The 121,896-nt window shown below is 41.9% G+C and overlaps 2 protein-coding genes across 4 annotated transcripts; one reads left to right on the top strand and one right to left on the bottom strand.

The window, feature by feature from the left end:
- Window positions 1–839: 839 nt before the first annotated feature.
- LOC113037477 (tumor necrosis factor alpha-induced protein 2-like) lies at window positions 840–70,077 on the bottom strand. Of its 3 annotated transcripts, none has more exons than XM_026194601.1 (13): window positions 69,896–70,077; window positions 68,444–68,554; window positions 52,641–53,071; window positions 51,537–51,748; window positions 36,491–36,605; window positions 36,163–36,285; window positions 35,986–36,080; window positions 35,199–35,291; window positions 24,644–24,770; window positions 24,274–24,402; window positions 24,048–24,197; window positions 19,199–19,323; window positions 840–1,279 (listed from the first exon to the last, which is right to left on the bottom strand). In XM_026194601.1, exons 1-13 carry the CDS (start codon window positions 69,915–69,917, stop codon window positions 1,096–1,098), a joined length of 1,917 nt encoding a protein of 638 aa, XP_026050386.1. In that variant the 5' UTR covers window positions 69,918–70,077; the 3' UTR covers window positions 840–1,095. The 3 variants fall into 3 exon arrangements, with proteins under 3 accessions (XP_026050386.1, XP_026050387.1, XP_026050390.1); XM_026194602.1 differs by having other exon boundaries at window positions 68,444–68,551; XM_026194605.1 differs by lacking the exons at window positions 840–1,279; window positions 19,199–19,323 and having other exon boundaries at window positions 23,943–24,197.
- Window positions 27,668–28,603, top strand: LOC113037488 (zinc finger BED domain-containing protein 4-like). The gene is made up of 2 exons (XM_026194629.1): window positions 27,668–28,304; window positions 28,403–28,603. The coding sequence occupies exons 1-2, from the start codon at window positions 27,713–27,715 to the stop codon at window positions 28,549–28,551; spliced, it is 741 nt and encodes a 246-aa protein (XP_026050414.1). The 5' UTR covers window positions 27,668–27,712; the 3' UTR covers window positions 28,552–28,603.
- Window positions 70,078–121,896: the final 51,819 nt, after the last annotated feature.

Raw genomic sequence — 121,896 nt, 5'->3', positions numbered from 1 at the left:
CAGATTTCTGTCTTCTCCTCTGCAGGCTTCCAGAAACCAGACAATCAGAAGAAAGCAGAGCCCTGCTGCACAGCTCTCGAGAATTTGTAACGATATATGGTGTGTTCAAATTAAGGGGCAGCATGCTTCGAATGCCCAGCATGGTGGCACGGTGGTTAGCACTGTTGCCGCACAGCAAGAAGGTCCTGAGTTCAATTCCACCATCAGGCCGGGGTCTTTCTGTGTGGAGTTTGCATGTTCTCCCCGTGTTTGCGTGGGTTCTCTCTCTGCATTTGCTTCGAATGCCGCATTTGTAGGCAATTACGTCACAGTGACGTGACGAAGGCTGTCCAAATTCGAAGACTCTTCCAAATGCGGCAACAAATGCATCCTCCTTTTCCCCAGATTTGAAGGATGGGTTGGGTGTCCTTCGTGGCACACCCTATCCCAGAAATCATAGTGCAGCCTAACCAATTCCAGTTTCTAACAATGGCAGCAGCTACTTAGTTTTAATATTACTCTTTCTGGGTCACAAAATAAATTTTTAAGATATTTTCGGGTGAGAATGTACCTGTGTAAACTTCAAATACATGTTCAATTTATCAAGACATCACATATTTGCAAAAGTGCTCCGATGTTTTCGGAGACGTCTGTTACCCACCAACTCGATAGCTGACTGGGAGGTTAAGGCTCACTAGAGTCGGAGAGAGCACCGGACTCCTGGCAAATCGTTTTCAGACCCCCGCGGTCTTCAAATAGTCAAATAGATAAATTAGAATGTTATTGGGGGTTTTTTTCAGTGTTTTATTTGTTCTTGAGTAAATTGGTTTGGCTGAGATTAAAGTTATAGTTTACACACAGCTGAATAAATATCAAACAGAAGTGTGAGATGAGCTTTCGAAGGACCCACCCTACATGGACTGGTTAGGTTGGGTCCTTCGAAACATGCTGCCCCTGAATTTGGACATAGCCACTGTGTTTGCTGCTCTGTCCTTCATCATGGGCTCCAGCAGCACCTTTCACAACAAAATACTTGTTTGCATTAGGATGAAATAGAAGGCTAGCATACAGGAAACACTGCTCACATCCTGAACTACTAACATCATGTTGTTATACCTACAGTCCCATCTGATTCATCTTGTTGTCAATCCATTTGACTTTGACCTTGGAGAAGAACGGAGGACTGTAATTGGTGGAGACGTCACCGTGGCGATTCTCCTCCACACTGCGTCTGATAGAGCGAGTGTCAGCAGCTGAGAGCCCAATTTTAAGAGACAGGAGAGCCGAGACATGCGCGCCGCTAAGAAAGAGACACAGACACACAGGGTTACAGCAGTCAGCTGTGAGAGGCATTGTTAGGGTTAGAGTCATGCCAGACACGATAACAGGTGATAACGAATGATAACGAACATGATAACTAGAACAATAATGAATGATAATCAACAATAATGAAAAAAAATGAATGATAACAAATAATAACGAACAACAATGAAAGAAAATAAATGATACCGAACAATACCAAATGATGACGAATGATAATGAAAGAAAGAAAATGAACAATAATGAACAATAACAAAGATAGCGAATGATAATGAATGATAATGAAAGCAATAACCAGAATGATAACAATGATAACAAACATAAGAAACACTAACGAAAGATAACGAACACATAACTAGAACGATAACAAACGCAATAACTAGAACTATAACAAACAATGACAAACGATAACGAAAGAAAATGAATGATAACGAACGATAATAAAGACAACAAACACAATAATTCGAAGGATAAAGAATGATAACAAAGATAACGAACACTAACGAGACATAACGAACACAACAACTAGAACGATAACGAACTATAACAAACACGCAAGTAGAACAGTAACAAATGATAATGAAACACGATAACTAGAATAATAACAAACAATAACGGACGAACGCGTTTTTGTTTGTTATTGCGATAACTAGAAGTGAGAAAGTAAAATTTATTTATACGGCACTTTTCATAGATAAAAATCACAGTGCTTCACAATAAAACCACAAATATAAATAAAATAATATAAAACAAGGGAAAAAAGTAATTAATAGCTTGTTTGTAGAAAAATGTCTTCAGCTACATTTTAAAAGAATGATAATGAAAGAAAATGATTGATAACGAACGATAACAAAGATAACAAAGATAACGAACATGACAATAAGAACGATAACAAACTATAACAAGCGATAACGATTGATAATGAACGATAACAAAGATAACGAACATGATAACTAGAACAACAACAATTGATAAGGGAAGATAACGAACGCTAGAATGACAACAAACAATAACAAACTATAATAAACGAGGTAACTAAAAGTATGTAAGTAAAATTTATTTATATATAGCAACTTTCATAGATAAAAAGCACAGTGCTTCACAATAAAATCACAAATAAAAATAAAATAATAAAAATACAAAAATAATACAAAACAATGGAAAAAAGTAATTAATAGCTTGTTTGTAGAAAAATGTCTTCAGCTGCTTTTTAAAAGAGTCAACGGAGTCTATGTAGCATAATGACAACGGAAGAGAATTCCACAGCCCTGGTGTCTGTGTCCGATCCCCACGTGTTTTCAATCTAGTACATGGGAGCAATAGTATCTTCTGACCAGAAGATCTAAGTGCTCAGGAACAAGCACGAGGTTTCAACAGGTCAGAGATATACTGGGGAGCTTCACCGTTTTGAGCTCTAAAATTTTAAAATTACACCTAAAATTTACTGTCAACCATCTATGGAACGCCAGGACTGCCATAATGAATTAATTAAATACACCATTAAATAATTAATTAAATGTGTCAATAATTAATAAAAATTGGAATTAATTAATTAAATAAATAGTTATGACACATGTAATTAATTAATTATTGACACATTTAATTAATTATTTATGTATTTCACATTTTAATTAATTATTGACACATTTAATTAATTAATTATTGACACATTTAATTAATTATTTATGTATTTCACATTTTAATTAATTATTGACACATTTAATTAATTATTTAATGATATATTTATTTATTTCATTTTGGCAGTCCTGGCGCCTGGCTCTCATCACGAAATAATTTTATCTGTCAGCCTCACCCATCAAACTCAGGGGGCGGGGTCAACGCTGATCGAGTCAAAACCATTGCTTTGGCCTGGTGGCCATTGTTTCTAGCACACAACAACCGGCATTTGGAAGCTAACAGAATTGAACTTTGAAAAACCCTGTTTGTGTGTTACCAAATACCGTTTTAATATTTTTTTAGCCGAGAATGTAGTGGTTTAATCTTCATGTGTCTGGTCGGTTTGTCAAGATACAGCCTCTTTGCAAAAGTGCTTCGATGATTTCGGAGATGTCTGCCCAGTCTCACGGCAAAGCGTGGGATAGACCCGCTCGCCTCGCAAGCAATCCCACCGACAAAGCGCAGGCCCCGGTACACAGCTGTAGTAACCCCCGCTGACTTCTTTTACTGAGGTTATATTTATCGGTGTTTTATTTCCTGATGTTCTTATGTGTCCTACGTGTTTCAGTCGCCAATTCTGAATTATAACTAACATTAAAAACATGTTTAAGGAGGAGAGAGAGCAAATAAATCTGTTTAACATCTGATCTTTGGGTTTTTGTTCAGTAATCAGCGTGACCTGTGTATAAACGCATAAAAGAGATAACGTTGGTGTTTCCGTCATGTAGTAACTGCTGGCTTTAACTGTACAAAGGTTGTTCGACACTATGAAACACATACAGACTTCATGATGTTCGGCTAATATTTTTATTGTGAATATTAATCATGCTGACCTCGCTCTGTACACCACGCAGCGAGGTCAGCATATCCACGATATCCTCAGCTCCATGAGTTAACACAAAGTTTCCCAGCTGACTATCTAACTTCCAACTATTCCAGAGACGTGAAAATATACAGCATAAAGAAAAGTGTAAGATACTCAGCAGAAGATTAGAATAACAGTTATACAGAGCAAACCTGTTCCGACAATTTGAGTTTGTATTCCCTCAGCTGCAGACTCGCTGCTGTTTAAATGTTTGAAAAGGAAGATTAGATATAAACAACGTCAAACATAGACTCAGTCTGCCTTCACATTTGATATGAGGCCAGCACGTATAGTGGCTGTGTCCTGTTTTAAGATCATACATGTAAAATTGTTGTCTGACCTCCGTCGATCCAGCCGCTCAGAGTCCGTGGTTACCATGGTTACTGCACAAGCAGCTATAATGTTAACAGCTGGCACTGAGGAAACCTACCGGCAGCATGGGTGTTTATGTTTTTTATTGCAAAAGAACTGTCTGAATGGTTAACTGAAGTTAACTTGGATAAATTATAGTTAAGGAGAATCACAGATAACGCCTACGTGAGCTGTGCGACTGTTCACCACTACACTGAAATCAGCAGGCTATTACTGAAATACACGTGCTATATCATAGACTATGATATAAATAGGGAGGTCCTATTAACATGTTTAGTTTTAAAGGACACCTTCCTGCCTTTAGTCTCCTTCATGAGCAGTATTAGTTTTCTTCTAACATCCAGAAGTCTGCACGATGTGTTTCATAGTTTGTAACAAGCCTTTGACAGGTAAACATAACATGACCAAAAAAGCAAAAAAAAAAAAAAAAAAAAAGAGAGAGAGAGAGAGAGTGTTGACATAAGAAGAGAAAATGCTCTCAATTATGGAGACAGGCAAATGGTTCATTTATGTTTGATGTGTGTTTATTCCTCCCTAAATATTGTCGGTGAAGTTTGCCATGCACGTCAGATTTTCCTGCGCATTTTTATACCTCTGCCAACAGAGAGAGAAAAAAAATCACATTCTAACAGACAGCTGGTGCTTAGAATACAGTTGAATAACTATTAAAAAACAGATGATATTTAGATGATAGTTCAGTCTAATACATGTGCCAGTGAACCATTAAATGTCTGTGAAACTATGCAGTTATGAAACGTAACTTTAACCTCAGCCAAACCGATTTGCTCAGTTGTAAATAAAACAGCGAAGTAAACGTGACCCGACAGACAGAACCTGAGTGAATGAAGTCCAGCATTTAACCACTGAGAGCTAAAACTCAGCTGAGGTTTCAAAGCTGTGTGCCGGTGATTGGACATCAGCCGCTGATGAAGCTAGTTCGCCTATAAAGTGCTCTGTAAGGAAACAAGCTCCAGCAGCTCTGCGCTCAGGGAAAACACTATATTTACTTATCTTGTGCAGAAAAATGCGCTGACATTGCTTTATATCGAGCACCGGCTGCCCAGTTAAACTGTGACTATTACCAGGTAACGTAGGCGTGTTTCTTGAATTAGCAGCAGGTGTTAAACAGCTGACAGATGAGGAGGAGGATGCATGCAGGTAAACTGAGGGTCTGTTGAGCTGATCGCTGGTTTCGTGAGAAAAATGTCAGCTCGTTCTTTATGTTACAGAAGCACAGAGACACAAGACCAGGCGGAAAGAGACGATCGTTCGGTGAAAATGAGAATCTGCGAATGCAACATGTGGAACACGGAGAGTGGAATATGTAAACAAACCGGTTAACGTAACCCCCTCGGTGCACTCTGCATGCTAATTGTTAGCAGAGCTAGTGAAATCTCTGAAAACATCTGAGCACTTTTGCAAACATGTTCTATGTTGACAACCTGACCAGACATACGGCGCGACATTCGCGGCTAAATCACTGTTAAAAGTGTAGCTGGTGACAGAAAAACTACACCACCACCATTGCTGCCTGTGATTTGATCTGCATTCTGGGATACCTGGCTGCCCCAAGTCTACACAAGCAATCGATTATCTAGGATCGACCTGTTTTGACTTACTTTGGACGCCAACCAGTCAAATGTTAGAGAAGCTGCATGGGCAGCGTTAACCCCGCCCCCTGAGTTCAATGGGTGAGGCTGACAGATAAAATTATTTCATGATGAGAGCCAGGCGCCAGGACTGCCAAAATGAAATAAATAAATATATCATTAAATAATTAATTAAATGTGTCAATAATTAATTAAAATGTGAAATACATAAATAATTAATTAAATATGTCAATAATTAATTAATTATATGTGTCAATAATTAATTAAAATGTGAAATACATAATTAATTAATTAAATGTGTCAATAATTAATTAATTACATGTGTCAAAACTATTTATTTAATCAATTAATTCCAATTTTAATTAATTATTGACACATTTAATTAATTATTTAATGGTGTATTTAATTAATTCATTATGGCAGTCCTGGCGTTCCATACCAATCAAGGTTATTATCGTTAATGAAAACTAACGAAATAACGAAAAGTAGAAGTGAAAAAACATTTTCGTTAACGGAAATAAAAATAAAAACAAAAAAAGGAAAACTAACTAAAACTGTAATGAGTGTTCACAAAACTAACTAAAATTAACTGAATTTATAGCAAAAATGTGTTTAGTTTTTGTTGATGTATGTGTGTCATACAATAGTCAAGGGTGAAAATGAAGTTTAGTTTCCAGATATTTTTTTCTTGCCGTCTCATTATGCCAGCAGGTGGCAAGTACGTTAGTCGAGTCGTCTGTGTTGCTGCGCCGTCCACGCAAAGACTCATGTCAGGAAAAGTCGGGAGAAAGCGCCGGAGTCCAATTTGGGATTACTTTGAATATGACTGTGTTTGATGGGTGTAGTGGAAAGAGACAAATTATGAGGGACATTTCTAAAGGGAAAAAAAATCCCTTTAGAAGGGAAAAAAATCCCACAAACCTTAAAGTGCACTTGAAAAGCTCACACAAGAAGGCTAACCTAGCTTACCTTGAGAAGGTAAGGGAGCACACTCAACCCTCATCCCCAGAAAACAGAAGCTAACCCCAGGCAAGGCAGCGTGATGCATCCCGAGACAACAGGACTGGGATATCTACGTAACTGTGCGAGTCAATTGTCTTCAAAAAGTTTATCAATTCACTTGAACCAAAATTACGAACACCCAGTGCAGCAAGAGTTAGTAGTCTCATTGGGGCCAATATATAAAATTTAAAGTTGTCTGGTATCAATGGTTGTTCATCTGCCTTTATTTATTTATTTATGTATTTATTTATTTATTTAAAGAACCCATAGGTGGAAATGTGAGTTGTCTGTCTCTGCGTGTTAGCCCTGCGACAGACAGGCGACCTGTCAAGGGTGCAGGGTATGGTAGCTGGAATAGCAACATACCCAAGGATAAGCAGAAGAGAATGACTGATATGATGAAACTGGGATTTTGTTACACTTAATTATTGCAAACACAACTAAAACTATAACTGAAACTAATCAAAACTAAACTGAAACTAAGGATTTTCAAAAAAATAAAAACTAAACTAGCAAACAATTGGTAAAAACTAATAAAACTGATATAAAATTGAAAATCTGAAGTCAAAACTAAATAAAAATAAAAACTAATGAAAATTGCAAAACTATTAAAACCCTGCAACCAATGAAGAGAATCCAAAACTGGAATATGTGACCTCTTGTTAGTGCCAGTTAAAAGTCTTGCCGCAGCACTCTGTACAGTCTGAAGTCAAGCAAAAGCTGATTTGTTGATACAAGTAAAAAGACCATTACAATAATCCAAATGAGAAAAAATAAACGCTTGAATAATCATCTCAAGTTCTGCCTTTGACACCAGTAGTCTGAGTTTAGAAATGTTTCTGCCATATTTGACCCATGCCAGGGTCAAACATAGCAGAGAACCTTCCAGCAGCATCTTGGTTTATAATCCATCTTCGGATCATTAGTTGAGGAGGTGAAGGATCCAAGTAAAATGGCAAATTAAAAAATATGTAGCTATGGTCACTCACATGCACATCCTCCACACATACATCATGTATATTTAAACCCAGAGAGAAAACAAGATCCAGTATGTGGCCCTTTCTATGTGTGGGACCAGAAACATGCTGCCTAAAGTTAAAAGACACTGTGACAGCAATGAGCTCAGCAGCAGCGTTACAGAATGCTTCATCAATATGAAGGTTTTAATCTCCTGCTATTACAACCTTCTCCAATTTAATGATGGATGTCAGAAGGTCGTTAAATTCAGTTAGAAAGACCCCAGCAGGTCCAGAAGGTCGATAGATTAAAATAAAATAAAAGTTTTTCAGAGAACAAACCTTCATCATCTGTGACTCAAATGAAGAAAAGGAGTCCAAGGTCATCAGCCTGCACATGAATTTGTCCTGGTAAACAGCAGCAAGGCCTCCACCACATCCCAAAAGACGCGGAGTTCCGATGACGGAGCAGCCAGCCGGGCAGATTTTATTCAAGTGGACGTAAACCTTATTTTGCTGCCATGTCTCAGTCAGATACATAAAATCTAGAGACTCTAAAAAAAGAGACTGTTTAGAATAAATTATTTGTTAGTTATGGAACAAACGTTAAGCAGGGCGAACTGAGTTGATGACTGTTGATCTGCGAAATCAACAGCTGACTGCAGCGGCACTTGAATTAAAAACCTATGCACACCTGTGTGCCTGCCGGGCGGTACTGCGACTCCAGAGCTGGGGGAAACAGTGATCGATGAACGGACATAGCTGTCACCAGCAAAAAGGAAAACGGATGACAGACACAGGGTGAGCATACTGCTTTTGAGCCATGGGGCCCAGGTCCCAGGCAGCAGGGTAACATCCCAACCAAATGTCAGGAGAGGAACTGGTTTCAGGCACCCTGGAGTCTCCCCACAGACAAGAAGCTAGCCTCCGGCTTCACCTGGATGCTGGGCCTCATTCCCCCTTTCTGTCTCTTAGGGGTGGGAGTCCTGTGGGTTGTGCACAGTAGCGCGCACTCAGGTAAGGAACACTCCAGAGGATGAGGAAAAGTTTTTGCTGTAGCTGTCACAGTAGCGCTCCATTTAATTTTTAATGTTTAACAGTGTATCCCGATCACAAATTAAAGCAGCAGAAGCAAAGTCAGAACACAAAAGAGCAAAAATAACATTACAAATGACGATTGACGACAATGAAAAACTACATCGTTGCATCCAGCAAACTGCAGCAGTGGCAAAGCCAAACACAGGCGCCATCTTGCCACTCAATGACACATTAAGAACACTTCAGCAGACACCTTATAATTGTTAATGTGTTGAAGGTTCAGCACATTAATAATGAATTAGAACCGCCATGTTGGTTTGTGTTACAGGAAGTCATCGTATTTGGACAAGAGGGTGGAGGGTTAACCTGGTGGAGCATTAGCTAATGCTAGGTAGCGTGTTTACATCACAGACACAAATACCTACTAATCAGTAGCATCCAAATAAAATGCAAAATCTGGACCTCAGCCTTCCTGGACAGTCTGTTAGCACAATAACCTCACAGCAGCCGTATATTGGTCACATGATGTTATTAAAAATGACAAAAAGTCATGGTCCTGGGTCGGTGACCCAGCGCTTTTAGTTTATTATTATTTTCCAGTTTATTATGATGATGATTATTATTGTTTGAGTTCTATGTGTTATATTCGGTTTGCCTCTGAGTCTGCGTCTGTGTCTCTGTCTGTCTATGGTGTCACCCCGTCTGTTTGTGAATCTGTGTGTTTAGTTCTGTGTCTTGTTTGGTTCCCCGTGTCTGAGTTTCCTGTTTTATTGTGAAGGTCTCTGTCTGATGTGAGTGTGTTCAGATTACGTTTCCCCTGTCCCGTCAGCTCTGATTTCTCCCAGCTGTGTTGCCCTCCTGTCTCTCATCCCCTGATTACCGGTGTGTGTATTTAAGCCCTGTGTGTTCTCCTGCCTGTTGCTGGTTCCTCGGTGTCCCGCTCTTTGTCTGCCTCTCATCCCTTTGTCGTATGCTCCCAGGTCTGTTATTTTAGTTCTCCCAGTTTAGGTGTCTTCAGTTATTTTGTCATGCCCCACTGCTCGTTTGTACGGTAGCTGGGAAGTGCAAAGCGCAACAAATTAAAAAAACGGCAACAAATTAAAAATCCACAACAAATTAAAAAAACGGCAACAAATTAAAAAACGGTAACAAATTAAAAATCGGCAACAAATGAAAAAACCACAACAAATTAAAAATCCACAACAAATTAAAAAAATGGCAACAAATTAAAAAGCCACAACAAATTAAAAATCCACAACAAATTAAAAAACCGCAACAAATTAAAAATCCGTAACAAATTAAAAAACCGCAACATATTAAAAAAAACACATCAAATTAAAAATCCAAAACAAATTAAAAAACCGCAACAAATTTAAAAAACACAACAAATTAAAAATCCACAACAAATTAAAAATCCACAACAAATTAAAAAACCGCAACAAATTAAAAAGCCACAACAAATTAAAAAACCGCAACAAATTAAAAATCCGTAACAAATTAAAAAACCGCAACATATTAAAAAAAACACCAAATTAAAAATTCACAACAAATTAAAAAACCGCAACAAATTAAAAAACCGCAACAAATTAAAAATCCGCAACAAATTAAAAAAACACAACAAATTAAAAAGCCACAACAAATTAAAAATCCACAACAAATTAAAAAACCGCAACAATTAAAAATCCGTAACAAATTAAAAAACCGCAACATATTAAAAAAACACAACAAATTAAAAATCCGCAACAAATTAAAAAACCGCAACAAATTAAAAATCCGCAACAAATTAAAAAACACAACAAATTAAAAATCCACAACAAATTAAAAAACCGCAACAAATTAAAAAACGGCAACAAATTAAAAATCCTTGACGGAAAGGGATTGTCTGAAATACCGGAAGTGACACAACGATTAGCCTAATAGGGCTTTTGGAGAGTGATGTCACGAGAGGGGGCGTGGCCAGGATTTTTGGTTGAGGCGCCATGTTTCTGGGCCGAACAAAGCGCCAGCGAAAGAGGAGCGAAAGTACACGGATAACACCAGCTATGGTTCGTACTTGCTGTGCGGTCGGTTGTAAAGTTAGATCACACGACCGGCAAGGGAATAAGGTTGAAAATGGTTTATATTTTCATTCTTTCCCCACCTGGAAGCATAGCTGGACTGGCCATTGGGCATACCGGGCATTTGCCTGGCAGACGCTGCCAAATGTGTAAAAATAACTGAATTGTTTGGCGGTAGCTATGGCATAGCTTCCACAGATTTAGCAACATCAGCAAGTGGTGCAGGCCAGCAGGTGGATAGGTACAGGGGCAAGGGTACCTAGACCCGGTTCGTAGAGTACGCTTGGGGAGTGTGATTGTGTGTACAGCGTCTCTTTATGTCTGTCTCCACGTTGGTTGAGTGTGGAGTAAGTGCATATGAGAGCATGAGGGTGGGAATGGATGTTTGTGTCTGTGTGTGCCTGTATGTCTGTGTCTATATGTCAGGTTGGGTATCAGACGCCACCTCTCTGGGGACATCTCAGGCCCTCCAAGGTTTAGAGGCCTATCTCCACCCACCACCACTTCCCCTGCCAGTGGCGGACTCCCTCAGGTGTCGGTGCGTTGGTGGTTCTTTGTGTCTGGGGGTGGGCGTCCGGGTACACACCGGCTCACTCCTTGGCGGCCGCTTATCGGGGCCTGGAGCCTGGGGCTCGCTTGGGCCACTTCGGAGGTGGGGTGCCCCCGGCCTCTCGGCCTGGGGCTCGGTCACTCAGGCACAGCTGGCTGCCGGCGGAGCTCACGGGCGCGTCACTGCAACTCCCCCTGGCTTCTGCTCCGCGGCTGCTGAGTGAGCCCTCATCTGGGACTCTCCTCAGCTCTTACTGGGACAGTGGCGCGGCTGCCCCTCTGTTGGTCTTCCTTGGTCTCTTGTGTTCTGGGGGCCTCTGGATGTCTGGAGTTTTGATCTCCTCCATACCTGCTTCATACCCTGGAGGACGCGGCTGTGGCTCCCCACACTCCCTAGCAGATCGTTACATGGAGAAACCTTTGGAATGCAAGCATGCTGATCCACACAGGTATGCACACAGGTGTACACACGGGTATTCACAGACGCGGACTACAGCTTTCTTGGCTGCTGCCTCAAAGCACATTGTACGCTGTCTATCTTGCGTGCTGCACAATATCGTTTATTATTTAGTATCTACTGATATCTACTGCTTGCTAGTTTATTGTGATGGTGCTGTTTTTTTTTATTATGTTGCTCTTTGTTGTTTGCTTTCTCTTCTGTTTTTTTTCTCCATATAGGTGACCCAGGTGTTTTTTTTTTCTTTCTTCCCCCCCTTCTCACCGTCTCTTCTCCCCTTTGGTTTTCTTTCTCTCCCTCTCTTTCTTTCATTCTTTCTCCCTGTCCTATCCCCCAGTCATGTCTGTCCCGTTTGTAGCAACTGAAAATAAAATAAATTCATAATTATAATAAAGGTCAATCAAATGGACCAATATGGCAAAGCCATGATGATCCACTTGGTAAAATAAATCCGCTTGGCATCTTTCTTGGCCTTAAGACAACAATTCTGATGGCTATAGATCCAAACGGGACACAAAAAAAAAAAAAAAAAAAAGGGAAAGGGGAGGCAAGAGGAGGAGAGACCCGAGGTGGCCGCCGGTCACAGTGGCAGAGGAACTGAACTTCAGGTAAGAAGTTATGACCTGCTGTCTATCTGTGTCAGATATAAACCAAGTTTAGTTGTAGTTTGTTTTCGTTGTGCTGACTTTTTACAGTCGCTTAGAATAACTGGTACTGCGTACTAGCTAGCATGACGGAGTTTGTATACTGCTGGGCGGGTGCTATGAAGTTACTGATTATAAATTTTATTTTATGCTTAAGGTTAGTTTCTCAAACTCCTCAAAATCTTAACCAATTGTGCCAATCCTTACATGTTGCACCAGGCTGATTTATCATCAAAAGTGGAGAAGTCTGTGACAGAGGAGACAGAAGAGCTACAGAGAGAGATGGAGCAAGAGAGAGAAAGAAAAGAGCAGGAGAGAGAGATGGAGATGGAGAGATGACTTTATGTCATCCATGAGGGATGCATTTGACATATGTTTCACATATTATAGCCCAACAAGTTACTTATAGCAATTTAAATATGAGCAATCAGGTTTTGGCAAATACCGGAAATCACTTTTTGGCACAACACCAGCTATTGCAGTTAATAATACAACAGCTTCTTGCCATTTTTTGTGTTTCTTTTTATCGCTGTGTAACTGAGTTCAATTGAAAGCCTGCATGCGCTAGTACCTCTTGCCACAAGTTCCCAGAATCCTTTGCGGTTTTACCCCTGAATGACGTCACATCTTTGGAGTAGCTCTAGTCAAAATGCCCAGGCCGATTTTTTGTCCCAGTCCAGCCCTGCCTGGACTGGGAAAGAATGAAAATATAAACCATTTTCAACCTTATTCCCTTGCCGGTCGTGTGATCTAACTTTACAACCGACCGCACAGCAAGTACGAACCATAGCTGGTGTTATCCGTGTACTTTCGCTCCTCTTTCGCTAGCGCTTTGTTCGGCCCAGAAACATGGCACCTCAACCCAAAATCCTGGCCACGCCCCCTCTCGTGACATCACTCTCCAAAAGCCCTATTAGGCTAATCGTTGTGTCACTTCCGGTATTTCAGACAATCCCTTTCCGTCAAGGATTTTTAATTTGTTGCCGTTTTTTAATTTGTTGCGGTTTTTTAATTTGTTGTGGATTTTTAATTTGTTGTGGATTTTTAATTTGTTGCGGTTTTTTAATTTGTTGCGGTTTTTTAATTTGTTGCGGTTTTTTAATTTGTCTCGCTTTGCACTTCCCAGCCACCGTACGTTTGCCACTACAACACCTTGTAATTAAACTTCACTAGCATTTTCATCCACTGCTTGCATCTTGGGTCCTCCTTCCTCCACACCACACGGCTCGCCTCCTCAGCCGTGACACAAAAGGCTCCAACAGCACAAACATGATCCAGAGGTCCAGTTCAGGTGAAGCTAGCAGAAAACTAGCAGCTACAGCCACCTCTGTCGCCATCCACCTGTTAGTCACGCGCCACGCCCCTAATAATGCAAACTTTAAGCCTAAATACAGTTCAGAGGAATAAAGCAGAGGAAGCCTAGTCAGACAGTCAGTATTTTTCCACTCATGTTACACACCTGTGATACATGAACCCCACCTAGTTGCACCCACCATCTGACATGAGAACATCTTTCCTGTCTGCTGTTTTCAGTCACTGAGGTTTTATTTTCACAGTGTTGTAGAAATGAAAGAGAACAGAAAGTGATCACAATGGTTGACTTAAGTGCGCATGCGCCAACCAGCGTGCAGCCTGTTACAGTCGCTCCTGCTTTTCTCTTAGTTTAGCTCTTTTTTCTTACGTATTCTTTTTTTTTCTGACTTGTATTTTCCTCCGTTTTCTATCTCTTACTCAATCATGTGGATTGAGAGAGTTTTTGTTCTTCTGGTGGCCGTGGAACTGTTACTTTTATCATGGAACGGGACCGCGGCACATCTCCTACACGCACGGACTGTTTACTCCAGAGATCAGCTGATCGCTCTGATGCCGGCCGGCTCGCTGGCCAGGCCCGCAGAAGTGCCCGCAGAAGTACCAGCTGAAATTTGGAGGAAAACACATCGGGGATGCAGAGGTCAAGGACAGAAGAGAAGAAAAAAGGTGACGGTGAGACAGCGGAGGCTCGAAGCGAGGAGGAGGTTTAAACCGTGTCTGCCGTCTATCGTGATGGGAAATGTGCGATCGTTGGCAAGTAAAATCGACGAGCTCTCAGCACTGGTACGGAGTCAGAGGGAATACCGAGAGTGTAGCCTGATGTGTTTCACCGAATCATGGCTGCACCAGGTCATTCCCGATGAGAATGCTTCCGTGGAAGGCTTCCACACTGTTCGGGCGGACAGGGACAGCATCGCTAGCGGTAAGCGTAAAGGAGGTGGGCTTGCTGTTTTAGTTAACAACCGGTGGTGTAACCCTGCCAACATAACAATCAAAGAAAGGATTTGTTGCCCGGACACTGAACTGTGTGCTGTTGGACTCAGGCCGTATTATTTACCCAGGGAATTCTCTCACGTCATCTTGGTGGCTGTTTATGTTCCCCCCTCTGCTAACCCCACAGCTGTATGTGACACTATCCACTCTGCCATAGCTCGGCTACAGACTCAGCACCCGAGTGCCTTTATTGTGATCTCGGGTGACTTCAACCATGTATCACTGGACAATACACTACCAACATTCAAACAATATGTGGACTGTCCCACCAGGGGAGAGAAAACTTTAGACTTACTGTATGCTAACGTCAAGGATGCATACAGCTCCTCCTCCCTCCCCCCACTTGGTAGGTCAGATCATAACCTGATTCACCTCACCCCCCGCTATGTGCCAATTGTGAGGAGGGAACCTGTGACCACCAGGACTGTTAGGAGGTGGTCAGAGGAGGCAATAGCGGAACTACAGGGCTGTTTCGAGGTGACCGACTGGGAAACACTCTGTGAGCCTCACGCCGAGGACATCAATGGGCTTACTGAGTGTATCACAGGCTACATAACTTTCTGCACCGACTCCATTGTTCCAGCTCAGACTGTTCATTGTTACCCAAATAACAAGCCGTGGGTGACTAAGGACATCAAAGCCCTCCTCAACAACAAGAAGAGGGCTTTCAGAGGGGGCAACAAAGAGGAGGTGAGGAAGGTCCAGGTGTTACTAAAGGACAAGATCAGAGAGGCTAAGGACAATTACAGGAGGAAGCTGGAGTGGAAACTCCAGCAGAACAGCATGAGAGAGGTGTGGAGGGGCATGAAGACCATCACTGGATTCAGGCCAACCAACAGCAGGGGAGCTGAGGGAGGTGAGAATAGAGCCGACGAGTTGAATCTGTTTTTCAATAGATTCGACACCACAGTGTCTGCTCCTACCCCCACAACCTCACCTGCAGTCAGCCTGGAATCCAGAGCCACACCACTGTGCCAGCCTCTCTCTTCACATGTTGCCTCCTGTGAGATTCCTGACACCCCTCCCCCACCCATCACCTTCACCCAATACCAGGTTGAGATGCAAATGAGGAGACTTCACTCAGGCAAGTCTGCTGGACCAGACGGAGTGAGTCCCCTTGTCCTCAAGGCCTGTGCCCCCCAGCTGTGTGGAGTCTTTCATAAACTGTTTATGCTGAGTCTGAGTCTGCAGAGGGTCCCGGTGATGTGGAAGACATCATGCCTCGTCCCTGTACCAAAGACGCCTCGTCCCAGTGGCCCCCAGGATTACAGGCCTGTGGCACTGACCTCCCACATCATGAAGACCCTGGAAAGGCTCATCCTGGACCAGCTGCGACCCATAGTAAGACCACATCTGGATCCCCTTCAGTTCGCTTATCAGCCTCGTCTCGGAACAGAGGACGCCATCATCTACCTGCTCAATCGTGTCTACACCCATCTGGACCAGCCGGCGAGCACTGTGAGGGTCATGTTTTTTGACTTTTCCAGTGCTTTCAACACCATCAGGCCGACCCTCCTGGGTGATAAGTTAGCAGCGATGCAGGTGGATGCTTCTCTGGTGTCCTGGATTGTTGATTACCTGACAGGAAGACCACAATATGTACGTCTCCCACAGTGTGTGTCTGACAAGGTGATTAGCAACACAGGGGCACCACAGGGGACTGTCCTCTCCCCCTTCCTCTTCACCCTCTACACCACAGACTTCAGCCACTGCACAGAGACCTGCCATCTTCAGAAGTTTTCTGATGACTCTGCGGTGGTTGGATGCATCAGCAGGGATGATGAGACAGAGTACCGGGCTGTGGTCGACTCCTTTGTCACGTGGTGTGAGCAGAATCATCTGCAGCTCAACGTGGCAAAGACCAAGGAACTGATCGTGGACTTCAGGAAGACCAGGAAACACTCCAGGGGGTCAGTGTTGACATTGTGGAGGACTATAAATACCTTGGAGTACACATTGACAATAAACTGGACTGGGCTAAAAACACCACAGCACTTTACAGGAAGGGCCAGAGTCGTCTCTATTTTTTGAGGCGACTGAGGTCCTTCAACATCTGCCAGAAAATGCTGAGGATTTTCTATGAGTCTGTGGTGGCCAGTGCGATCCTCTATGCTGTTGCATGCTGGGGGAGCAGGCTGAGGGTCGCAGATGCCAACAGACTTAATAAACTGATCCGTAAGGCCAGCAATGTTGTGGGGATGGAGCTGGACTCCCTCAAGGTGGTGTCGGAGAGGCGGATGCTGTCCAAGATAAAGACAATGTTGGATAACACCTCCCACCCACTCCATGACATGTTGGACAGTCACAGGAGCTCGTTCAGTGAGAGACTGAGATTACCGAAAAGCACCACTGAACGACACAGGAAATCATTCCTGCCTGTGGCCATCTCCCTGTACAACGCATCCACTTAACACACTGTTTGCTGCTACAACTACACATGTTTCTTTTCCAAATATTTATTTATAAGTGACTTATGTATGTATGTATGTATATATATGTATATATTGTACTATTCTTAGTTAGCGTATTGTCTGTCTTGTCTTAATGTTGGTTTAAAATGGAGCACTGTAACAAAAAATAATTTCCCCCAGGGATCAATAAAGTATTCTGATTCTGATTCTGATTCTGATTCTGATTCTGACAGATAAAGTCCTGATACAGAGACGAATGTTTCATCTGATGTTTACTAAATAGCTCTGAAATATTCCTGATGTAAAACAGACAAAAGAGATTTCATGCACACAAATTGCTGCTGCTCTGCCCTTATGTGGGGATCACAAAGGACGGGGAGGGAGTCGGTGTGATGGATCAGGGGAAACTCGGCCAGCGTGATGTGTGCAGACTCAGAGGAAGGTCTGCAGGCTGAGGCCTTACATAAGCTGTGAGCATGAAGGGGACCCAGCAGGACCTCCCACCGGATCAAAGATTAAAGCAGGGAAACTGAACCCCGCATTGAAAGCTCTATTGATGGTTCTAATCCTCATCTCATGCTCCCTGCTCCTCGTTATTTCATTAAACGTGTCGGCGGACTTCGTTTTTATAATCTCTGTGTTTGGACAAATGAGTGAAGAAAGCTTTGGCTGCTCGCTCAGTTGTTTTCTTCCACTCAGCTTCATTCATCAGGAAAGAACATGAAACAACATGACCCGAATGTTAACCAGGTGACATCACCAGCAGCCGCCTGATTAGATGAGTGACAGTCTGAATGAGTAGGGACTCAGACACAACACAATGAACCAGTCAAACATCACGTTCAGCTCAACATCTCTGAGTACTATCATCACTAGAACAAATCAGCGTTTGTCATCATTTCACCATTTGCTAACAGGAAGAATCTGCCTGTTAACGATGTCAAAGTACTTTCAAATTACAAAGTACTTTAAAGTATTTTCTGACATAGTTTGAGATACTTTAAAGTAGTCTGAAGTAGTAACCAGACCGAAAAGCAGTGTGCATTTCGGTGCTTTTTTTTCCCTGAGATGTCATACACCTTGGATTCTAGCCAATCATTTTACCTTTGCAAGGATAGTAGGCGGGCCCAGGTACTTACATTCTTTTAGAGCTACAGATTAAAAATGCCCAAGGCAAAGCGGTCAAAAGTCTTGCTGTACTTCACAGCAAAAGATGCAAACTCAGCAGCCTGCAACAAGTGCTTTAAGGTGATACTGTGCAAAGGAGGTAACACCTTGAATCTGACGACCAATCTGGTGACACATAGCGGTTTTTTTAAAAGCTGAGAAATGCACCGAGTTAGCAACATCCCCCAAGAACCCGAAGAGGAGAGTCCTGGCCCCTAGCCCTGCCAGTGTAGCAGAAATGATGACGGATGATGATGGCAGCAGCAGCCGTTCTTCTCTGCGTGAGTAGCTTAATGTTGTTTGTGTGTAATTTACGTTGAGTACGCTAACCACGTTATTAAATTAATGCATGTAAGGTGAACTAGCAAACACCGTCGTAGCTACATGCAGCCATCTTCTTGTTTGATGTCAGATGCTCCCTTCACCCTGGCCAAAAAGGCTAAAATGACCAAAGAAAGTGGGAAAACAGCTAAACATGAGAGGTTTTTGGACAGAGTTTGTATTTTTTCCATTGTTTAAGCACTTCTTCCAGCCAAGAGTGATACCATATATGCCCTATAGCTGCAGAAAAGGCTAACATTGTTATTTCTTTACAAAAAAACAGCTAAACATGAGAGGTTTTTGGACAAAGTTTGTGTTCTCCATTCTTTAAGCACCGGTTTGAGCACCGGCATCGTTTCAGAAGTACCAGTTTGGAACCGGTATCGGATAAAACCTAAACGATACCCATCCCTAGACTGAAGTGCTTTGTGACATACTTTAATGTGTATTTTGATTAATTGTGTTGTACCTGAGGTCGGGGAAGTTCCGGGCCAGAGTGACGAGTTCCAGCTGAATGCTGGCAGGATCCTGCAGACGGAGGATCTCTGCAAGTTTGCATACTATCTCGCAGAGCCACGAGGCCTTGCTGCAGCCCTGAGGTAAAACAATGCACTGTCAGTTCTCTCAGTACTGCAAGAAAAAACTGCCTTGACTCTAAATGTCACAGTATGCACGTCATCTCTCATTGTCCTTACTCAACAATCCAGTGGCTTCCTTTTTGTTTGTCCTTGTTACACCAATGTATCCTCCTACTTTATCTGTTTTGCACATAAATGAATTATTCTGATCCAGTGATGTTCACAGTAGACCTGTCCAACAAACGATGTGGCCTATATAGATAATTGGGAAACGTTTTGGGGACAGCATGTCACGGAAAAGAGGATCCAGGCGCGGTTCTATTCAACAGCAAAACAGTGCATTTATTTACAGTGAGAAAAACAGGTAAGTCCAGCAATACAATACAAAAGTGCAATCTCCAAACAGGGCTCGTCCTTTGCTCCCCATGTGCTCCGTGCAGAGGCTCCGTGAGTGTGTGTGCTCCCCAACTCGATTCTCCACCCAACTCTCCTGGAGGAAGAAGGAAATCCACAAAATCCACAATTAGCAAACTCGCTAGCCGAATAACAAAAGCACACTTCTCGCAAATACTCTACTAGTTTGGAGTAATAATCCCACATCGACTGTTGCCACTAGCCCAGGTTAAATACCTCCGACTGGCAAAGAAGGATGATTGCCAACAGCTGGCCAGGTAATCAGATGCAGGTGGGCCTGTGACAGCGAGAAGGGACTTTCAATGATGAAAGTCACCAGGTCACGCCTTCCCTACAGCGCGCACTTCCGTAAACACAGCTTCGAGGACAGGGGAGAGAGAGGGAGAAGTGAACACACACACACATACATAGACAAGCAGGGTCATCCGGGGAGGACTGTCTGACCGTGACAGTTCCCCCCCTCTAACGGGAGCCTCCGGGAGACCTGCTGTACTTGTCTGGATGCCTGCAGCTGAATTCTTTCATCATGCGATTATCGAGAATTGCGGACCGCGGCACCCGAGAACGTTCTTCCGGACCATACCCTTCCCAATCCACCAAAAACTGAAAGCCCCTACTGCGACGCCTGGCATCCATTATGCGAGTAATGGAGCATGGCGGGGTGCTGTCGATAACCCGGAGGGCAGGCACAAACGGCTGGTCCGTACGGGCCTAATCTGAGAAACATGGAAGACGTTATGTACTTTCATAGCGGGCGGCAGGGCCAGCTGGACCGTCACCTGGTTCAGGAACTCCTGGATAGAGAAGGGGCCCAGAGACCGAGGGGCCAGTTTCTTGGACCCAGTCCAAAGGGGAATGTGTCTGCTGGAGAGCCACACTTGCTGGCCGACCTGGTAGTCTGGGGCAGGGTTGCGACGGCGATCTGCCAGTGCCTTGTTACGCTCGGCCGTTCTCAGGAGCGCTGCTCGGGTGGCCCGCCAGACCCGACGACAGCATCTCAGGTGGTGCTTTACAGAGGGAACTGCCAACTCTCCCTCAGAGCTAGAGAGGAGGGGAGGTTGGTACCCCAGCGATGCCTCGAAGGGCAAGAGTCCGGTTGCCGATGAGGTGCTTGCGTTGTGGGCGTACTCCACCCAGGCCAATTGGTTGCTCCAGGTCGACTGGTTAGATGAAGCAACGCAGCGCAGCGTGGTCTCCATTTCTTGGTTTGCCCTTTCAGTGTGACCATTAGTTTGGGGATGGAACCCGGAGGACAAGCTGACCTGAGCTCCCAACTCCAAACAGAACTCTTTTCAGACCTGCGAGGTAAAATGAGGGCCTTGGTCAGAAACTATGTCCTGGGGTATGCTGTGGAACCGGAACACGTATTGCATTAGTAACTGGGCCATCTCCAGGGCAGAAGGGAGCTTGGGCAGAGCAATGAAGTGGGCGGCCTTGGAAAAACGGTCAATAATGGACCAAGTGCGTTTAGGAGTGGGCAACAGTCGCAGGAGGCCAGAGGCAGGTGAGTTGGAGGTCGCACACTGGGCAAACCGAAACATAGTTCTGGACATCAAGAATGAGAGAGGGCCACCAACAACGCATCAGGCTTAGTGTTCCTTGAGCCGGGCCTGTAGGTAATGGAGAAGTGAAAATGTGTGAAAAACAAGACCCACCTGGCTTGTTGGGCATTGAGGCGCTTGGCTGCCTGGAGGTATGCCAGATTTTTATGGTTTGTCCACACCACGAAAGGCTGCTCACTGCCCTCCAACCAATGCTGCCATTCCTTGAGAGCCAACTTGATGGCGAGCTACTCCTGATCACCCACATCATAATTCCTCTCAACCTGAGACAGCCTACGGAAGAAAAAAAGCACAGAAATGTAGCTTGCCTTCAATCAGTTGGGAGAGAACCGCCCCCACGCCCGAGTCGGACGTGTCCACCTCCATGATAAAGGGGCCAGCTGAGGTACACCTGGACAAGGACCAGAGCTGAAGAGAACAGGTGCTTGAGCCGATTGAACGCTTGCTGGGCTGTGGGAGACCACTGGAAAGACAACTTAGGAGAAGTGAGGTTGGTTAGAGGAAGGGCTACCTTGCTCAAATCCCAGATGAAGCGGGGGTAGAAATTGGCGAAGCCTAAGAATCTCTGCAGCTCCCTGCAGGTTTTGGGAATTGGCCATTCCACTACGGCTTTGACCTTGACCGCATCTGCTCGCAAACGCCCCTGTTTGCGAGCAGACAATGAATACCAGGAAAAAAAAAACGTTTGAACATGGAACTCAGACTTTTCTGCCTTAACAAAGAGGCGATTCTCCAACAGGCGACGTAGGACCAGATGTACATGGTTGATGTGCACTCTCCGGGTCCTGAAAAAGATCAGAAAGTCATCCAGATACATGAAAACAAAATGGTTAATAAAGTCTCTGAGCACATCATTGATCAAGGCCTGGAAGACAACAGGGGCATTAGTAAGACCGAAAGCAAAATTGAATTGAATCAGGACTTTGAGAACTGTAATCGAATGGATTATAGAAATCAGTGATGATACCCAGCCCTAGTGAGTAGGCCCAACAGAAGTGGATGTAGCTGTGGGTAATGAGAAAAGATGAAAAGAACTATTGATAACTTTTTTGTTAAGTTAAGGCCTGATCCATCTGAAATTCATAGGCAGTGCTCTGACACGGAGCCATTAATCTTTGAACACTGAAAAAGCACGGTGTATCCAGAAAACACATTATATGCTGCAATAAATGCACTGCCCAAGTGTTCCCTCTCCCCACTGCCTTTCAGCAGCAGGCAGCAGCAAACAGGTCATCAGAGGAGGCCGAGATGATGATTAAGTTTAACATTTTCTACAATATTGCCAAAGAGTGCCAAACCACTTTAAGCACAAGATTGTTAGTTAATCATTTACAAATGAATATTGTCTGTATGGACAGCAATTCCCCCCCCCCCCCCAAAAAAAAAGTGCACATGTAAAACTGCGGTGTTAAGCGATGTGGTGCAACCATGGCAAAAAGTTAGTCTAGAGCCCTGTGAACATGACCGGCCCCTGTAACAGTTCGAATGCTGAGGCAAGCAGAAGGAGAGGATATTTATTTTTAACTGTAATCTTGTTCAACCCTCGAGAGTGAGAAAAACAGGTAAGTCCAACAATACAATAAAAAAAGTGCAATCTCCAAACAGGGCTCGTCCTTTGCTCCCCGTGTGCTCCATGCAGAGGCTCCGTGAGTGCGTGTGCTCCCCAACTTGCTTCTCCACCCAACTCTCCTGGAGGAAGAAGGAAATCCACAAAATCCACAATTAGCAAACTCGCTAGCCGAATAACAAAAGCACACTTCTCGTAAAGATTCTACCAGTTTGGAGTAATAATCCCACGTGACTGTCGCCGCAAGCCCAGGTTAAATACCTCCGAATGGCAAAGAAGGATGATTGCCAACAGCTGGCCAGGTAATCAGACGCTGGTGGGCCTGCGACAGCGAGAAGGGACCTTTGATGACGAAAGTCGCCAGGTTACGCCTTCCCTACAGCGCGCACATCCGTAAACACGGCTTTGAGGACCGGGGAGAGAGAGGGAGAAGCGAACACACACACTCACACACACATACATAGACAAGCAGGGTCGTCCGGGGAGGACCGTCCGACCGTGACACAGCATGCATCACACTTTTGGTGGAGCAGATTTCATTTCTAGAAATCTGGCCAAATTTATTAACCCCACTGTTATCATCTTCTGTACCAGCACAGAATACCTACCTGAACGCTACTCCAACAGAGGTTGATTATCTTGTTAATAATTTTACTTCTTGGCCTAAAAAGCATCTGGACTTTAAGTTTCTTAAAGACATTTCATCCAAGAAGCTTCTTCAGTTCTAAGAGCAAACGGTGGAGTCCCAGATTTTTAAGCCCCATCGAGTGTCCCAAAAAGGGTCATGGACCCCCTATTGATTCTCTGCCTAATCACACGAGCCAAGGCGTGAAAACAGGTTTGGGTGACAATCAGCCAAGGTTTCGGGTGAACCCTTTATGAGACCTTGCCCCACCCTATCATGTGACTTACTGAGGTCAAATGGCCCAGGATGTGAGTGGGCGTGGTCTCAAGAAGAAAGATGGTTTGACAGAGGAGTGAAAGAAGCCATCTATGTCCAGAGTGAATGACCATCTTTGAATAGAGGCCGGGGCTTATGACACCAACTGTATGGCATCTATAATCCAGTTTTGAGATCCTTCCCAGATGCCTTAACGCATTAACAGTATTGCAGTACTAGCACAGTATTACTGAAGAGTGAACTAACTGAGACAGCCTGGTGGTGAGCACACCTATGTGAGGGTGCACCTGTCTCACCTCCTCAGAGAAGAAGCTGTTGATCTTTTTGGCGTCTTCAATCATCCGCTGAGCTCCGGCAGTCTGCTGCTCCTTGCTCTTCATCTTGGTCTTCATCATCCTCTTCACATACTTAAGGACCACATCCTGATGCAGGTCACAAAGGAGCAACTGCAGACACACAGTGGGGTCAAACAGACAGACAGACAGGTGTGCAGACAGATACAGAGGTATGAAGGCATTTCACCTCTCTGCAGACTGGTTTCAGGTCAGTCAGGTCAACCAGTTGTTGGCTCAGAGAGTCCAGGAGCAAGTCGACGAGAGGAAGTGAGCCATTCAGCCATCGCGGCATCCACAGCTGACTCCAACACACCTTCTGTCATTTCCAGAAATAAATGCCCTAAACATGAAACTGTCAGATCTTCAAACCATGAGATGTGAGCAGTGCTCTTAGCGACATAAAGACGTTTATCAGAACAAGCTTCAGGTGAATAATGCAACGTTTCACGATAACACTTTGAAAACCTCTGTGACAGGATTTCCAGGAGGATTTGATTTAAGGACTTCTGTTAATGTGCAGGTTTCTGAATATTACTACTGCAGTACAGTATTCATACCTTCAGTCTAATGTGAAGAGAACAGGTGAGATATCTGTACCCACAATCCCTCAGGGCAGACAGCGCATTCAGACAGCCATGCTTCTGCTCCTGAGACAGATTTCCTGTTTCAGCTGTGATGTAATCCCTAAAGACGAGCAGAGAGAACCAGTCAGCAGCAGAGCTCATGATCACACAGCTCGCCAAAACAGCAACAATAAAATGATTCACTGTTAAAAATAGACCAACAAAGATAAACAGTAGGAAGAAGTCAGGCTGTAACATCATGATAAAATTTTTATTTTTGTTTCCTCTGCGAGTCCTCTACCATTTAAATGTGAGGCAAACTCCTGTGGACAGATATGAAATATAATTCTTTATTTTCTGTATCTGAAATAAAAGCAATGGATGACTAAATATAAGCAAGTCTCTGCTGTAAGAAGACAAAATGGTTAACTCTCTCTATCAGTGCTATCAGTCAGATCTGCAGGTCATGTGATCCAGGTCATGTCATTTTTTTTTGCCGCCTGTCCTGTATGTCCCTCATGCACACATATGCAAATACTCAGCACTCACCCAATGTGGAGACAGACAAAAATAGACACTGTACACACAATCACACTCTCCAAACATACTCTATACCCCAGGTCCAGGTACCCTCGCCACTAGAGGGGGAAACTGCACCTAGACCCCGGAGGTGTTACCCTTTTCCCTTGGGTTGGAGACAAGCAGACCGCTCCCAACTCCGCAGTAGCAGGGAGGCCCCACAACCCAGACCTCCTCCTCCCAGCCCACCTGCCCTGAGAACGGGGGTGTATGAAGCACGCAAACCTCCCTTTTATTTTCACGGTGTTGTAGAAATGAAAGAAAACAGAAGGTGATCACAGTGGATGACAGATAAAGTCCTGATATAGAGACGAATGTTTCATCAGATTTTTATTAAATGACTCTGAAATATTCCTGATGTCCTCCAAGGAAGACGTCCCTAGGGAATCCCCCGACGCCCCAAGCCTGTCCCTACCCCCACATCAATCACAACAGCGAAGTTGGGACCAAACTATGACCCCCCAATACGTTGTGACATATTCTAAGTTGCCCAACAAGCACACTAATGGGGAAGTTGGAATGTATTGTATTGTATTGTATTGTATTGTATTGTATCTTTATTTGTTTCAGACATATAAAACAAAAAACAATATATACACACATGTAGTGTGTATATATATATATTTCCTTTTACAGATACGAATATATATGTAGATACACACACACACACACACGTATGTGTTCAGATAAACAAAAAATATATAATGAAATAAAACAAAATCGTCTGACATAATGTAACAATGTTTGGTCTGAAAAGGAGTAGGAAGAAGTATGAACATACTTATTAATTCCTACCCCTGCTCAACATCTTATTGATCCCACATAATTCACCTAATTCCCATCATCACATACTCCACACGATACACGAGGAGAACCTATATAAACTTGGCTACCGTGATTGATATAATTTGGATATAATTTGATATTTTTATACATACAATGGGTGATCATCTTTATCGGTATCATATTCTTCCAAAATCAGTTTTCGAAGTATTTTCATGAACTTACTAATTCCTGAGCATTGCTGTAGATCTATAGTAAAACTATTCCACAGTTTTACCCCATAAATAGTGACACAAAAGGTTTTAACCTTTGACCGTGCTTTAAGAATCCTTAGATTCAATTTCCCCCTCAATTCATAGTCTCCTTCTCTGTCATAGAACATCCTCTGTATATTTCCTGGTAACATATTGTATCTGGCCTTGTACATAATTTTTGCAGTTTTATATTTTATAAGATCCATAAACTTCAGTATTTTTAATTTCAAAAACATGATGTTAGTATGGTCTCTAAATCCTGCTTTATTAATCATCCTGATTGCTTTTTTTTAAATTTTACATATTGGTTAAAGTGCAGTTTTATATGTGTTTCCCCAAAATTTCCACACAGTATTCCAAATATGGCAATATAAGTGAACAATAAAGTACCCGGAGTGATTTGGAAGGCAAAAAATATTTAACTTTACTTAGTACGGAGATGCTTCTTGACAGTTTGGCTTGTATATGCTTTATGTGAGGTTTCCAGCAGATTTTGTTATCTATTATCTAGGGATGGGTACCGGTGTCCGGTGCCATTGTGGAACCGGTTCTGACATAAACGGTAGTAACCAGACCGAAAAGCAGCGCACAATTCGGTGGTTCATTTCGGTGCTTTTTTCCCCTGAGAAATCTAGCCAATCACTTCCTTTCCCAGGATAGTAGGTGGGCCCAGGTATGTACGGTTTTTTCTTTAGAGCGGAGCTAAAATGCCGAAGGCGAAGCGCTCGAGAGTGTGGCTGTACTTCACAGCAAAAGATATAAACTCAGCAGCCTGCAACAAGTGCTTAAAGGTAATAATGTGCAAAGGAGGTAACACCTCAAATCTAACACATGGCGTCGCATAGCGTTTTTTTAAAAGCCGAGAAATGCACCGCATTTGATAACTTGCAGCAAGACAGCACACCTAGCACATCTGCTGCGGTGCCTGTTCTCGGAGTTAGCAACATCCAAGAACCCGAAGAGGAGAGTCCGGCCCCTAGCCCTGCCGCCAGTGTAGCGGAAATGATAACTGATGATGATGATGGCAGCAGCACCCGTTCTTCTCTGGGTGAGTATCTTAATGTTGTTCGTGTGTAATTTAAGTTGAGTAGGCTAACCACGTTATTAAATTAATGCATGTAAGGTGAACTAGCAAACACCGTCGTAGTTACATGCGGCTTTCTTCTTGTTTGATGGCAGATACTCCCTTCATCCTGGCCAAAAAGGCTAAAATGACGAAAGAAAAAGTGGACGAAATTCACAGGGCAGTGACAAAATTTATAGTCAAAGATCTCCATCCATTTTCAACGGTGGAGTCACCATCATTCAGGTGAAAAATGTTGTATTACTCTGACATAAAAAATAGACTGCATAATACTGTAAAGGTTAATATGTTCATAGCTGCTTAGCTTTGTAAGTCTTCTCTAAATATTATAAGTAAACTATATTTGAATAAAAGGTGAGTTATATGTTTTTTTTTCTTTTTTGTTTTGTTTTTTTTCTTCAATTCAGGGAGATGTCCTCTGCTCTTAATCCGAGGTATCAGCCCCCATCCAGGGATGCTCTATCCAACACACTTATACCTGCTTGGTATTGTGTGGAGAAAAGCAACCTCATCCAGAATTTGGCACAGGTTAACAAGGTCGCTATCACCTGTGATGGATGGACCAGTATTGCTCAGGACCATTTCCTCACAGTGACTGTTCACTACATCTACAAAGGCAAAATGAAGCAGAATGTGCTCAGCACTGAAGCAGTTTATGAGTCACAAACAGGTCCAGTTGTCGCTAAAGAAATATCAAGCGTTGTGGAGCAATTTCACTTGGGAGGGAAAATAATTGCTGCCACTGTAGATAATGCCTGCAACATGGATGTTGCTTTGAAAAAATTGGACTTTTTAAAAGTGGGATGCTTTGCTCATACCCTCAACCTGGCCGCACAAAAGGTGTATGACATTCCTGCAGTTTCCAGCTGGTGTGCCAAAATCCGTTCAGTTGTGGTGTGGCTCAAACGTTCATCCTTGAGCAAAACTGTGCTCAGAGAAAAGCAGCGAATCCTGAGTAAGTAGCACATGCAGTTACATATCAAGAAGTATTGTTATTCATATTACCTTTTTTATAGTAATTTAAAAAAATGTTTGTGTCTATCTGTGCTTTAGATTTGCCAGAGCATAATGTAATTCTTGACGTTAAGACGCGCTGGAATTCTCTCTTCCTAATGGTGGAGAGATTTATGGAGCAGTTTGATGCAATCCAGGTAGCTGCTCTGGATCAACGGCTGAGGAAGCCTATGGAGAAGGACAAGTAAGTGAATGACATGAGCATCACTTGCAAGAGCTAAATAACGTCATTTACCTTTAACATTGTGAATATTTTTCAACAGACTAGAAAGGTTCACACACACTGATTTAATCAAGGCAGAGGAGTTTATTAAGTGCATGCAAGTCCTGTACACGTCAACCATGTGTGTCTCAAGTGACAAGTCACCCACATGCAGCCAAATCATCCCCATCCTGGCCAAGCTGGAAGCACATTTCAGCCGATGTGATGAAGACAGTGTTTTCACCTCTTCAATAAAAGAGAAAGTCTGGGGTAGTCTGCAGAAAAGATATCAGGTATTTGCAGACAATGTCAATGCGCATGGAAAATAGGGTTACCTTTTTTCAGTATCAGCTCCTATGTTATATCTTGTTTTACTTAAAGGATGAAAACCTTCAGAAATTTCTGAAGGAGGCCACGATGATGGACCCACGTTTTAAAGGCAGGCTAGCTGGTGAGGCAGCTACTGACATCTGGGACAGGTTGGAGAAGGCAGCAGTTGCAAATGCCACAGTAGCAGTTGCGCAGGTATTTTCATTGTGTGTGTACAATCTTGTCCTTTTGCATCATGATGTAGTTTCTATGTTGAAGGAATGCTCTTTTACTATCTGTGTGTCCATAGCCTCCCACTGAGGACCCCAAAGCACACAGCGAGGTGGATGATGCTGACATGGACAAGCCAGAAAAATATGTAATTTCAGATTTTTTCTAAAACAACCACTACATTCTAAAAGTGATCTTTATTTATTTTGCAAACCTCACACATCTTTTTTTGTTGTTTTTCAGCTAAGTAAGGTCCAGAAGTCACCCTTAGAAAAACTGTTTGAGGATGAAGACAGAGAGCTTCAACAGGCTGCTTCTCAAGTGGGTAGAGTCCCCTCAATCACAGAGCAGGTACATAAGGAGCTTCAAATATACAAAAGACTGCCAGGAATTACCTCTGGACAAGACCCTGTGGCCTGGTGGTGGAGTAAGAGGGATACACTCCCCAATTTATCTGCCCTATCAGAAAAATACTTGTGTGTCCCAGCCTCATCAACGCCTTCTGAAAGTGTTTTCTTTTGTGCTGGGCATGCCATCAGCCAAGAGCGATGCCGTATAGCTCCAGAAAAGGCTAATATGATTATCTTCTTGCAAAAAAACTGCTAAACATCACAGGTTTCATGACAAAGTTTGTTTTCAATTGTTTAAGCACTGGTTCCAAAGACGTTATGTTTTATTGACAGAAAGGGCTAACTTTGTTATAATTTTGCTTAAAAAAATTACTGGGGAAAATAAAAACACGAGGTTTTTGGACGAAGTTTGTGTTCTTTATTCTTTAAGCACCGGTTCGAGCACCGTTTAAGCACCGGCACCGTTTCAAAAGTACCGTTTTGGCACCGGTATCGGATAAAACCTAAACGATACCCATCCCTACTATTATCACACCCAGAAATTTTGTATCCGAAACTTGCTCTATTTCAACATTGTTTACTAATAATTTTGCTCCTGCATCTTTTTTACAATTTCCGAATAACATAAATGTAGTTTTTTCCAAATTTAATGATAGCTTATTTCTATCAAACCATGTTTTCAGTTTAATCATTTCTTGTGTGACAATTTCCAAAAGCTGCTGTAAGTTCTCTCCAGCACAAAAAATATTTGTATCATCTGCAAATAGAATAAACTGTAATATATCTGATGTTCTGCATATATCATTGATATAGAGGATAAACAGCTTTGGTCCCAATACTGACCCCTGCGGAACTCCACAAACAATGTCCATACACTCTGATTGATATTCCCCAATTTTCACAAATTGCTGCCTGTCTCTCAAATAACTCTTTACCCATTCTAACACCACTCCTCTAATGCCGTAGTACTCCAGTTTATCAAGTAATATGTCATGATTAATTGTGTCAAAAGCTTTTTTTAGGTCAATGAATACACTAACTTTTATCTATATTGTTGGTGATATTTTCGATCAGTTCCATTAATGCCAATGATGTTGATCTATTTGATCTGAAACCATACTGACTATCCATTATTATTTTGTGTTTATCTATAAATTTGTCAAGTCTATTACTAAAGACTTTTTCCAGTATTTTTGAAAATTGAGAAAGTAGAGAGACAGGCCTATAATTTGTGAATTGGTGTCTGTCACCATTTTTAAACAGTGGTGTTACTTTAGCTGTTTTCATTTGTTTTGGGAATGTACCAGTTTGTAAGGACAAATTGCAAATGTGTGTTAAGGGTTTGGAAATGCCCTCTATCACTCTCTTAACGATTTCCATATCAATGTCGTCAGAGTCTGTAGAGTTTTTTGTTTGTGATTTCCCAACAATATCAATGATTTCCATTTCTTCCACCACCGTTAAGAACATTGAATGAGGATTGCGGTCAATGAGTCTAGTTTCTTTCTCTACAGAATCTGTTATATCAGGAATTGTTTCAGCCAAGTCTGGCCCAACACTTACAAAGAATTTATTGAACTCATTTACCACATCTCTCATATTAGTAATATTTCTATCATTATTTGCGAAATACGAAGGATAGTCTGCCTGCCCCGAGCCCTTTTTGATGATGGTATTTAATGTTTTCCAGATCCCTTTAATATTATTTTTATTCATAATCAGTAATTTTTCATAGTATTCCTTTTTACATGACCTTAAAATACTCGTTAATTTATTTTTATATTTCTTGTATTTATTTTCAGCTTCTGTACTTCTGTTCATTATAAATTCTCTGTATAAGGTATTTTTCTTCTTACATGCATTTTGCAATCCTTTTGTAATCCATGGGCACTCTGCATATTTTTGTTTTTTACTATATTTCTTTACTGGGCAATGACTATTATATAACAGTTTAAATTTTCCTAAAAAAATCTCATAAGCTTTATCAATATTTTTTTCCTTATACAGCATCTCCCATTCTTGCTTGAGTAAATCACTTTTGAATGCGTTTATTGACTCTTCTGTTCTCACTCGTTTGTATTTTATTGTGTTTTGCTGTCACATTTCAGACGCTGATAAGTCTTCACATATTCCGCACCAAAACTTCTAAACTGGTGGACAGGACCTAAGAGCGTGAATATAATTGTCTGGTGTATTGGCTTGACAATGTGAGCATCCGATGACCCGTATAGTGCACTCTACAGTATGTAATGTTTTGTATTGAATTAATTGCAGAATGGAATTTCTATTTAAATGAAAGGTTTTTATGCATACCTGAGATCAGAAGTTTCAGTCTAAGTTGACTGATAAATCTATTTCCCATTTTGCAATAGGAAGTGATATTGATTCATATGTTTTAGAAAGCATTCTGTATATTTTGGACAGTAATTTGGGGTTTTAAGAGTAAGAAACTGTACCACACTTGGTGGTGTTTGTGATTCGACTGGGTTTAAATTTCTTTTTTACTATGTATTTAATTTGTTGATATTCTAAAATATCAACACACACACACACACACACACACACACACACACACACACACACAAACAACCCCTATATGAACCATTAGCTGAGTCGACTTCAGTTCAGTCCCCTGTGCCACTTCAGACTTCAGTTCAGTCCCTTGTAGCAATTCAGTTCCCTGGTCAGCCACACACTCACCCACCTAGTCAGCCTAATGTTCAGCCAGGGGTCCCCACACCCTCTGGCTCTGCATCTGCTCCTGCTGGAAGCTCGGGAGGGCCTGGCCAGCACTTCCTCGTCTCCACTGGGGGTTCCGGAGGGCCCGTCCAGCAACCTGCCTCCGCTGGAGGGTCTGAGGGGCCCGCCCAGCCATCAACAGCTTCATCCTCATCTGGTCCAGCCATCAGCAGCTTCCTCCTCATCTGGTCCAGCCATCAGCAGCTTCATCCTCATCTGGTCCAGCCTCCGAGCCTTCATCCTCGTCTGGTCCAGCCTCCGAACCTTCATCCTCGTCTGGTCCAGCCTCCAAGCCTCCTTCGTCGCCGCCGCCGTCCGCACAGCCAGCCCCCTGATCTGTTTCCACGCCGCCGCCGCCATTGCCATCCGCACGGTCGGCTGCCTGAACTGAACTGTGTTTGGGCTGTGTTCTTGGGCTCCGGTGTTTACTGTGCACTGCTTTTGTTTTCTGTTCCATTTGAAAAATGTATTGATAGCAATGTTGACTATTATTACACATGAAAAAAAACAACTACACGTAAAATAATCACACTGTGACGCCTCTGCCTTTGTAAATGGAGGGACAGTAACTGCGTGTGTATATTTAAGCGTGTAAAACCTGAAGATTAATAGTAACAGTATTTTGTCTCTATCTCCCATTCTGCAATTCACCTCATGTAAACAATAACGTGGCGCACAGCGTGACGTGAAAAAAGGCACATACCTTTGACGTTGATTGGCGAACTCTGTATTCCTCGTCCGCGCGTAAACGCAAAAAAGGAGTTTAAAAAATCTCAGTTTTCGGTGATTCGAAACGCCGTTTACGTGTGGACGAAACAGCTGTGTTTTCAAAAATACCCGTGTAGGTGCTGACATAGTCTAAAAGAGTTAGTAGTTTATTTTATTACTACCTGTAACTTATTGCAGATTACTTGTATTTGCTTAATTGTTTACTAAATGCTTGAGGTGTGAAATAAACCGCAATGGAGCAAAATATGGGTATGGCCTGCTTTTGTATAGCGCTTTTCTAGTCCATAGGACCCCAAAGCGCTTTACACTACATTCAGTCATCCACCCATTCACACACACTGGCGATAGCAAGCTACATTGTAGCCACAGTTGCCCTGGGGCGCACTGACAGAGGCGAGGCTGCCGGACACTGGCGCCACCGGGCCCTCTGACCACCACCAGTAGGCAAACATGGGGTTAGTATCTTGCCCAAGGATATTTGGCATGCAGCCAGGATGCAGCCTGGGATCGAACCACCGACCTTCTGATTAGTGGCTGACCTGCTCTGCCACCTGAGCTACAGCCACCCCCTGAAAATATGGGTATGTGTGGTTGGAGGATGTGTTTGTGTGTGTGGCAATGTGTGTGTGTGGGAACCACTGCCTCAAGCTGTGTGTTTCCTCGTGTGCCTCTCTGTCAAGTGTAAGTTTATATTTTCCCAGTTTAGTTTTGTATGCTTTTCCCCTGTCAGCAAATAAAGCTGAGTTTTTTGAGTTCATCCCTCGCGTCTGAGTGCCTGCATCTTGGGTCCTACTCCTGCCTGCCACACAGCGTTTCATGACAACATGTTTGTGGTTGTTACAGTAAAAAATAACTTTTTCTACTATGATTTTATGTTTTTTGTCTGATTATAGCTCAATTGTGTTAATACAGTGTGTCAAAATGAAAACATGACTGTAAATTCAGACATGGGACGTTGTGCTGAAAAGGATGATACCAAACAAGTGTTGACGTTAAATTTATCATATCAAATGTTTATATGCTGATTATATTGCTTCATATGAGAAAGGCCTAACTCTGAGTACACTCTGTGCCAAAAAGTGCTGCTGTTGCAGAGCGTGCTTTTGCAGCTAAAATGAAGTGAAAGTGAAACCAACTAGGCTGTTTGATCGAAACTTAAAGTGTGGTGTGACATGAGAGCAAGTATATAAATAACTAGGCTTCCGTTTGTGCTTCAGACCTGGGGCTGTGTGCTGTGTGCTCAGGTCTCCATATTCCAGAAAATGTAAATAAAGATCATTTTTTAAAGTAAAAGACCACTTTTGAGCCGTGTTTTCTTGGCCCTAAGAATCAAAAGAACTGGAATTAACACAAGGCAAAGTAAATAGTTTTTAAAGGTAAAATGTGGAGGGAAAATCAAAAGTAGTTAAAAATGGCCAATTATACCCTGGACCCAGGGGGTTAAACGTTTTTTTTAAAGTAACGCAATAGTTACTTTTCATGTAATTAATTACTTTTAGAATATTGTAACTCAATTGCTAACTCAGTTACTTTTTTGAAGAAGTAACTAGTAACTATAATTAATTACTTTTTCAAAGTAACTTGCACAACACTGTAAGTAACTCAGGCGGACCGCCTTAAATTCTCTCATTCACATTACCATGGGTAACTGTGGTAACAATAAACAACTTTTTCAGTACAAACACCATTTACCAACCTGTAAAAGCAGGTGAAGAGTGGAGTAAGGAAGACACAATGCATCTCTGTTTTCCTCTAGAACGTGTCTGAGGAAGCAGCAGAAGGTGGGCTCCACTTACTGCACCCCGAAACCCTAGAGCAGCCACCAACGTTCCGCCCTTACTGCTTTCTAACATAAAATGACTCCCTTTTACATGGGTTTCTATTCTTTTAAAGTAACAGAAAATGAGTACATATAGTAAGGAAAAATGTCCCATAACACAAGTGTTTTACACAAAATAATATTAATGTGGCCATTCCCTCACCGGGGTGCCACATTTGCATGGGATTAATGAAGACTGTGTCAATTTTAGAAACTCCCCCCATGCTGTCAGAGAGCTGATGTGGATGCTTTTAAAGCATTCATGTCGCTTGATGTAGGTATGTTTTAGCCATCCTGAGATAAATTGAAGCCTGTTGGCTAAGAAGTAGTGCTGAAAGTTAGGTAGATCTAATCCTACTCTATCCTTGGTCCTTAGACAGGTCATGTGATCTAGTCCACTCTGTTTGGAAGACTTTCAAAGACTCAGGTGTCTGAGAACTGAACAGGTGACCTCACCTGAGTTGCTGCTCGCAGACCAGCTGAGCTTTGATCACCGAGCGGACATTACCATGGTTTCCCTTCACAAACTCTTCCACACACTTCGCATAGCTGAAAAACACACACACACACACACACACACACACACACACACACACACACACACACACACACACACACACACACACACACACACACACACACACACACACACACACATTTGTTACACATCTGGGTGTCAATCAGACGTCATTTACATGTCTGCATTTTTTTCAGGTCAAAAACAGACTTCAAATATTGACTGAAGATCAATTTTAATATGGAAAATGTGAACAAGCAGTGAAGGCTTTATGAAGAATTTTATTTAAATAAGTTTGTGGAACAATTTATTGCTGAGCTCTACCATTTTTATTTAAAGTGGAAAACGTTACAATATAGTTATATTAGTGCTGTCAGTGTTAATCTCGTTAAAATGACATTAACGCCATAACCACATTATCGTTGCTCCATTAGCAAGTTAACACGGATCGCCCCGTGCAAGGGGCTGCAGGGTGCTAATGCGTTAACAAGGTAACAACGTTAACACGTTGACGCCATGCAGCCCTCGCACGGGGCGATCCGCGTTAACTCGCTAACGGAGATTTGTCATGTTAATGCCGTTATGGCGTTAACTTCATGTTAACGGGATTAATGCTGACAGCATTAAGTTATATATTTGTAGTAAATATTCAGTGAGCATGGGAGGAATGATGCTGTAACATAAAAAGTAAGTTCAAGATTAGCGAACCACATAGTACGACTGTACCTGTACATGAAGTTCTCAAGCTGAACTGTGAGCCTCTGAGCTTTTCTCTTGTCTTTGATGGCACAGCTGAACTCAGACAGGGAACCGGTCATCACCTGAAAACACAAACATCACAACACTAATCAACTTAACACAGACCGAGCCTCACCTGCACAATGGGTCTCACCTGAGCCTCACCTGTATGACGTCTACAGCCAGACAACTGAAGTAATAACCATCGATGATTTCGGGTGTCCTTCCACTCAGCCAGTTCTCTTGTTCCTTCTTCAGGGCAGTGTTCAGCCACAGCTTCACCTTTTCCTAAAGAAAACGTTTCACTTCACATTTGTTCTACAAATTATAATCAGACGCTGTTGAGTTATCATAGAGTCGGGGTTCTCTATGTAATCACCCCAGCAGAAAGCCGACCATCAGGCCAAAGCGAGAAGCCACCCTCAACAGTTTTAACATGGGGGGACAGAACTGAGTTGACCCGACAGCAGCATCAGTTCCTGCTGCTCTTTACCTCTTTGTGGGTCAGGTACTGCTCCTCCAGCAGCTTCAGCTCATTTTGCGGGAGCAGAGAACCCAGACAGGGCACCTTTATCTGTCCATCCAGCTCCGTATGTTCCAGGATTTCACTGCAATGAAACAACAGACATTCAAGATTACACCACTCGTCAACTCTGGCATTGCAAAAGTACACAAATACTAATGTGAATAACAGAAGAATGAACAAAAGAAAAAGACTAACAACAGGAGCCTATGGAGAGTCTACAAAGTTCCTCTACACTCGTTATTCATAGACCTGGTGTCTATAAATAACGAGTGTACATACACTAACAAAATTGACCAGTTGGCTCCACACCAACTCTGCACTACAGGAAAGCCCTGTCCCAGTCCTTAGACAGGTTCCAGAAACCAGCCACCTAACAGAGGCGGCTGTGGCAGAGGCTACAAACATAATGACCATATCTGAGTGTTTTTGTGATGTATGCTTTGGAGACAGTAGCACTGACAAAAAGACAGGAGACAGAGGTGAAGATTTTCAGAGAGCAGTATAGACAGGATCACAAATGAGCTGCATTGAGCATGTGGAGAGGAGGGAGCGTGGAGGCTGGAGATACAGTTACCAGGCAGAAGGAGAAGAGCAAGACTTCAGAGGAGGATGTACTGAAGGAGGACATGCAGAGGGATGGTGTGACAGAGGAGTATTCTTGGATAGGAGGCAAATGATCTGTTGTGGGCTTACTTTTTGTTACTAGAGTATTTAAAAGTAGAATAGGAGGCAGAGCCTTCAGTTTTCAGGCCCTCTTCTGTGGAACCAGCTTCCAGTTTGTATTTAGGAGACAGGCACTATCTCTACTTTTAAGACTATAGTCTTAAAACTAGGAAAAGGAAAGGCAAGTTTGAAAGTTTGCTTCAAACTTTCCTTTTTGATAAAGCATGTAGTTACGGCTGGATCAGGTAACCCAGTGTTTTCCAACCACTGTTCCGTGTCACATAGGTGTGCCATGAGAGATTGTCAGGTGTGCCGTGGGAAATTATTTAATTTTAATTAATTGGTCCAAAAAATTCTAATCCAGAAGAGCCTAGTACGAGCGCTAGTCAAAAGAAAGCAAAAACGGTGAGCTCGCGGCAATACAGCGAAAGTTATCTTTCATTCGGATTTGCTTTCACTGGAGATCCGACTGCACTGACTCCGTTATGTTTGGTGTGTGGAGAAAAGCTCTCAAACAGTGCCATGGTCCCAAGCAAGCTCAAACGCCATTTCCACACAAAACATCCCTCACTTCAAAACAAGAACAGAGACTATTTTGTTTGCCTGCTTGAACACGCTGAGAAACAACTTTACTGAGAAAAAACACAAAGGTGTCTGAAAGAGCTCTCAAAGCTAGCCACTTAGTGGCTGAACTTATAGCAAAAAAACCACACCGTAGTAGAGACATTAATACTCTACCTGCCTGCAAAGCCATTGTGAATGAGATGCTCGGACCTGATGCAGTTAAAGAAATAGCCCCCGAAAAAGTCCTGCTCTCAGATAACACAATTGCCAGACGTATTGATGACATGTCTGCAGACATCAAAAGTGTGGTTTTGGAGAAGATACGCTTCAGTGGGAGGTTTGCATTGCAACTTGATGAGTCTACGGACATTAGTAGACATTCCCAACTCTTGGCCAATGTGAATTTGTGGATGGAGAGTCCATCAGAGAAAACTGATGTGAACGCCAGGACCGCCACCTACAACGCGGGTCTCGCCACTGGTGATATGAGCGCCTTACAAAGCGGCCTCGTGCGGCGTGCGGTGCGCGGTATCTGGGATACCAGCTAACCTTTGTTGGACCCTGGCCCCAGCCTCACAGCGAAAGCGTTTCAGACGCCGGGGCAAACGCAGCTGTCTGCTCGTGAAACTTAAGCCATACTTGGATTTTTTTATGACCCAAGGATTGGATTTCCTCTGTATAACTGAGACATGGTTGAGGGCCGGTGAGTCCAGCGTTTTCATAGATCTCTTACCAGATGACTGCTGCTTTTTAAACTCTCCTCGAATATCAGGCAGAGCAGGAGTTGTTTTTAAGAAGCAGTATAAATGTAAACCACTGTCCTTATCAACATCACCTAGTAGCTTTGAACTGAGTGTGTTTGAGCTAGGTTGCTGTCACACAGTGCTCTGTGCTGTGGGTTACAGACCCCCAAAATACAATAAGGACTTCTTAAATGACTTTTCTGATCTGTTGGCTGAAATTATGCCAAAATATGATCATGTCCTTATTACTGGGGACTTAAATATTCACGTGTGCTGCCCTGGCAAGCCAATGGCAAAGGACTTTTTAAATCTTATTGACTCTTTTGATCTTGTGCAACCTGTGTCTGTGCCTACACAAAAATATGGGCACACGTTGGATCTTGTTTTAACTCACAATTTACCTGTCTCTAACTTAGAGGTTTGTGACATTGTAGGGTCGGATCATAAGCCTGTCTTGTTTGAGGTTTCCCTTTCTTGTACCAAAGTTAATCCTCCTTCTGTTGTTGCTCGGTGCTGTTGTATTTTTAATCCTTCCTCTGCTGGTCAGTTCTCTATTGTTTTTAATCAGAACTGCAACCTTCCTGACTCCATATGTAATGATACAGAAGAGCTGAGTACATGATTTTACTCAGTCTGCCAAACTGTTTTAGATTCGGTGGCCCCCTTTAAGCTTAGGCAAGTAAAAGCCAAATCTGAACCCTGGCTGAATGAAGACACTCTGTGCTGCCAGAAGAAAGTGTAGGAGAACTGAAAGTAAATGGAAGAAGGATCTACTTCAGGTGTCATACCAAATATTACAAAACTACTGGAATTCCTATCAGAAGACTGTACAAGATGCTAAGAGGAAACATTTTGCTGCTATTATTCAGTCAAATTGTCGTAAGCCTCATGTCTTATTTAAGACTATTGACAGGGTCCTTCATGCTCCACAGACTGTTGGTGTCGAGTCCTCTCAGGAAATTTGTGAAAACTTCCTACACTTCTTTATTGATAAAGTGCTATCTGTGAAAGCGCAGATTTCCCTGTCCGTTCTTCTTTTTCTTCCTGATTCTTCCTCTACTGGGAGTTGACAGGTTCAACATAGGTTATGTTACTGATAGTGTCTGGCCAGCGAATGTGGAGAATCCTTCTGAGACAGCTGTTCTGGAATGTCTGGATTTCTCTGTTTGAGGTTTGTATGTCTTACAAGTTTCAGCCCCATACAGCTGGACTGACTTCATGTTGGAGTTGAACAGTCGGATCTTGGCAGTGTTGGTCAAGTTACTTGAAAAAAGTAATCAGTAACTAATTACTGATTACTTCCCCCAAAAGTAATCCCGTTACTTTACTGATTACTTATTTTCAAAAGTAATTAATTACTTAGTTACTTAGTTACTTTTTAAAAACATGATTTATAACCTGAATAGGTGATAAAACGATAGATCTGTCAAGCCAATTCTACTTTTTCTGCATAATCCATCATACAAAATGTAATCAAATGGAAAAGTCTCTTTTTTTTAAACTTGTTTTATCCGTTTTAATCTTTTAACTTTATGCATCAAGCAAAAATTAAATTATATGCACCATTCTCTGACTTGAAGAAATTAGTTTAACATTTAAACCTATTTTCTGCACATTCCAGCACATAAAATAAAATATTTTTTGTGTCTGCACTCAGTCTTTCAAATAGATGCAAGTAAAACACAGCAGAAAGTAAATAAAATCAAAGACTAGCAGTCCTGTTGCTCTATTTTCACCTGTAAAGCAGGAGTGGGGTAGGCGGAGGTGTGCTCTGGTGCAGGTGTGGCACAGCGGTCAGTGGAAGAATACGCGAGTTTCTCTGTGAATTTCCCATTACGTCGTTGCGCACTCGGAGCTTGCTTGGAAGTTTACGGTTTTTTTTCGGTGTAAAAAGAAGTTTTCTTCCCACCCACAATGGACGCTAATGTTTTTGTCACTTTTTATGGAATCAAACTCAAAGTAAGGTCAGTACTTCCAAGCTTTAAACGTTGCATACTCTCTCCCGCACTTGATATATGATCCATTGTTGATCTGCAGACAGCTGTTGTCACGAACGTCGCACTCGCTTACGTCACTGTCATGAGACATTCTGGCAAAAAAATCACGGTTTTAGTAAAGCAGTAACACAGCATTCCTACGGGAAAGTAACAGTAATCTAATTACCGTTTTTGCAATGGTAATCCCTTACTTTACTCGTTACTTGAAAAAGTAACGCATTAAAAGTAACGCGTTACTGCCCATCTCTGGATCTTGGTAGTCTCGGTCAGCTCTCTGGAAGGCCAGATGTTCTTGAGCTGGATGAAGGCGACTCTTGCGTTGCTGAGCCTTGCCTTGACATCTGCATCGGTTCCACGTTGCTGGTCGATGATGCCGCCCAGTTAGTTGAAAGAGTGTACTTCCTCCAGAGGACGTCCATTAAGGATGATTGGGTTATTGCTAATGGAGTTGATGTTTAGGATTTTTTTTTAACTCTACGATTGTAGATGTAGAAGTTTGTACAAAAGTTACTCTGTTGTCTCTGCGTTTGGTTCTGCACTTGAGTCTGCAGTTACATACAGGCTTCCAGGCCCTTTTGATAGTCAGAGGTTGTTTGGTTTCCCCGATGTATACATCATGGCAATCCTCCTGCTACTTAACAGCATACACTATATAGCTTTGTTTCTGTTTTGACCAATTTTTGGCGCAGCCTGTTTTGCGGTTTGAAAGCCAAAGAGACGCGGTGCTAAGAGTCTCAACTATTCCGATACTCCTGATACAAACTCCTGGCTGCTCTGCCTGTCAGGATGGTGTTCGCTCTGTGTTGTAGCGTCCCGATGAACCCAGTTTGTGCTCCAGTGAATGATGAGAGTAAGACCTTAAATTCTGAACAGTGTGTGTAGGTTTACGGTTCACATCAACTTTTAAATGCCCCCCATTACTGATGGAAATTTCACAGTTTAAGAAGGCTAACCTGCCACTTTGCATCTCCCTGGTGAATGTGAATGTGTTGGGCCACCAAGTACCAGGAGGATTGCCATGATTTATACATCGGGGAAACCAAACAACCTAAAAAGGTAAAGCAGGTGGCGCAACACAGAAGAGCTCATCAGGCCAGGACTAAGCAGTCTATTCACACCAACAGGCCACTGGACACTCTTTCAATAATGAGGATGTACACATCCTGGACAAGGAGGGAGCGGGAAGTCAGGGAGGCCATTTATGTGAAAAGGGAAAGACCATCTCTGAATCAAGGAGGCAGCCTAAGGGTACATTTTTCACCATCTTACAATGCTGTGAGTTCAGCCATTCCCCAACTCTCTGTGAATGGTACTCATGGCCATTTATCAGTGGTTGTTGATCAAGGGTCTTGACAATTTGCATATTAATGATCAAGAAATTGACTTAACAGCCAGTTGTGCTAGTTTCAGTCATTATACAAATATACTGTTTACAAGGTCATTTCTCCCACTGAAAACATCCAGATGAACAGAATCCACCTTTTGGGATTTTCTTACCTGGATGATTGAGCATGCAGCAGGACGTGATGCACTGAGTGTTTCATCTCCACTCTCTATGTGAAAATTGACCTCTCTGCATTTAATCATTAGGTATTATTAATCTCTAGCTCTCTCCCACAGCATGTCTTTTGTCCCATCTTCCTCCCATAACCCCCCACCGCTCACAGCAGATGGCTGTGTACCTGAGCTTGGTTCTGCTGGAGGTTTCTTCCTGTCAAACAGGGAGTTTTTCCTTCCCACTGTCAAAAAGCGCTTGCTCAAGCAGGGTCATATAATTGTTGGGTTTTTCTCTGTTTTCTTTTTATTATTTATTATTGAGTTTTTAACTTTAGGAAACTGTTGTGATTTGGTGATAGAAATATAAAATTGAACTAAATTAAATGAAACAATGTATCTGGTTCTGTTAGCGTGACCACCCTACAGGAGATGGATGACCCAAAAGGTGTTCTGGATTCAGGAATTTCTGGAAGGATTCTTTATAGATGTGAGATAAAACTGAGTGTTTGGTCAGTTAAGAGCTTCTAGCTTTTTATTGATGAGCTAAAATTAACCTAACTGCTAAAGTCTCTTATTGTTTCTTCAGCCTGTAACATGAGCTGATCCTTTCTGTGTAAAGCACTTTGTGCTCTGTGGAGGAGGAAAAAAAGACCATAAAAAGTCCTAAAACACAAATCTGAACTCAGGCTCAGATACTGTGACTACTCCATTGAACGGGACCAGAACTTGTGCACCTCATTTAAAGGCGTGACTGTCTCTTAATGGTAGCTGCTGTGTGTTGTGATGACCTCACAAAGTTCAGCACCTGTGTGGGTTCCAAGGTGCCTCAGAACACGGACCAGGTTCTTACTGTGTGACGTATTGCTGGGATCATTCTGATTACAAGTACACCAGAGTTATACTTTACGGAGAGAATACTTTTGTCAGGGTCTTACTGTAAAGACACCATTTTTAAAAAGGTCCTTCAAATGGTTCTTTAAAAAAAACATTTTAAAGAACCTTTTTTGAGTGGTTCTTTAAAGAACCATTTTAAATCTTTCAAAATAAAATGTACCTGGTGCTCTCTGGCAGGTAGCTCCATGCCCTCCTGGGTTTTAAATGCACCTTAGAACACACATGCATCAACACTACAATGAGCGGGTGGAGGGAGGTTTGGAGTCTTCTCTCACCCCCATTCTCTGCGGCCTGCTGGAGCGGGGGGGCTAAGAGGAGGAGTTGGCCGTCCGACTGCGGTCTGGAGTGTGGGGCCTCCCTGCTGCTGCGGAGTCGGGGCGGTCTGCCTCTCCCCGCCGCAGGGAAAAGGGTAACACCACCTGGGTCTGGGTGCAATTCCCCCCTCCAGGGGCAAGGGTACCTAGACCCGGTTCGTAGAGTACGCTTGGGGAGTGTGATTGTGTGTACAGCGTCTCTTTATGTCTGTCTCCACATTGGTTGAGTGTGGAGTAAGTGCATATGAGAGCATGAGGGTGGGAATGGATGTTTGTATCTGTGTGTGCCTGTATGTCTGTGTCTATATGTCAGGTTGGGTATCAGACGCCACCTCTCTGGGGACATCTCAGGCCCTCCAAGGTTTGGAGGCCTATCTCCCCCCACCACCACTTCCCCTGCCAGTGGCAGACTCCCTCAGACATCGGTGCGTTGGTGCTTCTTTGTGTCTGGGGATGGGCGTCCAGGTACACACCGGCTCACTCCTTGGCGGCCGCTTATCGGGGCCTGGAGCCTGGGGCTCGCTCAGGCCACTTCGGAGGTGGGGTGCCCCCGGCCTCTCGGCCTGGGGCTCGGTCACTCAGGCACGGCTGGCTGCCGGCGGAGCTCACGGGCGCGTCACTGCAACTCCCCCTGGCTTCTGCTCCGCGGCTGCTGAGTGAACCCTCATCTGGGACTCTCCTCAGCTCTTTCTGGGACAGTGGCATGGCTGCCCCTCTGTTGGTCTTCCTTGGTCTCTTGTGTTCTGAGGGCCTCTGGATGTCTGGAGTTTTGATCTCCTCCATACCTGCTTCATGCCCTGGAGGACGGGGCTGTGGCCCCCCCACACCCTCTAGCAGATCATTACATGAAAGAACCTTTTAAAAAAAACAAAACAAGCGCGTCCATGCTCACAGGTGTACACACGGGTGATCACACCCACAAACTACACCCTTTTTGGCTCCTACCTCAAAGCACACTGTGTTCTGTTGATCTTACGTGCTGCACAATAATGTTTAATATTTAGCATTTACTGTCATATTCCCATGATGTTGTTTATTCTATTACTCTTGTTCTCTTCTGCTTGTTTTCTTTTTTCTTTCTCAACAGGTGATCCAGGTGATCGATATATGCATTTTCTTTTTCTTTTTTTCTTCTTCTGCCCATTCTGTTGGTTTTTGTTTTTTGCCCTTCTCCCCCGTCCCTCTTCTCAGCTGTTTCTCTTTCCCTCTTTCTTTCTCCCCTTCTTTCCCTCAGTCAAGTCTGTCCCGTATTCAGCAAGTGAAAATAAAATAAACAATAAAAGATGAATCAAATGGACCATTATGGCAAGGCTGGGATGGTCAATTTGGTAAAGTAAATCCGTTGGGCATCTTTCTTTGCCTTTAGACAATAATTCTGATGGCAAAGGAGGCAAACGGGACAGGCAAAAAAAGAACCAAAAAAAAAACCCAACAAAATAAAGTGTAAGATAAATTGAATTTGAGCAGGGTAAAATAAATACAAGAACAACAGCATAGACATACAGTGGGGCAAAAAAGTATTTAGTCAGCCACCGATTGTGCAAGTTCCCCCACCTAAAATGATGACAGAGGTCAGTAATTTGCACCAGAGGTACACTTCAACTGTGAGAGACAGAATGTGAAAAAAAAAATCCATGAATCCACATGGTAGGATTTGTAAAGAATTTATTCGTAAATTAGGTTGGAAAATAAGTATTTGGTCAATAACAAAAATACAACTCAATACTTTGTAACATAACCTTTGTTGGCAATAACAGAGGTCAAACGTTTACTATAGGTCTTTACCAGGTTTGCACACACAGTAGCTGGTATTTTGGCCCATTCCTCCATGCAGATCTTCTCGAGAGCAGTGATGTTTTGGGGCTGTCGCCGAGCAACACGGACTTTCAACTCCCGCCACAGATTTTCTATGGGGTTGAGGTCTGGAGACTGGCTAGGCCACTCCAGGACTTTCAAATGCTTCTTACGGAGCCACTCCTTTGTTGCCCGGGCGGTGTGTTTTGGATCATTGTCATGTTGGAAGACCCAGCCTCGTTTCATCTTCAAAGTTCTCACTGATGGAAGGAGGTTTTGGCTCAAAATCTCACGATACATGGCCCCATTCATTCTGTCCTTAACACGGATCAGTCGTCCTGTCCCCTTGGCAGAAAAACAGCCCCATAGCATGATGTTTCCACCCCCATGCTTCACAGTAGGTATGGTGTTCTTGGGATGCAACTCAGTATTCTTCTTCCTCCAAACACGACGAGTTGAGTTTATACCAAAAAGTTCTACTTTGGTTTCATCTGACCACATGACATTCTCCCAATCCTCTGCTGTATCATCCATGTGCTCTCTGGCAAACTTCAGACGGGCCTGGACATGCACTGGCTTCAGCAGCGGAACACGTCTGGCACTGCGGGATTTGATTCCCTGCCGTTGTAGTGTGTTACTGATGGTGACCTTTGTTACTTTGGTCCCAGCTCTCTGCAGGTCATTCACCAGGTCCCCCCGTGTGGTTCTGGGATCTTTGCTCACCGTTCTCATGATCATTTTGACCCCACGGGATGAGATCTTGCGTGGGAGATTATCAGTGGTCTTGTATGTCTTCCATTTTCTGATGATTGCTCCCACAGTTGATTTTTTCACACCAAGCTGCTTGCCTATTGTAGATTCACTCTTCCCAGTCTGGTGCAGGTCTACAATACTTTTCCTGGTGTCCTTCGAAAGCTCTTTGGTCTTGGCCATGGCGGATTTTGGAGTCTGACTGTTTGAGGCTGTGGACAGGTGTCTTTTATACAGATGATGAGTTCAAACAGGTGCCATTCATACAGGTAACGAGGGGGGACAGAAAAGCTTCTTACAGAAGACGTTACAGGTCTGTGAGAGCCAGAGATTTTCCTTGTTTGAGGTGACCAAATACTTATTTTCCAACCTAATTTACAAATATATTCTTTACAAATCCTACCATGTGGATTCATGGATTTTTTTTTCACATTCTGTCTCTCACAGTTGAAGTGTACCTCTGGTGCAAATTACTGACCTCTGTCATCATTTTAAGTGGGGGAACTTGCACAATCGGTGGCTGACTAAATACTTGTTTGCCCCACTGTATATTAATGGTTTATTGCCATTTCGTAGTTACCAAAAGACAAAAGGACATTTTAACCCTCAGCACAACATCACAGCTAATACATGTCACATATTAGTCATTTAAACAGTAATAATTAAATATTTTTACTATACTATAAACAAAAATATATAAATACTATATCTATAGATAACACAACAATTAATACATGTATTGCTTAATTAATAAAACATCAGAACGATATAAAAACAGATTAGAAATAGCAATAGCTTCATAACAGACCAATAAATCAACACATTTTCATCAGCAGATGCTTGCATGTTCAGTAAAAATATTTCAACAACAAGTTTTTGATTAAAATGATGAATGAACTTCAGCGTTATGTAAGGGAAGTTTCATGTTGGACTCATGGTCCTTTGTTATTCCAGTTTAGGACCATGTCTCTGACGTATGTATCATATCAAATATATGTCATATCAAAACAACCCCACACCTGCAGTTGTTTCAGTTTTTCACAGGTGTTTCCTGTCAGTGGTCAACCTCACTCAGGTGGACATCCATATCACCCAACCAAACAACAAGCTCCTCCCTTTGTGCTTCAAATCCCTCCCACTCTGAGACAAGGAGCTGAGAGAGAGAAAACAAGGGTCAATTATAAAGAAGAGAGAAAAGTGAAACCCTCCTCAGAAGGTCGACCTGTGATGGACTCCTGTTTGGTGTTCACGTCATCCCAGCGGCGGCTGCACTCACTCGCCAATGCCAGCAGCCGAGTCTGCAGGGTGCCCTGGAAGAGCATAGTTAATTTTCGACTCTTCCTGGTCAGGCTCTCCAGCTGGATGAGCCAAGGTCTCCCCTTTCACCACCACCTCTAAACACACAAACACAAATTGCATGTAAAGCAGGAGGTGCAGATTTTTTTTGCTATTCTTTTCTAAATCCAGGCTTGATCACATGGAGGTATTTGGAAAACTTTTTTGGCCAGCGGACGACTGTTGTCTCGCAGAAAGTCAAATCAAATGTATGCGATACACAAACAATTCACAAGAACACATTAAAAAAGAAAGTCCCGTTCTTGCCTGATTTCAAGTGAAATCTGCATCAAAACAGGGAGACAGAATTAAAGTGTTTGTAGCAAATGTGAGCACAAAGCTTCACTTTATACAAGCCTGCTATTAAAGTTCTCCTCTATGCAGACAACGTTCCTGTTTTCAAGGCACAACTTGGATCTGCTGTACAAATCTTATGGATACACAATAAATGAAACAGTAGTGTGCACGACTTCAGATTCTGATCCCTTGTCTTAATATGGTCCCAAAAGGCTCAGAACAACCAACATAGCGATAGCAATAAAGCAAACGTTGAGGCTTCAAAATACAAAGTCCATAAACTAATGGCTGACATGGGTTTTATCATAAGGGTGATAAATATACAACATATGGTCTTAAGACTAAAAGTATAATACAGATTTTAGTCTGAGAGATTTGACGTTCATTTACCTGCAGATGCCCTATACGTGCCTGCTCTGTGGTTTTCCACAACTATTTGCACATCACTATTTAATACAGGAAGTAGGTGAACTAAAACAAGTCATCTTTCTTTGTGAGAGGACCATATTAATGAAACCAATCTCAATGACATCACAGAGATCCCTAAAGATGCTCCTGCTGTTTTTCTTCCTCCTCATCCAAAGCTTCCTTCTCCTTGTCCTCGACTTCCATCCAATTGTAATTCAATCTAATTGTGTTTCCCCCTCCTCTTCCTCATTTTGTTGGAGCTGTGAAAGGAATTAGTGTGAATCTGAATTAATTTTTGCAAATGTGAAAAATCAGCTTTTCGGTCAGAGATGCTCTTGTGATTTAAGCTGGGAAGAGTAGATTTATGTGTTGATGCTGCCTGCTTCATCTCTACGACTGGTTGCTGAGTGATATTTACACCCCGGCTGGATTACAAACTTTAACCACGTGTTGAACTTTGGCCCAGCGTTGATACCTCTTGTATAGTATAGTATAGTACTTGTATAGTATAATGACCTCTTCTTGGCTTAATGTATGATGGTGGATAAATGAAATGTACAAAGAAAATTTAACTATATCACAAAAGATCATCTATCTTTGAAACATCAAATGACCGGAGCATAACTTGTCAAGTAGTCTGAAAATAAGTTATACAGTAACAGTCAAAGACACACCTTCTAATGTGTCACATTCTATTCATTCAAAACACTTACGCATAGCTGTGTTTTATACAGCTCTTACAGACTGCAAAGTACAGGCTGATGTGAGTATTTAATGTAAGAGTTTCTAGAGCAGACACAGCACTCATGTCAAACAGGCTTCATGCGCCCTTTTAGTGACTTTAACAATATTATAAATTTTAATATCGGTCTAGCTGACATTACGTTATGTACGCAGCACGCAATTTGAGAAGCCAAAGGTTCAAATTAGCTGGGAGCACCTTCACTTAATTATAACAGTGGTTTTGTTAGGAAAACAGTTCTGTATACTGGATACTAAATTGCGTTAACATCAGCGGCTAACGTATCTAACATAGCTAACCCTTGTTGTTAGCACAGCATTAACAGCAAGCTACAATGACAAGTAACAAAAACAAAACAGTAAAAAGGTTTTAATGAAAATGTTTTACCTTTTCCAACAGTCCCAGAATCCAGAGCTTCAAAGACCAGCAGGTACTGAAGACTGTTATCCGCTTTGCTGTCACCGACTGTGAGAAAGTGTTTTTTCCCTTACAAAGTTCAAGGCCCACCGGTCGCACAATCTGTCTGCGCATGTGCATCCCAACAATTGACGCCCCCCTTCTCTTTCGGAAGGTTGCCACAGTACGACATGTTCTAACGTGACTCTCTCTCTCTGTCATTTATTTGGCTCGAAACACATATTAACAAATTGCTCAGTGATAAACAAGTACTCAGATCCTTTACCTAAGCAGTGCGCTTTGTCAAAACTAAGTAAGTGTGTCGATAATGAACACATAAGTGTGTTCACTACACATAAGTGTGTTCATTACACTGACATTCTGTTGTACAATTGTTATTTACTTGTATTTTATAATTTGACTTTACATACTGCTGGGTGGTTTATAAAGTTTACAATAATTAGTATTATCATTTTGCTATATTTTCTAATATGTATAATAATCTCAAAAGTAATGCCTTGAAACAGAAAATAGTAATACTTTATTAAAACTTAAAACTAAAGTACAGTAAACGTCTTAATAATAAATTCCATATTCTATTACCACATTATTTGTGATCAGTGGGTTTGCAGGGTTGGGGGTGTTGGGGGTAGGGTCTTTAGGCTTTGGCCCCCACCCCTGCCACCAGTATATTTTTAACCAAGTATTTCTAACTTTTATTTGAATATTCAGTTTCCTACCATCTGCTCTTAAAGGGTAATTGCCAGGTAACCCGCCCTCCCCCTTTGCACACACATGTACACAAACAAAACACACAGTATAATTCACACTATAATTATAACAAATATGTATGCCATTTTACACCATCAAATTTAGATAGCTAAGGATGAAGAACCTTTTGTTCTTTAAAGAACCATTTGTAGTACCTAAAGAACCATTTACAAAATAAAAAGGTTCTTTGACATATGATGGTTCTTTAAAGAACCATGAAGACATCTGAAGAACCATTTAAGAGCCATAATTTTTCTGAGAGTACCAGGTGGGCCAGCAGGTATGGCTCTCAACCAAACACATTCCACTCAAAACTGAATCAAAGATTATCCACAGCGCCCCGGCATACTCCATCACCCGCATTATGGATGCTAGGCACCGCGGTAGAGGTTTTCAGTTTTTGGTGGATTGGGATGGGTATGGTCCGGAAGAGCGCTCCTGGGTGCCGCGGTCCGCAATTCTCGATGATGCCATGGTGAGAGAATTCTGCCACCGGCACCCTTACAAGTTTGGTGGGTCGCCGGGTGGCTCGCGTTAGAGGAAGGGGTACTGTCAGGGTCGGACGGTGCCCCGACCGGTCAACCCGCCTGTGTGTATATGTGTGTGTGTGTTTTCCTCTCTCGCTCTGTTTCCCTCCGCTGTGGTGTTTACGGAGGTCGGATAGCAACGAGGGACCTCCGACCCGGAGGCGCTGTGGCCCTGAGCTGCCTCACCTGCAACCGATTCTCCACCAGCTGCTACCAATCATCCACCATCTTGGGCAGGGCTATTTAATGGTGTGGCTGAGCGAACGACAGCGCTGGAGTATTGCACTAAGCCTAGTAATGTTACGAGCCGCTCATGTTGCTCAGTGTTGTCTGCTCTTTTTGGTTATTCATTACTATTGTCTGTGTGCAACTAGGAACTGGGACGGAGGATTCACGAGCACAAGAAAACACTTGGAGGAGAGACTGGCACTCACTACCACGCACGGTTTGAGCACGGGAAGGAGGACGCACCAACTATTATCATTGCACATTTTAACTATTGTCAACCTTTATCCATTGTAAATAAACGCACTGCTTATATTCACAGCTCCGTGCTTGAGTCCACTCAATCCTCAACCGTGACAACTTTCTGAAGTCTTATTGACCACACCGAGCAAAGATCATAATTCACACACACTAACTTCTCTCCTTCACATGAGTCTGACAGAATACGATCATGCAAAAGAAACTAGCCAGTGGTTATTACAGAGAGGATAAAGATAAGGCCTGTGGACCAGAACTGGGACCTACAGGTCTGGCTGATGGTTTAAATAAATAATTGTGAATGTTTCACAGCGCAGCAGGAATCTGGGCTGTGTTCAGGTAAGGCAGAGGACTGATGCTCAGACAGGACCTGCTGTGATAGTTCTGCTGTAATAGTTCTGATGTAACAGCTCTGCTGTGACGGTTCTGCTGTAACCGTTTTGCAGTAACCATTCTGCAGTAATGGTTCTGCTGTAATAGTTCTACTGTAACAGCTCTGCTGTGATGCTTCTACTGCTACAGTTCTGCAATAACAGCTCTACTGTGACGGTTCTGCAGTGATGGCCCTGCTTTAATGGCTCTGCTGTGACGGTTCTACTGAAACGGTTCTGCAATAATGGCTCTGCTGTAACGGTTCTGCTGTAACAGCTCTGCTGTGACAGTTCTGCAATAACGGCTCCCCAGTAATGGTTCTGCTGTCATGGTTAAGCTCAGTAGAAGTGTTTAGGTTCGCATTGATTTGTTTCAGGGTTGTTGTTATGGTTGTTGCTATGGTGATTAGCACTCTGCTCTTTGGCCTGTGGGCAGCGCTGCCACACCCAGTGCCACACAGACTCACTGTGGGTAGTACTGGTTGACCCAGGACAACAGGTAGCTGCAGTCATCGTCGTCCAGCCCTGCAGCGGTGAGCTGAGTGAGGTGGGCCGAGAACTCCTGATGGTACAGGCCGGCGTAGAGGTTCATGATGTCCATGTGAGGAGGGTAGCAGTTCTTCACCCTCCTCACCACCGTCAGCAGGTCTTCCTTCACACATCTTCCCACTCGACACACCTGGACAGGTTCATCGAACAGGGAGTAGGGTAAAAACTCTCATCAAACCCCGTATTAACATTAATCGACTGTCCCAACCAAAACAAAAAGGGGGATTAGTCCTGCCCAATATAGATTATTAAAGCATACTTTTGAAATGGCTAGATTAGGCAAACATTGAGCAGAGAAAAACAAGATAAACTGGATTTTAATTGAATAAGAATAATTTTAATTTATTCAGTAAAAAATCTTAATATATATTATTATACTCCTTCAAGGCTGTATAGAATGGGTGTTGGTAGAGAGGACTTGTGTTGGAAATGCCAACAAGCCAAAGGTACTGATACATGCCCCCTGAATGCCCACTGTTTGTTTGTTTTTTCAGTTTGGAACACTGTATTGAATTATATGCAGGGATGGAAGGTTTGTAACTTGCCCAAATCACCTAAATTATGTCTACTAGGAGATAAAAGAAAGGTGCCACAATTAAATAAACACCAGTTTAGAGTGTTAAGCACTGCACCAGTAACATGTGCCTGTGTCATTTTGGAATACTGAAAGGACACCTATACTCAAATGCTTAAAATGTGGCCAGAATGATTGGGAACTTTACTTGCGAAAAGATGTTGGGAAGGTAAGATCATGTGACGGAAGCTTTGGTGGAACAATGGGGCAATTTCTGCACCTACATGTCTACCTGACTTTTTGTTTTGTTCTTTTTGTTTGCTTTTTTCTTGTTCTCTTTTGTTTTTGTTTTGATTTTTTGCTTCTTGTTTTTGGTTGTTGTATTTTTGTATTTGTTATTATAAAATGTAAAATCTAATAAATAATTGAATTTTTAAAAAAAAACTCTCATCCAGCTCAAACTGAGTACCAGCAGAGCTCCTCCCACACCTCCTCCCAGGTGACTAACCTGTCTCTTCACAGGTGAAGAGAGCCAGTCGGTTCCTCCCGAGGTGTCTTTGGCAGCCTCCTTTATTCGGCCCTCCACCATGTTCTGGAGCAGTATGTTGTGGATGCTGAGACATTTCTGAGGACGCCATCTTGGGACTCGCTCCTCCTGACAGTCTCTCCAGCGCCGGCCCTGCGCCTCCTGCTGCTGGATAGACACCATGGCACTCCTCAGGACCTTCAGCTCCCCTGCAGAGGAGGAGGGGGTGAAGGTGTCATTGATGGCCATCCACAGCTTCAGTTGCAGAGCCTCGAAGTCTTTGTGCAGCTCGTCCTCCTCTTCCTCATTGACCGAGTCATAGCTGAACAGGTCCTCCTCCCTCTCTATCAGCCTCCTGCTTGATTCTTCCAGCTGCTCCTCCTTCTCCACTTGCACCTGCTTGACCTCATCCCCTGAAGAAAACAGAAAGCATCAGAAGCAAAAAACCACAGGAGCTAAATCCATCAACAGATCAGGTCCTGCTAGCTCTCATTCTTCATGTGAACCAAACACCTGCAGTTCCTATGACATCCAGCAGAAACAGCAGTGAGTCACCCCCATAGACTCCCATGTTAAAACTTCACAGCACAAATAAACATATTTACAGCCTGATAAACAAACAGTTTGGTCTTTTCCTTCATTGCACATGAATGGGGTGGTGGGGTCTTTATACTTCCCCTGTTTATTAGGGGAGTCGCCTATTTTCACTGACACAGGAGACTATCTGATTGTTCAGTCTGACGTCACTAGCCGTGTCTGGGTCTAAACTCCGCTGCAGGTCCATATATCAAACGATCACTATGGCATTAATGAGAGTTGAAAAACTGTCTAAAGTCTTTCATCTTTAATAAAATGATCAGCGTTCTGCTCTACCAGGTGTAACAATTGAGTTTAACATCCAGGCATCCATGAAAACGGAATTTATGACATTTAACGGAGTTAGAAGTTAGCAGGGAGTTAGCTCGCTAGCTTCTATCTAAATACAGTGGGGCAAAAAAGTATTTAGTCAGCCACCGATTGTGCAAGTTCCCCCACTTAAAATGATGACAGAGGTCAGTAATTTGCACCAGAGGTACACTTCAACTGTGAGAGACAGAATGTGAAAAAAAAATCCATGAATTCACATGGTAGGATTTGTAAAGAATTTATTCGTAAATTAGGGTGGAAAATAAGTATTTGGTCACCTCACTACTTGACAAGTTATGCTCCGGTCATTTGATGTTTCAAAGATAGATGATCTTTTGTGATATAGTTAAATTTTCTTTGTACATTTCATTTATCCACCATCATACATTAAGCCAAGAAGAGGTCATTATACTATACAAGTACTATACTATACTATACAAGAGGTATCAACGCTGGGCCAAAGTTCAACACGTGGTTAAAGTTTGTAATCCAGCCGGGGTGTAAATATCACTCAGCAACCAGTCGTAGAGATGAAGCAGGCAGCATCAACACATAAATCTACTCTTCCCAGCTTAAATCACAAGAGCATCTCTGACCGAAAAGCTGATTTTTCACATTTGCAAAAATTAATTCAGATTCACACTAATTCCTTTCACAGCTCCAACAAAATGAGGAAGAGGAGGGGGAAACACAATTAGATTGAATTACAATTGGATGGAAGTCGAGGACAAGGAGAAGGAAGCTTTGGATGAGGAGGAAGAAAAACAGCAGGAGCATCTTTAGGGATCTCTGTGATGTCATTGAGATTGGTTTCATTAATATGGTCCTCTCACAAAGAAAGATGACTTGTTTTAGTTCACCTACTTCCTGTATTAAATAGTGATGTGCAAATAGTTGTGGAAAACCACAGAGCAGGCACGTATAGGGCATCTGCAGGTAAATGAACGTCAAATCTCTCAGACTAAAATCTGTATTATACTTTTAGTCTTAAGACCATATGTTGTATATTTATCACCCTTATGATAAAACCCATGTCAGCCATTAGTTTATGGACTTTGTATTTTGAAGCCTCAACGTTTGCTTTATTGCTATCGCTATGTTGGTTGTTCTGAGCCTTTTGGGACCATATTAAGACAAGGGATCAGAATCTGAAGTCGTGCACACTACTGTTTCATTTATTGTGTATCCATAAGATTTGTACAGCAGATCCAAGTTGTGCCTTGAAAACAGGAACGCTGTCTGCATAGAGGAGAACTTTAATAGCAGGCTTGTATAAAGTGAAGCTTTGTGCTCACATTTGCTACAAACACTTTAATTCTGTCTCCCTGTTTTGATGCAGATTTCACTTGAAATCAGGCAAGAACGGGACTTTCTTTTTTAATGTGTTCTTGTGAATTGTTTGTGTATCGCATACATTTGATTTGACTTTCTGCGAGACAACAGTCGTCCGCTGGCCAAAAAAGTTTTCCAAATACCTCCATGTGATCAAGCCTGGATTTAGAAAAGAATAGCAAAAAAAATCTGCACCTCCTGCTTTACATGCAATTTGTGTTTGTGTGTTTAGAGGTGGTGGTGAAAGGGGAGACCTTGGCTCATCCAGCTGGAGAGCCTGACCAGGAAGAGTCGAAAATTAACTATGCTCTTCCAGGGCACCCTGCAGACTCGGCTGCTGGCATTGGCGAGTGAGTGCAGCCGCCGCTGGGATGACGTGAACACCAAACAGGAGTCCATCACAGGTCGACCTTCTGAGGAGGGTTTCACTTTTCTCTCTTCTTTATAATTGACCCTTGTTTTCTCTCTCTCAGCTCCTTGTCTCAGAGTGGGAGGGATTTGAAGCACAAAGGGAGGAGCTTGTTGTTTGGTTGGGTGATATGGATGTCCACCTGAGTGAGGTTGACCACTGACAGGAAACACCTGTGAAAAACTGAAACAACTGCAGGTGTGGGGTTGTTTTGATATGACATATATTTGATATGATACATACGTCAGAGACATGGTCCTAAACTGGAATAACAAAGGACCATGAGTCCAACATGAAACTTCCCTTACATAACGCTGAAGTTCATTCATCATTTTAATCAAAAACTTGTTGTTGAAATATTTTTACTGAACATGCAAGCATCTGCTGATGAAAATGTGTTGATTTATTGGTCTGTTATGAAGCTATTGCTATTTCTAATCTGTTTTTATATCGTTCTGATGTTTTATTAATTAAGCAATACATGTATTAATTGTTGTGTTATCTATAGATATAGTATTTATATATTTTTGTTTATAGTATAGTAAAAATATTTAATTATTACTGTTTAAATGACTAATATGTGACATGTATTAGCTGTGATGTTGTGCTGAGGGTTAAAATGTCCTTTTGTCTTTTGGTAACTACGAAATGGCAATAAACCATTAATATACAGTGGGGCAAACAAGTATTTAGTCAGCCACCGATTGTGCAAGTTCCCCCACTTAAAATGATGACAGAGGTCAGTAATTTGCACCAGAGGTACACTTCAACTGTGAGAGACAGAATGTGAAAAAAAAATCCATGAATCCACATGGTAGGATTTGTAAAGAATATATTTGTAAATTAGGTTGGAAAATAAGTATTTGGTCACCTCAAACAAGGAAAATCTCTGGCTCTCACAGACCTGTAACGTCTTCTGTAAGAAGCTTTTCTGTCCCCCACTCGTTACCTGTATGAATGGCACCTGTTTGAACTCATCATCTGTATAAAAGACACCTGTCCACAGCCTCAAACAGTCAGACTCCAAAATCCGCCATGGCCAAGACCAAAGAGCTTTCGAAGGACACCAGGAAAAGTATTGTAGACCTGCACCAGACTGGGAAGAGTGAATCTACAATAGGCAAGCAGCTTGGTGTGAAAAAATCAACTGTGGGAGCAATCATCAGAAAATGGAAGACATACAAGACCACTGATAATCTCCCTTGATCTGGGGCTCCACGCAAGATCTCATCCCGTGGGGTCAAAATGATCATGAGAACGGTGAGCAAAGATCCCAGAACCACACGGGGGGACCTGGTGAATGACCTGCAGAGAGCTGGGACCAAAGTAACAAAGGTCACCATCAGTAACACACTACAACGGCAGGGAATCAAATCCCGCAGTGCCAGACGTGTTCCGCTGCTGAAGCCAGTGCATGTCCAGGCCCGTCTGAAGTTTGCCAGAGAGCACATGGATGATACAGCATAGGATTGGGAGAATGTCATGTGGTCAGATGAAACCAAAGTAGAACTTTTTGGTATAAACTCAACTCGTCGTGTTTGGAGGAAGAAGAATACTGAGTTGCATCCCAAGAACACCATACCTACTGTGAAGCATGGGGGTGGAAACATCATGCTATGGGGCTGTTTTTCTGCCAAGGGGACAGGACGACTGATCCGTGTTAAGGACAGAATGAATGGGGCCATGTATCGTGAGATTTTGAGCCAAAACCTCCTTCCATCAGTGAGAACTTTGAAGATGAAACGAGGCTGGGTCTTCCAACATGACAATGATCCAAAACACACCGCCCGGGCAACAAAGGAGTGGCTCCGTAAGAAGCATTTGAAAGTCCTGGAGTGGCCTAGCCAGTCTCCAGACCTCAACCCCATAGAAAATCTGTGGCGGGAGTTGAAAGTCCGTGTTGCTCGGCGACAGCCCCAAAACATCACTGCTCTCGAGAAGATCTGCATGGAGGAATGGGCCAAAATACCAGCTACTGTGTGTGCAAACCTGGTAAAGACCTATAGTAAGCGTTTGACCTCTGTTATTGCCAACAAAGGTTATGTTACAAAGTATTGAGTTGTATTTTTGTTATTGACCAAATACTTATTTTCCACCCTGATTTACGAATAAATTCTTTACAAATCCTGCCATGTGGATTCATGGATTTTTTTTCACATTCTGTCTCTCACAGTTGAAGTCTACCTCTGGTGCAAATTACTGACCTCTGTCATCATTTTAGGTGGGGGAACTTGCACAATCGGTGGCTGACTAAATACTTTTTTGCCCCACTGTACAATATAGCATGTCCTGACTGCGGGGTTTTGGAAACAAATTCAAACGTACAGCTCTGCTATCACTTCCAACATAAATGAAGACAGAAAACTAAACAGCAGTGACGTTTGTAGGGTTACTGAAGTTGGGCTAGCTGGTATATAATGATGTGCTACGTGACCGCTAGCGACACAGCTATGTTAGCATAATATAAACAAGCTAACTTTTTTTCCACTCGATAAAAGTTAACTTGAGTGTTCTCGGTGGTCAGGAACAAATGTAATCGCATGGCAGGATGCTGTAAAAGGACCAAACTTCAGCCAGGAGAACAACTGAGATAATCCATCCACAATACGAGGTTAGTCATTCATATACTGCTGCATAGGCTGGGCTGTAGTTACATCCTAAGGTTTTAAAAACTGAGCTTAAATAAATGATTAGTGGTAATAAAAGGAGAGGGAGGTCAACAGGGATCACTGACTGTTTTAGGAGCTTTTTGAGATTAAATAGAAGAAAATACATAACATTAAACATGTTAACAACACAAAAGCCATATTAAACGCATACTACTTTAGACCCAGAAGTAGGATTCGTCGCGTCATCACTGAACAACCGGATAGCTGGTTGTTAGAGCCAATCCATAGAGAAATATTTTTGATACTGTTTCAGTTATTATGTTACATGTTTAATTTTGTATAATATGTTGTTAGAGAATGAATGCTGCGCGTTTAATTTGTGTCGGGTAAGAAAACATTACAACATTACAGTAGCAGGTTAGAGTGAGCCAGGACGGCAATGGAAATGTGCGCTGTAGCAGCAAATAGTTTTTTGACCGTGACATCTTTTGTTTGTATGTACGAGTCAGAAATAAATCTGAACAGCTCACATTAAGAAGTGGAAGAATTATTTTTTCGAAGCTTGGGACAGAAATTCGCCACTACATAAAAGTCAAAAATCTATCGAGTAACGGAGGAATGTTTTCGGCGGTAGAGCCACCGACTGAGACATAGAAAAGTCACCGGATCGTCGGCATAAGGACGCCTACACACAACAACACGGCGAACAGCTAAGTAAAAAGTGTTTTGTCAGATGCATCTTACCTGTGGAAGTAGCATAAAGGAGTTTGTGCAGTACACCACCCGACAGCTGTGCCGAAGAAAATCATTACGGCTTAGCGGTGTTATATAATTACAATGGCGGACGACATTAATGACAGTGTGGGTGTAGTTACGCGTGATGACAGCCAGAGGGCGATGACAGACAAAGGTCTGGAGTTCAAACTGCATCAGCTCACAAAGGTGAGAAGAGGCAAATTAGGACAAGTGACAGCACAAGAAGATGAAACTGAGCGACTTTTGAGCCATGAAATTCTGCTGGTTGTAAATGATGTGAGAGAGGCACTGAAAGTTTACAAGAAGTTGTATGAAGAGTTTCAAGAATGCAATTATGCAGTGTTGCTGTGTATTAAAGATGAGGAGGAAAAGGAGGCTGACCAACAATTTTGGTTTCAGCCAATGTCAGAACGATGTTTGCAGTTCATTAATAGAGTTAATACATGGATTGAAATACAAACATGTGATCAAGAGATAACTCCCATGGACAGTGCATCCAGAGTGTCAAAAACATCTAGAGTGTCAAACAAGTCTAAAGTATCCAACACGTCAAGGGTGTCGACAGCATCGTCAGAGCGCGTCAAGGAAGAAGCTAACAGAGCAGCTCTGATGGCACGAGCAGCGTCTCTGAAAGAAAAACAGGCTCTAGAGTTAAAAGAAGCAGAAATTAAAGCTGCAAAGGAAAGACTGGAAATTGAAACAGCCATTGCAGTGTCTACTGCCAAAGTGAAAGTGTATGAGGAATGTGAAGGGGTTAAGTCTCAAGTGAGTGAAACCAGACTTACGGTAATGCCACGTCGTGACCTCCTGAAGATGAATAACGAAAATCGTCATGGCAACGTAAAACACACACCAGGGAAGCCAACAGAGATAGATAGGTCTGCCTCTTGGAGGAATCCTGGTGATCCAAGTACTGCAGCAGGGGCCATACCTAAGACACATAGAACTCCACTGCAGGGGCCGAGCCAACGCCAAGATGGTGTCTCACTTCAGGAGACCAGACCAAGTGAGCTTTATCAAGTTATGCAGAAACAGGCAGATATCACAGAGATGCTTGTAAAGTACCAACAGCTGGCTCGGTTACCACAAAGGGATGTGCCAGTGTTCCACGGAGATCCTTTGGAGTACAGGTCGTTTATGAGGGCATTCATGCACGCTATTGACACCAGAACTGATAGCAATTCAGACAAGCTATATTTTCTGGAGCAGTATACTCGAGGCGAGCCTCGTGATCTTGTGAGGAGTTGTCAGCATATGCCTGAACATCGGGGGTATGAAAGGGCTCTGCAGCTGCTTCAAGATAAATATGGAAATGAGTTACAGATTGCTGTAACTCATTTCTAATTGAGAAGACATCGAAGTGGCCACAAATTAAGGCTGAAGATGGAAAGGCGTTGAGCGCATTCTCTGTATTCCTGGTGAGCTGTCGTAATGCCATGGAGGATGTGGACTATATGGAAGAGATGGACAACCCTGCAACTATGAGGGTCATCATTTCCAAGTTGCCATTTAAAATAAGAGAGCGCTGGAGAATCCATGCATATGATATTCAATTCAATTCAATTCAATTTTATTTATATAGCGCCAAATCACAACAAAAGTCGCCTCAAGGCGCTTCATAGATACAGAGAAAAACCCAACAATCATATGACCCCCTATGAGCAAGCACTTTGGCGACAGTGGGAAGGAAAAACTCCCTTTTAACAGGAAGAAACCTCCGGCAGAACCAGGCTCAGGGAGGGGCGGCCATCTGCTGCGACCGGTTGGGGTGAGAGAAGGAAGACAGGATAAAGACATGCTGTGGAAGAGAGACAGAGGTTAATAACAGATATGATTCAATGCAGAGAGGTCTATTAATACATAGTGAGTGAGAAAGGTGACTGGAAAGGAAAAACTCAATGCATCATGGGAATCCCCCGGCAGCCTACATCTATTGCAGCATAACAAAGGGAGGATTCAGGGTCACCTGGTCCAGCCCTAACTATATGCTTTAGAAAAAAGGAAAGTTTTAAGCCTAATCTTAAAAGTAGAGATAGTGTCTGTCTCCCGAATCCAAACTGGAAGCTGGTTCCACAGAAGAGGGGCCTGAAAACTGAAGGCTCTCCCTCCCATTCTACTTTTAAATACTCTAGGAACAACAAGTAGGCCTGCAGAGCGAGAGCGGAGCGCTCTAATAGGGTGATATGGTACTACAAGGTCATTAAGATAAGATGGGGCCTGATTATTTAAGACCTTGTATGTGAGGAGCAGGATTTTGAATTCAATTCTGGATTTAACAGGAAGCCAATGAAGGGAAGCCAAAACAGGAGAAATATGCTCTCTCTTTCTAGTCCCTGTCAGGACTCTTGCTGCAGCATTTTGGATTAGCTGAAGGCTTTTCAGTGAGTTTTTTGGACATCCTGATAATAATGAATTACAGTAGTCCAGCCTGGAAGTAATAAATGCATGAACTAGTTTTTCCGCGTCACTCTGAGACAGGATATTTCTAATTTTAGAGATGTTGCGCAAATGGAAGAAAGCAGTCTTACATATTTGTTTAATATGTGCGTTGAAGGACATGTCCTGGTCAAAAATGACTCCAAGGTTCCTCACCGCGTTACTGGAGGCCAAGGTAATGCCATCCAGAGTAAGAATCTGATTAGATACCATATTTCTAAGATTTTCAGGGCCGAGTACAATAACCTCAGTTTTATCTGAATTAAGAAGCAGAAAGTTAGCGGCCATCCAGGTCTTTATGTCTTTAAGACATTCCTGCAGTTTAACTAATTGGTGTGTGTTATCTGGCTTCATGGACAGATAGAGCTGGGTGTCATCTGCATAGCAGTGAAAATGTATGCTATGTCTTCTAATGATACTGCCTAAGGGAAGCATGTATAATGTAAACAGAATTGGTCCTAGCACTGAACCCTGTGGAACTCCATAATTAACCTCAGTGTGTGAAGAGGACTCTCCATTTACATGCACGAATTGGAGTCTATTAGATAGATATGATACAAACCACTGCAGCGCAGTACTTGTAATACCTACAGCATGTTCTAATCGCTCTAATAGGATATTATGATCAACAGTATCGAACGCTGCACTGAGGTCTAGCAGGACAAGCACAGAGATGAGTCCACTGTCAGAGGCCATAAGAAGATCATTTGTAACCTTCACTAAAGCTGTTTCTGTGCTGTGCTGAGCTCTGAAACCTGACTGAAACTCTTCAAATAAACCATTCCTCTGCAGATGATCTGTTAGCTGTTTGACAACTACTCTTTCAAGGATTTTTGATATGAAAGGAAGGTTGGAGATTGGCCTATAATTAGCTAAGACTGCTGGGTCTAGAGATGGCTTTTTGAGTAAAGGTTTAACTACAGCCAGCTTGAAGGCCTGTGGTACATAGCCGATTATTAGAGATAGGTTGATCATATTTAAGATCGAAGAATTAATTAATGGCAGGACTTCTTTGAGCAGTTTTGTAGGAATGGGGTCTAAAAGACACGTTGATGGTTTGGAGGAAGTAATTATTGAAGTTAACTCAGAAAGATCAATTGGAGAAAAAGAGTCTAACTTAATATCAATGGTACTAAGAGTAGCTGTAGATAATATTACATCTGTGGGATGATTATTGGTAATTTTTTCTCTAATGATAAAAATTTTATTTGTGAAGAAGTTCATGAAGTCATTACTAGTTAACGTTAAAGGGATGGTTGGCTCAAAAGAGCTCTGACTTTTTGTCAGCCTGGCTACAGTGCTGAAGAGAAACCTAGGGTTGTTCTTATTTTCTTCAATCAGTGATGAATAGTAAGATGTTCTGGCTTTGCGGAGGGCTTTCTTATAAAGCAGCAAACTATTTCTCCAGGCTAAATGATGATCCTCTAGATTTGTGACACGCCATTTCCTCTCCAGATTACGAGTCATCTGCTTTAGGGTACGTGTTTCAGAATTATACCACGGAGTCAGGTACTTCTGATTTGAGGCCTTAGTTTTCACAGGAGCTACAGTATCCAGAGTCGTACGTAGTGAGGAGGTGAAATTATTAACAAGATAATCGACCTCTGTTGGGGTAGCGTTCAGATAGCTGCTTTGCTCTGTGTTGGTACAGGGCATTGGAGATGATAACAGTGGGTGGATTATATTCTTAAACTTAGTTACAGTGCTTTCAGAAAGACATCTACTTTGATAAAGTCTACTCTTCACCGCTGTGTAATCAATTATTGTAAAAGTAAATGTTATCAGGAAATGATCAGACAGGAGAGGGTTTTCAGGAAACACTGTTAAATGTTCAGGTTCGATGCCATATGTTAAAACAAGATCTAGAGTGTGATTAAAGTGGTGGGTGGGTTCTTTTACATTTTGAGAGAAACCAATTGAGTCTAATAACAGATTAAATGCCATGTTGAGGCTGTCATTTTTAGCATCTACATGGATGTTAAAATCACCCACAATAATTATTTTATCTGAGCTCAGAACTAAATCAGATAAAAGGTCTGAGAAATCAGACAGAAACTCTGTGTAAGGCCCAGGTGGACGATAGATGATAACAAGTAAGACTGGTTTCTGAGTTTCACTGCTGGGGTGGACAATGTTAAGCATCAGGCTTTCAAATGAATTAAAAGTCTGTCTTGGTCTTTCATTAATTAATAGGCTGGTGTGAAAAATTATCCAGGAGCGGCGCTGCAACAGAGCAAGATTCACAGAGCTGGTGGCCTTCGTTGAACGCCAAGCAAAGATCATGTCCGACCCACTCTTTGGCGATCTTGAAACAGCAGTGTCAGACAAGGTTATGAAAAAGCCACAGCAAGGAAATAAGTTGAAGAAAGACATTAGACATGGGAGCAGCTTTGCTATCAAGGTTAACCAAGGTTCAGAAATGGACAAAAGAAGCAGAGTGAGTAAGAACCAGAGTGACCTGTCACTCAACTGCGCCTTCACAAGAGGGTCACATGAGCAGAGATTGCAAAAGGAAGATGGTGTGCGAGGTTTGTTCACTCAAGCATCCAAGTTTGTTGCACTTCTCAAGTTATGAGGAAGAGAAGCCTCCCGATGAGGTCAATATGGGTAGCACTGCTAAAGGCCCAGCAGGGTTGTCTGAAGAAAAGGAGACAAGTGCCTGTACTGGGGCTGGAGGCAGCTGCGTGCTTGCCATTGTACCTGTAAGGGTGAAGTCCTGCAAGAGTGACAAGGCTGTGGAGGTTTACGCTTTCATTGACCCAGGTAGCTCTGCATCGTTCTGCACCGAAGCCTTGGCAAGGAAGTTGAAGGTGCAAGGCAGACGAACCGAGCTAACGTTGAGGACCATAAATTCCAGAAGTCGAGAGGAGAGTTATGTGCTCACAGAATTGGAAGTCAGCAGTCTGGCAGACAACAACTTTATCGCACTGTCAAAGGTCTTCACACAGAAAAGTATTCCTGTTTCCAGAGAGAACATCCCACTCCAGAAAGAGGTTGACAAGTGGCCGTACCTACGCGAGGTGAGGTTGCCTCATATTGAGGCTGAAGTGGAGCTTCTCATTGGAACTAAAGAATACACCATATTGGAGCCATGGAAGGTGATCCCAAGTGAGGACAATGGTCCATATGCCGTAAAGACAGCACTTGGATGGATTCTGAATGGACCACTCAGAGAAACAGATACTGCAGCCAATGATGTACAACCATGTGCTATTGTGAACAGAATAGCCATCGACAACGTGGAACAACTGCTTGTACGACAGTATAACCACGACTTTCCAGAGCGTCACTGTGATGATAAAGCAGGAATGTCTCAATAAGACCACCACTTCATGGAGTCTGTGTCAAGCTCTACTCATCTCACTGATGGACACTATGCCATAAGTCTTCCTACGAAGAAGTCGTGCGTTCAGATGCCGAACAATCGAAGTGCAGTGTTACAGCGTGCACTGAGCCTTTCAGTGCAAGCTGAAAAGGAATCCTGCACTCCATGAAGAATACACTGCCTTCATGAGTGACATGTTGAACAAGGGATATGCCGTTGAGGTTCCAACAACACAGTTAAACCGCAAGGATGGAAAACAGTGGTATATTCCCCACCATGGGGTATATCATCCACAAAAAAAGAAGCTGAGGGTGGTATTTGACTGCGCTGCCAGCTACCAAGGAGTTTCACTGAATAGTGAACTTCTACAAGGGCCAGATTTAACAAACTCATTGATCGGAGTGCTGACACGGTTCAGGCAATAGTCTATCGCCTTTACAGCAGAGGAGAACCGCAGCAAATCATCACCTGAAGCTGTAAGCACAGTCCTGGAAAATTTTTATGTTGACGACTGCTTGAAGTCTGTTGCCACGGAAACTCAAGGTATGCAGTTATACACAGACCTCACTGAATTGTGTTCTGGTGGAGGATTTCACCTAACGAAATGGACAAGCAACAGTCGTGCCTTGCTCTCATTCATCCCTGAGCATGAGAGAGCCAAAGCTGTCAGAGACCTGAACTTGAACCATGACCTGCTGCCTATGGAACGTGCTTTAGGAGTTCTATGGTGCCCTGAGTCTGACGCATTCAAGTTCAGGATTAACATCAAAGAAAGACCTGTGACGAGACGTGGAATACTTTCCGTCACCAGCTCCATCTATGACCCACTGGGATTCCTTTCCCCAGGAATTCTCCCTGCAAAAATGATCTTGCAGCAGTTATGCAGGGAGGGTCTTGCTTGGGATGATAAGATCCCAGAACAGCTCAGTCATAAGTGAAACAAGTGGTTACAAGAGCTGTGCCAGCTGTCAGAGGTAACCGTACCCAGGTGTGTGAGACCATTGGACTTCGGTCCTGTCGCAACAGCACAGCTCCACCATTTTTCTGATGGGAGCGAAAGTGGATATGGAGCAGCATCATACTTGAGGATGACCAGCAATGATGGACGGGTTCACTGTACATTAATGATGGGAAAATCCCGTGTGGCGCCCATGAAGCAAACCACTATTCCACGAATAGAGTTGACTGCAGCTATGGTTGCTGCAAAGATAGACAAAATGTTAAGAACGGAGCTTCAGATGAATCTTCTTGAATCTACATTCTGGACTGACAGCACAACTGTGTTGAAGTATATTGAAAATGAAAATCTTCGCTTCAAGACATTCGTGGCCAATCGCGTTGCGGTCATTAGAGAGCTGACAAATCCTCAGCAGTGGAGGTACGTTGGTACAGCAATCAATCCAGCTGATTGTGCATCCAGAGGGCTTGCACCATCTAAGCTCATGAAGAATCTAAGCTGGTTCCACGGCCCAGCTTTCCTGAAAACCCCAGAAAGACAGTGGCCAAAAAGACCTGACAAGGAAAGGATTGATAAAGATGACAGCGAAGTGAGGCATGCAACCATGGTACATCTCACAAATGCAGCTGAGAATGTTCACACGTTGAACAAGCTGATCAATCACTATTCCAGCTGGCATCGAGTGAAGAGAGCTGTGGCATGGATGATCAAACTCAAAGACTTACTGCTACGACAATGTGAAAAAAGGAAAGAGACGTACGCTAAACAGAAAGAACAAGACAACGAATCAATGCAGACAACACTTACCCTGAAAGATCTGGTGCAAGCTGAGGCAGAGATCATTAAGTTCTGTCAAAGTCAACAATTCCAAGAAGAGATCACCATGTTAAAGAAAGGCAAGTGTGTGACAAAGACTAGTCACTTGAGGAAACTTGATCCCGTGATGCAGGACGGAGTTTTGAGAGTTGGTGGTCGCCTCGCAGCTGCTGGGATGCCAGAACATGTGAGGCACCCAGTCATTATCCCAAAGGGCTCACATATCACCACACTGATCTTGCAGGATATACATGAGAAGATTGGGCACTGTGGAAGACTGTATATGCTTTCACGGCTGCGACAGAAGTATTGGATTCCATCCGCTAACTCAGAAGTGAGGAAGTTTCTGTCAAGGTGCGTAATCTGCAGGAAAACTAGAGGCAAACCACTGGAACAGAAGATGGCAAATTTGCCAGAGGATAGGCTTCTACCTGATGAACCCCCCTTTTCTAATGTTGGGGTGGATTACTTTGGACCGTTTAATGTGAAGCATGGCCGCAGCACAGTAAAAAGGTATGGTGTGTTGTTTACCTGCCTTACAACAAGAGCAGTGCACATTGAAATTGCGCACACTTTGGACACTGATTCATGTCTGAACGCCATCAGACGCTTTGTGTGCAGAAGAGGTCAGGTATCTGTCATGCGTTCAGATAATGGCACCAACCTAGTCGCTGCTGAACGGAAGCCATTCAAGAGTGGAATCAGTCAAAGATTCTAGACTGTCTCATGCAAAAGGGAATCCAGTGGGTATTTAACCCACCCGCTGGTTCTCACTTTGGAGGGATATGGGAAAGGCAGATCAGAACCTTGAGGAAGGTCCTGAGGTCTATACTGAAGGAACAGTTGGTCAATGATGAAGGTTTACTGACACTAATGTGTGAAGTGGAGTCAGTACTAAATGACAGACCGCTGACTACAGTAACAGATGATCCAACAGACCTGGAACCACTGACGCCTAACCACTTGTTACTGATGAAGAAAAAGCCGGGTTTGCCTCCTGGACTTTTCAGAAAGGAAGACTCATACTCCCGCCGCCGTTGGAAGCAAGTGCAATATCTTGCTGACTTGTTTTGGAAGAGGTGGGTGCGCGAGTATTTGCCTATGCTTCAAGAGCGTCAAAAGTGGACTCAGGTCAGAAGAAATGTAACTGTGGGGGACATTGTAATGGTGGTCGACGAGTCAGCGCCAAGAAGCTCGTGGATGTTGGGGAGAGTTCTTCGTGTCATTCCAGATGCTAAGGGTCTGGTGCGGCGTGTGATCATCAAGACAAAGACTAACACCTTAGAAAGACCCATTGACAAGCTATGCTTGATCTGTGAGAATGTCATGTAACTTGGAATGAGAAAATACAGTATATGTTCTGATCGGTTACAGGTTTTGTGAAAGATAATTTGAATGACCATGTGTGATACAGGAAGTGTTAATGTTATTTGGCTCTTTTGTAAGTGTTCGCTAATTGTCAGTCTTCACGCCCTCCAATTAGGGGGCTGGAAATGTTAGAGCCAATCTATAGAGAAATATTTTTGATACTGTTTCAGTTATTATGTTACATGTTTAATTTTGTATAATATGTTGTTAGAGAATAAATGCTGGGCGTTTAATTTGTGTCGGGTAAGAAAACATTACAGCGCATGTGTGGTAGCAGGTTAGAGTGAGCCAGGACGGCAATGGAAATGTGCGCTGTAGCAGCAAATAGTTTTTTAGACCGTGACATCTTTTGTTTGTATGTACGAGTCAGAAATAAATCTGAACAGCTCACATTAAGAAGTGGAAGAATTATTTTTTCGAAGCTTGGGACAGAAATTCGCCACTACACTGGTAGCTAGCAAGCTTCACCTGAACTGGACTTCTGGACTGTGTTTGTCCTGTTGGAGCCTTTTGAACCATTTTAAATGAAATCATGTGACCAATCGTATAGTTGCTGTGAGGTTACTGTACTAATAGACTGTCCAAGAGGGCAGAACTCTGGTGAAAGTATTGTGATTGGATGTCACTGAGCACTAATTAGCAGGCACCATCTCGGTAAGATGCTCCCATTCAGTCTATGCTAACCTAGCTACCATTAGCGTCCACATGTTGCCATTTTTGGAAACAAAAACGAACATAGAGAAAATCCTCAAACTGAGCCTTCACGAAAGCTACCAGTGGGTGACGTGACTGTTGCTATGTCCATCCTTCATCTACAGTCTGTGGTCCTGGAGAGCTACCTGGTTCTAGCAGGGCTTCTGCAGGTCTCACCTTCATTGTTGTTGTGCAGTTTGCGGTTCTTCCAGATCTTTGAGGGGATCTTCAGTCTTGGCAGTTTGCTCCAGGCTCCTCCTTCTTCTCCACTTTCCTCTGCACCTCCTGCTGCAGTCAGTAAGATGATGAATGAATATGTGCAGCTGATATCGATTAATTAAATCCTGAATCGAATTTTAAATATAAATGTATTTTGCCAGAATCTTAGCTTAGAGCTCACAAAACTATTTCAACAACTGCAAAACAGCTAAAACAGCAACGATTAAAGAGCGGGAAAACGGAAAAAGATGTCAACACAAAGCACGGCTCGTTCACCTGACGGCACACAACACAGACACGCCGTTGGTGCTGAAAGCCAAAATCTAAAATATTCTGAAACATCAGGTTTCATCGCTTTCCTACTAAAATTCACTTAACTAGCAGCAAAAGATCAAAACTGGGCTTCACATTTGATAAAAATCGTCATTAATTCCCTCTTACTTTGGCTGTTATTCCCTGCACAGCTCTCTCTCTCTCTCTTTCTCTCTCTCTCTGTCAGTTTACTCAGAGACCAGTTTACCATCAAAAATATCTGTTTTCTGCATTATTTGCTGCTTATTATGCACAAGTCTACCGTTTTGTTCAGTGCTGTCGGCCTCCAACATGAAAGCCTCATTTCTGCTGTTCAATGCTGAAGAAATTTAAACTTTTACAAATGATTGCTTAGCTGTCTCTCTAATCAAACCTCTGTAACTTTGCTCTGATTTACTTAAGCAGCATCAGGTAGTATGTTTTCATGGTTTTCTTCTGTTTTTGATCTACTGCAGAATATTTTTAAGGCGGTTATCTGCTATAAAAAGCCAGGCCGGGAAAATCTCCTTCATGTTTTTATCCTCAGTTACTTTGGCACAAAGGCATCTGCTGTGACGCTACATAGATATAAGTACTGCAATGGATAATGATGATGAAAGCCCTGCTGCAGACAGTCAATACAGTGTAAGCTGACAGGCTCGGGTCCACTGCAGAGGGCTCACAGATTTTCCAGCTAAACCTGAGCGGCAGCATGAAGCACTGATATGAACACCAGAGTGAAACTCGCTGCTGCGCCGTAAATTTGAGTTTTTTTGAGCGGAGTTTGGTGCGGACTCTGCACTTCCCCAGCAGAGCACCACCTGCAGTCTGAAGGCCTGCCGCTGTAGCTCTGATGGAAACACTTCAAACAGTCCGATCAATCAGATCAATGAGTCCGCTTATCGATCACCAGCACACACACACACACACACACACACACACACACACACACACACACACACACACACACACACAAACGTCAAATCGACGACAGGGACTCCGCAGCTCCGCTAATCTCCTCACCGGCCGCTCTGTGTCTGAAGGAGCAGCGGGAGAGGGCAGGGCGCGTGAGCAGCAGGAGCAGGAGTCTAACCTGAACCGAAACATAGATGAGCTCACCTTTACTCCTCTGATGACTCATTAGGAGCTGAAAGTACCTCCGCGCGGGCAGTACGACGATCAGATCGACCGGGACCAGGACTGGATGCAGCTGAGAGCAGGTGATGTCTGAATCCCCCTCACGTCATCCTGAAAGAACACTTTCAGTTTCGGTTCAGAAAAGCTGCATCATCATCAACACTTACACTCAAGGACACACACAAAGAGACACACACAGATTGTGTGTGTGTGTGTCTGTGAGTTTGAGTGCTTGTCATAGACCGTACTCCCCCTTTTAGAGCGGGCAGCCAATCCCACACACGCAGATGTAGAAAACCTGCCTGTTCCCTTCCTCGCTGGTCCGTGTTTAAAATGGCTTCCTGATGTATCTGCGTAAATGAGCTATCTCTTCTTCTCACAACTGGTAAAGTTCATGGTTTCCTGGCACAGACCGACTTCTAAGCGCAGCCATTCCACGACCTTAATGTTAGCTGCTTTATGTTACCACAAACTGTGGTGAAGCAAGTCAATACAACAGAAAAGCTCCACAATTGTCTCTTCTTTCCACTTACAGTGACGTCTCCACCGTCTGTGTGTCGAAATAAAACAAGGCCTCTGTTATACTTGTCACACGACCCTGTTGTTTTGTACTGATGTATGATACCATTGATTTCCTTTCCGATCCAATACCAAGTAATATTCAGGGTGGTATCGACGATACTGATCCGATACCGATACTTTGTACAAAACATTATTTTATTTATTGTATCTTAAATTATAGCATCATAATAATTACAGGACATCAGATTACTTGTTCTTATCACTTAATAATGCAGAGTTCATCATATAGAAATAAAAAAACTGAAGTTGTGCACTATTTGAACACCTTGCCTGCCTGCAGCACTAAAGGACTCCGTGAGAGACGTCTGTCTTGCCCTAGCAGCACCTGTCCTTCTCCTCCTCTTCAGTTCGCCTCAACATAAGCTCATCATATTCTGTGATATGATTTACTCTGAGGTGTTTGACAAGGTTAGTGATGTTGCCACAACCATACATGCCAACCCCCCTGATTTTTCTGGGAGAATCCCGAATTTCAGTGCCCCTCCCGAAAATTTCCCGGAGCAACAATTCTCCCGAATTTCTCCCGATTTTCCACCCGGGCAGCAAAATTGAAAAACCATATTGCAGAATTCATAGCGCGGCCCAGCCAATTCCAGTTTCCAACAATGGCGGCAGCTACTTAGTTTTAATTTTACTCTTATTTCTCTTTCTGGGTCACAAAAAAACTTTTAACATATTTTCAGGTGAGAATGTAGCTGTGTAAACTTCAAATATCTGAGCCGACCGACACATCGTCTTCAAACCCCCACGGTCTTTCGCTACTCGGGTTAAACATGAGATATAAGTCACTTTGATAACTTAAAAATGTTATTGTTTGGCTTTTTTCAGTGTTTTATTTGTTCGTGAGTAAATCGGTTTGGCTGAGATTAAAGTTATTAGATTAGATTAAATTAAATTAAACTTTATTAATCCCTCGGGTGGGTTCCTCTGGGGTTTTCACACAGCTGAATAAACGTTAAACAGAAAACTAATTAAACAAAGTGTGAGACGGTCGAGAGTTTACGCCAGCTGTTTCCGGGCCGGCCAATAATAACGGTGACATTTAACGTATTTTATCCGATAAATAAACACTGTAAAATGTATTTATCACCCCCCCAACAGCCCTTTTGAATGTCTCCCTAATTCTGAAGTCTCAAGGTTGGCATGTATGGCCACAACACCTCACTTTTTTGCCACATGTATTGCAAACCACGTCTCAGCTGTTTGTGGAGGTAAAATACGTTCACACAATTACGCTCAGCCATTGTTGTGAAGGGGCTGCGAGACATTTATACAGCCGTATTTCGCACATGACTATGAAAGGCGGAAGAGGAAGTAGTTCCTTTGAATATAGACAATCCGAATGTTATAGTTTCTTTCCACTGTGTTCCTGTTAATGATAAACTACAAATTTACCCTAAATTACTAAAATATCGATATTTTAATGTGAGAATCGATTCTAGAACATAAATGATTGGTATCGGAGGAATCGATATTTCAGGATCGATCCGCACATCACTAGTGTTTTGTCGTCGCACAGCGACCACGAGGACGCCTGCCTGTGGTTTTTTGACCATGTGGACTCACCCACAGAGAACTGCACCCCAGGAGCGGACTTCATCTGTCGGTGTCTGCAACAGATGGTCAAGACCACTTCTTGCACAATTTTCGGCTGCTATCGTCTCCACAGCGAATCATCTGTCTCCACATCACTCTGTTCCTAACATCCTCCCCAACACAGCAGGCTTCTGCATGTCCTCCTTCAGTAGATCCATGAATCTTCCTTGAGGTCCTCTTTTCATCCTCCCTGCCAGCTTCAACATCCTTTGTCAAAAATACAAGCCTGTACATGTCCAAACACCTGAGCTTTAGTGAACCCGTCCCTCTGAAAAACTCTTTCTAATCTGTCCGTTCTGGTCAGTCCCAGAGCTGAAGACGTTCAATTAACAGTTAAACCTGATGAGGAAAGGTGTCACGGTCTGCAGAGACAGGCCGTGCGGTGGTGTGTGTAATGGACCCAGGTGCGTACTGTTACGAGTTCAAAATTGGGGATGGAAACAAGAGAAAAAACCACAATAACAACACTGGTCCGGCCGGGTTGAGTTAAACGATGATTTTAATGATCACACGCGTGGGAGATGGACACTGTATGCAGACAGCCTCAGATCTCAAAATGGTGGAGCATTGCTCAAACTTTTATAGCGTCTGGTGCCTCCACCTTATCATAAAAAGCCTAAACATTCGCATGCTTTCTCTCACACGGCGTCTAAGCTACGACCTTGGCTCCCTGTTTATCTGCTCCTGCTGAGATGGGGCAGAAAACTCCAGCATATTCTGTTCTCTTCTAATCAGACAAATAAGACAATAACTCTCTGCGAACAGTATTTCTTATAACTCAGCAGTATAATGCATCATAAAACAATGTCATTCATTCACAACAAGTCAGCAGTTTAATGTAATGCAAATCAGTTTAACTAATGCAATAGTTATCAGCTTCTTCTAATTCAGGAGAATAATGCAAACTAAAACTACATAATAATTCACAATCTTTAATTCGGGGTATAACATGGCATAAAATAACACTACAATCCAACAGTACACAAGTGAGCAGACGGGAGTGAGCTTAACAGAAGGCGAGCCTTTAATATGGCTGAAAACAAGGTGTACAAACACAGCAGGGATAGCGTGGCTAAACAGAAACCTAAACTGGGAACAAACTATGGTGAGGCTAGTGATGGCCCGCTTGAAGCTGACGCTCCGGAGCGTGTGTCGAAAAAAACAACACACTGGTTCAGAAGCACTGTGTCGAGGCTTGCTTCGTTTGGCAAAAGTCACGTGACCAGTGACGTCCGAAGCTTCATTACGCACGTAACTGCTTCGGTACCTGATTCAAACGGATATAAGGAAGTGAATCATCCACGGGATTCGTGGAGTGTGTTGATGGTGACAGATATCGACGAGGTGATCATTCCACTGACAGATATGGAGCCAGCGAGGAAGAGAGGACATTCTGGCGTGTGGGAATATTTTGAGTTGATTTTGCTCAATTCATTTTATCTGCCGAAGTGCAAAACTTGAAATGTCCAAAATCATGTTTTCATAATGTAAATATCATTACAGCATATGACTTTAGGAACACTTCCATGTGAATTAAAGCTAATGAAGACTACAAAAATGTATTTGACACTATTACATTGCTACACAGTTTAGAAAATCATTTTGTTTATTGTTTTTAGGTGATAGTCTGCAGGACCCAGGAATACCTGCATATCTACCAGCTTGCAGTGTGGTTCCTGCACTCCACAGCCTCTTCTGTTCCATGCAAGTGGATTTTCTCCAGGGCAGGAGAAACTATTTCTAAGAAAAGAAACAGACTCAGCCAGCGCACAGTAACACTAATCCTCTTTTTAAATGTAAATAACAAAAGGGCTACCTTACATAGATCATGTTTTTACTTTGCAAGTTCTTGATTAGGGGTGGGTTTTGATTATCGCTTTTCTGATTACAATCCATGCTAAATTGAATAAAGTGATATTGATTCATTAAAATCCCGTGTCGATTTGTAAATTAACGTTATTATGCCTGAAACGCCATCTCAGGTTAAACCTCACAACATGTCGTCAAACACCATACAGCTAAAACAGTAACTGGGAGCAGGTTTACGGATTCTGCATACAAACGTAAACACAGAGCGCGGACCCGACGCGTCAGAATCAGATTTTGGTGTGTCGTCGGGTCCGCGCTGTGTTTGCCTCCTTTTTTTTCGCTGGCTTCTGCAGCTGCAGGTTTCATAACTCTCTGTTTACATCTCTAATTAAGTCTCACATGTGTCAGCTTTCTTTTAATAGATACGAAATTATGGATATATACTGTTAAATGATCAGAATTGTAATATTTCTGACTGAGGCAAAACTTTCCAGATTCCAATCAAATTGAACCGGATCCTGTATCGAATCAAAATGGTTCTACAAATCAGTAACGATGCAGCCGTACTCAGCTCCCTAAGCATTTTCCCTTTCCAGTTCACAATCAATCCCACCCCTAGGTCAAAAATATGTATAGGAATTGGCCTAATCTAATATTTTGTATGAACCTGTCCAGCTGTCCAGTGATTAAACGACAAGTAGATGGAGGCAGGACTTCACAGCAGGGGCATACTCCATAATGTGCTGTGCATTCTCATATGTATATTATATATATTGCTCACTTATTGTATTTACCAACATCAAGGAGTTATGAGCAAAGAAAGGCCACACCATAGTGCATGTTTAAATAGGGAAAGTTTATTGATCAAAATGTATTACGCAGATACGCATTACATTTTTTTCAGCCCCCCAATCGAGAAAATAAAACCAATTACATGTTCAAAGCAACGGAACGGTGGCCCAATATCAGAGAGAACTCCACTCTTGAGTGAGCAGTGATAATTGAGCAGTCCGTTTTATTTTGCAGATTCAAGCTGCTCTTCAAAATTTTCACCACCAGATGTCACCGGAGAGGACTGTGTTGAAAAGCTTCGAGTAATGAACCGTTTTTCAATACAAGCTTCAGTGCTTCGGAAAGCTTTATTTGGCCATCACTAGGTGAGGCTATGGCTTGGACGACAACAGACCGGGCATGGAAACACAGAGGGTGGGAACACAGACGACGCGACGCAGACTACATGAAACACAGAGACTAAATACACATGAGGGATGATCAGGGGAAGTGGCCACACATGGGATCACAGCTGACACACATGAACCTAACAACAGGACAGGAGGGTGCAACTGAATACACTGACATGAATACAGATTTACAAAGTAAAACAGGAAACATGGAAATTAGACATGACAAGAACTAAACATAACCACGCAGACATGACTCACGACCCAGGGAAACTTAGTACAGGGGAGATGACATAACTGACAGCATGAACTTGACAATACAAGACACACAGACATAAACACACGAAGGGCAAGGGACTTAATACAAGGGTAATATATACAAATGGCTGGACTACCTTAGAGAACCTAAACAAACAATAAACATCAAAATAGGCTAAACACAAAACACTGGGTCACACGACCCAGGACCATGACAAAAGGTTTGCTATGACTCAGCCTGAACTAAATATATTTTCTCACTACATCCTGAGTGCTCTTATTCAACACATATGAGCTGTGAAATTCAAATTAAGAAAAAAAGTTCTAATTAATAATCTGTAAAACGGCAGCCAGGAACTCTGTAATGCAACAAAAAGTGATTTTCATAGTTTTCATTTTGTCAAGGTTGTTGCTGCTTTGCGCCTTTAGTGACCTGCCTGTAGAGTTCATTGATTTGCTACACAGACTCAATGAGTATTTGAACGTGTGTAGATTGGAAAATGTTAAATTAATTTTGTTAGCTGCAGAACAGCTGTTTACAGCTGTTTGCACCTGTTCCATTTGTTCCATGAGATCAGATGATCAAACTGCAACTCAACAGCAGAAAGCCTATAAATCACAAACTGCATGCTGCAGTATTATGGGCTGGATCTGCCTTTAATTAGCTGTAGGCAAACCTGCTTGCATTCAAACCACATATTACTTCTTTACTTATATAATGAATCAGTCAAAGAGGCTAGCTCCTCTTATTTCAATAATCTTATAAATCATCATAAAAGTAATTCGAGAGCTCTATTTGATACCATAAACAATATTGTTTCTCCTCCAACTCAGCATGCTGTGTGACTTTCTGATGAAGATTGCAATACTTTCCTCAATCATTTTGTAAATAAGGTTATGGACTTGAGATCCAAAATTTCCTCAAGTGCCACCCCTTATGAAGATACAGGCACGTGCAGAGGGGGGCGGGCTAGAGGGGCTTGAGCACCCGCCCCTTTCCTGATGGGTGCCCAAAGTGCCCTTTTGTTGAGGTAACTTTTAAAAAAAAAATTAGTATTATTATTATTTTTTTATGTGTGTGTGCGTGCGTGCGGAGTCCTGTTTGTGCCCCTCAACAATAATATTTAACTATTAATCACAGTTTTGCTAAATAAAAGGATCTGGCTTGCATCAGTCACATGATCACATTTAACCAATGATCGCCCTTGACGGCAGAACGCGCTGGTTACGAGCCGGGAACGAGCTCACAAAGAGCACGCGCATTTTTAGCGGTCCGGAGCTGTAGGAGAGACACAAGTTAACTCAGAGACACAGACTGATGCGACAAAACCAGTAAGTAGGTGTACAGCGTACACTGTAGTGTATAGCACCCAGGAGTATTAGCTTATTACGTACACGTTGGTAAGATGTCTTGTTGCAACTGAGGAACTGAAACAAACGAGCGTGCTGTGTGTGCAACAGCGTGACAAACATTACCTGTCCTTTTATTAACTGCACAAGTAGTGCTGGTCATAGCTGCTGGCTACCTGGCTGTCATGGGTCTGTAGCTCTGTCCACCGTTTTAGGGAACATATTTAGTTTTAAAGTATTTAGAAACATATTTAATTTTAAAGTAAGTTTCCGGGCTTTTCCTGCCTTTCTGGAGGGATTATATTTCACTAAAAAATGATCTAATATGCATGTCCACATAATAATAATTATAATTATAATATATTTAAAAACACAAGCTGTATTTTAAAGAACATACATTAAGAAGCAGATTATATTAGATTTATATTTTAAATAAGACAAAAGTTGGATTTTACAGCAGTAAAATGATTGTATCTCTACAGTTTAAAAATGTAATAAGCTTTGCCCCTGCACAGAGTGGATAGTGAAACAAATGGAATCATCATAATGACATTATTTCATATTTATTACTTCCCCCTCTTTGCTTTATTATTGTAGCTCTAGTAATAAATAATAATGTAAGGATTGTGGATCAGCACCATGATGCCCATAGTATATACAGTATTCTGAAGAAGGTCTAAAATGTCACTGTGTGTGCATGCATGTGTGTGTTTTATTTAGATGAATTTAAAAAAAAAATATTACTCATGATATAACATTATCCAGACATGCCTGGTAAGGACATGAGGAGGAAACAGCAGGAGCTGTGGGAGGCTACTAAAGGCAGGGCTATAACATTTTTCTGTCATCATTTTATTTTAGATTAAGTGCAAGAGTTGTTAGATGTGGATAATTAGATTATAGTTTATTGCAATAGCAAGTTGTGCTTTGTTCTCAGATAGACAGCAAGTGGAGAGTGATATATGAAATGATGGGATGGAAGAAGAGAAGCAAAGAGTGATTCACAGGCAGAGCCGAGTTTATTTCTCACAGTGTTTTGTTGCCTTATGGTTCCAAGCGCTGTCACCAATCTTTGCATTTTGTTATTATCTCATGACACTTGTTTAATCAGCTACCATCTCTCCTATGGACTTTTTAATGTCTACAGTCTCAGATCAACACAGCCCTGCCCTTCCCATATTAGATTCTTGATGAATGTGTTGTTGTTATTCAGCCTGGTTCAATGTGCCCCTTTTTAACTTTGAGCACCCGCCCCTTTAAACCTCTCTGCACGGCCCTGTGAAGATACCCCTTGTTGTCTTGGGTCATTTACTTCCTTTTCTCCAATCACACTTAATGACTTAATTACTATGGAACTCCAAAGTGTTCAAAATTAAATAAATAAATAGGTCATGATTGGAGGAGCCATAATTGAATGTATTGAATTTTGATGATCACTGGGTTTTTATTTGTTTGGTTGTTATGGGAATCACGTGGGTGCTAGCGGTGACATAAAGGGCGTTGTCAGTCTGTCATTCACTGGTTTTGATTTTGACAGAGAGGAGGGCTGGGTAGCCGTAGTTTTTGTTGACCACTGCACAATATGTTTCGCTTCGTTATATTAGAGCCTGTGACGTTGTAAGAGTCTGAATCAGGAGCCGATGACATTACTCTGTAAACTCTCAAAGCACTTTAATAAACAAGCAAACAATTCCACCTCTCGCATTATTGCGTAAAGTTGACAGCGCGTCAGGCAAATAGGCAGGCTCCATCCCCAGCCTCTAGCGACTGTGGAAGTCGCTACATCTTTAGTCAACAAAAAACAGCATTCTGGAGAAGCAAGCCGCAAGCAGGATCAAAGAAATCAGATCAGCCGGACCAGGCGACGGCGAAGCAGGAGCTGAGGCAGAGGCTGGACCAGGTGACGGCGAAGCAGAAGGCGGCTGGACGGGCTCCTCGGGCCCCCCAGCTGACGAGGCATGAGGCCGGACGGGCTCCTCGGGCCCTCCAGCTGACGTGGCTTGAGGCCGGACGGGCTCCTCGGGCCCTCCAGCTGACGTGGCTTGAGGCCGGGCGGGCTCCTCCGGCCCTCCAGCGGAGACGCCAAGTAAGTGCAGCGCATCTGAATGAGTGAGCCCAGTAGCACCGACACACCTGACGCAATTCTGAGGAGCGCAGGTAAGAATACCTGTGCATGTCTGGTTGTGGAAAAGGAAGCCACATTGGATTAGCACTGAGATGTTTCAAGAGGAGACACTGAATGGAATGAATGTTGGTTATATGTGCAACGTTTTTGGGTGCGCTCCTGGATTGATGTCTGCGCTGCGTCTTATTAATTATGCTGCTTGGATGATGTTCAAATGGACAACTAAAGTGCCGTTACGTTGAAAGGATTTTATGGTCAAAGTCTATTGTGGCTTCCAGTGGATATATGTTTTAATGGATGATCACTGAAGATTAAAATAAATAAATAAAAAATCGAACAAACAAACGGGAAAATCATGAGTCAAACAGGAGGTGATGATTGTTCCTCTAATGATTTGGGGGGAAAGAGAGAAAGAAAAATGACTGGAAAGGCATTGTTGAATAAAATCGAAAAATTAAAAAATGAATGCAAAATTTATGTCAATAAAATGAATACAAAAAATGAAAGCGCTCATGCAACACAATGAAAATCTTTCTCAAATTAAGCAGTATTTGGTGGATTTAAAGGCACTGTGTGAAAAGGCTTCAAGTTCACATGTTGAGGTGTTGTCTTTGGTGCCAGAAGAAGAAGTAATAAAACAAGAGGAATGGTTTTCAAACATCATGAAATACACCAATGTGTTTTTAAATGAAATTCAAAACTGGATAAATCAAAGAGAACAAAATCCTGCTGTTTGTCCAAAGCAAATCAATTTATTGGAAAACAATGTTGCATCAAATACTGAGACAGAAGTGGAGGATGATATCAAGCCAAGTGATAGTGTTTCAAATGTTGAAAGTGACAAAACTTCTTCATCAAGATCTTCAACTTCATCTGTTCATATGAAATCTGAGGCAGAGTTGGCAGCTTTAATGATAAAGCAGAAGATTTTGGATGAGAAACATGTACTGGAAGAAGAGGAGGAACGTCTTCGTAAAAGAAAGGAAAGGCTAAAATTGGACACTGAAATTGCTGAAAAAATGGCTACAATAAATGTCCTTAAAGCTCAAAGTATAACAAGCAAAAAAGGATCTTTAAAAGTTTCAGATGGAATGAATTCATACATTTCCCATGAAAGATCTAAACAAACCCTTAATGTTGATGCATTGGAATTTATACCTCACATTTCTGCAAAACAAAATTCATTGACTAATGCTGAAACTCAAAACAGGAGAAAAGATAAAACCCTGGAATGTGTCATGCAACAAGCCATGCTGACTGAATCTTCTCAAAATAAGCATCCTCGACAATATTCAGTTATTCCTTCAAACCCATCTGATGCAAATGGACAAAATGGCTGTCATACAAATGGTATGGTGGAACTGGAACCACAAAATGATGTTATTGGAATAATGACTAAACAAAATGAAATAACAACACTCTTAATCCAACAGCAAAGCCTCTTTTCTTTACCAAAGAGAGAAATACCTCATTTTGATGGAGATCCACTTCAATATTATTCATTTATTAAAGCATTTGAGAATGCAGTTGAGTGCAATACGAAAAATAACAGCGATAGTTTATATTTTTTGGAACAGTACACAAGAGGCCATGCAAAGGAATTGGTGAGAAGCTGTCAACAAATGAACTCAGATCGTGGTTATCGTAAGGCAAAATCACTGTTAAAGGAGCACTATGGCGATGAACAGAAGGTCGCAGCTGCATATCTGGACAAGGCACTTTCATGGCCATCAATTAAAACAGAGGAAGTAAAAGCTCTTCAGAACTACAGTTTGTTCCTCAGGGGATGCTGTAATGCAATGGAGGAGGTGCAGCATCTGAGTGATTTGGACATGCCTTCTAATACGGTGAACATTATTAAAAAATTGCCGTATAAATTTAGGGACAAATGGAGAAGCCATGTTTGTGACCTGCAAGAAAGGCATAAAAGAAGAGCCAAATTTATGGACATTGCAGACTTTTTGGAGAAGCAAATAAGAATATTAACTGATCCTGTATTCGGTGATATTCAAGATTCTCCGCTTTCTTTACCAACAAAAGGAATGAGTAAAGCCAAGTATCAAGGCAGACCTGGAAATAAAGGAACAAGCTTTGCCACCACTATGCAAGTTGTGGAGAGAACACCTAAGCCTGCGGAAATGGAAATCAAAAATAATCAGGTTGGAAGGAACGTCTGTATTTGTTGTGGAGGAAGACACATGTTGGATGTCTGTGCACAGTTGGGAAAAATGGCTCATGAGAAGAAGATAACCTTCTTAAAGGAAAATGGCATCTGTATTGGCTGCTTGTGTATAGGACACATCAGTAAAGATTGCCGTAAGAGGATTTCCTGTTCCAAATGCAGCCGAAAACATCCCACCATCCTGCACAAAGAAAGTTCACCTTCTGAAAAGACCGGCAGGAACATGCAGCCGCATGTGAGCACACTGGTGTCGAGTGGTCTTACAGGGGCTGGAGATCAGGACTGTAAACTGCCCATTGTGCCTGTCCAAGTAAAGTCAAAGAAAGGAAGCAACATTATTACAACATATGCTTTTTTTGGACCAAGGGAGCACAGCAGTTTTCTGCACTGAGAGTCTGATGCGCAGACTTCACCTTGAGGGAAGGAAAGGAAACATCCTCCTCAGAACCATGAGCCAGGAAAGAATTGTGAGCAGCAACACTTTATCAGGACTGGAGGTTGCCGCTCTTTGTGGTGACGAATTTCTGGAACTGCCAAAAGTGTACACACAGGAGTCCATGCCTGTACATAAAGGAAATATTACAACACCAGGAGATATTGAAGGATGGGCACATTTAAAACGCATAACCTTGCCTCAAATAAATGCAGGAATCGAACTTCTGATTGGAACAAACATTCCCAAAGCCTTGGAACCTCTGGAAGTGGTGTGTAGTGTTAATGGAGGACCGTATGCCGTAAGGACAAGGCTTGGCTGGACCATCAATGGACCACTTTCAGGAAACTGTGAAGCTACAGGTGATCAGAAGCATCCACAAGTTACAGTCAACAGAATTTCTGTTGTCACGCTGGAGGATCTTTGGCAGCAACAGTTCAAGAATGACTTTCCTGAGAGCAAAGTTGATGAGCAGGTTGGATTGTCAAGAGAGGATCAGAGATTTCTGGAAATAGTGACTAACTCTGCCAAATATGTGGGTGGTCATATCCAGATAGCATTACCTTTTCGGAATGCCAGTATCAGTATGCCAAACAATAAGAAAGTTGTTCAACAACGTCTGCGCTTTCTAAAAAAGAGATTTGAGAGAGACACAGTGTTTCATACTGAGTACAAAGTCTTCATGAATGAGCTTCTGGCTAAAGGATATGCTGAAAAGGTCCCGGAAGAGGAGATCAATCGCAATGATGGCAAGCTGTGGTATATACCACACCATGGTGTTTACCATCAGACCAAGAAGAAACTCGGAGTTGTGTTTGACTGTGGAGTGAGTTATCATGGAACATCTTTAAACTCCCAACTCTTACAAGGACCTGATCTTACAAGCTCTTTAATAGGAGTGATCACAAGATTCAGGAAGGAGCCAGTTGTAATTATGGGAGATATTGAATCCATGTTCCATCAAGTCATGGTTCCAGCTGAAGATAAAGATCTATTGAGATTTCTCTGGTGGCCTAAAGGTGATCTAAAACAACCAACATCTGAATACAGGATGAATGTACATCTCTTCGGGGCAACTTGTTGCCAAGTTGCGCCAACTTTGCACTCAGAAAGTGTGCGGATGACTTTGGACATCTCTACAGTGAGGAAGCTGTGAAGAAGTTGTTGCATTGTTTTTATGTGGACGATTGTCTTGTGTCCGTTGAAACTGATGAGGAAGCAGTGTTAATGTACCACGAGTTGGTTTCTTTGTGTGCCAAAGGAGGATTTCTGCTCAAAAAGTGGATCACCAACAAGCCTGGAGTGCTGGAATCAATTCCTGAAAGTCACAGAGCCACAGGAATGAAAGAGTTGAACATGGAATTGGATTCCTCAATGATCGAGCGAGTTTTGGGCGTGGAGTGGTGCATAAAATCAGACTCTTTTAAGTTCAAGATTGTGCTCAAGGACAGACCGCTCACCAGAAGAGGAATCCTTTCAATTGTCAGTTCTATCTATGATCCTCTTGGAATGCTAAGTCCTGTGGTCTTAACTGCTAAGAAAATCCTAAGAGATCTATGCCAGGAAGGAATCGGTTGGGACGATAACGTACCAGAGCTGTTTTCCAAAAGATGGTTAACATGGCTCCAGCAGCTCCAGCTATTGAGCAAGTTTGAAGTGAGTCGTTGTCTGAAACCTGATGGATTTGGAGAAATCACGAGTGCTCAGTTGCACCATTTCTCTGATGCCAGTGAGGATGGATATGGAACAGTGACCTGTCTGCTGATTGAAAACATCTGTTCAGAACGACACTGTGCGTTTGTTATGGGAAAGGCTCGTGTTGCTCCTCTTAAATCCTTTACCATCCCGAGGATGGAGCTCATTGCAGCAACCATGGGCAGTCGATTGGATGTACTCTGGAGGAAAGAGCTGCAGATGGAACTTCTGGATTCTGTGTTTTGGACAGACAGTGCTTCTGTTCTTAAATACATCAGGAGTGAGACTTCAAGATTCAAGGTTTTTGTGGCCAAACAAGTTTCACAAATCTTAGGAGTTTCATCTTCCTCGCAATGGAGATATGTGGACACTGCCAGTAATCCAGCAGATATGGCCTCAAGAGGAGTGAAAGTCGATGTTTTTATGAAGAATACAAAATGGTTGTCTGGGCCTCAGTATCTTCTACAATCTAGAAGTGAATGGCCTGTCTACCCAGATGACATCAGTCTGCTTGCATCTGATGATCCTGAGGTAAAAACAGTTGCCACAGAGAGTGTTGAGCAAGCTGGAGAAAATTCTGTTACTCGCTTGTTTAAACATTTTTCCACCTGGACACGTCTTAAGAAGTCAGTGGCATGGCTGTTAAAATTTAAGGACTTGCTTCTGTCCTTTGTGAAGAAAAGGAGAGAATTGTGTTCAAGCTTACCACAGTCAGAGGTCACCAAAGAGCAACAGAAATCATTTGTGGAAGAAAAGCTGAGGAACTTTAAGAGGACATCTGTGATTAAGAATCTTACAGTGGAAGATCTGGACAAAGCTGAGGTTGTCATTATCAAGTTCTGTCAGAGGAGGAGATTTTCCTTGGAGCTTGTGAGTCTGGAGAAGGGACAACCCATTATAAAAATCAAGTCCTCTAAGAAGACTCTGCCCACAGCTGCAAGATGGAATTCTCAGAGTGGGTGGGAGACTCAGTAGATCATCGATGCCAGTTGAGGTGAAACATCCCATAATACTAGCAAAGGATCAACACATTTCCGAGCTCTTGCTTAGACACATACATCAGGAAGTTGGACATGGTGGTCGTAACCACATGCTGTCTAAGCTAAGAGAAAAGTACTGGTTGATTGGAGCTAGTACAGCAATAAGAAAAGTGTTATCTAAATGTGTCATCTGTCGACATCTTAATGCTCCACCAGTGAATCAACAGATGGCGGATTTGCCCAATGAAAGAATCATTCCAGATGAACCTCCATTCACGCGGATGGGAGTGGATTACTTCGGACCCTTCAGTGTAAAAAGTGGGAGGAGCGTGGTGAAGAGATACGGTGTTATGTTCACCTGCCTTGCTATCCGTGCTGTTCACATTGAGGTTGCTCCATCACTGGATACTGACTCTTTCATTAATGCGTTCAGACGTTTCAATGCAAGAAGAGGTCAGGTTCGAGAACTGCGTTCTGACAACGGGACCAATTTTGTAGTGTCACGGCGGGGTGCGCCGGTGTGTAATAGAAACAGGACCCAAAAGCAGATGAGGACGAGGAGTTGTAAGTTTAAACAGAAAAGTGATCCTTTATTTAGGTGATTACAGGGGTTAACCAGGAACCCTAAGCAAACGAAAAAACACTAAGAAACAAATACCAAGAAAATCTATGACTATGACTATAACTATGGTGAAATAACAGACGACCCGACAAATGACATGCAAAAAAAAACAGAGGACTGAAATACACACATGAGGTGATCAGGGGAAGTGGAGACACATGAGGCTGGCTGGGTTCTCCAGAACCCCAGCAGACGAAACATGAGGCTGGCTGGGTTCTCCCGAACCCCCAGCAGAGTCCAGTGAGGCTGGACGGGCTCCTCGGGCCCTCCAGCTGACACTGGAAAAGGCTGCACAAACTGCACCTCCGCCCCTGGCTCCAACCCGGCCTGGATTACAGTCCCACAGCAGCTTAGCTGAGCCTGATGGCTAGCATTTCCAGTGCAAACAGTCTCATAATTAGGCTTCTTGGACGCATAGTTCGTGGCATGATCAATGCACAGAGAAGCGGGAAGTTTGCAAAGGGATAGGATGGTCCGTGGAAGACTCGGCCGAAATATTCTCAGTCTTAGCAACGTGAAAATCATAAACAGTCTCTTTATAGCTGGGCTAATGAACTGGTAAGTCAGTGTTAGTTTTAATATTCTCCTGAGAAAAAACATGAGGAGCCAAAATATAGTCACTCACTTTCGTTTGTGGTGCGGAGCGTCGGTGGTGCGCACGCCGCTTTTTCTTGAGAGTGGAAGACGGCGGAGCAATGGGTGGAAGTCCCTGGTAACTCCGGGGACCCCCGAGAGCCAGTCGAGTTTCCCGGAGAGAGTGCTCGTGCTCTGGAATGAACCATGGCTTCCACCGGAGCTCCTCCTCCAATAGAGCGCTGAATATTGACTGACGTTCGTCGTAGTCCAAATCTATGGCGTCCAGCGCTTCCTCGCGCTGGACTGTTGCAAGAGTGTGGCAAGACTGTGACGAGGGTGTGGAAACTGATGAGCTGAGAGGTGGTGACGCTGCGGCGAGTCTCAGCGAACCGACACGAACCGTCTCAGGCTCGCAAGGCAGCGGCAGTGATTCCTGTTCGCGGTTTTGATGCTGCTGCGGTGGCAAAACGGTGCGAACAAAATCCTGCACATCCTCCGACAATCCCGCCGCGTAAGCAGGATATGCAGACAAAATCTGTTTTAGCTGAACTCTGATTGACTCCTTCTCATTCTCCTGTCTGCACGCGGAGTAGCAAATCCACTGTCCGCGGAGAACGGTCACCTGAGTGTTGAACTCCCAAAAATCCTCACAGATGTCCGCTGGGTCCATACTGGTCGGGTCGTTCTGTCACAGCGGGGTGCGCCGGTTTGTAATGGAAACAGGACCCAAAAGCAGATGAGGAGTTTAAACAGAAAAGTGATCCTTTATTTAGGTGATTACAGGGGTTAACCAGGAACCCTAAGCAAACGAAAAAACACTAAGAAACAAATACCAAGAAAATCTATGACTATAACTATGACTATGACTATGGTGAAATAACAGACGACCCGACAAATGACATGCAAAAAACAGAGGACTTAAATACACACATGAGGTGATCAGGGGAAGTGGAGACACATGAGGAAACAGCTGACTAACATGAACCTAATGACAGGAGCAGTGAAGCTAAATACAAAGAACCAAGAACACACGACTCCTTCCAAAATAAAACAGGAAACACTGAAACTAGACATGACAACAAACTTAACAGACCTAACAAGTGATGAACGATACAAGATACAATAACTGCCTAAACTAAAGATAAATAGGAAATGACACAAACTAATCAAATATCTAAAATGAGACAAATACAAAAATGAGTTCAGAGTGCTGGGTCAGAGACCCAGCCTGTGACATGTAGGTGCTGAACGTGAACTTAGAACTGCCATTGAACATTGGAACCAGGTAAAAATCAATGACGTCTTTCTGCAAAAGGGAGTTAAATGGACCTTTAATCCACCTGGAGGTTCACATCACGGAGGAACCTGGGAGCGACTGATAAGACTGGTTCGCAAAGTACTTAATTTCATAATGAAAGTACAAAACCTGGATGAAGAAGGTCTTCATACTGTACTTTGTGAGGTTGAAGCCATCATTAACAGCCGCCCAATTACCAAAGCCTCAATGGATCCTAACGACCTGGAAGCTTTGACCCCTAATCATCTTCTTCTGTTGAAGACCTCACCGATATTACCACCAGGAGTATTCCATTCCACTGATATGTACACACACAGAAGATGGAAACATGTCCAATACATGTCTGACTTGTTTTGGAAAAGATGGGTGAAGGAATACCTACTACAGCAACAGGAACGTCAGCGATGGATTGGAGTAAAAAGGAACCTCATCGTGGGAGATCTGGTTCTCATCATGGACAGTTCGGCACCTCGAAACTCTTGGCCAATGGGACGTGTGATAAAGACTTTTCCTGACCGAAGAGGATTCGTTCGTCAAGTTCGGATTAAAACTCAGACTAGTTGCCTGGATCGGCCTATTACCAAACTGTGTCTACTGCTGGAGGAAGATCACAGTTAAAGACTTCTGGGTCCAATTATCAGACATTGATTGTATTTGGACATAAAATGTCTCTCATTTTTTTTCTTTAAAGATAGACTTTAAGATTACCTATAGGATTCCTGCGGGTAATATTGAAATACAGTAAATGCTTGACTTTTCTCTGCATGTTTTATGTCTCCTACTTGGTTAATTATGGGTAATTATTAGAAGGGATCCTAATAATTAGGGGCTGGTGTGTAGGAGCCATAATTGAATGTATTGAATTTTGATGATCACTGGGTTTTTATTTGTTTGGTTGTTATGGGAGTCACGTGGGTGCTAGCGGTGACATAAATGGGCGTTGTCAGTCTGTCATTCACTGGTTTTGATTTTGACAGAGAGGAGGGCTGGGTAGCTGTAGTTTTTGTTGACCGCTGCACAACATGTTTTGCTTCGTTATATTAGAGCCTGTGACGTTGTAAGAGTCTGAATCAGGAGCCGATGACATTGTAAACTCTCAAAGCATTTTAATAAACAAGCAAACAATTCCACCTCTCGTATTATTGCGTAAAGTTGACAGCGTGTCAGGCAAATAGGCAGGCTCCATCCCCGGCCTCTAGTGACTGTGGAAGTCGCTACAATGATGAAATAAATAACTATGTGAATAAATAAGACACAGATATGTAATGTGAGAATGATATTGTGAAATAATGAAACACATTTTGAAAAAAATGCTCATTATTGTGAAATATATTGCATTCTACTATATAAATTTACTTATTATTGTGAAATATTATTTCATGGTCATTATTTTTCACAATAATAGAGATTATTCCTGAGGCATTTTATTTATTTCCAGACGTTTTTATTCCAAAATGACCCATTTTCAATGTCAGTCTTTATTTCAAAATCCCGTTTTTCCCAATGGCCTATTTATTTCATAATGCGACTTTTCAGCAGAATGACTTTGTCTGTCAATCAATGTAAGTGGGCTGGACGTTTGCACCTATTGCTTGTTGTTTACCATCGGAGGGCTGCTACAGCTAGCAACAGCGTGCTAGGTCAAAAGTCACGGAGGATGGCGGACTGGTGTGAACTTCAGTCAGTTCTGCGCATTTACAGTTTTTTCTGAATGCTTAAACCCTAACTGTGATTCCTGTAGCACAATCTCTAAAACTATTCAGACTTATAGCAAAACCACTCACTGAGTTTGCAAAACTAAAAGCACAAAAACTGCTTTGCACTCAGTTTGCAATTTTGTAACACACACTTTGCAAAACTGTAGGCACAATTCACTGCACAACACTCAATTACCAAATTTCCAACACACTCCTAGCAAAAGTATACACATGTATGGCTATCATTAACACTAATTTGCCAACTGTCTGGCACACTTTCACATGTCAAAACTTTCTTAGATAATTAGTTCACTTTGCAATCAGCCTAAGCACTATAATACAGGTAAGCTGTGTGTGCGGAGTACAATGGAGGGAGCAGAAAGAGTGAGAAGTAGAGGAGGCCAAGGAAGAGGACGTGGAGGTGAAGAAGTAGGATGAAGAGGACGACAAGGACAAGGAGGAGCAAGAGGAAGACGAGGAGGGGGGAGAGGAAGGGTAGGAAGAGTAAGAAATAGAATTGCTGATGACATCAGAGCTACAATAGTGGACCATGTAATCAACCGTGGAATGACCGTGAGGGTAGCTGGCCAACGGGTCCAGCCTAAACTGAGCCGCTACACTGTAGCAAGTACCATAAGGACATCTTGAAATGAGAATCGGTTAGTACAGTCACTTCGCACAAAGATTTGTAGCACTGCCATATGCCAATGAGAAACACACCAATACCACTGATGTAAAAATACTGAAATTGTTACTTTACAGAATTGCTAGATGACCAGATGCTGGGGGCAGAGGAAGCATGTTCACTGCAGACCAAGTAACCCATATAGTCATTATGGCGATTGCAAATAATCCTATACTTGGAAATAAACACTTGTGTTTGTTTTGATGTGTTTCAAGTACACCAGTACTTGAAGTTTGGATCCCTCTATGCTTATGGATCTATGACAGAAGTATGAGCTCAAACTGACATAGCCTACCTTGTGCACAGAGAAAGCAAAAGCCAGATGTGTTTTGTATTCATACCATCAGTGTGCAGTTGGCGCATTGTGTGCTTAGTAGATGATGGCTTGTGTGTACTGTTTGATACGGAAACACCATTTTTACGAAGGTGTGAAGAGTTAATCCAGCTGTGTTCGCTTTTGCAAGAGAACTACAATGTTTTGATGATTGGGTGACAGGTTTTCTTATTTGTGTGAAGAGTTTTGCAAAATTAGCCAATGGTTACAAAAAATGTGCTTAAACAATCAGAAAAAACTGTAAGCAAATCAGATAGAGAGGGATCATTTACCAGTAGATACTGTTTCGAGTCGTTTAGATGATAGCATCGATGACAACATTGTCGAAGGTTTGAGATCAATTCAGCAACAGTCTTAGAATGTTGGTCGTCTGTGATATCCTAAGACTAAGGAACCACGGAGACCATGTTTAACTCACAGTTACTTCTTTATTAAGCTTAACTTAATATGTGCTTAAGCACATTTTTTGCAACTATTGGCTAATTTTGCAAAACTCTACACACAAATAAGAAAACCTGTCACCCAATCATCAGAACATTGTAGTTCCCTTGCAAAAGCGAACACAGCTAGATTAACTCTTCACACCTTCGTAAAAATGGTGTTTCCGTATCAAACAGTACACACAAGCCATCATCTACTAAGCACACAATGCGCCAACTGCACACTGATGGTATGAATACAAAACACATCTGGCTTTTGCTTTCTCTGTGCACAAGGTAGGCTATGTCAGTTTGAGCTCATACTTCTGTCATAGATCCATAAGCATAGAGGGATCCAAACTTCAAGTACTGGTGTTTATTCAAACACATCAAAACAAACACAAGTGTTTATTTCCAAGTATAGGATTATTTGCAATCGCCATAATGACTATATGGGTTACTTGGTCTGCAGTGAACATGCTTCCTCTGCCCCAGCATCTGGTCATCCAGCAATTCTGTAAAGTAACAATTTCAGTATTTTTACATCAATGGTATTGGTGTGTTTCTCATTGGCATATGGCAGTGCTACAAATCTTTGTGCAAAGTGACTGTACTAACCGATTCTCATTTCAAGATGTCCTTATGGTACTTGCTACAGTGTAGCGGCTCGAGTTAGGCTGGACCCGTTGGCCAGCTACCCCCAGGGTCATTCCACGGTTGATTACATGGTCCACTATTGTAGCTCTGATGTCATCAGTAATTCTATTTCTTACTCTTCTTACCCTTTGTAGCAGCCCTTGGCATCAGGAACGACAGAAGAGTCTCTAACGGGTGCAGCCATTTATTTCCTCACCACACACGGCTCATTCTCTGGACGTTGAGCACCGTGAAAACTGTAAAATAAGAAAAAAATTGATACCCGTACAGTACCTTTTGAACTATAACAATGAGCAATAACAACAATGAGCTTAAGTTAATTCAGGCAAGTTCAAACAAGTAATTCTGAGATATACAGTCACAGATTACAGTTTTTTCTGAATGCTTAAACCCTAACTGTGATTCCTGTAGCACAATCTCTAAAACTATTCAGACTTATAGCAAAACCACTCACTGAGTTTGCAAAACTAAAAGCACAAAAACTGCTTTGCACTCAGTTTGCAATTTTGTAACACACACTTTGCAAAACTGTAGGCACAATTCACTGCACAACACTCAATTACCAAATTTCCAACACACTCCTAGCAAAAGTATACACATGTATGGCTATCATTAACACTAATTTGCCAACTGTCTGGCACACTTTCACATGTCAAAACTTTCTTAGATAATTAGTTCACTTTGCAATCAGCCTAAGCACTATAATACAGGTAAGCTGTGTGTGCGGAGTACAATGGAGGGAGCAGAAAGAGTGAGAAGTAGAGGAGGCCGAGGAAGAGGACGTGGAGGTGAAGAAGTAGGATGAAGAGGACGACAAGGACAAGGAGGAGCAAGAGGAAGACGAGGAGGGGGGAGAGGAAGGGTAGGAAGAGTAAGAAATAGAATTGCTGATGACATCAGAGCTACAATAGTGGACCATGTAATCAACCGTGGAATGACCCTGAGGGTAGCTGGCCAACGGGTCCAGCCTAACTCGAGCCGCTACACTGTAGCAAGTACCATAAGGACATCTTGAAATGAGAATCGGTTAGTACAGTCACTTCGCACAAAGATTTGTAGCACTGCCATATGCCAATGAGAAACACACCAATACCATTGATGTAAAAATACTGAAATTGTTACTTTACAGAATTGCTAGATGACCAGATGCTGGGGGCAGAGGAAGCATGTTCACTGCAGACCAAGTAACCCATATAGTCATTATGGCGATTGCAAATAATCCTATACTTGGAAATAAACACTTGTGTTTGTTTTGATGTGTTTGAATAAACACCAGTACTTGAAGTTTGGATCCCTCTATGCTTATGGATCTATGACAGAAGTATGAGCTCAAACTGACATAGCCTACCTTGTGCACAGAGAAAGCCAAAGCCAGATGTGTTTTGTATTCATACCATCAGTGTGCAGTTGGCGCATTGTGTGCTTAGTAGATGATGGCTTGTGTGTACTGTTTGATACGGAAACACCATTTTTACGAAGGTGTGAAGAGTTAATCTAGCTGTGTTCACTTTTGCAAGAGAACTACAATGTTTTGATTATTGGGTGACAGGTTTTCTTATTTGTGTGAAGAGTTTTGCAAAATTAGCCAATAGTTACAAAAAATGTGCTTAAGCAATCAGAAAAAACTGTAATGCAATAAGACTGCGTGAAATACAGCATAATGGATGATGACACCATCTTTCAAAATATACACAGTGCAAGCATTTCTACACTAAGTCGTGTACTTGCGCGCCACAGAATAAGAATGAAGCAAATTTACAGAGTTCCTTTCGAGAGAAACACAGAACGTGTAAAGCAACTGCGATATGACTATGTGCAGGTAAGCTAGTGTCATTGGTTCTGAATTTGGAAGTGCATACTGTAGTGCTGTGCATGGGCCTGATGTGTTGCATTTGTTTTGTCTTGTCCAGAGAGTGATGGAACTAGAAGCAGATGCAATGGGACATGAGCTACTTTTTGTAGATGAGGCCGGTTTTAACCTCAGTAAAACCAGGAGACGTGGCAGGAACATTATTGGACACCGTGCCATCATCAATGTCACAGGACAACGTGGTGGTAACATAACCATGTGTGCAGCTATAAGCCAAAATGGTGTTGTTCACCATCATGCAACCATAGGCCCATACAACACTGCACACAATATTGCATTCCTGGACACCTTGCATGACATGCTCACTGTTCAGAGACCAGAGCAGACCCGATATGTCATCATATGATGTCATATACAATGTTAGTTTCCATAGGGCTGCTTTGGTCCGCAACTGGTTTACAGACCATCCATCCTTCATGGCACTCAACCTCCCTCCATACTCTCCATTCTTGAATCCCATCGAGGAGTTCTTCTCTGCCTGGCGCTGGAAAGTGTATGACCATCATCCTCATCAACAGGTAGCCCTTTTACAGGCAATGGAGGAGGCATGTGGAGATATTGACCAGGCATCATGTCAGGCCTGGATACGGCATTCAAGGAGATATTTTCCCCGGTGCCTTGGACTGGAGGATATCGCATGCGATGTGGACGAAATTTTGTGGCCGGACCCAGAAAGACGACATGATGTAGGCCGATTGTCTTTTTTTTCCCTTTTATTTGTGGAATTCCTATTTTGTGTTCTGACTTTGTCTTGGTTTTGATGAGTGTGAATAAACACCAATACTTGAAGTTTGGATCCTTGTATGTTTACATGACACTATGACAAAGGTGTGACCTCAAATTGACATCTGTACACAGAGAAAGCAAAAGCCAGATGTGTTTTGTATTCATACCATCAGTGTGCAGTTGGCGCATTGTGTGCTTAGTAGATGATGGCTTGTGTGTACTGTTTGATACGAAAACACCATTTTTACAAAGGTGTGAAGGGTTAATCTAGCTGTGTTTGCTTTTGCAAGAGAACCAAAATGTTTTGATAATTGGGTGACAGGTTTTTTTATTTGTGTATAGAGTTATGCAAAATTAGCCAATAGTTACAAAAAATGTGCTTAAGCAATCAGAAAAAACTGTAAGTACTCAGATGTATGTTGAAATACTCTTATGTTGTTTTCAGAGGAAGAAGTCAGTATCATTGTGAGCACTATGTTAAAGTCTCTATGTTAAAGTCTCTAGTAAAGTACTTTTACTAGAACTACTTTAGTTGAATTTAATTTGAAGTGGGACGGCTAAGTGATAGTCTGTCGCAGTACGCTAGTTTAACTAGTACAAGGAACAAATGCAGTTTTTGTATACACTGGTGTAGAGCAGCTCATTGCTCCAACTGTCCTGCAGTCAGAAAATTGAAAGTTTCTTTTTTAAATCTGTTTTTTAATCTTTTCATTTTTAATGTTTTTACTGTGGACACATAAAAAAACTGACATTTCCAACACAGACGTGAAAAAACAGTGACTTTTCTGTCATTCGGTTGTTTATCTGTTAATTATTAGTGTAAATGCCGGCAAAGCCACTTTACTTTGTGCTTTATTTTGAAGAGTACCTCAGCACTTCCTCTTTTATTGTGTCAGACTTCCTGTTTTGTTCGCGGTGAGGCGACGCAAACACGTTGCTTCAGAGTGAGTAAAAGCATTTGTTTTTTGAAAATACTCATGCAAAACTATGTATTTTATTTTTCTGTCACATGCTATAACTTTGAAAGTTTACTCAATGTGGTTGAATTCGTTTTTTATTGTGTATGCATGTCATTTGTTTGCGGTGTGGAAAGACTGGCTAAGAGATGCGCATGGAGGAGGTTGCTAGCTGGTTCAGCATGATTAGCACCCTTGGAAGCAGAAAGAGGTTGGTTAATGATTGCAAATGATTGTTTATATATTTAAGAGACAGAAAGGTTGTTGTTAATTAATTTTATTAAATGCTGTAACATAAATAGTTTAAAAACTATTGATTTATGTCAATGTCACTATTTGGGTTAATCAAAATAATTTTCTATAGTAAAATGTGAACATTTCTACACTTTCTACTTGAATGTTTAATGGTATTTGTTTGTGCATCTTTATCGTTTTCATGGTGCCATATTGTCGGTGGTTTAAAGAGGAGAGAATAAAGTTGCATCAGTCGAAGCTCTCTGCGTCACGAGTGGTAATTCCAAGTGGGCAGCTACAATTAGGTGTATATGAACAGCCATGCAGGAGCTCCTTATCAGCAGGAGTTCTTCACATGAACACTAGATGGCTCCATCTGCTCTGGCTGACTGTTGGCTAACCGGTCAGCAGCATCTGAGGAAGGGTGATTTTACCTCAGGCCTGTGCTGCTTATGAAGACAGTGCCTTTAATAATGTAATCACTGCAACACCAAGCACAGGACCTCTCAGAAAGAACGTCATTATCATCCTCATCGTCATCATCTTCGTCGTCCTGAAAAACCCCTGAAAAGTCTTCAGTTAATCCAAAATGCTGCAACGAGAGTACTGACAGGGACTAGAAAGAGAGAGCATATTTCTGTTTTATACTGTTAAATCTTATATTGTGTTTAATTAAAAATATTAAGTATGCTGAACTCAATTTTTATCAATTTGTTATTAGAACTCAAGTAAGTAAGTTACCAGTACTGGTAACAATTTAAGTAAGTTACCAGTACTTTTTATGCAAAAACACTGATCAACTCAATTTATTTGAGTTGTCTTAACTTAGAAAAACTAAGTAAGCTGGAAGTTTTGCTTCTCAATGCGGAAGGATGAAACGATGTGGTTTGAAAACCGTCCTCCTCCCTATCATGGATCAGTCCGTATGTTCATGGTGCCAGCATTTTTTTCTGGAATATGTTGAGCAAACCTGGAGAAGCTTCAGCTCAAGATATTATTGTTGTCACTGCTGTGGATCTTTACCTGATACACTGACTTGGTGAGTAAATGTTTACTCTTATTCAAACTTATTTTGTGGCTTCTCTTAGTGTAGCACCATGTTTATAATCTTGCTAGCTAGTTAGCATTGCTGCTGCCGCTGGGCTCATGTTACTTAAAAATTAACACCATAGCCTTAAAAACCTTATATAAAAATATGTCTGTGAAATTTTCTGTTGATTGTTTGAAATAAAACGTGAGATAAGAGGATAAGAGAACTAACTAACTATATATATCATGTTTAACCTGAGTATCAAAAGACCGCAGGGGGTTGAAAACGATATGCCAGCAGTTAGCTGTGCTCGCCAGCTCTATCGAGCCTTGACCTCCCGGTCAGCTATGGTGTTGGTGGATAACAGAGCTCTCCGAAAACGTCCAAGCACTTTTGCAAATATGTGATATTTTGATAAATTAAGTAGGTATTTGAGCATTACACAGCTACATTCTCACCTGAAAATATCTTAAAAGTTTATTTTGTGACCCAAAAAGGGTAATCTGGGGAAAGGGAGGATCACATTTGTCAGCCGCAGTTGGAGCCTGTGTATGCGTACTTGTGGTCTCGTGGACATGTGATATGTCGGAGACCAAGTACTGTTCCAATTCAAAGTACACATGAAGCTGAGAAAACGAAAAGCTCCTCCTGTTTTATCGAACATGTATCGGTGGTGACTTGTGTGGACTTGCAGCGACTTGGTACAGCTAAATATCCCAGAATGCAATTGTCCAAAACTCAAACGCGGCAATCCGATTGTTAAGTGATGACGTGACGAATCCTACTTCCAGGCCGAAAGTAGTCTGTGTTTAATATGGCTTTTGTGTTGTTAACATGTTTAATGTTATGTATTTTCTTCTATTTAATCTCAAAAAGCTCCTAAAACAGTCAGTGATCACTGTTGATCTCCCTCGGCTTTTATTACCACTAATCATTTATTTAAGCTCAGTTTTTAAAACCTTAGGATGTAACTACAGCCCAGCCCATGCAGCAGTATATGAATGACTAACCTCGTATTATGGATGGATTATGTCAGTTGTTCTCCTGGCTGAAGTTTGGTCCTTTTACAGCATCCTGCCATGCGATTACATTTGTTCCTGACCATCGAGAACACTCACGTTAACTTTTATCGAGTGGAAAAAAAGTTAGCTTGTTTATATTATGCTAACATAGCTGTGTCGCTAGCGGTCACGTAGCACATCATTATATACCAGCTAGCCCAACTTCAGTAACTCTACAAACGTCACTGCTGTTTAGTTTCCTGTCTTCATTTATGCTGGAAGTGATGACAGAGCTGTACGTTTGAATTTGTTTCCAAAACCCCGCAGTCAGGACATGCTATATTGTATTTAGATAGAAGCTAGCGAGCTAACTTCCTGCTAACTTCTAACTCCGTTAAATATCATAAATTCCATTTTTATGGATGCCTGGATGTTAAACTCAATTGTTACACCTGGTAGAGCAGAACGCTGATCATTTTATTAAAGGTGAAAGACTTTAGACAGTTTTTCAACTCTCAGTAATGCCATAGTGATCGTTTGATATATGGACCTTGTAACAGTCACAATGGTGTGGTGTCCCTTTAAGACACCCAAGTCGAGGGTTGATGGGGTCATCAGTTTGTGCCACTGGTCTCTCTCTCTCTCTGTGATTGTGTGGACATGTGCTTGCACGCTAGTACATGAGGAGGGACGGATTTTATGTTTTACCTCTCCAGACACCTTTGTTTGCAATGTTATGGGTTGTACGAACACTGTGCGCTATGTTTGTTAAGCTGCAGCCGTTCAACCGGGCTTATATGGTTGATGAAGAGAAGGTATATTAAAGAACACACTGTGGAATTCCCAACGCCAGCGTGAGTGTGTATTCTTTTGGCTACCCTGCTAAGTGTTTTGCCGCCTCCTCTCAACCACTAAACGCAACCCGACGTTACAAAATGGCGCCCGAACATCTTCTCTTGGACCTCAGTGTGCAGTATCTTCGAGCAGTTGATGATTGGCAAAGTGGATGTCTGCCGTGTTTCGCGGGAATGGACCAGGCTGGCCTGGACGCGAACGTCGGGAGGATCCAAGGGTCGCGGCGGTGCATTTCCGTGGCAACGACTGGAGCCGCTCCAGCGCTGTTTGTGGACTGTGGTGCCGTTCTCTATCTGGCCTCTTCGTCGTGGCTCCATTGGATGTGCGTGGACCTGCGTTTCCTGGGCGTGGGTTCGATGTAGCTTTGCCATAGTTCCTGAATTTGTATTTTTTCTTATGTATTTCGTGTTGGTTACTGTTGTGACATGACTGCTGTTTAAGTTTTCTACAGTACTTTCTGGTACTGTTTTCACATATTATGCTTACTGTTGCTGTTTTTGAGGAATAAGAAGGAACACAATGAAAGAAAAAGGGAATTTCATTCTGCAATTGTCCTGGCTATCCTGAGTTTATTTTCTTTCTTTAACATTTATTCAACTGGACATTCACCATGTGGGACACTGTCATGTATGCCAGTTTGTCAATATTGCACTGTACATTTCCCTGTTTTGGTTTTAACTTTTTATCCTGCTGACCATGTATGGAGGCTGGTTAAGTCTGGACTGTACCACTGCTGTACAGGTGTGTAACAATTCCTCCACGACCTGCGTACTACCTAAAGTAGCTATGTGTAGTGAAAGGGGGTAGCGGGAGGAGGGTCACCTGGGTCCGGCTGAGGACAGCCTTTGTTTAACCCGGGGGGAATATGTAACAGTCACAATGGTGTGGTGTCCCTTTAAGACACCCAAGTCGAGGGTTGATGGGGTCATCAGTTTGTGCCACTGGTCTTTCTCTCTCTGTGTGATTGTGTGGACATGTGCTTGCACGCTAGTACATGAGGAGGGACAGATTTTATGTTTTACCTCTCCAGACACCTTTGTTTGCAACGTTATGGGTTGTACGAACACTGTGCGCTATGTTTGTTAAGCTGCAGCCGTTCAACCGGGCTTATATGGTTGATGAAGAGAAGGTATATTAAAGAACACACTGTGGAATTCCCAACGCCAGCGTGAGTGTGTATTCTTTTGGCTACCCTGCTAAGTGTTTTGCCGCCTCCTCTCAACCACTAAACGCAACCCGGCGTTACAACCTGCAGCGGAGTTTAGGTCCAGACACGACTAGTGACGTCAGACTGAACAACCGGATGGCGGAGGAGCGCGGCTTAAAAACTTTTAAATATTACTTTTTCTGGGTCACAAAATAAACTTTTAAGATATTTTGATGCGAGAATGTAGCTGTGTAAAGTTCAACTATCTGCTCGATTTAGCAAGACATCACATATTTGCAAAAATGCTCAGATGTTTTCGGAGAAGTCTATTTTTTAATTCTTTTTTGCAGCTTTTGAACACCTGTGGCATCTATTAATGTCAAATCTAGCCTTTCTTTGCAACATAAGCAAACTGCTTTTATATTTAACCGACTTCTCTGTTTAATTACATTTTAAATACTAATAATAACAATAGTACTTGTTTTGTTAAAAAATGTGTTTAAAAACAAGTTTTGTTGTGAAAGCTATAATCCAGATTAGTGGCCTGTTAAATGGTTAAAGTCTAGGTTGGCTTTATAATTGATAATAAAGTAATATAGCTTGTCCTTCTAAAGAATGGCATCATAAGAAACATTATGTTACATATAAGCCCTGCCATATGTTAGATCTGGTCATTTTGCTTATTAGAAACTTTATATATTGGAAGTTAACTTTTAAATGGTAAATGGCCTGTATTTGTATAGTGCTTTACAAGTATGTAATGATTATGTAATGATTATATTTAAATTAGGTGGTCTTTTTTTAAGCACATATCTCTTTAGGCCTAAACTGACGGTGCCAATACCACACATTCAGACACAGTAGTAGATGGTGTTTTTAATGTGTTAGTCTAATTTGGTTGTATGGGGTCTACATTTGACCTTCTGTGTTGTAAGTTATAATGATTGCACAGCCATTAAGGATCAAATCAGCTTCTAAAAAAATTCTGTTTGTTCTTCCTCTGCTTGCTTCTTACTGTCTTTGAGGCTCAGGACCAGCACTCCTGCTGTTGGACAGAAAAACATCAACTCAGTGGTAAGTATTTTGGTTTCGAAACATATTAGCAACTGTCAGTAACATTTATATTAATCAGGCTGAACTTTAATCATACTTTAGATCAGCCTGTTTTACTTATTGTTTATTTGTGCTTTGGTTTGGGGAAGTTGTTTCTTTACTGATCTTTTCCTGTCTTCTGTTATTAGACTTGAGATATGACTGCACTATGCTGTTGCTGTTGACTCCAGTTAATTCTACAAGACATGCTGTGTAAGTAAACAAACAACAACAGTTTGGTCAGCATTTCTTGAAAGATCACATCCCCCAAACTTAGTTTTGAGGGGCTACACTGTATATAGTGAAGTCTGCAAGTTTTCTAACAGCAACATGTGTTTTGTGGAGTCTGTTCTATACCAAATGCAGAAAAAAATGTTTTAAGAAAGCAATTAAGTTTGTTTTCCAAAAAATATGATTGTTTGCTTGCAGGACACCAGGAGAGATGAGTCCTCCGTCACTGATGGTATGGTCAGTGAAGATGGTTGCCTGCAGGTTCAAGTTCATTGTATCTCCAACCCACATCCACTGCCACTGTACTTAAGGGAAGTTAAAGACTTTCTTCTGCACTTACATTTGGATCATCTAAGTCCATGGTAGTCATTCAGGCAGTAATGCCTGGACTGAAAAGAAGCCATCCTTAAAATATTACAACATTCAAGCTCCTGTGTTGGAATGAAAAACAAATGTGTTGTTTAAATTAGAGACTGCACTTGTGACAGAACAATAAATATTTTATTTTGATTATATAAGTAATGTAAGTACAAAACAAAGTTGTGGTAGGTCTAAACTTAGTTTCACAATAATGAAATCTGTGACTTTGTTTCATTGTAAGATTATAACAGTGATATAATTGTTTGTTGTTCAAGAGGACAGTGTCAAGCATGTTGGCTGTTATACTTTTTTGCATTTGAAAATAAAAGTTGGGCTGATTTTAACATCATTACAAAAGGTATTGTTAATTATTTTAAATCATATTCAGGTTACCACAAATTGTTTTTTTCATTTAGTTGAACTTGAAATGTTTGTCAATAGGTAAACAATTAGTATTGTACAGTCAGAAATACCAAGTTATTCTTAATACTGCAGACTTGCAACGAATAAGTTGTCCTAACAGTCATCTTAAGTAAGCTTTACTTAGTTTTTTTTGAGGCAACGAGTTTGCATATTTTTTTTTTTTTTTTGAGTTTTGGAAACTAAATAGGTTTTTACTCTGTACTCAACGTGAATAAGTTGCCTTAACTTAGTCATCTCAAGTAAACTTTACTCAATTTTTTTGAGGCAACGAGTTTGCATAGTTTTTTTGAGTTCTGTGAACTAATTAGATTTTACAGTGATACTGGCTTCCCTTCATTCTCTCCCTGTTATATCCAGATTTTAAAATCCTGCTCCTCACATGCAAGCCCATACGGTAAAAAAATATATTTTGAAATATATTTTGAAATATACAAAAATGGCCAAAAAATATATGCGCTAAAATACATACATACATATATTTCAAAATATATTATAGCACATATATTTTTTGGCCATGTTTTGTATATTTTGAAATATATTTCAAAATATATTTCAAAATACAATTGAAAATTAATTAAAAATCTTTCAAAAATATATTTTACCCTTCATATATTTCAGTCGAAGAAAACACATTCACATGTAACAACTGAAAATCTTTATTTGATATCTAAAACAAACATAGCATATAAATAAAGCTAGGAACATACATTATACAACTTTATTCTCATAACATTCTTAAAAATTGTAAAATAAAAAAAATAAATAAAAATAAATAATATAATCTATCTATCTATCTATCTATCTATCTATCTATCTATCTATCTATCTATCTATCTATCTATCTATCTATCTATCTCTCTCTCTCTCTATCTCTCTCTCTCTCTCTCTCTCTCTCTCTCTCAAGGTTCAAGGTTCTTTATTTGTCACATGCATAGTTATACAAGTATAACACACAGTGAAATGTAGCCTGACACGCTCCGCGACATGAGCAAAAATTGGGGGGGGGGGGGGGGGTGTAGAGGAAGAACATTATATATATATATATATATATATATATATATATATATATATATATATTAGGGGTGCAACGATACACAAAATTCACGGTTCGGTTCGATACTTTGGTGTCACGGTTCGATATTTTTTCGATACAAAAAAATGTTCATGCATTTTTAATTTGTCATTTATTAAAATTATAAATATATATTTTAACTCAAAAGTACAGTTTTTAAATTTAACCCTAACCCTTGTGCGTGTTTTTTATTTTGACAGCGAATGTGCACCTGCGGACCACTTATGTGCAGCCCTGGTTATTTAGCTCGTCATATTGCAGCCACAGAAATTATTTTGTCCATGAAACCATAAAGCTGCACTTTCTTTTTGCCTTATAGTCTGATTTGTCATAACTTCTCCGTTTTGTGGTAAGCTTTTCTTTGGCTGTCACTTCTTCACCCTGACCTGTCTTGTTTGGCTCAGCAGAACTGAAATGCTTTTACACACTCACTCACATAAGCTCAGCGATTCTCTGCGCGATCAACCTCTCACATGTTTAAGCTTGCTGCGGGAGATTTCACTTGTCATGTTTGCATAGTAAGGTAACGATTAATAAGACGATGTCAGAGGAATTGGTGCGCAAATTATCATCACTCACAGATCAGTGCTGTCGCTCTCTATACACAGTTCGCACGATTGCAAAGTGAAAGCAAAAAAACAAGCGCAAATTCAAACGCGATTTCAATATGTCACATATTGACAGTGGCTCACCGATGCCAATGACATAATTACCCAGCTACATTTCTGAAAGAATGCAAAAGCATTGACATATATTTTTCCTTCCTACAATAGCCCGACGGGCAGGGTAGCCCGACTGAAAAAATCGCTAGCCCCAGGACGTCAGGCTAGCGATATTGCAAGCCCTGTATCTGATTGAGGAATCACTCATCTTTGGAAAAGAGAGTTTATTACAGAGAAATGTCTCTTTCCAAAATAAAAGCTATACTATCCGCTTCTTCTGGGCTATATTCTCAGCAGCATAAGGAGAATCATGTGCTAACAGCTGTCTAAATGACTCGGCTAAAGTTAGTAGCATGCTTGTTGTTTTTGTCTTTGCACTAGGATGATGTCGGCGTAAATGTGCAGTCATATTCGTTGTGTTCCCACTAGTGCTTTCAGGTTAATCTCGTTGAAATGACCTTAACACCACAACACGGCAAATCTCCGTTAACGAGCTACCGCGGATCGCCCCGTGCATGGGGCTAGATGGCTAACACGTTAACGAGCTAACTGCGCTAACACACTAGTTCCCACCCATGTAATTGAGCATTGCATGGCACATCCAACATACTGTTTTACTTTAGTCCATGACTCGCTTACCTTCAGGGTCATACGTCACATGAAAACCAAAATAATTCCAAACGCCAGATCTGAATGAGGGTGGGGGAGGTGCCCTGCGCTCTTCCTTCTGACTATGCTGTCTGTGTGGAGCACTCAGTGGATCTGCGCTCGACAGTGCAGCCTAGGCGGAGTAGTCGAACGCAGATTCACTGAGCGCTCCACACAGACAGCATCGTCAGAAGGAAAGTTGATAAAATAAATTACAAATGTTGTATTGTTCGATACATATGCGTACCGAACCGAAAGCACTGTATCGAACGGTTCAATATCGATACGAATATCGTTGCACCCCTAATATAAAAAACACCCAGCACGCCCCTGCGGGCGGTTTATCCTTCAAGCTCGGGTCCTCTACCAGAGGCCTGGGAGCTTGAGGGTCCTGCGCAGTATCTTAGCTGTTCCCAGGACTGCGCTCTTCTGGACAGAGATCTCCGATGTTGTTCCCGGGATCTGCTGGAGCCACTCGCCTAGCTTGGGAGTCACCGCACCTAGTGCTCCGATTACCACGGGGACCACCGTTACCTTCACCCTCCACATCCTCTCGAGCTCTTCTCTGAGCCCTTGGTATTTCTCCAGCTTCTCGTGTTCCTTCTTCCTGATATTGCTGTCATTCGGAACCGCTACATCGATCACTACGGCCGTCTTCTTCTGTTTGTCTACCACCAGTATGTCCGGTTGGTTAGCCACCACCATTTTGTCCGTCTGTATCTGGAAGTCCCACAGGATCTTAGCTCGGTCATTCTCCACCACCCTTGGGGGCATCTCCCATTTTGACCTCGGGACTTCCAGGTTATACTCGGCACAGATGTTCCTGTACACTATGCCGGCCACTTGGTTATGGCGTTCCATGTATGCCTTGCCTGCTAGCATCTTGCACCCTGCTGTTATGTGCTGGATTGTCTATGGGGCATCTTTACACAGCCTGCACCTGGGGTCTTGCCTGGTGTGATAGACCCCAGCCTCTATGGATCTTGTGCTCAGAGCTTGTTCTTGTGCTGCCATGATTAGTGCTTCTGTGCTGTCTTTCAGTCCAGCTTTGTCCAGCCACTGGTAGGATTTCTGGATATCAGCCACCTCCTCTATCTGCCGGTGGTACATACCGTGCAGGGGCCTGTCCTTCCATGATGGTTCCTCGTCTCCCTCCTCTTTCTTGGGTTTCTGCTGCCTGAGGTATTCACTGAGCACTCGGTCAGTTGGGGCCATCTTCCCAATGTATTCTTGGATGTTCGTTGTCTCATCCTGGACTGTGGTGCTAACACTCAGTCCCCGGCCCCCTTCCTTCCGCTTAGCGTACAGCCTCAGAGTGCTGGACTTGGGGTGAAACCCTCCATGCATGGTAAGGAGCTTTCTTGTCTTTATGTCAGTGGCTTCTATCTCCTCCTTTGGCCAGCCTATTACCCCAGCAGGGTACCTGATCACGGGCAGGGCGTACGTGTTGATAGCCCGGATCTTGTTCTTACCATTCAGCTGACTCCTCAGGACTTGCCTGACCCTCTGCAGGTACTTGGTGGTTGCAGCTTTTCTAGCGGCCTCTTCATGGTTCCCATTCGCCTGTGGGATCCCCAGGTACTTGTAACTGTCCTCTATGTCTGCAATGTTGCCTTCTGGTAGTTCAATCCCCTCAGTTCTGACTACCTTCGCTCTCTTTGTTACCATCCGACTACACTTCTCCAGTCCGAACGACATTCCAATGTCATTGCTGTATAGCCTGGTAGTGTGGATCAGTGAATCGATGTCTCGTTCACTCTTGGCATACAGCTTGATGTCATCCATGTACAGGAGGTGGCTGACAACTGCTCCATTCCGTAGCCGGTATCCGTAGCCAGTCTTGTTAATGATCTCACTGAGGGGGTTCAGGCCTATGCAGAACAGCAGTGGGGACAGAGCATCTCCTTGGTAGATCCCGCACTTGATGGTGACTTGTGCTATGGGCTTGGAGTTGGCCTCTAGTGTTGTACACCACATCCCCATTGAGTTCCTGATGAAGGCTCTTAGGGTCCCATTGATCTTGTACAATTCTAGGCATTCCAGTATCCAGCTGTGGGGCATTGAGTCATAGGCCTTCTTGTAATCAATCCAGGCTGTTCACAGGTTGGTCAGTCTGGTCTTGCAGTCTCGGCTGACTGTTCTGTCTACCAGTAGCTGGTGTTTTGCGCCCCTGGTATTCTTGCCAATTCCTTTCTGTGTCCCGCTCATGTATTGACCCATGTACCTGTTCATCTTAGCCGACATGATGCCTGACAGGAGCTTCCATGTAGTACTGAGGCAGGTTATTGGTCGGTAGTTGGAGGGGACCGGTCCCTTCTTGGGGTCCTTGGGGATCAGGACCATCCGACCTTCGGTTAGCCATTCCGGGTGTCTCTCGTTAACTAGCAGCTGGTTCATTTGTGCTGCCAGACGCTCGTGGAGTGCAGTCAGCTTCTTTAGCCAGTAGGCGTGAACCATGTCGGGCCCTGGTGCTGTCCAACTCTTCATACTGGGGACCCTTTCTTGGATATCTGCCACTGTGATGGTTACTGGACTCTGTTCAGGGAGGTCGCTGTGGTCTGCCCTCAAGGCTGTGAGTCTTTGCTTGGCAGTTTCCAAGGCCTCAGGTATGGACAGCTTGCTGTATTTCTTACGCACCTTCTTTGTCGCACCTTTCTGCAACTCCGTTAGTTGGCTAACCTCCCTCCGTGCTACTTTGATCTTGCCCTCTAGCCTACTTCTCCACGGAGGGTACTGCCCCTTGTGGCTGTTCAACTTGTAGCCAAGCATCTCACTGATCACTGCTGCCGTATTGTAGATCAGCTTGTTAGTGTCGGTAATCGTGGTTGTAGGTATTGTCCGTAGTGCTGCATTAACATCATCTAGCAGACGTTCTGAGGGTACTTCACGTAATCTTGGTAACCGGCTATGGGGGATCCAGGTTTCAAGCTTGGCCATGATCCTATTTTTCAGGTCAGTTCCTCTCGCACTCAATGATCCTTCTCCTATCGCACTTGGGGCTATGTACCCAATCTCGGGTGGGGGTGATGATATCTCCCCCCTGACCTGGCGTCCTGACTCCTCCTTGCCGTAGCATTTGTGTTGTACCTCGTCAATCTCTAGCTGTGAGAGCAGTTCCTTCTTTTGAATGTTGGAACACTGAGCTACTAGTTGTTTCACCGTCATTGTGGATGTTGGGTATCGAAGAATCCATAGGTCCCTCATCCTATTCATGTAGCCCCTTCTGCCGGGGTTACTTGTGTAGTAGCATTCCAACAACGCCCTGTTTTCGTCTCTTGCCCACCGATGCCTTCTTGTTCCAGTAGCCCACTTTTCGTCAGGGTGCCCTGGTTCCTCAACACCTGACGCGGACCTTGTTTCATCTGGGCGACGTCCGAGCCGGCATATATATATGGTAAATGGTAAATGGCCTGTATTTATATAGCGCTTTACTAGTCCCTAAGGACCCCAAAGCGCTTTACACATCCAGTCATCCACCCATTCACACCCTGGTGATGGCAAGCTACATTGTAGCCACAGCCACCCTGGGGCGCACTGACAGAGGCGAGGCTGCCGGACACTGGCGCCACCGGGCCCTCTGACCACCACCACCAGTATATATACATATATATATATATATATATATATATATACATACACACACACACACACACACACACACACACACACACACACACACATATATACATTTTGCTATACATAATGCAACTGCAACAAACACTTATAAGTAACGATACTGTGAATTTGTGAATTTGATGTGGACTGCTACTAACACAATAAAGATGTGATCACTCAAAGATGTTTACTGATCAATAACAAGCAGAGGAATACACACACACTTATACATAGATATAGATATATATATATGTGGGTGTGTATGAACATAAAACATAATTAAAATGTAACTTTTTTTTTCTTCTCCAACAGTCTGAGTTCCCCCAGCTTTGAATTGACTGCAATCCCCAAAGCCCCTCTGGATACATTGGGGAACCTCTTCCTTACCGCCACTGTAACAAACAAAAGTCACAGTTCTAGTACTTTTATCAGAGTTAAAATAAAAACATGATTTAAATTAGCTAGCTTCATTTAGCAAATAGATATTCCCGTTTATAGAGATACAGATATATTTTACACATAATTTTACCTTTTTTTTTTTCCCCTCGATGGAAAGTCTATCCAGTTCACATTACAGTAATACTAACACCCCTTTTAGTCATCTATCCTTACTCTCCAGCATTCAATCTGTTGACCTTCTTTGTCTGAGTCCAACCACTTCAATGCATCATCACCTATCTGTGCAATTTTTATTGTTGCAAAGTGAGTTACTTGTGCAGTATACAATTTTAGATACACAGTCTTCACTTACTATATATGGCTGTCATGGTTTCTTTATCAAGGGCAGTTCTTCGCTCTGCGCCTATGTCTGTTTTGCTGTGTCCTCCTATAAAAAGCATTAACATTTGAGTGTCTGTGTTAGATTTGTATTGTTGATTGTCATTTATGCTTAGAAAAATTTAACCATATATGCTTAGAAGTGTATAATCATTTGTAGATTGAAAGAATGTCTCATCCTAGGAGGTCTGTAACAGCTCTGTGTAGCATGAAGGGGGAGGGCGTTCACTCCCTCTACAGAGTGTTCTGGCATAGATCACACACCTCCTAGGAGAGGTCGTATCTTCTCTTGCTGATATATGGTATAGCAAACACACGTATATCTGTTTAAGTATAAGAGCCCTTTGTTCAGATAGATCTGCTAGACGCCTGGCACCAGCTAGCACCAGAGTCTTCACAGGGTCACACCTTGAACTCACACACACACACACACACACACACACACACACACACACACACACACACACACACACACACACACACACACACACACACACACACACACACACACACACAGTATTCTTTGTTCACATGTATACCTATGTAAGATGTTATATGTTAATGACCCTATGCATATTCATGTAACCACAATAAAAGGAGTGCTATGGGGAGCCTGGCTGAGAGTCTGACGGAGGCTAGGTGGTGGGACGACACTTGGCCCCAGCCAGATTTCCCTCATGCATGAGTAAACCAGCCTGCTTGTGTCTTGCTTTGCAGTGTTATTATATTGTCTTCAACGTTCCAGCGGATAGGTACAAGCTACAAACCTATCATTAATTGGTCCTTCGAGAGCCGGATCCCTGGAATCGCATTCACCGAGGGGAGGAGGGACACGCTGAAAGACTGACGTCAGCCAGGAAGTTCCTGTGGATTCGCTGTCTGTCCTTTCTCCTCGATGAATGGCGATCGGCGGGATTCGAGGGTGATATTACACGCTAAGCAACGCCAAGTAAGTTTAAAGAGGCCGACTCTATAACCGTGTGGTTGTGCAGTCTCCGCCACTTTGGGGGGCGTTGAGAGGTTCCTCGCTACTTTGTGCAGCGAGAGGTGAGTTCTCCGCCACTTTGGGGGGCGTTGAGAGGTTCCTCGCTACTTTGTGCAGCGAGAGGTGAGTTCTCCGCCACTTTGGGGGGCGTTGACAGGTTCCTCGCTACTTTGTGCAGCGAGAGGTGAGTTCTCCGCCACTTTGGGGGGCGTTGAGAGGTTCCTTGCTACTTTGTGCAGCGAGAGGTGATTTCTCCGCCACTTTGGGGGGCGTTGAGAGGTTCCTTGCTACTTTGTGCAGCGAGAGGTGAGTTCTCCGCCACTTTGTGAGGCGTTGAGAAGTTCCGCGGGGTCCAGACTGTGCTGGACGATAGGCCTATTTTGTGTTGTTGTCGTTGTTGTTGTTATTGTTGTGTGAGTGTGTGCGGAGCAGAACACGTGGTCTGTGACACCGACTGTTGTTGTTATCATGGGTTTCTAAGCAACCAAGAGTGAGTCGGAGGGAGACAGACGTTTGTGCTGGACTTTGCTCCTGGCAGCACAAAGTATTTAAATAAAGATGAGAGGGAAGTTTTCAGAAAACACACCAGCCTTGAAGAGCACACCTGTGAAAACAACTAATATGCTGAACCCTGTATGAAACATCTAAAAGTACATGATGGAGAAGCTGTATTGAATATGAAAGTGTAAGACTTTGCCGCTGTGGGCAGAGCATGCAACTACTGTGTGATGTTGCGTTGCGGTTTTTTTTTCTGAGCTGATGAGCAAGCTACACATTATCAGCTGTCTGAGGACTGCTCAAAGAGAGGGAAACAGGGCGTTTCCGGGAGCAGTTTTCCTGCATCTTGACTTGTGTGTAGAGTGTTCATAACATCAGCATTATGTTTTTGTTTATTTGTTTTGTTGGGTTGAAAAATAGTTAAATAAACTGGTGATCATGCCTATGGATCACCATGGCACATATCTCCAGCCATATGATTTATTTATGCAGCTGACAAAGTGAGTGTGAATGTGTCTGACATCCCAGTTTTTTGTGCGCTGTGTAAAAGTAATTGCCTCTGATTGTGGAGAGCAGGTGATTCTGCAGGTCGCCGGCTATTTTACAAAAAAAAAAAAAAAATACAAACAAAAGAGAGTGAAAAAGAGAAAGAATTTATATTGTAGATGAAAAATAATAATAGGAAAAAGGTTTTGTGTTGATCAACCAAGAACAACTACAATCTTATTTTCTGCTTTTAAGAAAAGACTGTTTACAAAAACACAGAGAGAGAGAGATGTGTGTTGATTAAGCAGCGATGATAATAATGAAAATGTCTTAGTTAGTCACTTTCAGGTGAAAAGCAGACCTGAATCAATTTTCCACATGTAGCAGTCGGAAGAAAGTTATAGTTTAACATCATTGGAAACATGCAGGCCAAGTTTCTGGCTGACTTATTTACAGCGCAATGTGTATGTGTCTCTCAACCTCACAAGCAAGTGCTCACTCCTCCCTGAAGAATGCAGCTCCAAAGAGCAATAAAATGGCAGATAAAGAGACAGCAGCAAGTCCTGAGCAAAGAGTCCCAGCAAAGCAGCAGCAATGTGGACAAACAGCATCAGAGAAGAGCAAACCCATCATCCTGACTGATCGGATGAATGGCACTGTGTCTACAACAAGCTGAAACTTCACTGTGCATGTGAAGAAAACGTTTGAGGAGAACTGAACAGTTGGAGTTTGACATTTGCCACCTGTGGAGTAAAATGGCAAGAAGAGACAGTGGGACACAGGACAAAGCTGAAGGAGAACTGCCGGCTGTTGGACTGTTGAAGTGGGAGAGGACAACAGAGTGAGAGGACAACAGAGTGAGAAGACTAGGTGAGAACACATAGGAATTATTTAATGTGGGAAATCAAAATTTGGGTTAGCAAACCTGGGGAAAAGAAAACTGACTGCTTAAGTTGGAAAATTGTGAAGGGGTCTGAAACACTGCAAAAATAGAAACATATACAAAATCACACACACAAGCACAACATGCATTAACCCTACTAACACTTCCAAACACAAGAGAGCTTATGAAGATTAGACAACATCTTAAGCGTGTGAGTCTGTTTATCATCTTGTCCAAGTCACCTCGTGTGATGCAAAAACCAGTGGACTCATAGCACAGTAGTTAAGAAATGATCAAATAGCAGAGAAATGTGTAGGAAAGGCAGAGAACATGCTCTGCTGGAGATGCAGCTCCACAGACATGCATTAAACCTGCCTAATAACAGAAACACACATGCAATGAAAATTAGCTTGTTATCTTTCATCAGTGTTAAAATAGTGTCAATTTAGCAGACACTTGTTATCAAATACTGAATTTATCCAATGCAAAAAATTGACTCTCTAGGTTGCAGGACAACAATTTAAACCTTTGTGGGAAAAAAGATTCTGGTTTGACCAACCAGTGATCAGATAATAAATTTAGTTGTTAATATAGTAAATTGGGAGAAGCTTCCTGCTTGATTGATGCAGCACAAGTTTACTACTAAATTTACTGTATGAGGGAAATTCTCTTTTAGTGATAACATTTTGAACATGCATTTCTGTTGTCCTGTCATCCTAGTGGGTTAATAGCTGATTCAAATTAGTTGATCGTTCTTAGATTAATGAAAGGTGACTGAATTCTAGCACGAGTGAATGAGATGTGTTGGAGTTTGTTGTGTGTTGAGTAGAGGCTCTAAAACAGTTTCCTGCTCTGATGTGCGAGTGAATCCTGTATTTAGATACACAACTCTGAATACGTCAGAACAAACTTCTTTTGTGAAGTGCATGACAGCATGTCACATGTTTTATGATGAAGGGAAAAGGAAAACTGAATAAAATGGGTGTGTGGCCTAAATGAGTGAAGAGCACAGACCTGGTGATTAAACTCATAGCTAATAAGACATATTAGGCTTATGTTGTGTGTTGTGCAGCTGATGGTTGGTTTGGAGTGAATCTAGCTGATGATTCTTCTCCTGTTGTGAAGTTGATGAGGAGTTTGTGTCATGACTTAACAAGGCCTTCTTATTTTGATACTTTCACAGTGCACTGAGAGTTTGGTTTGATAATCTTTGTTATTTTTTTGTTTTTATCTTTTGAACAGACACTGATTTTGTTTGTCTATTTCTTTTCTTTAAGCGGATCTGCACGTCAGAAATTAAAAGTGCTATACGACCTGTCGAGAAAGCCGTTACAAGTGAATTTTCTCCACATTAAAATGGGCTCTGGAGAAAGCCACTTATTTGGGACAATATTAAATGAGTGTCCCAGCCTAAAAAAAAAAAGGATTCAGCAGCGATGTAATCCAAACTAAAGTTCTTCTTTTTCTTTTTGAGATGACGTCATTTTGCTGAGAGTGGAAACTAAATGCGACGATAGGTTCCACTATCAGCAAAGAAAGAATGAATGAATGCATGAATGAATGGAAATAAAAACAAACTGACTGACTGACTGGTAAAAGCTGACAAGACTTGACCACGACTCAAAGTTAATCTCCACCTAGACAGGACAAAAGGGTGGATGAATTTATGTGTTTCCTTTTACAGGAGCAGAAAGATGACAGCAACATCTGAGGTTGCATGACGATAATCTGTTAAGTGCCACTTTCTGTGTCTGTGCATTTACCAAGGGTGCTATTCCCTACCTTGTGTTGCTTACAGAGGTAACGGTGATACAGTGTATACACCTGCGCAGCGCTAACATTTACATTTCTTTTTACGGCAGATGATTAATCATGTGATTGATCATGTGATTGATCATGTGATTTATAAGAGGATTAGTTAATGTTTTTCTACTACAGGATTTCTGGGTTTATGTGTGAGGAAAACTATGTTTACAGGTTATGAGTGGTGATGCTGTTACACTGTGTTTTTGGGAAAATGTGACGGTTACTTTGATGATATGAATAACATTTTTCCACAGCAGTGGATGGTTGATTTTATGGTCTTTTTTTTTTTTTTTTATGGCACCTCTGGAACCTGTCGACCTGCATTTGACCACAGTCAATATGTATTGCTAATGTTTGTTTTTCTATGACTAGATGTAGAGGATTTGGCAGAAGCGGACAAGTGACATGAGACAAACAAATAAGAGATGCAGTGTTTATGGTATAGTTGAAGATGGGCTATTGAGCTCATAGTGATTGATGAGTTGAGTGACTTTGCTTAAGAGAAGTCACTGATTACATTAATGTTAACTGAGTACATGGGATGATCCATGTTTGAGGCAAATTATGGTAATAATTGTAGTTTACTGATTTGAGAAAACCTGCACATGACACTTCTCTTGCTGATGCTGAATGTTTGTTACTCTTATGATATACTTGTTTACAGGTATGAAGTTTGATTTCACTTCCAGATTTTGCTTTCCAGGCCATGATGGTGTGTATGCAGGCTCCTGGGAGAGCCAGGTGTTAAGCAAACTTAATATGCAAAACACGCTAACATTTTTATTGCAGGATTATAGGTCCAGGGTGGTGCTGCTCCAGGGGAGGCGATGCCCTGATGTTGCCTGGGATAGGATCTAGCTAATCTTTTTCTTTAAGACAGGGATCCAGGTTTGATGAGTTGACTCATGGGAGCGTCCATGAGTCAAGAGGAGGGGTCCAGGAATTAACATAAAACAATGTTTTCTATTATTGTTGCAGTGATTTGTGTGATTAACCATTTATTTACAAGTATTAAACCTATGCAAGTGGTGCACCCATGTTCAGATGAGGCTTGAGGGCCTATAAGTGAAGTTCACTGAACTAAAGAATGTCGTTTGATGATTGTTGACATGCTCTCCAAATAGTTTGTCTTCCTAGCAAGGAAATACAGGTGCAGCAGTAATCTGCTGAGAAATCTTCAGAGGCCCAGTGAGAAGCGCATAGCTGACAGGACCAGGCAGTGGTTGAGGTCAAAGGTCGAGCTGGTTGGGGCCCATCATGAGATCAGACTTTGGAGCCACAGCAAGGACCATGAAACTGCGTTGGAATGAGAGCTGTGCCAAGGGGGTTTCCAGAGGCCAACAGAGGAGATTGTGGACAACAGACGGGCACCTGAAGGATGAGGGGAGCGTGCCAAGCTCCATCGACAGCGCAGAGGGAGTCTAAGGATGACATCATGATTCTGTGAAAAGCACAGGAACCAGCAGCTATGGAGGTGATGACAGTAGTTTCCTATGAACATCACCTAATGCTGTGCCACTATACTGTGCATACGATGGCACATTGAAGACTGCTGGGATCATAACAGCAGTAAGATGACGGAACCCAGCACCCTTTCCACAGAGAGGTTTTTCTGCTGAGCGTGGACAATTAAGGAGTCATAAATATCCCCCTCACAAGACGAAGGTCTGAAGTCAGGTGATGGGGCCTGGTAAGAGGCCATAAAACTGGAGTGCTGAGAGGTCTGCAACATTGGAAATAGCTGAGACCCATGTTGACAAACAACAAAACAAACTGGTATGTTTGAATGTCTATCCCACATACATTTGGACTCTGGTCCTATGGACAATGATGGAAACAACTGGAAGAGACATTCATGACGCCCTGCAGAGCTTAAACCATTCTGCAGAGAGACATATGATTTGCACGCCCGGAGGAAGCATCACCAAGCTGAGATGTTTTTGAAAACGTTACTTTTTTTATTCTTACTATTAAATTAACAATTTCTTTGTTTGCTTGTAGGGTGCAGTTTGCCATGAGATGAGATCAATGAATGGGATAACTGCTGATGCATTTGTTAAACTGTGTATTTTTTCAGTAATTTGGGGTGATTTGACATATGCTGAGTATAAAAATGTTTGCATTGAAACTGTCAGACATGAGGTATTCTATGACTGGGAACTTTTCAAGCATAAAGGTCAAAAAAGGGGGAAATGTTAGATTTGTATTGTTGATTGTCATTTATGCTTAGAAATATTTAACCATATATGCTTAGAAGTGTATAATCATTTGTAGATTGAAAGAATGTCTCATCCTAGGAGGTCTGTAACAGCTCTGTGTAGCATGAAGGGGGAGGGCGTTCACTCCCTCTACAGAGTGTTCTGGCATAGATCACACACCTCCTAGGAGAGGTCGTATCTTCTCTTGCTGATATATGGTATAGCAAACACACGTATATCTGTTTAAGTATAAGAGCCCTTTGTTCAGATAGATCTGCTAGACGCCTGGCACCAGCTAGCACCAGAGTCTTCACAGGGTCACACCTTGAACTCACACACACACACACACACACACACACACACACACACACACACACACACACACACACACACACACACACACACACACAGTATTCTTTGTTCACATGTATACCTATGTAAGATGTTATATGTTAACCCTTTACAGCCGATCGGAGCGGGCACGCTCTGTTTTGCGTAACTATTTTTAAATCCCAGTAGCACTGCAACCACGTAAGCTAGCGCAAAAAATTTTTTTGCATATGAAACCGGAGGAGTTGTACTCACATCTTATGCCATCAGCTTGTCCTAGGTCACGGTTTCCTTCCACATAAAGCTTTGCAAAAACTGCATAAAAAGCGCTTGCAGGAACAAAAACATAATATTCCAGAAACACGCTGTGCCGGTCCGATCAGCTGTTCATAACACTTCCTACGTTGGAATAGACGTCAGCGCGAACTTTTGCATTTCCGCCATTACCTGCCCGAAACCGGAAGTGACGTCATTTTCGCGGAAATGTAGTCTTTTTTACTATCAGGTCCTCAGGGCCTATACTCGTCTTTTTAAAAGTTATCTTTGACTTTATGACTTTCTGTGTCGTTTCTGGGATGCTTAGGACTCATACTGCACTGCTGGAAATAGTTTATTTTGATGCAGATGCTGCTTTTTTGCAAATTTGCAGTATAATATTTATTTTCGTTTTTCCTGCAGTGTATAAAAATTGGTGTATTTCAAAAATAAAACTATGAAGACACTCAAAATAAATTTCCTGTGGTGGGAAACTATTTTGTGCAACTTTTTTGTATTTACAGTTTTGAGGGATAAGCCTCTTAAATTTCTCTAACTAGAAATATATGTTAAAAAACAAAAACGATTTTCAATTTTTTTTGTAGTTTATTGCACTTTTTTGCAATTTATGTAATTACTATGCACTTAATGAATACATATTATTAAAATCTGGGCTATAATGGTTGTATTGATGTATAGCAACTTCAAATGCTCCCAAAAATGGCTCCACAGCAGGTAAAAATATAATATAAGCTCTGGCGGACTTGGTTCTATGGTAGGTCTTAAAGGGTTAATGACCCTATGCATATTCATGTAACCACAATAAAAGGAGTGCTATGGGGAGCCTGGCTGAGAGTCTGACGGAGGCTAGGTGGTGGGACGACACTTGGCCCCAGCCAGATTTCCCTCATGCATGAGTAAACCAGCCTGCTTGTGTCTTGCTTTGCAGTGTTATTATATTGTCTTCAACGTTCCAGCGGATAGGTACAAGCTACAAACCTATCAGTCTGACTAGTTAAATTTCCAAAAATCTGATCTTTGTTCATCTAAACATTTGAACTACAATATTATGCTTTTTGGTAAAGAAACTGGTGACAGAGAAGTAGGCTTTTTAAAATACTATTAGCTAACCATTGGAACTAAGTTTCAAAGCTGTTTACCTTTTAAATTGCTTTGGATCAAAACCTCCAGTGGGAAGATGGCCATCAGAAGAACACGCACCATTGAAGTGGGTGTTTGGGCCTGAAGAGCAGTAGCCCACTGATGTTTCAGAATTTTTACCCTGTAGCATGTGCTATCTCCACCTGTGGTTGCAATCACATAAAAAGAGTGTTTCAATATAAATTGTTTTTAAAAAACACATTTGAGTATGCACCTACCTAAATTCTCAGCAAAATTACTTACATATTCGGCATCACTGGAACCCTTTAAATAAATAAACACATACATACGAAGTTAACAATGTTGTTACAGACAGAGTATTACTGGTAAACTAAATGAAAGAAGGAAGAACTCAGAATAACTTAGATGATTGAGTCTTTACTCTTTAAAAAGAAAGATTGACATTTCTCGGTGGCACAAAGCAGTAGCAAAATTACTTACTTTAGCATCACCAGACGTAGAAGCTTTGCATGAAGAGTTGGGCACCTATAAAGGAGAATATTTAAAGATAAAAAAAATACACATAGCATTGACTGCCATAAAACCACTGAATAAATATCAGAATGTGACAATGTTGCACAACAATCTAAACCTTGTAAGTCATGTGACATATTTTGATGACGTAAATATATCTATACAATTCAAGTAAATAGGTACAGCATATATGTTCTGGAGAAAAAAACAACAAACAAGCAAGCAAAAAACACAACAATATATAAGAATCCAGTGGGGTAAAAAAATCTCTTCTGAAGCAATATAGTTCATTTTGGGTGAAAAACAAAACATTCCTCTAAATATATATATACTGACATCAGCAATCAACATCATGATTGTAATTATTTCCCTCCTAGTCCATCTACTGCTCTGTGCATGTGTCAAGCACTACGACTGTATCTATGCATATAAATTCACCATATATATCCTGCAAAAATATCTTGTTATGGTCAAAAAAAGGCAAACAAACAAAGGCATTAAATCAGAGATGAGAAATTAATTGTGAATATCAATTATATGGTAAATGGCCTGTATTTGTACAGCGCTTTACTAGTCCCTAAGGACCCCAAAGCGCTTTACACATTCAGTCATCAACCCATTCACACACTGGTGATGGCAGCTACATTGTAGCCACAGCTGCCCTGGGGCGCACTGACAGAGGCGAGGCTGCCGGATACTGGCACCACCGGCCCCTCTGACCATCACCAGTAGGCAACGGGTGAAGTGTCTTGCACAAGGACACAACAACCGAGACTGTCAGAGCCGGGGCTCAAACCGGCAACCTTACGATTACAAGACGAACTGCCAACTCTTGAGTCACGATCGCCCCACAACTAGGTGAACTACAGGTGACCTATTCTTTATCTACTAGCAATCAAGCTTATTTAACTAAGAAGTTTGAGATATTTGAATGTAAAATAAAATAAATAACAATAAAAATAACATGATATAACAACTTACATTAGGGACATCTGCATTTAAATCCACAGGCTAAAAGTAATATAGTAAATGTGTTAGTAATAGTACAGGTATTTGTGCAAAATAATTTACAGTATAGTACTTTGCATGTGCAGGTAGCTGTGGTGTGAATTGTAACTGAATATCAGATGAATGTCAGAGAAATGAAATGTATTTATTTTTTGTATTTATCAATCATAAAGTCATGTTTTTTAGGCCTGTTACGATAACAACTTTTTGTTGGTCGGTATATTGCCCCATAAACAATTGCGTCAAGTAATGTCATTGTCATTTTAAGACCATTTAATACCTTTAAGTGTATAATCATAAAATAACACCAAAATAATGCAAGATCTACACACTTTCAATTGACAAACAAACGACTATTTCTTAAAATATTTAGATCATGGATATTAGGAATGAAAATATTAGATACCTTAGAAAACTTGAATAAAAAGTAAATATTCTAACAAATAGAAAACAAAATGCACAAAGAACATTTGGAGATTTTTCCATCTACAAATTTTTCCCCTTTTTCCTGTGAAAAATAAGATATCGTGCTGAAAAACACAATCCTTATTAAGCAATGTCTAACCAGTAGTACTGGTCTGAATGACAACAAACATAGCTAGTGTTTGGGAAAATCTGTTATAAAACAGTTTTTATTTCAATAGTTATGCTTAGCATGTGACATAATATCACGTGACACAGACACTGCGTAAAAAACCACAACAACTAATACTTACTTTAGGAGGATGAGGGAGGGCAGCATCAGGTTGAGACTTTGACATCTGTAAGAGAAAAATTGATGTATTAGAAACAAGTCATTTAAAAATACATTAATGTGGCAGACTGTTCCCTGTTCCGATGCAGTGTACAAGTACAATCAGGGCTGTCACAACAATGGGGCGGTGCCAAGTGGCCGCAACCCTAGGTACAATGTACAAGTACATATAACTACATATTATGTGAATAAAGCAAGAATCTGGTTAGGTTAGGCACACTGCTGACTGATGCTTGTTAGGTTTATATGATTGCAAACTGCACAAAAACAACAAAGCAACAAAATTAATGAAAATGACAAAAAAATTAATTTGATTTTACTTACATCAGGAAGATCTGCATTCATTTTCATGGGCTGAAATAAATAGGCACAAACATTACTGCTAAACAACCCAAAAAAACTCCAAAAGGCCTTAAAATGATTAAAAAGGCAAGGAAATGTAGAACATTGTAATTAGTGATTATTAATGAAGGATAACTGTGCTTTGTTTCTAACCTTGGTAAGTAAATGCTCTGTAGCCTGAAGGAGAGGTGGGATTTCTGTGAAAGTGAAATTAAATGTGAATAGGTTTTGATAGTTATTGTATATGACAGGTGTAAACACACACATAAAACATGCAATAGTACAGTACTTTCAAGTATTTCATTTTTCAGCCTATCGTTCTCTCTTTTTAGATTCGAGTTCTCTTCTCTCAACTGATTAATGACACGCTGTAGAGGTTCAAGTTTCTTTTCCACTCCACCAAATAAACTTCCTTTTCCTCCAAACTGTCTAAGTATTCCTCCTCATCAAAATCCCGAATGTGTTCAGTTGGCAGAATTGAGAACTTTCCATCTTCCGACCACTTAATTAACGCGAACATTATCCGCTTGTGTCTTCCCGTCTGTATATCGGCCATTCAGAAATTGCGCCTCAGACGTCGGTTATATTTCAAAAAAAGGGGGGGGGGGAAAAAGAAACAACAACTAATAAACATATTTTTTGCGCGTTCATTGCACATGTTTGGGAATATTTCAATATTTACTTTTTACGTATTACTTTTTATTTTATCTTTATTTATAAAAAGCACAATGGCAACGCGCACGCGCATTTTTTGAATAATCTCTGGTGAGCATAGATTTCATAGAAAAAACATATTGTTTTAAGTACCTTTTTTTTATTAATTCTGTGACGTACAAAGACGGACGTTTTTGGGACTTTGTTAAGGTGTGCTCACGGAAGAAGACGCTGCAATTTTGCAAACTCCCTGGAAAACTGCTCAGTAAGCATATATTTCACAGTAACATGCTACATTTATTTTATATGTTGCAGTTTCTGTTTTACAATCCTCGATGTTTTCTTCAATGTAATTTTAATTTCATCAACAGGTCACATGTGAGTCAAAATGAGCGAGCCTCCTGAAAGGATTTTGTATAAATGTTATCTAACTGATCCTGAAGAGGAAATTCCTTCAAGAACCAAACGGAGATGGGCACAAAAAGAAAGGTGTGTTGGTAATGTAATATCCCTCACTCTTTAACATTAACGAATGCCATAGGGCCGCACAATCAATTAATCTAGTGGCAATCACTAACGATGCCACAATTATGTAATCGTTCAAAGTGGTAAATAATCGTCCACTGCATGCTTAAGATGTTTGTTTTTTATCAAGAATAAACAAAGCCAATGTGTAATAGACATTTGGGGCTTAATACTCCAGAATAGCATTGAAGGATTTTCAATTAGTGTTTTCAGCTTATGTTCTTTTAAAAATAGGACATGCAGTTGCTTAAAACAATGGTATAAACATCATTCTAAGTGAATTTTATAAAATGTAATTAATAACCACAATGAAAATTGTAAGGAAAAAATGATCTTTATAAATTACCATACCATAAGGTACGATAAATGTACTCTGGCTCCCAAATGAATGATCTGCAGTTGGCTCTTTTAAACAGGGAATGGCTATGTCTAATCTGCTTATTACTGATCAATAAACTTTATAAGTGATCACATCTTTATCGTGTTAATAGCAGTTCACTTAGAGTTCAAATATAGCAATAAGCAATTTCTATTTTCTTTATTGTATATTTTCTTTTTCAGAATTAAGGTTGCAGAAGAAGAACTTCAGAATGTTATCAAGGAATGTCAAAAGGTATGCCTTATGATATAATTGGTGGTTCAATTTGCATTTTTGTAAATTCATAAATGAACAGTTCAACCAAAAATGTAAATTCTCTAATCAATTGCTCACTCTTAAGTTTTTATAAACCTGTATGAATTTCTTTTGAACAAAATAATGTTGATAACCAAACAGTTGCTGGTCCCCATTGACATAGTATGGACATAGTATGAAATAACAACACTATGGAAGTCAGTAGGGACAAGAAACTGGTTATCAACATTCTTGAAAATATCTTCTTTTGTGTTCAACAGAACAAAGAAATAGGTTTAGAACAACTTGAGGGTGATGATTACCAAAATAACGTTTTATTCCTTTTATCTTATCATCCATTTTATCTTATCCCTTAGCATTTAATTACCTCAGTTATACCAAATAATAAATGCTTGATTCATATTAATATTAATAAATGATCTTATTGGTCTCTTTTTAAGGTTGGTGTTGGAATACAAACATTTTGTGTTAACTGTAATGAAAACAATTTTAATGCATAAATCTAAATTGAATTTATTCTGAATATTGGACTATAGATTTGTCGAAATAAGTACACAATAGTTAGTTGAATTTTCAAGTCAAGAAATGAAATCAAAAAGATCATTACATTTCTAGACATTATTTTTTAAAGAATATTCATGAATTAGTGCATTGAACAAGAAAAAATAAAACAAGTAATCATTGTTCTAATTATGATTTTTACGGTAATTTCTACTTTCTACTGCAATCATATATTCTTACAGAATTTATCATGAAAGAAAGCACTAAGCATTCATTTTGACAGCCAAAGCAAACTTAAATTTTGGCAAGACTGAATGGACATGTCAAATAGTGCACAATTAGTGAATGAGACCAATTTCAAATGTCTGCTGTAATGTTAAAAAAAGAGACGCATAAATACAGTAGAGAGAAGACGGTTACAGGGCAGATCTCACCGATATAGACATAAATGCGTCTATGAGTCCACTAGGTTAATGCTCTTACACTGAAGATTTGTTTACAGGACCCATAATTCTCTCTCTCGCTTCTCTTTTCAAGGAAATCCCAGACACCCTTCCAGAAGACAGAACTCTGCTGATGACTAATGATGAAGAGTGCACTGCAGGTCCTGTTCAGATAGAGGTCCCAGTGGATTCAGATCAAACTAAAGAGCAAAATCAACTACTACTTCTGGCACTTAAGCTCAAACACAGTTTGACCAATGACTGTCTTGAAGATATCATGAAAATCCTTAATGTTGTTGGTGGCAGTGATTCAGCATGCAGGACAAAATATTCATTTTACAAAGCTTTTGATGATACAAAAGACATCATGAAAATCTGTTATGTGTGTGAACAGTGCAGTAATATAATGTCAGCTGAACTGGACCAAGTTCATTGTGTTCAATGCAACAGCACCTATGACAAAGCAAGTAGGTTTACCAATAACTTTTTCATATACCTCTCCTTGGAAGATCAACTCAAAAATCTCTTGAGAATGCCAGGAATTACAGATGAATTAATAGGGAGGCAAACAGAAACATCTACTTCTCTCAGTGACATTTGTGATGGTTTTTTGTATCAGAAAGCTTTAAGTGGTTCAGAAACGGCCCTTCAAACCCTCAGCTTAACATTTAGCTGTGATGGTGTGCCAGTTTTTAAAAAGTCCCCTTGTAGTATTTGGCCCTTTTTTTTTTGCACCATTAATGAATTGCCATTGAAAACAAGACAGGATAATGTACTCCTTTGTGGACTATGGTTCGGGGATGAGAAGCCTCACATGAGAAGTTTCACATGGGAAGATGACAAAGGCGTTTCTGTCAATACAAAAGTAA

Source organism: Astatotilapia calliptera, chromosome 15, assembly GCF_900246225.1.
Source record: "Astatotilapia calliptera chromosome 15, fAstCal1.2, whole genome shotgun sequence".
In the NCBI taxonomy this organism is placed as follows: domain Eukaryota; kingdom Metazoa; phylum Chordata; class Actinopteri; order Cichliformes; family Cichlidae; genus Astatotilapia; species Astatotilapia calliptera.
The sequence above is the reverse complement of the archived record's forward strand: the minus strand, read 5'-3'. Positions and strand labels throughout refer to the sequence as shown.

Coding starts and splice junctions, on each gene's coding strand:
- LOC113037488 (XM_026194629.1), top strand. CDS start 27,713: ATGTTTTTTTTTCTTTTTTGTTTTGTTTTTTTTCTTCAATTCAGGGAG. Junction 28,305..28,402: donor AGAAAAGCAGCGAATCCTGA/GTAAGTAGCACA, acceptor TCTGTGCTTTAG/ATTTGCCAGAGCATAATGTA.
- LOC113037477 (XM_026194601.1), bottom strand. CDS start 69,917: ATGAGTCATCAGAGGAGTAAAG. Junction 36,081..36,162: donor TGGCTGTAGACGTCATACAG/GTGAGGCTCAGG, acceptor TTGTGTTTTCAG/GTGATGACCGGTTCCCTGTC. Junction 24,198..24,273: donor TGAAACCAGTCTGCAGAGAG/GTGAAATGCCTT, acceptor GTGTGTCTGCAG/TTGCTCCTTTGTGACCTGCA.